Source organism: Bufo gargarizans, chromosome 3, assembly GCF_014858855.1.
Source record: "Bufo gargarizans isolate SCDJY-AF-19 chromosome 3, ASM1485885v1, whole genome shotgun sequence".
NCBI lineage: Eukaryota > Metazoa > Chordata > Amphibia > Anura > Bufonidae > Bufo > Bufo gargarizans.
This window is the reverse complement of record NC_058082.1, coordinates 425,458,852-425,603,030: the sequence shown is the minus strand read 5'-3', so window position 1 is coordinate 425,603,030 and position 144,179 is coordinate 425,458,852. Positions and strand designations below refer to the sequence as shown.

Sequence of the window (144,179 nt, the reverse complement as noted above, 5' to 3'; positions counted from 1 at the left end):
AGTGACTGTACAGAATTGAGAAAGCTTGTTGGAAGAACAAGTGAACCGTTTTCAAGAAATCTACAGTAAGTCCAGTTGCCTTGATTTATTCTTTACAGATATATACCATGACCTGGATAAATGAGAACCTTCACAGACAAAGTTGATGAAAGAATATTGTGATCCTAGAAGTGAGATAGACAGCACTTCAAATGTATTGTAATCTCTGCTGATGAATCTGATTTTGTAAGAGCTGATTTGAAGGGGTTGTTTCATCTGAGACATTGGTGGTACATCACTAGGATATGCCCCCAATGTCAGATAAGGCCTAGAACAGGGCCCCAAAGTGAACAAGAGTGCACTGTGCCATCAGGACGTGCTCTCTCTTCACTTGCATGAAACTTCCAAAAATAGCCAATCGAGCACGCCTGACTATTTTTGAAAGTCTTATAGAAATGGAGAGCACACTGCACATGCACGGCCACATCTGGATTCACCTCAATGGGATTGCCGGAAATAACCGAGCCAGCTCTCTGCTATTTTCCGAACTCTTATAGAAGTGAATGGAGGCTGGCTGCTCTTGTGCTGTGCGTTCTCGTTCACTTTAGAGGCATCGTTCTAGAGATAGGTTTGGGTCTCAGAGGTGGCATCCATACCTAGCGATATGCCTCCAATGTCGCAGATGAGACAACTCCTGTAAGGATAGTTCTAAAGCAACAGTAATGGAACATAATATGGCACCCCAAGAAGTTAACTACTACTCACCACCCTTACAACGCCTTGATCAAGGAATGCACAAGCCATACAGCAATGTGTTGTCCTCACCTTCTCTGACTGCACCAAAACATAACTTTGGCAGATATTCATTTAGTCTCTGCATTTAGCCTAGCACAACTCCAGCACAAATCCATAATAAATATGACAAAGGTCAGCATAGAAAGGGTGTCCCATGCACCAGACACTTAGAGGCTCCTGTATGCTGACTATTATGAGTACTGTCATGAGGTCTTAAAGGGAACCTGTCATGTTGTATGAACAGTCCTATCTGCAGACAGAATATTATGTGGGACGTAGTCAATATAACTTGTATTGTATTCATTTAAACCTCTGCCTTTAGTTTAGGAGTCCAGTGGGCGGTCCTACTCTGTAATTGACAGTTATAGCTGTATGACTGTGGTTATCACTCACTGGACTCCTAAACAGTTCTGATCTTCGAAGCGGGAAGAGTCGATTGAGATCTACTGTGCAAGTGCCATTTGAACTCTCGCCTGGGCACGTGTGAGATTGCAGGTCCTGTCAATCACAAGTGACTAAGACATAATGCAGAGGTGAAGCAGTGCTCCAAGGGGCTAGGCCTGCTCTCATTAGCATAAAAAATAAAAGTAGGAATTTCTCTATAAAGAAAGATAGGACCACGGCAAGTACTCAGCATGATCAACCCTAACGGATAGTAAGCCTGCTTTACTAGGCTTGAACATGCTGCCAGATGCTCTTTAAGATTTGGATTTCTGCTCTGGATCTTGTAGTAAAATACATTTCCGCGTTTCATTATGCAACTAATTTTAGAAAACATTACCCAGAATATTTTTGACAATGAACCTAAATCAATGGCCAAAGGCTACACAAACTCTGTTTTAGGCCTAATCATTTATTCTCTATCTATTTAAAAAAAAAAAAACTTTTATTATATCATTTTAAAATAAACACAGGACTGAATATTATATCTTTATATCCCTCTGTGTTATCTTTTTTCAAAAGCCTTCAATAATAATAAAACATCAAAAGACATTAGTGTGCTGTTTGATTTCTCGCTTTTTTTCAAACTTCTGTATATATTGATACAGTCCTGATCAAAAGTTTAAGACCACTTGAAAAATGGCAAAAAATCATATTTAGCATGGCTGGATCTTAACAAGGTTCCAAGTAGAGCTTCAACATGCAACAAGAAAAAAAGAGAGTGAGACAAAACATTTTTTGAGCATTCAATTTAATGAAAACAACGAATAAACTGAAACAGGCTGTTTTTCAGCTGATCAAAAGTTTAGGACCACATGCCTTTAAAAGGCCAAATCTGTGCAAAGATGTGGATTCATTGTCATTTTCTGTCAGGTAGTTACACGTTGTGATGGCAAAGGCAAAAAAACTCTCCCTTTTTGAACGTGTTTGGGTTGTTGAACTGCATAAGCAGGGTCCCTCACAGCGAGCCATCGCTGCTGAGGTGGGACGCAGTAAGACAGTCATTTGGAATTTCTTAAATGATCCTGAGGGTTATGGAACAAAAAAGTCAAGTGGAAGACCCCAAAAAATTTCATCAGCACTGAGCCGGAGGATCCAATTGGCTGTCCGTCAAGACACTGGACGATCCTCGTCCCAAATTAAGGCCCTTACTGGTGCTGACTGCAGCCGCATAACCATCAGACGGCATCTGAGACTGAAGGGCTTCAAAAACAAAAAACGTCTTTAAAGACCTTGTCTCCTTGAACACCACAGAACTGCTCGTTTGGACTTTGCAAGAGAGCACCAAAAATGGGACATTCAAAGGTGGAAGAAAGTTTTATTCTCTGATGAGAAAAAATGTAACCTTGATGGTCTCCAACGTTACTGGCATGACAAGCAGATCCCACCGGAGATGTTTTCTACGCGCCACAGTGGAGGGGGCGCCATAATGGTCTGGGGTGCTTTTTCCTTCAGTGGAAAAATGGAGATTCAGGAAGTGCAGGGGCGTCAAACAGCCGCTGGCTAGGTCCAGATGTTGCAGAGAGCATTCCTCATGACTGAGGGCCCTCGTTTGTGTGGTGATGACTGGGTTTTTCAACAGGACAAGGCTACAGTACACAATGCCCGCAGGACAAGGGACTTCTTCCAGGAGAATAACATCACTCTTTTGGCCCATCCTGCATGTTCCTCTGATCTAAATCCAATTGAGAACCTTTGGGGATGGATGGCAACAAGGGAAGTTTACAAAAATGGAGAACAGTTCCAGACAGTAGATAGCCTTCGTGCGACCGTCTTCACCACTTGGAGAAATGTTCCCACTCACCTCATGGAAACGCTTGCATCAAGCATGCCGAAACAAATTTTTGAAGTGATAAACAATAACGGCAGAGCTACTCATTACTGAGTTCATGTTTGGAAGTTGGATTTCTGTTTTAGGGGGAGTTTAGTTTTTTTTTGGAGGTGTGGTCCTAAACTATGATCAGCTGAAAAACAGCCTGTTTCAGTTTATTCGTTGTTTTCATTAAATTGAATGCTCAAAAAATGTTTTGTCTCACTCCCATTTCTTCTTGTTGCATGTTGAAGCTCTACTTGGAACCTTGTTAAGATCCAGCCATGCTAAATAAGATTTTTTGCCATTTTTCAAGTGGTCTTAAACTTTTGATCGGGACTGTAGTACAAACCGGATTCCCAAAAAGTTGGGACACTAAACAAATTGTGAATAAAAACTGAATGCAATGATGTGGAGATGGCAAATGTCAATATTTTATTTGTAATAGAACGTAGATGACAGATCAAACGTTTAATCCGAGTAAATGTATAATTTTAAAGGAAAAATAAGTTGATTCAAATTTTCACGGTGTCAACAAATCCCCAAAAAGTTGGGACAAGTAGCAATAGTAAATTTGAGCATAACGAAGAGCTGGAAGACCAATTAACACTAATTCGGTCAATTGGCAACATGATTGGGTATAAAAAGAGCTTCTCAGAGTGGCAGTGTCTCTCAGAAGCCAAGATAGGTAGAGGATCACCAATTCCCACAATGTTGCGCAGAAAGATAGTGGAGCAATATCAGAAAGGTGTTACCCAGCGAAAAATTGCAAAGACTTTGCATCTATCATCATCAACTGTGCATAACATCATCCGATGATTCAGAGAATCTGGAACAATCTCTGTGCATAAGGGTCAAGGCTGTAAAACCATACTGGATGCCCGTGATCTCCGGGCCCTTAAACGACACTGCACCACAAACAGGAATGCTACTGTAAAGGAAATCACAGAATGGGCTCAGGAATACTTCCAGAAACCATTGTCAGTGAACACAATCCACCGTGCCATCCGCCGTTGCCAGCTGAAACTCTACAGTGCAAAGAAGCAAGATCCACAAGCTCAGGCGTTTTTACTGGGCCAGGGATCATTTAAAATGGAGTGTGGCAAAATGGAAGACTGTTCTGTGGTCAGACGAGTAACGATTCAAAGTTCTTTTTGGAAATCTGGGATGCCATGTCATCCGGACCAAAGAGGACAAGGACAACCCAAGTTGTTATCAATGCTCAGTTCAGAAGTCTGCATTTCTGATGGTATGGGGTTGCATGAGTGCGTGTGGCATGGGCAGCTTGCATGTCTGGAAAGGCACCATCAATGCAGAAAAATATATTCAGGTTCTAGAACAACATATGCTCCCATCCAGACGTCATCTCTTTCAGGGAAGACCCTGCATTTTTCAACAAGATAATGCCAGACCACATTCTGCATCAATCACAACATCATGGCTGCGTAGGAGAAGGATCCGGGTACTGAAATGGCCAGTCTGCAGTCCAGATCTTTCACCTAAAGAGAATATTTGGCGCATCATAAAGAGGAAGGTGCAACAAAGAAGGCCCAAGACGATTGAACAGTTAGAGGCCTGTATTAGACTAGAATGGGAGAGCATTCCTATTTCTAAACTTGAGAAACTGGTCTCCTCGGTCCCCAGACGTCTGTTGAGTGTTGTAAGAAGAAGGGGAGATGCCACACAGTGGTGAAAATGGCCTTGTCCCAACTTTTTGGGGATTTGTTGACACCATGAAATTCTGATTCAACATATTTTTCCCTTAAAATGGTACCTTTTCTCAGTTTAAACTTTTGTTCCGTGATTTATGTTCTATTCTGAATAAAATATTAGAAGTTGGCACCTCCACATCATTGCATTCAGTTTTTATTCACGATTTGTATAGTGCCCCAACTTTTTGGGAATCCGGTTTGTATTATACTCAGGTATGGATATATTACAGTGGTGATTGTGTTCATTTTTACACAACACCACTATAGTAATAACAAATATTAGTAGCTGCTTTATTTTCTAAGTGTGCTGAGAATCAATCGTTCACTATTAGCAACATTATTTGTTATTTCGAAGATAGTTTGTTGCACCATCCGATTTGCTTTCTCAGTATCACAGCTGCTACTCTAATATTAAATCCCTACTTCACCAGTGCTAGCTTTTTAGAAACAATCCGTTTCCTAAGTATCCTCATTCACAGTTTCCAATCCTGTTTCTCACAGTTAGATTCTGGGGGACACTTGCAGGTCGTCCCCCTTCTTTAACAACACTAATGTTTTTGTATTTAAAAGGGAAAAAAAAAACTCCCCCGACATGTTTCACCACGTATGTGGCATCTTCAGGGGTTAGGACAATAAATAATTAGTCCTAAAACAGAATTTGTATAGCCTTTGGCTATTGATTAAGGTTCATTGTGCAACTCCAACAGGTCTGAACATAGCCTTATAGTGCCTTACATTCCAGGTAAAAACCCCAATCTATGCCCACAGATGTTTATTCAGTTCAAATTTAAAGGGCATCTGTCAGCAGATTTGTACCTATGAAACTGGCTGACCTGTTACATGTGCACTCGGCAGCTGAAGGCTTCTGTGTTGGTCCCATGCAGTAATGGCCAGTTCGCGGTGTTCGCCAACAAACACATGCAGGCTGCTATCTTAACTCACAAGTCCGGCGATGCACAGGTAAGCCCTTACCTGTGCCTGTGTCGGGAGCCAGTCTGAAATCAAATGCAGTCATTAGGAGCAGGCAGTTCCGAGAACAGCCGTCGGGGGGGCCTTCATCGGGCTGTTCTCGGAACTGCCTGCTCCTGGTGACCGCATTTGTTTCAGACCGGCTCCCGACACAGGCACAGGCAAGGGCTTATCTATGCATTGCCGGACTTGTGAGTTAAGATGGCAGCCCGCATGTGTTCGTTGGCGAACACTGCGAACTGGCCAGTGGCCATCACTGGTCCCATGTTCATATGTGCCCGCAGTGCTGAGAAAAATGAAGTTTTAATTAGTGCAAATAAGCCTCTAGGAGTATTGTGGACGTTGTTGTTATGCCTAGAGGCTCTTCTCTCTCTGCAACTGCCATGCCCCTTGTACTTTAATTGACAGAGTCAGGGATTGTAAAGTTGATCACGTTTGGTCCTGACTTCTCCTAAAGTATCCAACACAAGCACAGTAGAGGAAAGAGGCTTGCAGTACAGAAGAGATGCCCCCAGAGATGTAGCTAAAGCCTCTGGGGGTGAAACGCTCGTTCACCAGGTAATCCCATCATCAAAAATGATTGTTTACTGGCAGCAGATTGTGCTGTGCAAACACGATCTCCTGCCAGCAAACAAAGAGTCTGTATGGTGTATAGTGATGGCATTAGGGATCGTCCCTCCCCATACTCTGGAGGAGATCGCTGCATGCAAATGCAGCAGTCTCCTCCACTAGCGATCAGCAGATTGTCGGGAAGGAACGCTGTAAAGGAACATGTACATACTTCTCCTGCTCTGCCGCTGGAATTGCGACTGGATGTCCCTGTTGCTCCAAGAGTCTCTTAAAACTATTAAAACATATTTTTTTTCAGCAATGTGGGCACATATGAACATGGGACCAACACAGATGCCTTCAGCGCACACTCATGCAACTGTTCAGCCAATTTCATAAGTACAAAACTGCTGACAGATGCCCTTTAACAGCTTTCATATAATCTTACACTTGTTTGGGGATTAGAGTTATTCATATTTTTTTGGGGAGTTATATATATTGATGATCTGTCCTCAGGATAGGTCATCAATATATGATAGTTGCACTCTGACTTTCAGAACCCCTGGCAAACAGCTGTTTGAAGAGGCCTCAGGTAAGCAGCTTCTTCCTAGCCCTGCGACTTTACATCCATCAGTCACATGGCCTTTCAGCAGCATTTAACCCCTTAGTGACCAGCCTGTTTTGGCCTTACTGACCAAGTGTTTTTTTTCCTTTTTTCATCGTCGCGTTCCAAGAGCTATAACTTTTTTTTTTTTTATGTCTGTATAGCTTATGCGGGCTTGTTTTTTGCGGGACAAGTTGTAGTTTTTAATGGCGCCATTTTGGGGTACACATAACTTTCTGATTAACTTTTATTACCTCTTTCTGGGAGGGAGATGGGAAAAACAGCAATACTGTCACTGCGTTTTTACGTTATAAATTTTACGGCGTTCATTTTTTGGTATAAATAACATAATATCTTTATTCTCTGGGTCAGTACGATTACAGTGATACCAAATACATATAGTTTTCTTTTACATTTTACGACTTTTTTGCAATAAAACACCTTTTTTTTAAGAGAAAAAAAATCTTTTCGCATTGCCTCTTCCCAAGACCCATAACTTTTTTCTTTTTCTTTCTATGGAGCTGTATAAGGGCTTGATTTTTGTAGAACGACTTGTATTTTTCATTGGTATGACTTTGGAGTAAATGGCGCTTTTTTTTTTTTACCGCATTCACCATAGGGGATAATTTACATGATATTTATGTATTCTGGGTCATTATGGACACGGCAATACCAAACATAAGGGGAAGATTTTTTTTTCATTGAAAAGCGTATTTTCAATGGAAAAAAAACGTAATTTCTTTTATTTAATAAATTAGTTTTTATTTTATTTTTTTACCACTTCATAGTCCCACAAGGGGACTATAACAGACAGTATTTTGATTGCTTTTAAAATGCAATGCACTATTTCTAAAGTGCATTGCATTTTAATGGCAATGCTATTCTAACATTGAACGGCAGGCTGTGCCTCTCTGGAAATTACTGAAGGCTTGTCTGGGGCCTACATCAGAGCCCTGCCAGCCTTCACACACATCAGCACCCCGCGATTGCATTTGCGGTGTGCCGATGGGAGACAGAGGGAGTCCGCTCCCTCTGTCAGCACTTTACATTCGTCGAGCGCCATTGCCCGTGGAATATAAAGTGTTAAACAGCACGGATCGGCACTCCTGCCGGTCCGGACTGTTAGAGCAGGGCCGCGGCTCTCATGTGAGAGCCGGGTCCCCGCTCCCCGCTGCACAGGGGACTCGTGCATCGCTTAGACTAAGCCGCCTTAAAAAAGTGGTGACCCAGCCTAAGGCCCCTTAGTGACCACTGTAAAAACACATGGTCACTAAGGAGTTAAGTGAATGGAAATTAGCCACAATACCAAGCATAGCCACCATAGAATATACAGAACTTTACTTGGTATACTGTGATGAGGCCATAGCACTTATCTAAACGCCACAGTGCCTTCCAGCAGCTGATTGGAAGGGGGTATAGGGTGTTAGACCCTACCGATCAGATACTGATGACCTATCTTGAGGATAGCACATCTATATATAACTCCTGGAAAATCCCTTAACCATTATGTTACAGTTCCCCTAACTTCAGTTTTAGCTTGAGAAATTGTTACAGGAAAGTATTTAGTAGACAGTCTAACGTTATTGAGTGTTATATTAAGTAAAATATGTATGAAGTTGGTTTTTCCAAAGATGGCTTTATTGCTTTACAGTGACTCGAGATTACAGTGCCATGAAGCATTTCCTGTCAAGATGTAAATTATCTGAGGACTTCTGGAATTTTGTACCAACTGTGCAATTTTTTTCAAATTAATGTGACATGTGAGCTCTTGTAAGTAGAGACAAGCAGCCCTAGTGGTCATCTTTCATGATGTTCAGCTTATGCTCCTTTTAACAACTACAGTAACCACACAAAATACATTTCAAGATTCAAAATACAGGGTGGGCCATTTATATGGATACACCTTAAGAAAATGGGAATGGTTGGTGATATTAACTTCCTGTTTGTGGCACATTAGTATATGTGATGGGGGGGGGGAAACTTTTCAAGATGGGTGGTGACCATTTTGAAGTCGGCCATTTTGAATCCAACTTTTGTTTTTTCAATAGGATGACGGTCATGTGACACATCAAACTTATTGGGAATTTCACAAGAAAAACAATAGTGTGCTTGGTTTTAACGTAACTTTATTCTTTCATGAGTTATTTACAAGTTTCTGACCACTTATAAAATGTGTTCAATGTGCTGCCCATTGTGTTGGATTGTCAATGCAACCTTCTTCTCCCACTCTTCACACACTGATAGCAACACCGCAGGAGAAATGCTAGCACAGGCTTCCAGTATACGTAGTTTCAGGTACTGCACATCTCGTATCTTCACAGCATAGACAATTGCCTTCAGATGACCCCAAAGATAAAAGTCTAAGGGGGTTAGATCGGGAGACCTTGGGGGCCATTCAACTGGCCTACGACGACCAATCCACTTTCCAGGAAACTGTTCATCTAGGAATGCTCGGACCTGACACTCATAATGTGGTGGTGCACCATCTTGCTGGAAAAACTCAGGGAACGTGCCAGCTTCAGTGCATAAAGAGGGAAACACATCATCAGTGTGTGAAGAGTGGGAGAAGAGGGTTGCATTGACAATCCAACACAATGGGCAGCACATTGAACACATTTTATAAGTGGTCAGAAACTTGTAAATAACTCATGAAAGAATAAAGTTACTTTAAAACCAAGCACACCATTGCTTTTCTGAAATTCCCAATAAGCTTGATGTGTCACATGACCCTCTTCCTATTGAAAAAACAAAAGTTGGATTCAAAATGGCCGACTTCAAAATGGCCGCCATGGTCACCACCCATCTTGAAAAGTTTCCCCCCTCACATATACTAATGTGCCACAAACAGGAAATTAATATCACCAACCATTCCCATTTTATTAAGGTGTATCCATATAAATGGCCCACACTGTACATCATACAAGGGCAACAGCACCACTTTAGTGTGAGTTCAGTGGTTGAAAAATAAAAAAGTTGCTTCTCTTCTTTTTGATTTTATCTATATCAAAGGCAAAGACATGCTTAAAGTATGTCTTACAATAGTTGGCAATGTGTACAGTGACATGCTGTGATTCAGCACCTCACTGCTGCAGCCAATCACTATCCTGAGCTGTAGACTGCTGAAATCAGTGATTGACTGCCAATTTTGGCTGGATCAGCCGACCATCTAATGTGTATGGCAGCCTCAAAATCAGGCTGACAGTTATTTCATATGTTTGGCTGGCTTTAGGATTTAAGTTGAGTTTACATCATGTTTTGTAAACATGTCCAGTGTATGCGCCAGGAAGGCTCATGGCACATACACCGAACTTAGCCACAATCCCCTATTCACACAACATATAACTCAATTGGAAGGCTATAAAGCAATCTGAACAGTCTTAAAGGGGTTTTCAGGATTTTAACATTGATAGCCTTTCCTCAAGATGGGCCACCAATATCAGATCCGTGGTAGATGAAGCTGGTAACTGCAATGCTGCTCCTTTCGACAACCTCTATAAAGTAAAGGGTCAGACTTAACCTTAAATATACTTCTTCCAACGATTGGGCTTCTTGAATTTCCACGACTGGTTCTCTTTTGTCAGTGGACAAAAAGCCACCACCAGCAGTGTCTCCCCTCTTGGAATTCAGAACATGGGCACACTGGGCCAATCCAAATGTTCTTCCTGAATTCACCACATTTTTTAGTTCTATTCTCCAAACAAAGGAGAAGGTGGAAGCCGTAATAAATCACTTCTGTCTTCTCCTCAGGGTCTCTGACAGCTGGAGACCCAATCTGATAGACCCCAGGTAGTTTGGCGCCCAGAGCTACTGTCCTCCCTGGCTTCCCCTCCTCCACCTTATGCCACTGCTGACCACCTCTAGGTGGGAGGAGGTCAGGTGGGAAAGAGTGAGCATTCTGAGATGGAAATACTACTCTAATGTCTAACATTAATCAATATCCCGGTAATATAGTACATTGCAGCTACTGTCTACACATATGGCATATGATCAGATTATCTTGTTCCTGGCAGACAGCAGAGGATATTTAAGACCGATTAAATACTGTACAAAGCTTCTATATAAAGAGTCGAGATGATTTAATTTAAAAGTATTGAACAACATATATTTCTGTCGAAACGCAGCTTGGTTTGGAAATACTAAGAAGAGGCATTGGTTCATTTTAGAAACCATGTTTTTTCCACGGAAAGACAGCTAAAAATAAATGTATCGGATGGACCGTAAGCCACTTATGTTGCCTCTTTCAGCGCTAGATACTAAATCCAGCTAAGTGGATTAGACAGAATATTGGAGAGTTAAATATAAAGCATTGGCAGGGGGTGACCGACTCCAGCTCACTTCTTAACCTCTCCCCTGCAACTCACATATTCCTGGATATTTCTTTATTGGTCACTTCACTTGTTGAGTTTCTAATTTGGTTCTTTTCACCTTTGGGTGTTTACTTTCCCATAGCAAGGCTAGGATACTTGCAATAGTGACAGAGTAAGCTGGCATGGGAGAAAAACATTCTCATGTGTCTGTGTCCCTAAATATCACAATGCTGATCTGGGGCTGGCACTGAATTAGCGTTGCTCACAGCTGGCAGGGAAAAGCGGTGCACATGGAAACAATTGGTCTTGAGATACAAATTGACCTTTAAAGGGGTTTTCAAGTAAAAATTTAAGCAGATTTGTACCTATAAAATTGGCTAACCTGTTTCATGTCCGCCTGGGAGCTGAAGACTTGCGTGATCTTGTTTACACTGCCAGGCTCTGACAATCGAAGTGCAGAGGGCGCTGTAGTTGCAGAGAGAGCAGAGCCTCAAGGTGTAATGGCAACGTCCTCATTGCTTATGGATTCTAATTTGCATATATTAAAATATAATTTTTCTTAGCTATGTGGGCACATATGAACATAGGACCAAAACAGAAGCCATCAGCTACAAATCGGACATGCAACAGGTCAGCCAGTTTCATGGGTAAAAATCTGTTGATAGATGCCCTTTAACATTCCCAGGACCGCCGCACGCAGGATTGCGTCCTGGCGGCGGCCCTGTTGCTCCTTCAAGACGCGCCAGCGCGTCATCTCACGAGAGGCGAGATTTCCTGTGAACGCGCGCACACAGGAGCGCGCGTTCACAGGAACCGAAGGTAAACCAGTGGATCTACAGCCTTCCAGCGGCGATCATTCGCTGGCAGGCTGTAGATGCGATTTTCAACCCCTGAAAGGTATATCAGACGCTGTTTTGTTAACAGCGTCTAATATACCTGCTACGTGGTCCTCTGGTGGTCCCTTTTGCTTGGATCGACCACCAGAGGAAACAGGCAGCTCTGTAATAAGTAGCACCAAGCACCACACTACACTCCCCCCCTGTCACTTATTAACCCCTTATTAACCCCTGATCACCCCCCTGTCATTGATCACCCCCCTGTAAGGCTCCATTCAGACGTCCGTATCTGTTTTGCGGATCTGTGGATCCACGGATCCGCAAAACACGGACACCGCGGATCTGCAAAACACGGACACTGGCAATGTGCTTTAGCCCAAACAAGTCTCTTTCTGCTTGTTGCCTGTCCTTAGCAGTGGTTTCCTAGCAGATATTCTACCATGAAGGCCTGATTCACACAGTCTCCTCTTAACAGTTGTTCTAGAGATGTGTCTGCTGCTAGAACTCTGTGTGGCATTGACCTGGTCTCTAATCTGAGCTGCTGTTAACCTGCGATTTCTGAGGCTGGTGACTCGGATGAACTTATCCTCCGCAGCAGAGGTGACTCTTGGTCTTCCTTTCCTGGGGCGGTCCGCATGTGAGCCAGTTTCTTTGTAGCGCTTGATGGTATTTGTGACTGCACTTGGGGACACTTTCAAAGTTTTCCCAATTTTTCGGTCTGACTGACCTTCATTTCTTAAAGTAATGATGGCCGCTCATTTTTCTTTACTTAGCTGCTTTTTTCTTGCCATAATACAAATTCTAACAGTCTATTCAGTAGGACTATCAGCTGTGTATCCACCTGACTTCTCCACAAGGCAACTGATGGTCCCAACCCCATTTATAAGGCAAGAAATCCCACTTATTAAACCTGACAGGGCACACCTGTGAAGTGAAAACCATTTCAGGTGACTATCTCTTGAAGCTCATCAAGAGAATGCCAAGAGTGTGCAAAGCAGTAATCAAAGCAAAAGGTGGCTACTTTGAAGAACCTAGAATATGACATTTTCAGTTGTTTCACACTTTTCTGTTATGTATATAATTCCACATGTGTTAATTCATAGTTTTTATGCCTTCAGTGTGAATCTACAATTTTCATAGTCATGAAAATAAAGAAAACTCTTTGAATGAGAAGGTGTGTCCAAACTTTTGGTCTGTACTGTATACCGATGCTGGGTGAGAGAAATATCTCTGTAAAATGACTACTTTGTATAAAAAAATTTGAAAAGTTGTCTTTTAGAGAGACATTTATCTCACCCAGCATGGGTATATGTAAAAAGACACCCCAAAACTCATTGCCCTACACGGTTCCAGGACCAAACGATGGAGAGCGCGGAGGCAGCGTGGACTACCGGAGTAGCATGGAGCGGGTAAGTATGGATCTTCTGTTTCAGGGACCCTGCTACAGGAATAATTTTTAAAACTCCTTTAAGGGGGTGGCGTCACATTTAGAAGTTAACTCCTATCCACAGGTATGTATAAAATAGGGAATCAGGTTGACCACGCAAGCTGCCACTTTATTCAGTCTATGTGGGACTGCTGAAGATTGCCAAGTACAGCCCCTTTACTCATATCACCTCTGCTTTGCATAAGGCTAAGATAAATATTTTTGCAGCATTATTGTCAAGGGTGTATGTTACATAAAGGCAATCTCTGCAGCTCCTTTGGTGTTTGTGAATGGTGGACCCATTATATAACCCTCTCCCATCAAAATGGCGATTGTAAACTCCCCTGTAGGTGGAGCTATTCCAAGATGAACATCTCACAGGTTCATAGGTAAAAGAAAACTTGATTAATGAGGCTACAAGAGGGGCCGTTTTAATGGATGGGTATATCTCTTTAAGACACTGCAACACAAATAGTTCAACTTCAGTGGTAAATTCCAGTGGTTAGGGAATGGAAACATCCAGGAAACAGTAGCAACAGTACAGTATTCACTTCTTTAGTCCTTTTGTGTATTTTCCACCGCTGAGATCTGAAGCTAACCAGCCACTTTTTTCCATGGCCACCAAGATCCACCATGAAAAATGTCCAATACTTGTAAACAGGGTTACATAAGATGCGGATTTTAGCTTGACGTACATGCTGAAATGCACATAAAAATTCTGCCATGTGAACTTCCCCTTAGGGTGCCTTCACATGCAGCAGATCTTTTTGAGAAATTTCTGCAATTGAAAATCAGTTCTGTTCAATGGGAGTTGCAAAAATCTATGTGCTTGTCACCAAAAGAACCGAATTCTGATGTATTGAACTGACTTTCAATCTGCCCCATGTGAACGCCCCCTTAGGCCTGTTTTACATGTCACTGAATCATGGACACATGCTGTCTGTGGTCCCCAAAGATCGCGCAAGTATTCATTGAATTTAATGTGTGTATTCACATGAACCATGAGTTATTCACATGAACCACATTATACTCTACAGGTCTGTGAAAACCATGGACACAACACAGTTTGGTCCTTGGTTTTCACAGACTATTGGCATTAGATGCTCAGGAAATACATTTTTAGCCTAATATCGTCCATGGAATATGGATGACACACAGAGGGAAAAAATGGACACACGGACCAAACACAGATTCTTCAAGGACATCTTCATGGATTAACCACTGATCATCTTGTGATGGATGCCATCACGGATATGGACATGTGAAAGAGGCAAATTTAACCTCCACGATGCCGCACACTGTCACTGTGCAACTACTCATAGGCAGTGGTTTTGTCTAGTTACTCAGGAACAGAAGCCCCCTAGTAAAGGGGTATTGCATATGTAGCAAGGTATTCTCTTATCCACATATTGGTTGGAGTCCTACAGCTTGGACCTCCACTGATCATAAGAACGGGGATCCATGAAATAAACTGATCAGCAGATTGAGCATGCGCACTGCCACTCTATTCATCTCTATGGAAGGACTGGAGGTATCGGAGTACAGCGCTCGGCTCTTTCAGATACTCCTATAGGGATGAGTGGAGTGGCAGTGTGCACAGGGTCTTGCAGTTGTATTCTTTAGTGTACAGCTACATGCGGCATAAATGCTGCATATTTTCCAACGCACATCTGGTCGAAATCTGCAACAACAAAACTGTACAGATGCATAAGGGTATGGCCAGTGGTGTATCTTGGAGACTAAACTTGGGCACCTCCCTAATATAAATTTGACCCACCCCTTCCTGTCAAGGCCAAACCCCTTCCTCTGTAAACCCCACCCTTTCTCTTTAGGCTCCACCCTTTCCTGTTAGAGCTTCACATCTTCCTTTCTGTATTTAAAAGTGAATAATGAAGGCCAATATTTTGTGTTTTCTGTACCAAATGTTGCATCTATTATTTTAAGAGAATATGAAATAAAATAAAATGTCTATCATCTAAAAGTTATTTAAAAAAATAAACTATGCACATTCCTAGTTTGACAAAAATATTTTGTATTTTGCAGATGTATAAAAAAATATAAAAATCAGTAAAATACAAAGTATGTGTGTCAGAAGTTGCGCTTTTTTAATTTTTAGAATAATGATACAGGCAGCCACTTTATTTAATACATTTGTGCTAATTTATTTGTTGGTTGGATTGGGGTGAGGGGCAGTCTTACACAATCTGTATATGTATAAAAAATATATAAAGATTGTGCAATACTGCCCCCCCCCCCTCCAACGGCACAGAAATTAGCACAAATACATTTAATAAAATGGCTGTATCATTATTCTAAAAATTAAAAAAGCACAACTTCTAACACAAGTGTATTTTACAGATTACTTCTTTTTTTTAAATGTGCAGCTAGAGATAGTACAGTATTAACCCCTCCCTAATTCTCCCCCCTCTAACCACCCAACCCCCTTACCCCATAAAACAACTAAGTAATTTATTTTTTGTGAATTACTGTAATTTAAGTACTTACAGTTTTTGAAGACAGCAGGCTCAGGGATCAGTGCATTGGTGGCCGGGGCCTGGCCTCAGTGTTCACGATGACCGTGTGCAGGATCCTTTCTGCACTTGGAGGAGATAAGGCTCACCATAGCGTTGCCGGCCCGTGACTCTACCTCCGTGTGACGTCACGATGGCAACGCGCGGACGCAAAAGGCAGGGGAGGTCGGGAGGAAGTCAGGAGGAGGAGGAAGTAAGTCTTTCAATTCCTTCACTATGCGGCGCCGGCGATGCCGCTCGCATAGTGAAGGATCGGACAAGGGGCAAATTTTTTTTTTTGCATATTGTGTAACTATCACTAAGCATTTCGAGTAGGTTTTACAGTGGTAGGTTTTGCCCACCTCCACTGTGGAAAACCCATGGCGGACGTCGCACTTGTGTCCGTACCGGTCGTGCTGCAAATTTGCTGCAGATTTCCCACTTTGTATTGCAAAAGGTGAAATCCGAGGCGCAATCTCCAGCATAAATTGATATGCTGGGGATTGAAAAAACGGATCACAAGTCGTTATGTTTAGATTTAATTAAGATAAAGTGATAAAAAAAATAAAAAATCTAATTCGCTTTGCTGCTACTCTCTAAACTGTGGATTTTTCTCACACAATTCTGCTAAGGAAAAATTGCATGGTTTACACCACGTGTGGTCGTATCCTTAATGAAGTCATGTTATAGTTCAAACACTAGCTCTTCAGTATTAAGGCGTAGCTTGAAGTTCTTTGGCTCTAGTCCAAAGACTATATCTGTGCCCGTTGCCTAACAGCTGACAACTGGAATTCTGCCATATGTGATGTCTCACTGTGAAGGACACTGAATATATCAGATACAAATCAAGTATTCATCTATGCCCCCGTGTAATATGATTATATCACTACATAGTCAGGAATGAGTGCAACTACTGGGAAGACTCACAAATCAGCTCAGTCTCCAAAGGGGTGGTGTCATGATGGCTACCTCTATCCGTATGCCCCGGAAGTCATATAGGTGTCATAGAGCCAGGGTTCATCATGAGCCCAAGAGGAGTGGCCGCCATTTAATGCTAGCTAGGTTTGAGTTTCCCTAGAAAAAACTGGTTATTACTAAGGTAGCTCCAGCCTAAAAGGGGTTCTTTCAAGGTGCCCATGCATCAAGTGTTCGTTTAAAAAGTAGAATTTCTTTCAACAAGAATAATAATTCTGTAAACATAATAATAGTATAATAGTGTTAGGGAATATTACGGTAATTCAGTGCAAAAGAAGAGTAAGGCACTGCCAAATAATGTATGTTTAAAACCTTTGATTTAATATAATAATCACTACTATATTTGATTTTCACATATACATTGCATAGGGGATATAGCCATACTAACACAGATAGCACCTTCTGGACCATATTAGATTATATTGGGGGATTGCATGGATTGCATTTACCAGACTTATGATCCCTTTAAAAAGTGGATCTGAGCAAGGAGCCTTATAAAATAATGAAATATTCCTTAAGTGTTATGCGATCAGTGAGTGTGGACCCACTGTGCCTACTAACTGGTTTAGCTTTGGGCTAAACCCTAAGGACTTTATTCTAGCGCTCCTCTAGTATTCACCCTTTAAACCCTGTACAGGGATCAGGACTTCACTGCAGGCGAGCTACCAGACAATTACCTCCTGGGATAGTCCCAGTCTAGATGGAATTGACCCACTGAGGTCAGGGACACTGGTGCGAGCACCAGAAGCTCTAGCCACAGAAAATACAACAAAACCACATATATAGTCTGAACAGTCACTTAGGCTTGAATGCTGGCTCTGACGTCCAGGAAGCACATTGGAAGCATAGATGAATGCAGACAGAGTAGTAGTGCAGGCACAGGCAGGTCAGGTTGGGTGTTTGTCAGGTATAGAGACTAGGCAGACGGACAGGGTAACTTAAACATGAACAGAACTCAAATGTGAATTGAAAGTGCAGGAGCACACAGGCATGGTCGGAACAGGCAATGAACGCACTAGGAACACAGGCTGGAGATAATGCAAGTCAAACACAGATAAATAAACACCTTGGCTGGTCACAAGAGAACCTAAAGCTCAGGCACCCTCTGACTGGAGAAGATGCCTTAAATACCCAGGGACCCCCAGTTATTCACTGGAAAGGATTTAGGAGGCTAGAAGTAAGCATGCCCATCCTAATGAGATACAGGCTGGAGCACAAGGCAGAAGCATGGGGGAGCAACAGCAGGGGAGAGCAGGGCAGTGAAAGACATAGACAGCTGACCTAACAATAAGCACAAAAGTCACATCAATGCAATGCTGTCTTTCCAGAATTTATGATGTTCCATTAATTTTCATGTGACCACTGTATCCAATCAATGGCCTCAGCAGTCATGTGTGCATCAATAACACATGACCGCCGAAGCGAGTCGGTTATGTGAAGTCAAACTGGACATCATCTCTTCCGAGCAGCTAGGACTAGATCTGGGGGACTTTTAAAAGCTGAGTATAGCCTATTAATTTATAAGGTTTCTTGCTCATAGCTTCTTTTCAAAATAACTGTGAAAATCTGTATAAATCTCCTAGAGCCAAGGCAAAATCTGTGGCAACCCCCTCCCCCATTATCATGTGCCATTTATAATATCGATATCTTCGTGTATGGCAGAGGGCCTTATGGGCTGCCTCAGGGTCCTGGTTTGGCTTTTGCTTCTACACCTACTATAGCTAATCCCTGCTTGCTGGAAATGTTATATCCCTCATGACTGCCCTGCTGTAAGGAGCCTTTAATCTTCTGATGGGTCTGTAGGGCAAGGTAAAGGAATTTTACATTTTCTAACTATGGGATTGTAATCGTTTACAAGGAGGGTGCTTTATGGCCTTGGCCCTCTTGACCACAATAGATTATATAGAATATATGTTCCAGTTCTTAAGATCATTGATCAAGGGTTGGGCACTTTCTGGTTACTGCTGACCTATGTGTTTCTAAGATGACTATATGGCACTAACTAGTATAGTCTTTGTTGAAATCCCCTCTATGAGATGTCTCCTCTGTTCAAATACACCACACCTGTCATTTGCACTTGTACTGTTGGGAGTTTAGTGCTGGTGCAGTGTATTTGAATGGAGGCGATATCACATGGAGGTGATTTGCCTGGTCACATGACCCTCCATCAGCGGCCATCTTGTGGACAGGACCTTTGTGTGGACAGCACAAAAGACTTGGCAAATAAGGAGGCATATGAAATATAGAAAATGGTACAGAATTTCAACAAAGACTATACTAGTAAGTTTAATATAGTCATCTTATATACATATTGGTCACAAGTAGCCAGAAAGTGGACAACCCCTTTAATAAAGGAAAGGAAACTAAGTGAATATAGTGAGCACAGTGTCAAACAGTTCATTCATTTCCCCATTGAGAATGTGGCATGGTGTCCTGCTTCCCAGTTCCCATATTAAAGGGGTTGTCTCAGCTCGGTCTTTCCTGGCTTCCACACGCCTCTCAGGGACTGCTGGGGGGCGGTGCTAATACATTTGATTGACGGCACAGGCGAGCAGGGCAGGGGTGATGCAATCCCACCCCCTGCCACTGAGTGCCCACTCCCGTGTTATAGATCCTCCAAGCTGCAGGAGAATGGGACAGAGCACAGTCAAGGTGGCTGGGGCTGGGAGTCACTGTGCATGCGCCTGAATATGTGCGTGCTAGCTCCTGCAAATCCCGGCCACCAAAGCAGCCGGCCAAAGCTCTTTCCATGCGTCTGCCGTGGCCATAACCCCTAGAAATGAGCAGGCAATTTGGGGGAATTAGCTGGGGGGAAAAAGTTCACAAAGGAAAAATGGAAAACAGAAGTAAATGGCAAAATCAATCATCACACTGCAAGGAACAGAATGACTATTCATTAATGAGATGAGACAACCCCTTTAAAGTCACCTTGGATGTCGACCTCATTTATCTGTCACAACCACAACACCTGTCACCCGTGTTGCCTCTTATAGAATGGAAAATGTTGAAGCCAGCATCTTGTATAGACAGAATGGGGTAACAAGCATCAAGCCTGACCTTCTGGTGGCCTAAGAAATGAATTCTAGAGTGGGAGACGTTCCATGCTAAAAACCTGGCACCCATGCCTTTCACCACAAATGTGTTTTTGTCTGACAAGGGAGGTGGCTTATATGGAAACGGCGTGACTTTAGAGGGATTAGCTTACATCAACATTTACCACAGAGTTTGCACAAAGTGAGCCACCAATAGGTAGACAAAAGTGTCTAGCCATGCACCGAATTTATCATCCAGCCTGAGCCGGGCTGATAAACCTGGTGTATCTATAGACTGTCTGGTCTAAGTTTACACTGGAAGTAGTAGACAGGATTAGGGAATCTGCCCCAGTGTTTTATTTCTATTCATGAAGAACACAGAAGAAGAATCATGTGTAATAAGATATTTAATGTGGACAGTATATTTATGAATGTACATGGCCTTGTGTGCAATACTGGAATGCAAGACATATCTCCAGTAATATGTCATATGACTAGTATAAATCAAATCCTATACATTTATTTAGGCCAATTTCACGCAAGTTAAAACCATCTGGCATGCTGTTCAGGCAGATCAACAGTCTGCCGGAGTTCATCGTATCCAGCATAGCCCGAAACGGCCGGAGCACTGCCAGACCCTATTGACTACAATGGGATCTGGCCGGTTTCAGGCACGAGTGTAGTGATACAACTGGACGGTGCTTGCACTAATGCCGGACACAGACCGGATCGCCGACAAGTCCCTTTATAATCAATGGACTCCAGCGGGAAAAAGTAGTATCCGGCTATAAACAGAATAAAAAAAACTAAAATAGTCTCTCAAAACATTGTAAGGTTCTTATCAGCGCTGCAGATCCACCGCGTGATGTGGGTCAAGTTCACATAGAGTTCAAGCGAATAGGTAATGGTGGTTGCACTGCCCAGTACATAGAGGTCCGTCAGGTCAAGGTATGTTGGATTTCCAAGCTCTTCACAATGCAGTCACACAATAAGATTCAGGGGTCGATGCACCAGAGGACATCCAAACCGCTGTAATGAAAATTGGGCGCAAAATAGTGAAGTTCCACAAGGATATATTTCCCAAGGATTTTTAATATACTATGGCAGTTCCTCGTGTGGGAAATATATTCTTGTGGAACTTCACTATTTTGCGCCCAATTTTCATTACAGCGATTTGGATTTACTCTGGTGCATCGACCCCTGAATTTTATTGTGTGGCTGCATTGTGAAAAGCTTGGAAATCCGACATACCTTGACCTGACGGACCTCTATGTACTGGGCAGCGCGACCACCATTACCTATTCGCTTAGTATCCTGCTATCCTGCTATGCCAGATACAATGAGTTCCTCTGCTGGAACAGCCTGATGGATGTTGTTCACACTATTGTTAAACTAGGCCCTTTTTCCTATCTGCACTGTAATGTTTATAACGGAAACCACAACCAGGGCAGGCACTTCCATTAAGGAAAGGGGAGCAATTGCCCCCGGGCCCCCAAGTCCTAGGGGCCCCTGCCAGCCCACAACTAAATATATTTTCATGGGCCCCGTCCCCCGTGGCGGCAGCAGGGCACAGGGAGATGAGTGCCTTCATTGTGGAAGCGTTTATCTCCATAGTCATCTGTATCGCTGTCCTCAGAAAAGTGATACAAGATGGCTGTGCAGCAGGGGAGGGAGAGGTGTGTCCCTCCCCTGTTCCTCTGATAGGCTGCCAGCACTAGGCCGGAAGCCTATCAGAGGCTGGCACAGGCGGCGTGATGACGTCATCGGGCCGCCTAAGCCGTACAGCGCGGGACACAGGCCGCAAAGAGGCCCACATCGTTGACATGGAGGTAAGTATAAATGTTTTTTTTTTGTGTACAATACTGGCGGCTACTGATATGAGGGGGGAGCTCGGGCTACTGGCACATGATGGGGGGGCCTCTGGCTACTGGCACATTATAGGGGGGCTCTGGCTACTGGCACATTATAGGGGGGGCTCTGGCTACTGGCACATTATAGGGGGCTCTGGCTACTGGCACATTATAGGGGGCTCTGGCTACTGGCACATGATAGGGGGGGGCTATGGCTACTGGCACATTATAGGGGGGCTCTGGCTACTGGCACATTATAAGGGGGCTCTGGGTACTGGCACATTATAAGGGGGCTCTGGGTACTGGCACATTATAAGGGGGCTCTGGGTACTGGCACATGATAGGGGGGGCTCTGGCTACTGGCACATTATAGGGGGGCTCTGGCTACTAACACGATAGGGGGGCCTATGGCTACTGGCACATGATAGGGGGGCTTTGGCTACTGGCACGTGATGGGGGCTCTGGCTACTGGCACATGATATGGGGTGCTCTTGTTACTGGCACAAGATGGTGGGGGGCTCTTATTACTGGCACATGATTGGGGGCATCTATAGGGGCACATTTTACTGGCACATTATTGGGGAACATCTATGGAGGCACTTTTTACTGGCACATTATTGGTGGGCACTATAGGGGCATCTACTGAGGCCACAAAGAAGGGGTATTTTATATGGGGGGCTCTGTACAGTAGCATTTTATACTGTGACACATTATGGTGGGTACTATGGGTTCATCTACGGGGGCACTAAGAAGTGGTATTTTATACTTTCAAATCATGGGGGACACTGAGGGCATCTACTGGGGCACAATATATTTGGGGCATTTTATACTGGTACATTATGGGGGGCACTAGGAGGGAGGGGGGAGAGAAGCACTATGGGGGCATTTACTGGGGGAACTATATAGGGGTATTTTATACTGGCACATTATGGGGCACTATTTGGAACATTAGCTCAACAAGGAATTGTAAGTTTTCATGTGAAATATGTTTGTTATACACATATAGCATACACTGTGCCACACAATATACAGTTTCTTCTGTATGAACGTCCACAAATTAAATCTCCAGAGTCAATACGGGACGTTAAAGTCAGCAAGTGTCGGGGGGGGGGGGGGGGGGGCCTTATTGTTTTTTGCCCCCTGGGCCCCATTTCACCTAGAACCGGCCCTGACCACAACGCTGTGCCAGATCCATCATGGGACATATATCACTGGCACACAGACTTTAAATAGGGTCCATTGTGGTTTTGTCATGGTGGCTGCCACTTTGATGTCAGAATAGCACTGCACGCTTTCACTATTCTAGCTGTCAAATCTGGTGCAAGTGCGAACACGAACAATCTGTGATTGGCAGATATGGCCACATATTATGGTGCTGCAGGTACTCCATGTGTGCAACCATAGTCTCTGTTGTCACAAAATACCTCCATATTAAAGGGTCAATAACTTTTCAAAAAACATTTGCTGCATCAAAAGTTTAGATCAGTGGGGGTCTGAGCACTGGGACCCTCAACGATCGAAGAGCTCACATACTGCTGAGGACAGAATCAAGACGGGTCCATTGACTTCTATGGGGTCTGACTCATTTCGTGAGTAGAGAGTGTATGCTATGCACGTGCACTTCGCTCCCCTCGTTTTAGAGATTGGTGGGGGTCTCAGCACTCAGACCCCCACAGATCTAAACTTTTGATAGATCTCTATAAAATGTCAAGTCTTTTTGAAATATACAGACGTGGACAAAATTGTTGGTACCCTTTGGTCAATGAAAGAAAAAGTCACAATGGTCACAGAAATAACTTTAATCTGACAAAAGTAATAATAAATTAAAATTCTATAAATGTTAACCAATGAAAGTCAGACATTGTTTTTCAACCATGCTTCAACAGAATTATGTAAAAAAATAAACTCATGAAACAGGCATGGACAAAAATGATGGTACCCCTAACTTAATATTTTGTTGCGCAACCTTTTGAGGCAATCACTGCAATCAAACGCTTCCTGTAACTGTCAATGAGACATCTGCACCTCTCAGCAGGTATTTTGGCCCACTCCTCCTCCAGTTGTGTCCGGTTTGAAGGGTGCCTTTTCCAGACTGCATGTTTCAGCTCCTTCCAAAGATGCTCAATAGGATTGAGGTCAGGGCTCATAGAAGGCCACTTTAGAATAGTCCAATTTTTTCCTCTTAGCCATTCTTGGGTGTTTTTAGCGGTGTGTTTTGGGTCATTGTCCTGTTGCAAGACCCATGACCTGCGACTGAGACCAAGCTTTCTGACACTGGCTAGTACATTTCTCTCTAGAATTCCTTGATAGTCTTGAGATTTCATTGTACCCTGCACAGATTCAAGACACCCTGTGCCAGACGCAGCAAAGCAGCCCCAGAACATAACAGAGCCTCCTCCATGTTTCACAGTAGGGACAGTGTTCTTTTCTTGATATGCTTCATTTTTTCGTCTGTGAACATACAGCTGATGTGCCTTGGCAAAAACTTCGATTTTTGTCTCATCTGTCCACAGGACATTCTCCCAGAAGCTTTGTGGCTTGTCAACATGTAGTTTGGCATATTCCAGTCTTGCTTTTTTATGATTCGTTTTCAACAATGGTGTCCTCCTTGGTCGTCTCCCATGTAGTCCACTTTGGCTCAAACAACGACGGATGGTGCGATCTGACACTGATGTTCCTTGAGCATGAAGTTCACCTTGAATCTCTTTAGAAGTCTTTCTAGGCTCTTTTGTTACCATTCGGATTATCCGTCTCTTAGATTTGTCATCAATTTTCCTCCTGCGGCCACGTCCAGGGAGGTTGGCTACAGTCCCATGGATCTTAAACTTATGAATAATATGTGCAACTGTACTCACAGGAACATCTAGTTGCTTGGAGATGGTCTTATAGCCTTTACCTTTAACATGCTTGTCTATAATTTTCTTTCTGATCTCTTGAGACAGCTCTTTCCTTTGCTTCCTCTGGTCCATGTCGAGTGTGGTACACACCATATCACCAAACAACACAGTGATTACCTGGAGCCATATATATAGGCCCAATGGCTGATTACAAGGTTGTAGACACCTGTGATGCTAATTAGTGGACACACCTTGAATTAACATGTCCCTTTGGTCACATTATGTTCTGTGTTTTCTAGGGGTACCATCATTTTTGTCCATGCCTGTTTCATGAGTTTATTTTTTTACATAATTCTGTTGAAGCATGGTTGAAAAACAATGTCTGACTTTCATTGGTTAACATTTATAGAATTTTAATTTATTATTACTTTTGTCAGATTAAAGTTATTTCTGTGACCATTGTGACTTTTTCTTTCATTGACCAAAGGGTACCAACAATTTTGTCCACGTCTGTATCATAGTGACCCTTTAAGGCATGCGATGGCTCATGCCATAATTTCTATTGGCAGCTTCCCAATCTGAAAAATGTTCACTATGCCTCTATATAAAAGTGGAGACGTACAGGTATAGACTATGGGCCCTTAGATCTCTATGACTGCCATATCATGGGTCTGTATTGTGCATACTTGTATATAAGAGTACTGTATATACAGCTACAGTCTGCCATTATATACTTATTTTATTATTCAGCGGAATGCAGGCTGCTGCTTGGACAGACAGACATAGTGATATGATATGTATACAGCATAGTAGGGATCACAGATGATACATTTCCAATATATTTATTATAAGCCTATGCTGTATGTAATGCTTTTTTTTTTTTTTTTTACATTGCATACATTTTAGTATTTAAAACATACTAAGCACTGACTTTATTTGTCGCTATCCTTGCCCTTTTAGTAAACTCACTGCATGGAATTTCCATTGGCACACGTACAATGTCAAATGTGTCCTGCTGTGAGACTGGCACAGCGTCTAATGCTGCAGGCTTACTGATATTAACCAACAGAATCAAACCAGTTATATTTGCAGCAGACGTGTTATGTGTCGTATTTAAATTAGAAAAGCGATCAAATGCCAGTATTTTTTTTCTTTTATTAAAAGGGTTTATCTGTAGATCAGTATCATCAACCTTGGGATCCATTTACAGTGGACATCTGCTGCAAAGAACTCATTTGGACAACCAGTAATCTATTTGTTGGTGTACTTTAATAATTCTTGAACTTTCACCCCAAGCCGCTGCCAGTGGTCTCCTACAAGCAATATCTGGGCACATTGTTGCACCCACCAACACCTGGTCTAACCATGAGTTTAGTGACCTGAAATACCAGCATCATGGGGATCCTAAGACACAAAACCTTCAGATGATTAGAGCTGTGGTCAGGCTGGTACTTGCAGCTGTAATGCGGGAGCGCAGGAGCCGGTTTTCGGATGGACAATACACAGGTATATTTTAGGATCCAATGGTGACTATAGTTTAGCTCAGTAGAAGTATTGTGGGAGTACTAGTAATGCTAAAATGCCCTGTCTAATGGCAGAAACAACCTTAAATGGGTTGTCTAAAAATTCAGTTCGATTCTTATAACTTGATCACGAATGGAGTGGTGGTGGTTGTGGATGCACGTGGAACTGTGCTGTACTGCTATCTCCAGCAGCACCATAGATAATGAATGGAGTGCCACCATGCCGCGCCATGGTGGGGGACATCGGAACAATTGGCTTCCCAACAGTCTGATCCCACCGATCAAACAGTTATACCTTAACCTGTGGCTAGAGGTTAAGTTTAGATCTTGGGGCAACCCAAGTGTGTGTGTAAGCTCCTGAGACAGGAATGTATGGAAACTCTCCCAAATACAAATTGAGGAATTACCCATAACCAATAGATTCATTTATAAAATGAAAGCAATGACGTCACCGATTGTTTATAAGCTGCTGATCGCTGCTCTTCAACGTCATGTGCAGCTCTGCGTTGCGAAAAATTCGACGTGAATTGTCCCATTGACTATAATGTGCTGTCCGATCCATACATAACTCATCTTTACTTAGGCTTCATGCTGTACAGGAGGGTTCTTACCTTATTCCATTGCTTATTGGGTAGAATATTTCTGCACATTGGGCACCCAAGGTAATCTGTAAGGCAGTTCATAGAGACCCTATGGCTTGGTACTAGGGAGTCGTCCAGGCTTCAAATTGAACCAGTTAGTGAGTTCCCTAATACAGGACCTTCATCTCAGAGTGAACAGTAGATACAGCAAGTATCTCTTGCCCCGGAGGACCTACTGGCATTTCCCAGGCAGCACATTGACTTTAATGGGAACATATAATGCATAATTTTCTCTGCAGTGGAGCTGCAAAAGTATTGAAAACTCCCCAGCATATTAAAACTTGGTTACTAGGGTGCACCGAAGCAGGACTCCGCTAATAGGTCTGTTTGGCACAGGAAGAGTTTGTGGATATCTCCCTACGTCAGCGACCTACCTTACTGGTCTCTTGTAGCTGGGAGCAGGCAGACAATGTCAGCAGCTATGGAGTCATTTGTGTGCTACAGTAACCCAGGCTTCAGACATGCTTAATCCCTGCCCCCCTCCCCTTCACTGAGCGTCATTGTCTGATCTACTGCAACCTGGGTATGAAAAACGGGTTAAAAAAAATAATACACAAAATATTTTTTATGGGGTTTAACTGTGTCACCCTAATGTTCCATACATATGGCAGTATTACATTTGCAATCATATTTTCCAGATGAGGGATTACCATTTGATAGAAATAAAATAGCAGAACCATATTTATCCTTCATACATTTGGAATCTTCTATAGATATCCTGGATATCTATGGCATCGTCCCAGACAAGCGCCATTAAATATTTTCTTGCATCATCTTCTAGGAATTCAGACATAACAGCTTGTAAAAAAGTTGTGCTGGGGCATCATGTCATGACCTTAGCCGTGTTCTATGGCATACAGGGTTTTGTGTGCTCCGGCGGGCGTCTCCGGTGCAGCATCAGCTGTTTCCTTGTAAGGCAGGATTAAAGTACATGTGCTGAGCTTGACAAAATTCTCCAAGCGCCAGTCTAGTGAGCAGCTCAATACACCTTCTATAAGGGATTGTATGGATCTGTTGGGCTTTCATGTCTCCCTGCACATAGATATTAGGAGACAAATAGCAGGAACAATATGGAGAGCTAGGTCAAATAAGATATTCTGGCTTCCTATGAATTTGTCCTTATAGAAGAGTTCCCTCAACCTGTAGCTCCCAGGCACCAAATATGTTGGCATCCTGTCAAGTCTGGTCCAGGGCTGGCAGGCACCTTCTCTGCATTCAGCTCCACCGGCATCCAGTTGCCAAGATAACAAGCCAGGCACTTGCTATGCAGGAGTGCTGGCCAAACATAGGCTGTGATGGCACGTTCGGTATGCTGATGTCACCAGTTAAGTGATGGCAGATGTCATGTGATAAACAGGTAATCTGCTAGCCACAGGTTGCCTGTGATGTTGGCACTTTGACATGATTTACTGGTATTGACTCCTGGCTTGGTACTGATTACCCTTCTCATATAGGACAATCCACTTATTTTAGAAAGGGATTGTTAACTAGTTGTGGGCCGCTGCGGATCGTGCAAGTAGGTAGGGACAGTGGAACACGAACAGGTGCAGCATCCCACATATGTACAGTACAGACCAAAAGTTTGGACACACCTTCTCATTCACAGAGTTTTCTTTATTTTCATGACTATGAAAATTGTAGATTCACACTGAAGGCATCAAAACTATGAATTAACACATGTGGAATTATATACATAACAAAAAAGTGTGAAACAACTGAAAATATGTCATATTCTAGGTTCTTCAAAGTAGCCACCTTTTGCTTTGATTACTGCTTTGCACACTCTTGTTGAGCTTCAAGAGGTAGTCACCTGAAATGGTTTTCACTTCACAGGTGTGCCCTGTCAGGTTGAATAAGTGGGATTTCTTGCCTTATAAATGGGGTTGGGACCATCAGTTGCGTTGTGGAGAAGTCAGGTGGATACACAGCTGATAGTCCTACTGAATAGACTGTTAGAATTTGTATTATGGCAAGAAAAAAGCAGCTAAGTAAAGAAAAACGAGTGGCCATCATTACTTTAAGAAATGAAGGTCAGTCAGTCTGAAAAATTGGGAAAACTTTGAAAGTGTCCCCAAGTGCAGTCACAAAAACAATCAAGCGCTACAAAGAAACTGGCTCACATGCGGACCGCCCCAGGAAAGGAAGACCAAGAGTCACCTCTGCTGTGCAGAGGATAAGTTCATCCGAGCTCACCAGTCCTCAGAAATCGCAGGTTAACAGCAGCTCAGATTAGAGACCAGGTCAATGCCACACAGAGTTCTAGCAGCAGACACATCTCTAGAACAACTGTTAAGAGGAGACTGTGTGAATCAGGCCTTCATGGTAGAATATCTGCTAGGAAACCACTGCTAAGGACAGGCAACAAGCAGAATAGACTTGTTTGGGCTAAAGAACACAAGGAATGGACATTAGACCAGTGGAAATCTGTGCTTTGGTCTGATGAGTCCAAATTTGAGATCTTTGGTTCCAACCACCGTGTCTTTGTGCGACCAGAAAAGGTGAACGGATGTACTCTACATGCCTGGTTCCCACCGTGAAGCATGGAGGAGGAGGTGTGATGGTGTGGGGTGCTTTGCTGGTGATACTGTTGGGGATTTATTCAAAATTGAAGGCATACTGAACCAGCATGGCTACCACAGCATCTTGCAGCGGCATGCTATTCCATCCGGTTTGCGTTTAGTTGGACCATCATTTATTTTTCAACAGGACAATGACCCCAAACACACCTCCAGGCTGTGGAAGGGCTATTTGACCATGAAGGAGAGTGATGGGGTGCTGCGCCAGATGACCTGGCCTCCACAGTCACCAGACCTGAACCCAATCGAGATGGTTTGGAGTGAGCTGGACCGCAGAGTGAAGGCAAAAGGGCCAACAAGTGCTAAGCATCTCTGGGAACTCCTTCAAGACTGTTGGAAGACCATTTCAGGTGACTACCTCTTGAAGCTCATCAGGAGAATGCCAAGAGTGTGCAAAGCAGTAATCAAAGCAAAAGGTGGCTACTTTGAAGAACCTAGAATATGACATATTTTCAGTTGTTTCACACTTTTTTGTTATGTATATAATTCCACATGTGTTAATTCATAGTTTTGATTCCTTCAGTGTAAAGCTACAATTTTCATAGTCATAAAAATGAAGAAAACTCTTTGAATGAGAGGGTGTGTCCAAACTTTTGGTCTGTACTGTACGTAAAAGGGACACTTTAAACATCTGCCTATCTAATGTATTTGCAATGTATGGTATTTCCTATTTGACAGGCTGGCAATGTCATTACACCCATTGCTGGCACCATATAATATGTATGGCCAGGGGTTTGCTAATAAAGTGAGTTAGGCTACTTTCACACTTGCGGCAGGACGATCCGACAGGCTGTTCACCATGTCGGATCCGTCCTGCGGCTATTACAGCGCAGCGAAAGGCCGCCGGACTAAAATTACTGCATGTAAAGCGGCTTTCGCCGTGCTGCGCCGGACCTCCACCCCCGTCCCCATTATAGTCAATGGGGACGGAGCGGTAGTCCGGCAGCACGGCGAAATAGCCACAGGACGGATCCGACATGGTGAACAGCCTGTCGTATCTGTCCTGCCGCAAGTGTGAAAGTAGCCCTAACAGGAAGTGAATCCAGTCAGTTCAGAGTGTAGTGAAGGAGAGAGGAAAGCAAGTGTATGGAGGAGAGAAACAGGCCTTTATCCACCATGTAGCTGCAATTTCTTTCCTCCGGGACCTGATCAATCCTGGAGGACAAACTAGGAGTAGTTACAGGACAAGCACAAGACAGTAAGTCTGTGTCTAAATATGAAGCAAGCATAGTGAGGGTTACAGCTGAATCCAGCCTATGGACCTCACCAGCAGAAGTGCCTGAGAGCAACTTTAGGAGGGCCAGGACATGAATGGATAATTGATGAACAGAATTGTCCTTATTCACTAGAAGCCTTCCGGGATATAGTGAAAACCTAAAAACCTGAATCCTTCAGGAGAGCATCCTGCAAAGAATGTAGCAGAAGAAGGATGCCTGCCACAAGGGAGAATTCCCTTATTGGATAGCTCAAGATAAGTAGAAAAATGATGATTACACTTAACGGTAATTGGATCTTCCTGACCCCCCCCCCCCCACCCCCCCCAACAACAGCACCTTAGAGAGAGATGGCTCCTCCCCCAGGACAGGAAACCTGCAGCATAAAAAGGTGGAGCCACTCTCCCACCTCAGTGAGTTTCCAGAGCATGAGAGGGACTCCCCCTTACGTTAGTTTAAATCTTTTACATATATACACTTTCTTTTTTTTTTTGCGACACCCGTGAACACACAGCCCTACACCAAAAGGGAGGGAATAAAGAGATGCTGTCATGGGGTCAGGAAAATCCGATTATCGGTAAGTGTAATAATCATTTTTCCCCTCCCCCACGACAGCACCTTAAAGAGAGATCTCAAAGATCATCCTCAGGGTGGGTGACAGTGCTCAAGACCTTTGTGCCAAAGAGTAGGTCAGAAATAGAGTCAAGCTGAAGCCTATAGTGCTTATAGAAAGTGGACAGAGAAGACCAGGTAGCTGCCCAACAAATCTGTTCTATGGATACGCTGGCCCTTTCCGCCCAGGAGGTAGACACCGCCCTCGTGGAGTGTGCCCTCACAGAAACAGGCGGAGAAACACCAGATACTGAATACGCCGGGGATATAGCTTCTCTGATCCAGCGGGCAATAGACACCTTAGAGGCCGTATTACCTTTCCTAACCCCACCGAATAGTACAAATAAGGCAGCAGATTTTCTCCAATCTTTAGTTACTTCCAGATACTGCAAAATACACCTCCTGACATCAAGGGAATGCAGTTCCTTCTCTCTGTCATCTTTCGGTTCTGAAAAGAAAGCTGGAAGAACTACCTCCTGAGCCCTATTTGACCTAGAAGGGACTTTCGGCATAAAACCAGGATCTGGTCTCAGCACTACCCTATCCTCTCGGACAGACATAAAAGGGGAGTTAATAGAGAGGGACTGAATCGCACCAACCCTCCTGGATGACGTTAAGGCTACCAGCAAAACCAGCTTATGGGTGAGCAATTTAACTGAGCAAGAATCTAGCGGCTCAAAGGGATGTTTGGTTAAGGCATTCAATACTAAGTTAAGATCCCAGGGAGGAAATCTGGTGCCCTTCACCGGCATCACCCTATCAACTCCCTTAAAAAAACCTAACGACCCATGGGTCCATGGCGAAACTCCTTCTCCCTAAGACAGACAATGCTGACACCTGCACCTTCAGTGCACTCTTTGCCAACCCAAGGGACAACCCTCTCTGGAGGAATTCTAACACCTGTACCACCTAGAATTCTAACGGCCAAGAAACTCTTTCTACGCCTATAAAGGATAGGAACTTTCTCCAGACTCGCGCATAGATCACGTTCATAACCTCTTTCCTACTTTTCATTAGAGTAGCAAAAACTTCCTTTGAAAATCCCTGACTGGCTAAAAATTATCTTTCAAATTCCACACCGAAAGGTGTAGAGACTCTACTTCCGGGTGGAATACTGGACCCTGCGACAACAGGTTTGGGATCCCTGGCAGAATCCATGGGTCCGAAACTGACATGATTCTCAAAAGGGAAAACCATGCCCTCTTTGGCCAGAAGGGCGCTATTAGAATCACTCTCGCTTCCTCGTACCTGATCTTCCTTATCACTAGCAGAATCAACTGTAGAGGGGGAAAAGGCATATCCCAGAGGGAAGTTCCATCTCTGGAGGAAGGCATCCACTCCAGATGGGTACGCCCTTGGACTGAGGGAAAATAACTTTTCTACCTTCCTGTTTTCCCTTGTGGCGAACATGTCTACTGATGGAAAACCCCATAAATCCACTATTTGGGAAAAAAAACCTCTGGATTCAGAGACCATTTTTCCTGACGTAACCTGTGGCGACTCAAGAAACCTGCTTGAGAATTCTCGACTCCTCTTATGTGAATGGCTGAGAGATGTAGAACTCTCCCTTCTATTTCTTCGAAAAATCCATTCCGTCTCCCTCCATAAGGAATCTGACCTGGTTCCTCCCTGATGATTGAGGTATGAGACGACCGCCCGATCGTCGGACATTAGGCTACTTGCACACTAGCGTTCGGGTGTCCGCTTGTGAGCTCCGTTTGAAGGGGCTCACAAGCGGTCCCGAACGCTTCCGTCCAGCACTAATACATTCTGAGTGGACGCGGATCCGCTCAGAATGCATCAGTCTGGCAGCGTTCAGCCTCCGCTCAGCAGGCGGACACCTGAACGCTGCTTGCAGCGTTTGGGTGTCCGCCTGGCCGAGCGGAGGCGTGCGGATCCGTCCAGACTTACAATGTAAGTCAATGGGGACGGATCCGTTTAAGATGACACACTATGGCTCAATCTTCAAACTGATCCGTCCCCCATTGACTTTCAATGTAAAAGTCTGGACAGATCCGTTCAGGCTACTTTGACACTTAGACATTTTTTAACAATGTAATGCAGACGGATCCGTTCTGAACAGAGCCACCGTCTGCATTATATGAGCGGATCCGTCTGAGACGGATCCGCTCTGAACGCTAGTGTGAAAGTAGCCAAACTCTCACATGCCTGTTCTGGATCATTGGTAGAGCTGCTCTCAAAGCTAGTAAGACCGCCCGTAGCTCTTTCCGATTTGAAGAAAAATGTCTCTGACCCTGGGACCATTCTCCCTGAAAAATCTGATCCTCCAAATTATTCCCCCATCCCCAGGGGCTGGCACCTGTGGTTACTACTACTGGTTCCGGAAAGGACCAGGGAACTCCCTGAGTCAAATTCTCCGCTTCCTTCAACCAGTTCAGGGATGAAAGAGTTAGATCTGACAATTTTATAATCGACTCCAGGGACGGCCCTGCCCGTTTTGTGGCGGCCAGGATCTCTCCTTGTAGTTGCCGAGAGTGTCTTTGAGCCCACTGGACTGCTGGCATACAGGATGTCAGAACTACCAAAAGGGACATAGCTTTCCTTATGGACAGGGCCTCTCCTGACTGAACCCTCTGAACTACCTCCGGAACCCCGGCAACTTTCTCCACTGTGAGGAAAGTTCTCTCCTGTCTGGAATCCAATACCAGGCCCAAGAAAACCTGACTTGTTGATGGTGGCATCCTGGACTTCTGGAAGTTCAATACCCATCCTAGGGACTGAAGTACATCAATCACCCGATTCAGCGCCCTGACACACGTCTCCCAAGACTGGGCCACCACCAGAAAATTGTCCAGGTAAGGCATGAACGTGATGTTCTCCTTTCTGATGAAGGAAGCAATCTCCGCCTCTACCTTGGTACAGATCCAAGGCACCATAGAGAGGCCGAAGGGTAGTGCCTGGGACTGAAGGTGTAGAACACCGGAATCTGTTTTTTACCGCCACCCTGAGGAATCTCTGGTGGTCTGGATGTATCGGGATATGATGGTAGGCATCCTTTAAATCCAGAACCTCCATATGGAATCCTGGAGATAAAAGATAGATTGCTAACCTGATAGTTTCCATTTAGAATTTTCTGGCCCTCAGAAATTTGTTCAGGTGTTTTAGATTTATAATCGTCTGGTATGACCTATCTGGTTTCTTCACTAGGAACAGAGTAGAACAGAAACCTCTCCCTAGCTCTTACTCTGGGACAGGAATCAGCACCTTTTTGTTTGTTCATTTTTTTTATTTCTTGCATTATTGCGAAGATCTTGAGATCACAAATCTTTCTGTGGGATATTTCAAGAATTCCAATTTTAGACCTTCCTGCAGAAGTCCTACCAGCCATTTCCTGCAATCTTCTCCCAAGCAGGAAGGAAGAACTTTAATCTTCCTCCTACTGGGATCATGGAGTCATTGCTTTCCCTGTTTTTCTGCACGGGCTGAGGCTGATCTGAACAAAAAACCCTTATTCCCATATCTAAGACTTGCTCCCTGCTCTCTATCTCCATCTGCTTTTTACTCTGGAATCTGGACGAGTTCCGAAAGGGCAGTTTATACTGCTTAAACTGGGTGAAGGACTCCTGAGCAATTTTTTTCTTTCTATCTACAGCCTTTTCAAGCAAAGAGTCTAGTTCTGACCCGAAAAGAAATTGGCCGTCACAGGGAATGCCACATTGCCTCAGTTTCGAAGGCATATCTCCCACTTTCCAATTTTGAAGCCACAAAGCCAGGCGTGCAGAATTAGAAAGGGATGCGGCTCTGGCTTCCAGTCTCACCGCATCCACCGAGGCATCCGCAATAAAGTCTGTGGCCTTTTGGAAAGTGGGTATGGACACTAAACAACTGCTCCCTAGGATACCTGTCCCTGATCTGCCCTTCCAGTCTATCCAGCCATAGAGACATTGACCTCTGGCGGCTATACTAGGCCTGAATGCAGCCGCAGAAGACTCCCAAGTATTTCTAAGTGAAGAATCTATTCTCTTATCTAAAGGGTCTCTTAAAAAAAAACATATCCTCAAAAGGCAAGGAGGATCTCTTAGAAATTTTTGAAATTGCTACATCAAGTCTTGGGGCCTTATCCCAGGATGTAGATGCCTCTGCCTTAACTTTCGTTTAAAGGTTTTTGAAATAAATGGCTTCTTATCTGGCTTTTTCCATTCTCTCTCTATTACCGCTAAAATAGATTTATGAACAGGGAAACATCTACGCTTTCTTTCCCTAAGACCCTCAAATGCGGCATCTTCCACTGATCTATCCTCCCCAGTGTCCTCTAACTCCAGGGTAGATCGAATAACTTCTAGTAATTTGCCCGTATCTTCTGCTGGAAATAGGAACTTCCTTTCTCTCGCTTCATCCTCTGAACAGGAGGAATCATCAGAGTCCCCATCCACAGAATGAGACTCGCTGTCTTCTGACTCCACAACCGACTCCTGCCTCACCGCTCTTCTCCTCTTTCTACCAGCTTTCAGGGACACTCTAACTTCGGACATAAGAGATTTCAAATCTTTCAGAATACCCGGAGTCTCTTCCGCCGTTTTTTCAATGCACTGCTGACAGACCTTCTTAGTATATGAAGATGTCAGCGGACATTTGCAGATAGGGCATTCCTTATTCTTTTTCTTGGCCACCACTTTTTTAGGCACAGTCTAAGAAAAGGAAACATACCCATATCTAAGGAAACAGCCTTAACCCTTTAAGGACCAAACATTAGAACTCACAATACCGGCGGTAGGATCTCAAGGTCTGCGCCTTCAGACCTCCTTTCCTCTTCCATAATAGTAGGTAATCCTGCATGTAATCAATATTGCAAATAGTTACCATGTGCCACCAGAGTGCCCCTCTCACCTGAGAGATCCACTGTATCCTGCAGACCCACCATGCCACGGACAGAACTTCTGCTGTCTATCGCCTTCCCTCCGACACCCTGAATGCAGCCGCAGAAGACTCGACCGTCCGGATCGCTGCCATACCTGATAACTCTTTTAATGATGCCGGAAGCGCACGGCCGTGGAACGCATGGACTTCCTGTATGACACCATCACATCGCGTCTGCATCCGGTGGCGTCCTGGCTGGTCTGCGCTTACACTGGGGCCTTCTCGCCACACTCTCCACGATGGTGCGGTTCTCCTTACCTGAGGGACCGACACCTTCTGCGGGACTCCCAGTCATTGCCGCTTTCACATCTTCCTTCAACCCCACACCTATGGGGGAGGAATCTTTAAGGCAGGTAAGAAGGAATTGTGGTCACTGACCCTCCAGTATCTACCAGGGCTTCCAGGTCAGGACAAACTGAACTGCAGGCTCCCGCACCCGGACAGGAAACCTCACTGAGGTGGGAGAGAGTGGCTCCACCTTTTTATGCTGCAGGTTTCCTGTCCTGGAGGAGGAGCCATCTCTATCTAAGGTGCTGTCTTTGGGGGGGGGGACGACACAGCATATTTAGTACCAGAGTGCTATAGTTTGGACTTAGAATAATTACAGAAGTCTTGCCTGTAAAGTGTCAGCCTTAAAGAGAACTCCTCAACTGACAATTGCCTAAACCTGATAAAAGGAATACTAGTGAACCTATTTCTGAGTCATCACTCATGCCATACAAATGAACTGTATCTGTACTGACTACCTGAAGAGTACCGATTCAGTAAATGTTCAACTGTTTGATTACAACCAACTCCTCATCATTTCTACTAATACTCAACATTTGCACCTTACGGTGCTGGCATCACGAACACAGGGGCCCAGCCACAAAGCACCTTAAACACCTATACCATCAAGGGCACCTCAACATTCATCTGGCTGTCGTTCCCAGCAATAGAGAGTTCCCCAGAGAATTTAGTGCTGCCTTTCCATCCACTGCACTGACGGCCCAGGGAGGCTCTGCTAACCGCGAGTACATGAACTACTACCCCCATCGGCCCACCGTAGCCTCACGTGTTTCCCCTGCGGTCTGGCTCATTGCACAGGGTAGTTCAGGGGTCACCACTCCCTACTGTCACACAGCTGCAGATAACATGGTGCATGGGGATGTCATAGCATAACTAGAATTTGGTACCATGGTCAAAACCAGCAAAATAGAGTTTTGCCAGGAGTAAACCATGAATGATGTACCCTTAGGATAGGCAATTTATGTTTGCGCTTTCTATTTTACATATATTTCTAACTCAACACTAGTATTCTAGCAGTGTAATTTCTTACACCCCCAACTCTGTTGCATCCATAGATTTTGAACCTTTTCATTATGTGAATCTAGTCATGCAACCTCAAATCTGACCAGCAGCCCAGAGCTTGCTCTAATGCAGGGATGCTCAACCTGCAGCCCTCAAGATGTTGCAAAACTACAATTCCCAGCATGCCTGGATAGCCTACAACTATTAGGGCATGCTGGGAGTTGTCGTTTTTCAACAGCTGGAGAGCAGCAGGTTGAGCATCCCTTCTCTGTGTTAACAGGAACTCGGTCTCCCCAGTCTGTGGCTGACTTCCTGCAAACTACAGGATGACATTGTCACCAATCAAATCTCCCCCGGCAGCTCTCAGGTCCCTCCCCATCCATGTTACTTTTTAGATCCCTGTATTCTGTTGAAGATTTAATGTCTCCCTTATCTAAAAGGCCAGGAGTGAAGATATATAGTAGGCAAGTGTATTCAGCGATTAGCTGCAGTTGTATAAACCTGACATACTGCCTATGCCATCTGTGTGTGCTGACTCTCCAGTGTAGATCACCAAAAATTCCATTTCAGATTTCACCCTTTACAATGTAAAGAATGAAATCTGCATATAATCTTCAGCATATCAGCAAGTAAAACACCCACTTTAGTTTTTCTTCTGCTGCAGATTATGAGCAGAAGTGTGTCAGATTATCTGCTGTAGAAAATACGCAGCTAATCGTCACGTGTGAACCCAGCCTTAAAGGGGTTGTCTCATCTTAGACATTGGTGGCATATCGCTAGGATATGCCACCAATGTCAGAGAGGTATAGGTCACACCTTCTGGGACTTACAACTATGTCCAGAACGGGACCCCCAAAGGGAGTGGAGAGTAGCTGCACTTGCGCAGTGCACGCCCTATTCATTTCTATGGGAATTCTGAAAATAGACAAGTGTGCTCACTCCTCTTCTTTTGGAACTTCCATATTAAATCGGTCACATCTGAAAGTGACTTTTGATCTTAAAAAAAAAAAAAAGTTACCTTCTGCCCAAATGTAGGTGTCCTTGACATACATTTTCTTTGTCCAGCAGCACAGCATATGTCGATACTATATAAGTAATGGGACATTAATACTAAGCCCATCTTAACCCTTTCAGGTTCTTAAATGGATATTTTGATAACTAAAATCCAATGCTCTGGATACCGCACCTTTAGAATTACAACTGATATGGAGAACAGCCATAAAACTGAACTCGCAAGAATAAACACATACCATTTGCAAAAAAAAAAAATATTTATTTCAATATGGACAGATAATACAACTGGACCCTACTTTACAAATGTTGTAGCAAATATTTGCATATTTCATTTTACACTTTTTTGGTAGAAATATGATGCTGGATCCAAAGGATTGCATATCCCACACGTCACAAAAAAAAATAAAAACATTCAATGTCTACAAACCACACATATTTCAAAGTGCCACATATATACAAAACATCTCACAGTAGGTACAAGAAATTAATAGATCAATGGAAACTGAACGGGCGCATGGCCAGTGCAGAACGTACGATGGGATTGCTCCTCTCAGACGTAAACATTTAGCATTTGTGGAGCCTGTAAAGTCATAGACGTAAGGATCGGATAGCAAATGGCAACAGAGTGAAAAATGACAGTAAAGGAGCAGGCTGCAAAACATTTCTAAAATGTTAACATTGACATCAACATATTGGAGCAATACATTAAAATACTGTATATACTCCAAGATGTAACTATTAGCTTATTGTACTAGCAGAAAAAAAAACATTGCATAGAATTTATTTACTTTTCCCAGATAAATGAAACATGAGGCATACCCAACACTAAACCAAAATCTAGAAGAACAGTCCTACATGTTGGTATAATAGGTACAGTACATACTGTACATGCAAATGTGTTTTAGGTACAACCACGAGGAGAAAAAATTTAAGGGCTTCAAGTATAAACAGCCAATCTACAGGTTTACATGTTGCCCATAGAAGCTAAATCTCATCTAACCAGTGTCACATCTGGGTCTTGACTGCTTGCTATATAAGCAAGCTCCCAATTTTGGGTTCTGAAATAAGATCTCTAAAATAGTTTTAGGGAGGACCTGTTGTCTCCCTTGACATGTCCGTTTTACTAAATACTTGTATTCCCTATTAAAAAAATAAAAATAAAAAAAGCTGGAGCATTGTTTCTTAGAAATCCGCATTGTACAATTCCTCCGAAAAATGTAAATAAATTGACAACTGGGTGTTACACTTTCCAATCAGCTGTCAATTTATAAATCTCTAGGTGGAACAGCAGCTAAATATTACATGGACAAGCCAATTATTTACTAAAACAGACACATCAGGGATGATAGGACCTCTTCAAATCATTTTGGGACAAACACCACGTATGGTGTTTCTAGCAAGGAAATACAGAACATTGAGAACAAAAAAAAAAAAAAAAAAAAAAAAAAAAACATTTCAAAGCCAAAACCTGGGAAAATGTGTGGAGTTTGTAAAAAGAAGATATGCCGTTATATGGGATAGGTGATGACAATGTACTGAGAAAGCCCTTTAACATTAACCCCAAACATTGCAGTTCTTATCAGAAAAGGTCTAAAAAATTAGCAATTGAAATATGTTAATATTCAAAAAGGTGCTTCTTAGAAGCTCGGCCGTCAGTCTGTAGTATTTACAACGCCCTATGTAACACCACTGCAATAAAATCAGGAATAAAAAAAGAGCATCCCATGTCTTTCATATGGAGAAACACCAGCTCCTGCAAACACGCACCGTCTACCAGTCTGAAAGCAATAAAACTTTAATAAATAACAGTCCTAGTTTTCCATCTCTAAAATTCCTGACAATCATAACAAGCTTCACTTTTCTGGTCACATCACACATAATACTCCATGCAAAACACAAGGTCCATCTGTCCTCTGGGGTTGTGCAGTACCCAATCAGCAGAAATTCTGCTGGAAATTGAGGCAAAAGTGGCACAACCTCGAGTAGCATTCTGCCCAACCTGTAGTAAATGAAATTTGAAGGTTGTGCACCTCGGTCACAAACAGAATGTGGTGGATTACCCCACAGTATGCAAATCATTTTTGCCTCAGGACCTATGGTGCTTTACTTCGTGGAGCTCTAATGAGGAAACTGGTAAAGGAGAGGTACAAGGATGCAGACATCATTTAGTATGGTGCTGTTTCCTAAAAGCCAGTATATGATATCTAGTCTCATCCTCATACTGTGAAGAATTTCTTCACCCCCCCCCCCCCCACCCCTCCCCCTGGAACAGAAGGAGGTGATAGAACTCGTTTAGCCAAATGTTTCAGATAAAAAGGTTCTTTCGTTCTGTCATTTGCCACCACCCACAACTGGTCAACTCTGGTTCTTCCTAGGATGTCCTATACAGGAAGTCATATCTGCATAGGGCAATATATGGTAATTTGGAACAGCTTCAGAATAGCCTTGGCTACCTAGGCAGAAATGGTCTCTCTAACAATGCAGAGAATTTCACAATACTGTTATGGGGGGTTGGATAAATTATAGTTTTCCATCATACAGACTTTTTCCTTCGGAGAGCCTTATGGACGTGACAACGTGTATCTTTTCAGCAGCTAACCAACGTGGTATGAATGCATGCAGGATTTCCTGTACGCATTCTATTTACAGGAAACCAGTGCTGAATGACCTCAGAAAATGTATGTAGAGCGTAGCAGAACAACATCCCGTCACATACAAAGCAATCAAGTTCAGGTTTATTAACAGGGGAATTACATCTCTTTTCCTCTCAGGGATTAAAAGAGCTTCTAGCTAGAGGGGCACATGGAGGTTACTGTGGTTAGCCTAACTCCACACTATTGTTAAGCTTTTCACTTACAGTTTACGTGTGTGTGTGTGTGTTTTTTTTCCGCAACACATCCCCTCCCCTTCCCCCAAAAAGCCCCGCTATCTGCTGAGAAGACTAGGGAAGTATAGTCAGGGTGTGGCATGTCTTTTATGGTCATTTATCCTACGCTTTGTCATTGCTGCCTCTGATCTACAATGTCATCCGCCCTCATTATTCTTGTGATCTCTCTGCTATTGTCCCTAGAGACACCTGTGATGTGCACACGTGACTTCTCATCCTGCACTTTCATGGACATGAAAAACCCATTACAAAGGGATAAAACCAAGTTTCAGATACGGTCATAAAACTTACATATTTTGTCATAACGTATTTTACATCTGTCGCACAATAGAGGCTGTTCCTGGAGCAAAAGCTCTAAATCGGATCCACCAACATCTTTTTTTAATCTAAAAACCTTACATTACATTCAAATCACTTTCTTTGTAGCCTTTAAACTCCACAATGCTTTACCATCTTCTAAATCGCTCTTTGATATCATTTATAAAAAACTGTCCAGAATGTCCCGGGGATGATTGAGGTACGCAAGAAGCCGAAAACAATGAATAGAGCTAGATGGGGCCATCTACCCGCTCAAAACAGGAATATCAGGCATAACGGTAGTCCCAGAGGTCTGAATCTAACAATTACACTTCTACAGCATGTGTACGTGACATGACATTTAGCCCTTGTTCACACTGCAGTGTTTGGTCAGTGATTTTCATCAGTGACTGTGAACCCAAACCAGGTGCGAGTCAAAAAACTCAAAACAAGAGCAGATCTTTCCATTATACCTCATTTCTCTGTAGGCTCCACTCCTGGTATTGGCTCACAATCAGTGATGGAAAACACCAACCAAACAATGACCAAATCACTGAAATTGTAGTGGTCTTAAACCCTACAAAACATATTTTTTATGACATGTTAGAAGGGGTTATGTTTGGTGCTGTTTGCACCAGGATTCAAGGGATGGGGAGTGGACTTCATTTCATATTATCCCCCCCATATAGACTCCTTTAAAAATGGATTGTCCTAGTATGGTGGTTATGACCAAGCATTTAAAATCAAGTGTCTTTATGTAGACAGAAGAAGGGTCAATGACAATTAGAAAAAAAAAAAAATACATTTCTGGTTAAAATACAAACAAATAGGTTAAAAACTGAAGCCAAAAGCAGGGTATATAAGACAAACTATGTAAGATATTCTGATACCAACTGCAATGTTTTATCAGCCAAATTTTTTCAAACCCCAAACCAAAATTCCACACCGCATCCAAGCATGCCATAAAAAAAAAAAAAGTCTAGGGCAGACTTCTTCTCGAATATACAAATGCACAGCAAACTCTTCTGAGGATGAACCATCAAATCTAACATACATTGACATCAGGTAATTCTGCCCGTATCCTTAACAGGAATGACTTTACATATGTAGGTTATTTACCATTAAAAAAAATATGTCTTAGTTCTTTAGGGGATGCATTTATATTTTAGCTTTCCATTAAAGTCAGTATCACACTGTAGGAATATATCAGATTGCTCATTTGATCCACAAATGGAGCACTGCACCTCAATGACCATTCAACTCTTGACATAGCACCAAGTAAAACGAATCTAAAAAACCTCTAGGATTGCCATAAGCATTGTTTTGCTCCTCAGTAGACTGCTAACAGCCATAAATATGTGACACATTGAAGCTGGAATGGACATCACTAGCCACAGGTCACTTCATCTGCTTCACATGGGGACATCATCATGACACATTGACATTTAACAGTCCCTTTCTCATGCACAAAGCAACAAGGCCTGAGACTAGATTTCTACCTGAAGTTTAAGATGTCATTTTTTTTTTTAAGTCAAAACACCCAATTGGTTCCAAAAGGAGGAGAAATATAAAGGTCGATTTCACACAGTCAGTGTTTGGTCAGTGATTTCCATAAGCGATTGTGAGCCAAAACCAGGTGCGGGTCAAAAACAATGAAAATGTGCAAATCTTTCTGTTACACCTTATTTCTGTGTAGCTTCCACTCCTGGTTTTGGCTCACAATCACTGATGGAAATCAGTGATCAAACACAGATTGTTTGAAAGTGGCCTAAAGGTCCCTTTAAACGGGACGACAATCAGCTGATCAATAGAGGAGAGCAGCGCATTTACATGCAGCCATCTCATCCAGAACATGGGTAGGGGCCATGGCTAATGCCGTCGCTCTTCCCCGTAACGGCTTATTGTTTCCCGGAAGCAGATCATGTGTACATAGCACAATCTGTAACTGGGAAACCATTATCATCTGCGCTGCTCGTTCATCGGGTAATCAGCGGTGCATTTACACAGCCCGAATATCGCTAATGAGCATTACTAGTAACACTAGTTGGCGATAATCTGTTCACTTGTCGGCACGTGTAAAAGGGCCCTTAAATCATTCCATTTAGGATCTATTTCCATGTCTGGTTCAAAAACTGCATATGGGAATTCAGCATTCAGCTCCTGACCTTCAACACACTATGAGAAGTAGTGGCACTGGATCTGAAGTGAAGTTTGAGAGGGTACATGGCTTAAAACTAAAAGGAGATCATTTGGATAAAAAGGTCTTGGCAATGACAGGGGTAATAGAGAAATGCCAGCTGCACATCATTGTTTTAGTTGTGGGCTACAGGCATCTGACAGTGTCTTGGTTTGGAGACCGTTTAAGGGCTCATTAAGACGATTGAGCTAAAACCTATTGGTGAACTGGCTGGAAAAAAAAAAAATATATAAATTTTTTAAATGTACCGCACATGGATGGAGTCCGTACATGGCCTATTTTTTTGTTCACCCAGTCACTAGAATGGATGAAATTTATGCGAAGAATCTGACCTAAACTGTGCATGATGCGATCTCTACACGGAACGATGGTCCATGTGGAAAATCACCCATGTGAATCGAGCCATTATTTAGTCCAGGTGCTGTATGTTTTACACATGGACAACACCCGGATGTTAATATCGCGCATCTGACTGAGCACTTAAAGAACAGGGATATTTAGAAATAGATTTTATTTCTATATTTTTTCTAAAAAGTCTGACTGTCTGAACAGACGGAAAATACAACGAGAAAAGCTGGCCATAAACATCAGATAACCTGACTATTCCAGTTGGATTACCACCATGTATTTTGGTGGTCCAACTTTCTTCTGACAGCCTGATCCTTTTGGTCTCATGAGAGGTAAGCTGCTGCCAGACACATGCCCCTCTCCCCATTCAGAATATATGCATGCTTATCCGAGCTGTGCGTACATCTGTATGGGGAGGGGGAGGAGATGGGGGTCCAGGAGATATAGCTTGCAAGCTTGTTCACTTATTTGGCCAGCAGCTATCTAAACAGTATGGCCAGCATAAAAAACAAAGTATAAGGTCTACAATGTTTAATCTCCTAAGGACAGGACTCTGGTTATTACATATCTGGCAAAGTCTCAATAACTGCACTCGATGATGGGAATTACTGTTATCAAAGCAAAAGTAAATGTAGAAATATTAAAATGAATGGGGGAGGGGGTATTAAAGTGAAAATGTGGCCCTCACGAGTCCCTCATAAACTAAAGTGGCACATTAAACAGCGCTCAGCTACTCTAGCTCATGGTCAAAAGTCTTTCTATTCCTTATGTTTGTCAACTTTGGCAAACTGCACATTTGGCCAACCTGAAGCAGACAAATGTGGGCAAAAACTGGAATTTTTGGTACCTCCTACTACGTAATGGCTGAATTAACATTACTCTGACAAGTAAACAGAAATTGTCTATACGTACACCTTCATTTTTCTATTATTGCTTTACATGTTCCTAGGAAGAACATACTGACCGATAACAAAAAGACTCAAGTGTGTATCAGATGGTGATTGAAATGCTTAGCCCTTTAAAACAGAATTTAATGTAGAAATCCTGACTTTACATAGCCAAATATTTTCATCTTGTTTCATACATTTTTTTAAAAATTAAAATGCTTAAAATCCCTCAGTTATGTTGGTTAAAAATGTTCTCATTGCTGTGCTTAATATTGGTGAGGATTAGCTGACTAGCTTGGGTAAAACAGTTCGAAGTGGTATGCTCCCATTAGAGTCATTCATTAAATTAGCTCTTAATTTATTGGCCACACCCACTACAGGAGGTAACTTGGAGCTAATTCCTGGGAAAGAGCTGGTATGGCTGGTAATCCTTTTTCCTGAGGACTTGTCCATGACAGGGGGTTTAGGCATCCTCTTGCAAATCCACTGGTGTCGTAGTGCTTGACTTGGGGTCATTCGTGCTGTTGGATCCCAGTTCAAACAACCTTTTAAAAAGTCTATAAAAAGAGCATCTTCACAACCCTTTAATGCTGCCACCCAGTCCTTGCTCCCAGGAGCACCACGCATCTTTCCCCTACGTGACCTACTTCCATTCAAGACCACAGATCCATTGGGAAGTGTGGTCACTGTGCAGTAACGAGGATATCCCTTAGAGTTGACAAAATTCTTTGCTCTCTTGGCTTGTTCTAGCAGCTTTGGAGGTGGTGCTCCAAGGAGCTCCATCATGCATGCCAACTGATCTCCTTCATCTTCCCCTGGAAACAATGGGTAGCCAGTCAAAAGCTCCACTAAAATGCACCCAAAGCTCCACATATCAATGGGCATGCCATAACGGCTTCCCAGTATGACCTCTGGAGCTCGATAGAACCGAGACTGTATATACGTGTACACTCTTTGATGCTCAAAGCAACTAGAACCAAAGTCAATAACTTTGATTCCACTGCGGCCTTGTTGTTTAAGTAAAATGTTTTCTGGTTTAAGGTCGCAATGGATGACTTTGTTCCTGTGCAGGGCCTCCAAGCATTGAAGGATTGAATGAGCAAATTTACGAACTAACTGTAGACTGAAACCTTGGAATTTGTTTCTCTTAATCAGTTCATACAAGTTCATGCTCAGCAACTCAAAAGTCATGCAAATGTGATTGCGGAAGGTAAAACTTTCCAACATATGTATTACATTCATATTCCCGGTCTTATCCTGTTTCTTAAGATGTTCGAGGATACGTATCTCTTCGGCTGCCTGGCGATGGAATCTCTTCTCATTGCGGACAATCTTAAGAGCCAAATGCTGGTGGAGTTTGTGGTCATAAACTTTTGCAACCTGCCCAAAGCTACCTTTTCCAATAACCTTCAACACCTCATAGCGATAAGATATTTGGTCATGTGGCACCAATGTATACCCTCCTTGGTCATCATCATACCCTCCATTATTAGGACCTCCTACAACACCTTGCCTCTTCTTTGCACTTGGGCCTATAAAATATACTTCTGTAAAGTTGCCAATTTCCTGAAGTTCGTAAGTAGACAGCTGATGTTTGTATTGCTTCAGTGCATGTTCTGGACTCAAATATGTGGCTTTAGAAGACTTGGTGGAGCTGTCACTTGATTTTGATGTGCCTGAACTGTCGGAACTCTTTTCTTTAGTCAAAACTGGTAAAGCACTATCCGTCCCTGTTAGTCCAGCACTGACTCTACGGTTGCCAGAGTCCTCAAATAATTGCTGAACCTTTACTTGCTGATGATCCTTCATGGTGGATTTATTTCCACTTATCTAAGGAAACAACATAAACGTAAAATTAATATGATTATGTAAACTTCAAGCCAACATTAAAAAAGGAAACAAAATACAGACACAGACATTGAAAATCAAGTCAGGAAAGTATATATATATATTTTGACATGACCTATGCATTAATCAGAAAATACCTAGGAATGGGTAGAAGCCTAGATTGCACCTGTAATGTCCCGCATGGTAAGGGTCCTTTTACACAGCTGAGAAAGCAGACAGTGATCATGGATGTGTGGGGATGAACAATCATTATTGCGATCATTCGTCTCAATACAGCTTCCTAGTTTGATGGCAGCATGCGTGAAAGATTTACCCACCTGACCAATACGAGGAAGCACAAGTGTTACCCAGGCAATTATCAGAAACAAGCGTACATAGAAACCTTAGTCTTGATAATTGCCCGATCCTCGGCCTGTGTAAAAGGACCCTAAACCAAATTTTTTATGCACAGGAATAAATGGCCAGTGTTATTTCAAGCATAAGTTATGGTATAATATAAAATGCTAAAGTTTTGGGCGACCACGCAGAGGAAAATGGGCACGTCGAGCTGTAAAAAGGGTGGCACATAATCCAACATATTTTAGCACAATAGGGATGAGACTGACATTAAATAGCCTGACTGCAAACAAACCAGACTTTATGATGTTCTTCAGAAGTCTTAAGCTGATTTTTCGGGTGAATATGGACTGTACTCATCTGGACGAAGTGAATCACGGCAGCTCATGAAACGCTTCTATTTATACCGGCAAGGCTAAATCTGCACGTTTTAAGCTCAAGAGACTATTCTTTGAAGCGAGAATCCCTTCAGTCAAATGTTGGATGTAAACACTTGTTAGATGGTCACTGAGACTCCTCAAGTAATGACATCTGCTTCCCATTATAGTCACTGGTGGCACACTGAAATGCTGACTATGTAAGAAGTATCAACAGGAACTAGAAATAGAAGCAAGCGAGAGGAGCCAAATTATAAATAAACCCGTCTTGGGCGGGACACTGATAATTTATATTGCTTTCCTGCCTGGATACAGTTCTCTGCCGTGCAGAAGGCTTATGATTCATGAATGGATGCTCCTGCCAGATTTTGCTTTGCGTAAGCTAGCTGCATCATCCCTTTTAAGTCCATGTGAGACTTATATTAGCAGGCATCTTGAACGCAAGATATGTATGTCAAGCAACGTGCCTATGAAAGCTGCCTGGAGTTTATTATTAACCATACAATGAGGCAATTGGTAGGTGCACATGTACATAGATTAAAAAAAAAAAAAAAAAAAAAAAAAAAAACACATTAAACAAGTTAAAAGTAAAAAAAAAATAAAAAATAAAAAAAAACACCATTTGTAAAACAAAAATTGAACGGAGTTGCTTTTGTTGCAGAATCTTACCGTGCCAGTTTTACAAAAATTCTGCACCTCTGCAGTTACAAAAAAGACTTGTCAATATATGAACATAGTCAAGTACAGGCAGAGGAAGCCAGTCATTGGTGTAGTAAATCCTTGCCGGCACTTGGACAGTTTTCCCTGTACAAAGCATTGTAGCAAAAGACTTAATCCCAGTCATACAATGTAGCCCAAAATTGCACATCTGTCAGAGCATGCCTTGTGGTTTTTAAGGCTTTCATTCCCGTTCCTCTATTTATGTAACTAGGAAAGGCCTGCAGCACCCAAAATGCCAGTTTTTTTTATATGCGCTAGCACAGGGATGGCCAACCTGTGGCTCTCCAGCTGTTGCAAAACTATAACTCCCATCATGCCCAGACAGCCTACAGCAGGGCATGGTGGGAATTGTAGTTTTACAACAGCTGGAGAGCCACAGGTTGGCCAGCCCTGCGCTAGCATGATATGATTTTTCATGGTAGTAGTTTCTACAGGTTTGAAATGCGGCAGCTTGGCCGCCTTCTAATATGCAGACTAATAAGTATCCAAAACCAGGGGTTATACATGGCTGCTTACCCAGTGAGAATTTTAGATTAATTATTTGGCTGAAGAATAAGAATTAAAAAAAAAAGAGTGACCACAGATGAATATGTTCCAGATACGCATTAATGAAAGCAGCTTAGTGACAAATTAAAGGGTACACTCTGTCCGAAAGGAGATTTAAAAAAACCCAAAAAAACTCTATATTAAACTATTTTTTTCTATTCTTAATTTTTATTTTGGCAGTATTAAGCCATTGAAAACAAAATACTGCCCCTCTTCAAGACTTGCTCTATAGATATGTACTCTATTGTCAGTTTACTGCTGATGTGAGGAGAACATGTTATCTGAAGGGTAATCCTTATTCTATAGTAGGTATATAATTGGGAAAACAGTATGACAGCGCTATCGTTCGCTACAGATACAGACGCCCACAAAAGAGCAGTGGATTGATCAGCGCAATGTGTAATGCTCTAATGGAGTCACTACAGGGGGCTGTCCCTGGTCACCGTAATGGTTTGAGCAAGAAAGTTAAGCAAGTCTATCTGCTGTGCTAAAAGCCCAAATCAAGAGCGAGGACAAAAAGTAGAAGACATGGAGTGACATCAAAATATATCTAGAAAACCATCCACCCATTTTTATAAGTCAAATTATATAGATTACTGACATATAGACTATTTGATGAAAAATTAGATTGAAGTGTCCCTTTAAATAACAAAAAATATATATATATAAAGTATCCAATGCAATCCAAACAACATCTATAGGTTTAGTCCAAGAGCAATGGACACCGGAGAAAGGATGCGGTGACACAAACTGGAAAGTGTGTCAATGTAAAATGCTTGCTAATCTTTAACATGTTCTGATCCATCCAGCTTGAAATAGGATATAAATGGTTAAATTAGCAAATGTAAGATATGAGATTAGCTGTTAAATGGTTACTATGGAACATATGCCCACGGTTCCTTAGGGCACGTTGTATTCTACTGAAGTCTATTTTTGTCCATAGAAAAAGAATGAAAAAACAAACAAGTCACCTGCTCACGTCAAGTTCTTAAAATTTCCAATCTTTGTCTTGGATATTTGTATCCTAAGCATAGATTATATATCTGGAAATCAGACCGATTGCTATGACCCCCAAAATGTCTAACTATACAAGCAAATCTCTACACAAGGTTTGTTCAAACCCATCTACCATGTATCAAATAATGGACCTCAACTACAAGCTTCTGTGAACCACATAAAGCAGAACCTGACATATCAAAGACACTTCTGAGAAAAATTGGTAGACAACTATAGATGCACACATATAGAATAAAAGGAGTCAATAGTTGACCAACATAATACCACCAAACTAAAAGTATATTCGTACTCCAAGCTTTGTAGGAAACTATTCATCTACGGGCCGACATCCATCCTCCCGGCTCAGCAGCTTCCTTCTTTTACAACGTTAAAAGGAGCCTGTGTTTTTAAAGTGCGATTTATAGGCCCCTAAGGAACAACTCTCATTGCATCACTGTTCTGGGAAGCAGGGACTCTGCCAGTGGTGGCAACCAGGTTCCAAGGCGAGAGGTTAAGCAAACGTCTTCCTTCCTGAAAGATGTACTCATAAAATAGACTGAACAGTATCTTTGCTGGGAAGAAGCAGTTTCCAGCCAAGAATTCTGAGTGACAGCCCAAAATAGGCGCTGAAAACCGCTTCATGGAAGGCAAACACAGTTGTAGCCTATGGTCAACACAAGGAACTATCATATCGTGAGAAAGTAGATCTTCACAACATTGATGACCACTTGCCATGGAAAAAAAAAACGATATAACTATATAAAGATCCAGACCTATAGGTTTAGAATAGAAATAAAGAAAGCAACTTACAGGGTTTATCTGCAGACTACATTTTTTTATTTATTTTTTATAAAAGCTACAAACCATGTAAAATAATATAATCAGTCATACAAGTCTCCTGCGGCTCCCATTGCAATGTTTCCTGAGCTGAACAGACTCCATTGACCACAGCGGAGTTTGTTCAGTTTGCATTTGGAATTCAGTTTTTGTTACCAGACAAAATAGTCCTGCATGCAGTACCTTTTTTGTCCGGTCTTTTTGACAGAATCTTTGATGGAGGCTCCGAACTGAGCCTCTAATGCATATCTGAACAAGCCATTGGCTGCCGGAGCAGTAATATTTTCTGATGGGTCTGGCAAAAAGAGAATATGGCTCATTTTACATGGTCCTGAGCCTTTTAGGAAAAAAAATAAAAATCTGACAGCCCCTTTAATAATGCAAGAAATACAAACTCATCTTAAAAAGGGATTGTCCGGGTTCAGAGCTGAACCCGGATAAAGCCTCTTCTTTACTCATTTACCATATATGAGTGGAGCATCGGAGCATTTCCTTGCTCCGATGCTCCCCCTTGCCTTGCTCTGCATAGCACAGGGCAAGGTCTGTTTGTGTACTGCCGGTGATGTATCGGGCTTCTCACTATGAAGGCATAGACTTGCACAAGTGGGCAGTCTGTAGCGATGCCCTAGGCTCTTTTAGAGACGGGTACTAGTGGTACTGTTTTAGGCTACTTTCACACTTGCGTTCAGAGCGGATCCGTCTGGGGTCTGCCCAGATGGATCCGCTCATATAATGCAGACTATGGGATCCGTTCAGAACGGATCCGTCTGCATTATATTGTAGAAAAAATTCTAAGAGTGAAAGTAGCTTCAGACGGATCCGTCCAGACTTTACATTGAAAGTGAATGGGGGACGGAGCCGTTTAAAAATTGAGCCATATTAAGTCAAATTCAAACGGATCCGTCCCCATTGACTTACATTGTAAGCGTGGACGGATCCGTTTGCCTCCGCACGGCCAGGCGGACGCCGGAACGCTGCAAGCAGCGTTCAGGTGTCCGCCTGCTGAGCGGAGCGGAGGCTGAACGCTGCCAGACTGATGCATTGTGAGCGGATCCGCATCCACTCAGAATGCATTAGGGCTGGACAGAAGCGTTCGGGGCCGCTTGTGAGAGCCTTCAAACGGAACTCACAAGCGGAGCCCCGAACGCTAGTGTGAAAGTAGCCTTAGAGGTACCAGACTCTAAAAAGGCCCAGGGCAGTGCTACACATTTGTGCCGATGATGTCACCGGGCTTACTGCTAGGCGGAAGTCTCCACCTAACATAGTGACGAGAAGCCCGGTATGTCACCGGCGGTAAACAAACAGACCTTGCCCTGCGTTATGCAGAGCAAGGCAAGGGGGAGCATTGGAGCAAGGAAATGCTCTGATGCTCCACTCATATATAGTAAAAGAATAAAGAAGAGCTTATATCCAGGTTCAACCGTGAACCTAAACAAGCCCTTTAAAACAATACACCGGGTCTAGACACAGTGAAGGAAACGACAACAAATACAAGTAATGGCTGCGGAAAGCTGTCCAGGGCGCTAGGATTGTCTTGATGCAAGTTCAATCTGCTACACAGAGAAGTAAAAGGATGTTGTTTTAGAGGCAACTAAGGCTACGTTCACTGGGGTGGGCGATATGGCCTAAAATCTATATTGCGATATAATTTTAAGCATGTGCGATATATATATCGCAATATATTGTTTTCTATATTTGGGGGGGTTTTAAACATTTTTTTTTTGTTTTACTTTTTATTTAATAACTATTAGCCCCCCCAAGGCTAGAAGCCTTGTCATATTCACCCTAATACAGCTCTATTAGGGTGAATTTGATTTTACACTTTTCCTGCTGCCCTGTGCACACAACAGCAGGGAGCTGACAATGGCAGCCAGCCTCTGAGGTAGCCCCCCAGCCTCTCCCTCTCATCAGCCCCCTCCGGTAACTCAAACCCACCCCCCTTCCCAGTATTAATCATTGATGGCAGTGGGCCCCCCTCCCTCCCTAGTATTGATCATTGGTGGCAGGGGCCCCCTTCCCCCCAACATCATTGGTGGCAGCAGCAGTTCCGATCGGAGTCCCAGCAGTGTAATGCTGGGGCTCCGATCGGTTACCATGGCAGCGAGCAGCATTATACTCACGTGTGCCGTGGCCGCCGGGCCCTCCTTCTTCTGTCTGTGCGGCACATTGCTAATGCTTATAGTATTAGCTATGCGCCGCACAGACCTATGAGAAGAAGCAGCGCCCGGCGGCCACGGCGCACGCGAGCTATAAGCATTAGCAATGCGCCGCACGGACAGAAGAAGGAGCGCCTGGCGGCCACGGCGCACGCGAATATAATGCTGCTCACTGACATACCATGGCAGCCAGGACTTCAGTAGCGTCCTGGCTGCCATGGTAACCGATCGGATGCCGTTCCGTGGTCATATTACAGTCCGGCGATATAGGCGATATGCACAAAATCCATATCGCGGCACAAATTTATATTGCATATCGCCTATACCGCCCACCCCTAGTTCACACTAGCATTTTGGCTTTCCGTTCAGGGCTCTCACAAGCGGTCCAAAATGGATCAGTTTTGCCCTAATGCATTCTGAATGGAAAAGGATCCGCTCTGAATGCATCAGTTTGCCTTCGTTTCGTCTCCATACGCGTTTTGCTGTCCGCCTGACGAAGCAGAGCCAAAACTGATCCGTCCTGGCACATAATGTAAGTCAATGGGGACGGATCCGTTTTCTCTGACACAATCTTGCACAATAGAAAACTGATCCATCCTCCCATTGACTTTCAATGGTGTTCAAGACGGATCTGTCATGGCTATAGAAGACATAATACAACCGGAACCGTTCATGACGGATGCATGCGGTTGTATTATTGTAACGGAAGCGTTTTTTGCAGATCCATGACAGATCCGCAAAAAATGCTAGTGTGAAACTAGCCCAACAAAACAAGGGGTATCATATGGCTGAACTGTAACCAATGCCCACACACAGGCAAGGCAACCATGTCATGGACTGAGAAAACATACTCAACAACTCATTTCTCGAAGAATAATTACTGAAATAGTTGTGGAATTGTAACAGATTTGCTAATACTTTAACCTATAGCCCAGTGTTAGACCTGTCCTACCTAGGAGCATCATGGTACCATGATCTACACCATCTTCTTCACATTGATGACCAACTTAATGTCCAGAGATATCCTTCTGTGCAGGTGATGAGATGGCCATGAACCAGGAGGGACTTTAAAATGGCATGGGGTTGCTGATCAAGAAAGGAGTATCGGAGAGGAAAGCAGGTTTTCCCCAATCTCTCCTTTTATGCCCTGTGCTTGCCTTGACATCACCGTTCTTTTTGAAACTGAATGTGAGAATCTGCGGTTCCCTTTCTTCTTGACACAATGAGCTCTTAGACAATATTTATGAATGTTATTGTTGGACCTAACTTACGTAGATTCTGTCTCACGATGAAAAGTGAACTTCATACTGTTGCATAAAAGGAATACATCTAAAGTTTAACCTTTCAAGATTGACAATAAAATCTGGCAAAGCATTACAACAAACCCCATAATAGGGTATTGAGTGAGTAAGAGGAATATACTGTGCTACAATAACAATGCCGCTACGAGTATAGTAAGAGCAGGTCAGCTCCACACTATTCAGCTCCTATTCTAATTCAATAGCCTACTTGAAAAACTGTACCACAGTACTTGGCGGCACACCAAGCATGACTGCAAGCGCAAACGTTTCTGTAAGCCAACTGTAATATTCGGAAATGTGTCATCTTCATCTGCATGCCATACATGTGCTGTAAAGGTCTTCTTTATATTCAAGCACATCACCCAATTATTAGGAATGAACAGTTCGCACACAATAACTGCCTGCTCAGGTGGCCTGCATACATGGGAATTAGGTTAAAAGTTCCCTTTAAAGTCATGGTGCGTTACCTACACCCTTCGCAGAGAACAGACTAGAGCTTGGGTTTAAGTTTGAAAGAGAAGATTTGGGGATTTAAATAGTGCCAAGCTAAATACTTGTTTGTTTGAAGTCAGGAAGCAGAATGAAAATTTTTACGTCTTGGTTCTCTGTGACTAAAAAGTGGGAGGCCGGAAGTGATGAAGAAAAGGAAAAAAAAAAAAAAAAAGACCGCAGCCTGTTACTGCCATCTCGCTCTACATAAACCTGGAATGAAAAAAGGGTAGATACAGAGACTTTGCTTCATGTCATCACCCCCTCGCAGCATTATGTGTCCTCTGATCAGATCTGGAAGTAAGACTATGAACAGTTGCAAATCTAAACACCGCCCTCTGCATAATCAGACCGTGTGACTCAGATGTTTACCGCCATCTGGATAGCATAGATTTTTGGTCTCTTCTGGTGAAGACATATTCACATGGCCATAATTGTGAACTCTGCCCATCCTGGACTTTTAGTCACAAACGTGAATTTTTATGTGTTTTCACAATGTACTAGGTGTCCTGTATGGAGCGTATAATGTGGATTTTTTGTTTTATTTACCAGTTCAGTGGGTAGAGGCAGAAATCACACTGCATTTTCCAGAAGAGTAAAATTACAAAATCGTAGCAATAAAGCACCGGGTGGCAGTTTTTTTCAGGCCTTGACCTTATGTTTCTGTCGATGTAGCTGTATGATGGCTTGCTTTTTGTGGGACAAATTGTATTTTTAGTGCCACCACTATGGGATACATATACATTTTGAACTTTTATCTTTTTTGGGGTGATAATGGGGGGGAGCTGTTACACTACTGATTTGTGCACTTTAAATTTACAATGTTCACCATGCGGCATAACTAGTGTGTTACTGTTATTCTATCGACCAGTACAATTATGGCAATACCAGATTTGTACTTTTATGTGTTTTTTTTTTTTTTTACTACTTTTGCACAATAGGACATCTCGTTATAATGCTGCATTCTACGAGTCAGAAATCATAATTTTTTGCGCTGTTGTTCATTGGTACAATTTTTTGGGCTACAATGGACTTATTGATTAACATTTACTGTTTTCTGGGGAGGAGCGAATAGCACCATCCCTGTCTTCCGGTTGTGTCTGGTACTGTACCTCAGCTCCATTGAAGTGAGAGGGTAATACCATGCATAATCTGTGGACAGGTATGGTGCTAGTTTTGGAGGAAAGCAGACATCTTTTTCTAGTCTTGGAGAACCCCTTTCAACTTGGGGTACGTTCAACTAGCGCTATTCTTTTCCGGCATAGAGTTCCGTCCTAGGGGGTCAATACCGGAAAATAACTGATCAGTTTTATCCTAATGCATTCTGAATGTAGAGCAATCCGTTCAGGATGCATTAGGATTCAGTCTTTGACTTTTCAGGACGGAGATAAAACTGCAGCATGCTGCAGTTTTATCTCCGTCCAAAATTCCAGAACAATTGCCGGAATGCTGGATCCGGCATTGCCGTCTGCGCATGCAAAGACTGCAAAAAAAAATGTGAATAAAAAAAATGGCGGATCAGTTTTTCCAGATGACACCGGAGAGACGGAACCGGCATTTTAATGCATTTGTCAGACGGATCAGGATCCTGATCCGTCTGACAAATGCTATCGGTTTGCATGCGTTTTGACGGATCTGGCAGGTAGTTCCGGCGACGAACTGCCTGCTGGAATCCTCTGCCGCAAGTGTGAAAGTACCTTTACAAATACTGAAAAAAATACTGTTGTGTGAAAGGTTTTCTGGCTGTGTAGGCAAGTCACTTTGCTATTGACGGATCCTTTCCTCAAGTGTTAAGGCCTCATGCACATGACCGTATGTATTCTGCGGTCTGCAAAAAATTGATCCGCAAAAAGATACGCATGACATCCGTGTGCATTCCGTATTTTGCGGAACGAAACAGCTGGCCCCTAACACGGAACGGACACGGAAAGAAAATACGTGTGTGCATGAGGCCTTAAGTCATAAAAAATATGAATTTGGAACAACCCACGGCACTCCAAGTTCTTTTGTATGAACTTCTTATTTTATTTATCCACAAAAAGTAGGCCAATGGCTAAATACTACTTTTTCTGGATGGATAAAATATAACTAAATAAAATAAGAAGTTCATACAAAAGAACTTGGAGTGCCGTGGTTTGTTCTTTAATGTACCGCTGAGCACCACCTACATTCTAGGAGTGCCGTTCAACTCTCGTTCTATAAAAAAGATGAAGACTCGGGGCCCGGTAAGGGTAGAGCAAGAAAGGATTTTGCACTTGTCTTTGTCATATACAAGACAAGCAGGTCCTACCGCTTATAAAGAAGTCCCAAGTGGGTTCTCACAGATACATTGTTACTCTCCATTCCTTTCAATCAGAAGAACCTCATAACCAACTCTCCTATGAAAATACATAATTGAACCCACAGCTGGAAAAAAAAAGAAAAAAAAAGATGTTAACCCTTGGATTTCTGCATTGCTTACTAATGAAATGTTGTTTGAAGTCACAAATAGACAAAAACAATCTAACTAGGCTCACATCTGTGGTGGAGGGAATCCAAATAGACACACGTCCCAATAGAATGAAAGTGAATGGGGTGGCACTGCTAAAGTCCGTACCGAGATTAGTGGATTCTCACGTGTCCCCGTCCTCCCGCAGAATACGTGCTGCACAGCCCGATATTAGAGATGCATGTAATCTTCAAAGAGGAGTAAAGAAACGAGGGCGGCATTCCGCACTGCTGTATCCCACTTCTTTTATTCTTACAAAAGTCCTCATTAAAACAGGGCTGGGGCGGATTCCACCATTACACAGACTGCTGAGTGGAGAAGGCCGTTTCGTGCGGTCCGCAAAACACGGATACTGGCCATGTGTTTTCCACATTGCAGAATGGAACATCCTGGCCTATCCTCGTCCCAAGAATGGACAATAATAGGAAATGTTCTATTATCCTGCGGGCACCACAGAAAGGACATATGGATGCGGACTGTAGTGAATGGGCATCCGAAACCACATTTTGTGTAGGTCAGATGCAGAAAAAATAAGTGTGTGTGCATGAGCCCTATGGAGGATTAGGTGAACTGATCCATAAACCATTTGCTTACCTTATTACAGGTTAGTGGACATTGCTATACCAGAATACTAAAACTGCACAGAGCCACAGATTTCAACCCCCTAAAAAGGGAGCGTCTCACTTCAGCAAATAGCATTTAACATGTAGGGAAAGTTAATATAAACCACCTACTAATGCATTGTGATTGTCCATATATCCTCCTTTGCTGGCTTGATTCATTTTTCCATTGCATTATACACTGCTTGTATCCAGCAGCGGTGGCTGTGCTTACATACTATAGGAAAATGCGCTGGCATTGCTGGTGGCCGCATGTGCAGCAGCTCCTGTCCCGGCCACCTCGTATCTGAGCTGCCTACCCCCTGGATAAGAGAAGTGCATAATGTGATGAAAAAATGAATCCAGCCAGCAAAGGAAGCAACATGGACAATCACAATACATTAGTAAGTGCCTTGTGTTAACTTTCTCTACATGATAAATGCCATTTACTAAAGTGAGACAATCCCTTTAAATTAGCTGTGCTGTATTATGTCTCATTGAGTAAACCTACACAGTGCAAAAAAGAAAAAGGAAGTGAATTCTTGAATTTAATAACTTGTAGATTCCCTTTTAGCGGTAATCATTGCCACCAAATATTTTCTGTAGCTGGAAATAAGATCTGCACAACGTTGAGGAGGAATTTTGGACCGGTCCCCCCCGCCAGTATATTGGGATGCCTTGCTCTGTATCTCAGGATACGTTTTTCTTAGAACTGTACCTCCCCTTAATCCACTTGTTCGCGCAGCCCGGCTTCTCTTCTGTCTTCTTCTTTGAGGAATAGGACCTTTGATGACATCACTGCGCTCATCACATGATCCATCACCATGGTGATGGATCATGTGACGGACCATGTGATGACCGCAGTGACGTCACCACAGGTCCTTTTCCTGTGCACAGCAAAGATGAAGACAGAAAAGCAGCAAGGCTACGCGAGCAAGTAGATTAAGGAGAGTTAAAAATGATTATTTTTTTAACCCCTCTATGCATTCTGTATTAAGAATGCTATTATTTTCCTTTATAACCATGTTATAAAGGGAAAATAATAAAGAATGCGGATGCTTGCGATTTTCACGCAATAATAGAAGTGAATGGGGCCTGCGTTGCGTGGAAAATGCACAATATAGAGCATGCTGCTATTTTCACACAACACACAAGTGATGCGTGAAAATCACCGCTCATGTGCACAGCCCCATAGAAATGAATGGGTCCGGATTCAGTGCGGGTGCAATGCGTTCACCTCACACATTGCACCCACGCGGAAATCTGTTTTGTGGTCCGCAAAATGCAGATATTGGCTGTCTGCATTCTGCATTTTTCGCCGTTCCCATTGTCAAAATGCATATTCTTGTCCACAAAACGGAGAAGAATAGGAGACGTAAAATTTGCGGCATGGATGCATTTTTGCGGTCCCATAGAAATGAATGGGCCCACGTGCGAGCCGCAAAAAATACTGGCATGTGAATGAGGCCTAAGGTGGTAGTCAGGTCGTCGGATCCCATGGATCACACTTTTGGGCATGTAGTAAAACCACACAAAACCCAATACAATACAACACCTTTAAAATTAAGGATATAAATTCTGCTGATTGACACGTGCATGGTAAGTGCTGGTTACAATTTTTCACGGACAGATTATTAGTAGAGCAGCGAGCTGCACCGCGCAGCAGTTCTTTCATGATCAGATTGTACATAAGTCATAAGGACAAAGCGGATATTAATAAAAAACTGAAACAATCCCGTCTCCATGCACCTGCTTGTCTCGGGGTTACTTCAGGACATTCATCTCAGACGTGAAAATGTGCGACTCTATATAGGGGGACAGTTTTAGGATATTTAATGTATATAAAACGGCCAAAGAGGAAGCACTAGCAGGCAGCAATGTGCCGTCTGGGGATTTATTTCATACTGTTTCACTCGTGCAAGGAATAATAAGCCACGTGATCGACGGTAAGATTTAAACTGGACATAACACCGCTAAAAGCACACGCTCAGAAACAAAATATACAAAAACACATAGACTTACATAGCATGCTAAAACACCCACTGCTAATGATAGCCTTTCACCCCGCAGCTCTGAATCATTGCAAAGGCAGAGGAACACCCAAGGGCGACAGGGTTTATACTTTGCTCCTGTGACTATAAAACACTTGAAAGGACAGCTATACAAAAATAAAGTGAAGTGAAAATGAAAAAAAATAAACATTTTTTTTAAATAAATTTTATAGAATATCTGTACATTGTCAAGTCATGTGTTTTCTTTCGTTAGTTACAGTACAGTTTCTACACTGTAGCAGCTTGTGTCAACCATACGTTACCTGCTTACATAAAAATACTCTACAGCTTCCATGCAGGTCACCTATGGCTCTATCAATATAATGTGATCAAATGACTGGAGCGTGCCGTATAAGCAAATTAAGTATAGATCGCAACATAAGCGACCAATATGGCCCAACACATAGAGAAGCAGCATTACATTCTGCCTTGCTGCAAATTTGGAATGTGATCAGCAGCGAGCCTCGAACGCCTCTGGCAGCAGAGGAATAAAAAAAAAAAAAAAAAAAACTTCTTACGGATGGATTTGCACCCATGCTGATCAGAGAGCCAGGAGATGCCAGTCTGAATAAACGAGCTGTGAATGTAATTGAGTGAAACAGATGAAAAATACAGAACCCGCCCTAAAGGAGAATATCAAATCAACAATCAAAAACAGAAAAAACATATGCAAGGGGTTGTACAGAAGTGAAAATGCTTGTTATATCATGTAATCCTAATATACGTACATAGAATGGCTAATTACATAAAGATCTGCAATGTGGGGAGGTATGTGATAATATGGGAGGCACAGGTAAACCTCAGTAAACTTGAATGATTCTTTGGTCGTGTAGATCTCCAATGTGTGATCTAAAGCAGGCCTGCTCAACCTGCGGCCCACCAGCTGTTGCAAAACTACAACTCCAATCATTCCCTGACAGCCTACAGCTATCGTCCTACAGGAGGGCATCGTGGGAGTTGCAGTTTTACAACAGCTGGAGGGCTGCATGTTGAGCATCCCTGATCTAAAGGAACCATCCATGTTCACACACAGCACTTCCACTACAGGAGCAAGATGGCCACCACCCATGGAATACAGTATCTTTTAGGGCTGTAATGCATTGGGGGGGGGGTGACTGATTGGCAGGGGAGTACATAATTTCAACTGTAGAGCTCCCAAACTCTAGAACTCCACCAAAGTCTTCAGATATGTCTCTAGTAGGCTAATTTCAGACGAGCGTGTCCACTTCAGAAAACATGCTCCGAGTCCTGTCAAAGGAGCAATGTCCATAATGGGAATTCATGTTCCCACACAGAGCATGTTTCCTAAAGTAGACACGCTTGTCTGAAATTAGCCTTACAGCGATCAATCAGTCCCAAAAGGTGGAGATCGTATAGGTGAGGAGTTGTTCCAAAGGCTCTTTTTAAAGAGGACCTTTCACTAGTTTAAAAACTAAAAACTAACTATATCAGTGGGCAGAGCGGCGCCCAGGGATCCCCCTGCACTTACTAGTATGTCTGTGCGCCGCTCCGTTCGCCCGGTATAGGCTCCAGTGTCTGCAGCTCCCTCTGTTGTACTGGGCAGAGTTTTTGTATTAGGGTTGTCCCTTGCTGCAGCGCTGGCCAATCGGAGCGCACAGCTCATAGCCTGGGAGCAAGGGACACGCCTAATACAAAAACTCCGCCCAGTACAACAGAGGGAGCTGCAGACCCTGGAGCCTATACCGGGCGAACGGAGCGGCGCCCAGACATACTAGTAAGTGCAGGGGGACCCCTGGGCGCCGCTCTGCCCACAGATATAGTTAGTTTTCAGTTTTTAAACTAGTGAAAGGTCCTCTTTAAGTAAACGTTAAGCTAAAAAAAAGTGAAACTCAAGATCAGCTTGATAGGCCTTCTTAACCCCCTACTCACAGGTATTTCTCACCTCTATGTTCTAAAGTTGGTCAATGTCAGTTGAACCCACCAACATTGGCAGGACCAGATAACCATCTAATCATCTAATCTGTATGGGCAGCCTCCCGTCTCCAGGGGAGAGAAGGAACAGGCTTTTAGAGTTCACTAAGGAATAAGCCACCTCCAGACACCTTACTCTCACTCCCGATTCAGAATACTTGGTCAAGTGCACATGTGCATGGGGAAGAGGATGGCCCATGTATAGCCAGCTTTAGGTCAAGTCAGTAAGAGCTCTGCACAGAAGGTTCCTCCTGCCTTCATACATAACAGAAATACGCACATCGCACAATATGACATCACGGCTCAGAAACTGCATTGTAGCGAAGGGCCTGTAGGGCCAAATACACAAGATGTTGCCTTGGCACAGAGGCTGAGCAAAGGTTTTCTCGGCACTGTGGCTTCTGGCACAAACTAAACAGCTAGGACACAATGGCTCCATGGAAACACATACACATTGTGGTGTCCATTACTGCTCCATGGCTGTTCTACTACTAATGAACTGTGAAATGGCTAACATTGAAGCATGCGAAGATCACGTGCAACTTGAAAATAGAAAAAAAGTCTATGACATAATCAATAAAACTAATTCAATGGAAGGATGCCATCTAAATCCAGCACACTACAATGCTTCTAGAAACTATACCCCTAATACAAGGCGGGACGACTCTCAGGGAACCAATGTGCCTGGAACTTTACTTGCTGCTCCTACTTAATTTTTACTTCCTTTTGCTTATACGGCACGCTCCAGTCATTTGATCACATTATATTGATAGAGCCCATAGGTGACCTGCATGGAAGCTGTAGAGTATTTTTATGTAAACAGGTAATGTATGGTTGACACAAGCTGCTACAGTGTAGAAACTGTACTGTAACTAACAAAGCAAACACATGACTTGACAATGTACAGATATTCTATAAAATTTATAAAAAAATATACGGTATATTTTTTTTCATTTTCACTTCACTTTATTTTTGTATAGCCGTATAGCTGTCCTTTCAAGTGTTTTAGCATTCAGAAACCCTAACACATAGCAAGTGTCAGTTTTGACCTATTTTTAGCCGTTTAAGAGTTAAGCGAGGTCAAAGTTTTCTAAAGTACTCCTAAACAGATAAAGATAAGTCAAAACTGACACTTCCAATTGGTTTCTAAGTAAATTCTAGCTAAGACTGATATATCACATGACCCCCTTCCCATTTGAAAAATATGAGCTGAATTCAATATGGCGGATTTCAAAATGGCAGCAGAAAACACTTCCTCCTCCAAATAATGCAGCTTCCCTCCCAATTAATACTTTCACACACTGAAGTCAATTCTTTACAAATTACACCAGTTAAAAGGGTGCGTCCAGACTTTTACCCCACCCTGTACTTAGGGTTTTTAGCACTTTCTTCTCTTGATCAACAAGATCAGGGATCAGAAGCTTCTGGCACTCCAAATGGGGTCAAACTACAACTCCCAGCATGCATACTTGCTAAGCTATACTTGGTACTCCTATAGAAACAATATGGAGCATGCTGGGATTTGTAGTTTTCAAACAGTTGGAGTGCTGGAGGTTGCTGGTCCCTGTTTTACAGGATGCATGATAAGGGTGCAGCCACATATTCAGGTTTCTTGATGTAGTTATGAAGAAAACTGAACGTGTGGCCGCACCCTAAATGTTAGCTATGATTGCTAAGGGCCTACAAATCCCTAAATAGGCGGAGGCCAGGGACCCATCCCTTTACTAGTAGATTCCCTGACAGGAGAAGAAGTTGTATGGAGGAACCCTCGTACTAGTGATTAGTGGTGGTCCCAGTTGTGGGGGCCATGTGATATAAAGTGACCTTTCTACTTGACAGCTGCTAAATGTTGGGAAACCCCCGTTGATGTTAATAACTTCCGGCTGGTCCCAACAAAAAGTCACTCTGGGTTCAGAATATGGATTTCTTCTTTAGTTCTACAATTACCGTGCGCTGTTTCCACACACAGGAACGCACCAGAACACTCCTAGCCCTCTCCCAGAAGAGCCTGTTTATATTGGATACAAGCGGAGCCTATGGGACGGTGACCAGGGTTCTTACATTTTTCAGAAAATAACTAAAACCAGATGCTCTCAGTTATGTAACGAATGTAACTAAAACAAAGGCAAACAGTGAAAACTAGATCAAACCTATAGCAAAGGGAAAAACCTCTGCTGCAGGATCATATACATCATATACCCAACAGATTCAGTTTCGGTATCTCACAGAACATTTGATTGTTGCCCTTATTAAAGGGGTTGTCTGAATCCCCAAGACAAATTAAAGGGGATTTCTGGGATTTACATATTGATGGCCTATCCTTAGGACATGTCATCAATATGAGATCGGGGGTGGTCCAACTCCTGCCTCCCCCCGATCAACTATTTGAGGAGGCCATGGAGCTCCAAGAGCACTGCAGCCTCCTTTGGTATTGCAGCTCAGCCCCAATCGCCTGGCCATGAGACCGATGAATGTGACGTCACAAGTCCTGGGAAGCCACAGCCTACTTGCTAAACTCATATTGATGATCAATCCTGAGGATGATCCTGATTATGTAAACCCCAGAGAACCCCTTTAAAGGAAATGGAACAAAGGGGGTTTCAAAAAGAAAATAGCCTTTTTTTGTTTCAAGGAGTGTCCCAGAGCTCAGTCATTTTTCTTGTGGGTCATATAACCCCATGCAGAACAAATGGATCCACCAACTGGAGATTACTGGGTTAATCAGTGCACCCAGAGGCAAGAAGCTTGATCTCTTTGCCATCTGGGCATCATATGTGCAGAAAAGGAAGATTGGATCTTCAGGTTCTGTTCTGATTGTGGTAAAATTCTAATTTTGGGTTTGTTCACATTATGATTTTTTTCAGATGGATCATAAAAACCCATCCCATTGTTTCCCATGGGAATCCACAGATTTTCTTTCTGTGTGGATTTCAAAACCACCTCGAAAGGAGAAATGTTCTTTCCTGGTGCAGTTTCTGTATTTGGATTAGCTACATGGAATGAGGATAAATACGTGGGCGGATCAGAGTCATGGAAAACGCAAAACCACAGCAGAAATTTGAGGGTCACTCTCAGATTTCTTGGATTTCATGGATTTCAGAAATGTAGTATTACATGGAGGCCATTCTGATGAATGGCTGTCCACAAAATACATGACCGCCTTGAGTCCACCAGAGCTTCCATCCGTTTTGGCTCACAGAGGGGTGTTCATAGGATGTCCATATGTCCTAATGGGGCATCCAAACAAAAAGGTTCATCCAGCACACGTCTCCATAAAAATTAATCTTCTTTAATAAACAGTGATAACCCCATCCTGGTACAGACAAGGCTATTCAATTCCGCTATTGAGATCCGTCATAGGATCCCAATAGCGGAAGAAAACGCTTCAGTTTTGTCCCCATTCATTGTCAACGAGGACAAAACTGAACTGAACGAAACGGAATGCTCCAAAATGTAGTCAGTTTCATTTGGTTGGTTGCGGACAGAATAACGCTGCAAGCATACGGATCCTGACACGCAATGGAAGTCAACGGGGATGGATCTGTTCCATCTGACAATAGAAAATGGATCCATCCCCCATTGACTTTCAATGGTGTTCAGGACGGATCTGTCATGGCTATAGAAGACATAGCAAATAAATAAAGTTGCCCAACCAGCGAGAGATAATGGATACCACTCGCCAGCTACCACATTAATGGATATGTGCAGGAAGAAGAGGTAGCGTATTATAAGACTTAACGTTTAATAAAAAGTACAGACATAATACAAAATGCCAAAAAGTGTGCACACCACAAACGTGTCACAAACAACACAATTACCAAACAAACAGTCACCATGGGAAACCACAGTAGTATGGTTACAACCATGTGAACAAAGTAACACAATACCCCAACACGGCCGCCACACGTGCATAGGGAAGCGCCATACATTGCCCCTTCTTGCAGTCAACAGGACCAACGGACCCCCATAACCAGGGATTAGGGTCTGCTCCTTATGAGCCACACGCCGTTTAACAGCCCTTATTAGTAGGGGTGCACCGAAATTCCGGCCTAATCCATTTCGGCCGATATTGGTACATATCGGCAGAAGATAGCGGGGAGGGACTGGGAGGAGGAGCTGGGGGCCGGTGCGTTCACTGTGCTCCGGCCCCCAGCTCCAGTAGTTATAAAATGTGTACAATTAATAAGGATTCTATTCATGAGGCCCCCTCTGCAGTAGAACATTCAATATAGCCACATCCTACTCACAGGGCTGTTATCTTAATGCTGGCCGGCCGGGCAGACGAGCGGCAGCGTCACGACTGACGTCATGTGCCCGGCCTACTTTCTGAATGAAGAAGGCGGCGCAGGCATGTGACGTCAGTCGTGGCGCTGCCGCTCGTCTGCCCGGCCGGCCAGCATTAAGATAACAGCCGTGTGAGTAGGATGTGGCTATATTGAATGTTCTACTGCAGAGGGGGCCTCATGAATAGAATCCTTATTAATTGTACACATTTTATAACTAGTCTGTACTGGAGCGGCAATGGGGGGGGGGGGGTCTGTGGATGGCACTGTTATGGGGTGGGTGGGGGTCTGTGGATGGCACTGTTATAAATATCATAAAAAAAAAAAAGTATTTTAAAAGTATTTGGGCAAAAGGCAGTTTCGGTTTCGGTTTTCGGTCAAGGGCATCCTGAATTTTCGGTTTCGGACCAGAATTTTCATTTCGGTGCACCCCTACTTATTAGGTCCCCTCTTGGTCCTTGGTTACTGCTCCAATATTTTGTTGATTAGAATGGGGATTGTGTGTAGGCGACACCAATCAATGAGGACACACTCCCTCCCATCCATTTCTAGCCCTTGATCCCCTGATGAGTCTGGGGCTTAAATTTGGTGACGAAACGCGTAGGTATCGATCGCACCGCAGGGATTCAATTCTTTGTGTACCCCCAGGTAGGGTTGTCTAGGGCTTCTAATATTGTAGTGTTAGCTCCTGGACGTGCGGCCCCTAGCAGGGCCATAGGGCTCTATAGGCCTGGCAGTGATTTCTAGGGCCAGTTAGTCTAACATGGACCCTGCCCCACAAGTAACACTGGCTTCTGGGACTGCGCTACTACACCCAGATGACCGTCACCCACCGGTAAGACTGTTCCCGTTTATTCTCTGTGGAATATTTTTTATCTGAGTATTTATTAAACGTTAAGTCTTATAATACGCTACCTCTTCTTCCTGCCTATATAAGACATAATAAAACTGGATCCGTTCGTAAAGGATGCATGCGGTTGTATTATGGTAACGGAAGCATTTTTGCAGATCCATCCGCAAAAATCGCTAGTGTGAAAGTAGCCTAAGTAGTAGTAGTGATACAACCCTTTAATGATTCACCATTTTAATTCTGTACTGAAATAATCTAATAATCCTGAAGCACCTCAATCCAAGAACAAGGCCTGTGTCTACAAAAGCTCAACCTGACCAGAAGTATTGAAACCCATCCTGTAAGCTAAATATGAAAAAGACCGAAAAGGATCCTTATGTAGAACCATTATCTACACCAAGAAATACTGGGCCTTAGATAAAAACCTAGTGCAGACGTATCCATTGCAACCAATCAGGTCGCATCTTTCAAGTTCCAACTTGCCTTTCAAAAGTGAGAGCTGGACTCTAAGTGGCTGAACTCATTCACACACAAGGCCTAAGGTTCTGGTACAGTATGATGTACAGAGACCTTGAAAAAAACTTGGAAGTGGGACAGGGAAGTCTCAAGTGACAAAACATGCCCGCGCGACAGGTGCAATACACTGGATACCAACCCTCACCCGATTACACAAGCGTAATATGATAAAACCTGAACACCTGCGAAACATAACCTTCTGCTATAAACCATATGATATTATCCCGGTCTGTGTAATATAAAAAACTCACATATAAATCATTTTATAACTAGTCCGTCATCCCAGGAGGCCACTACGAAGTCAGATGTCAGCCTGGAAGGGTAGAAGCTTCCCTGAGCCAAACAACGTAAATTATTCTGACGGCGATGAAAGGACAGTAAGGCTAAAGCAAAGTGACACGTTACTTACAGCAAGTCTTCCGATTGACGGGAGGGTGGAGGGGCTCTCTTTTTCTCCTGCAGCATCCTGCGCTGCCACCTGATCAAGCCTCATGTAGGAATCATACAATCCATCTCTGTATCTCACTGTAACAAGCAAATAGAGGTGGTCAGAGGAGCCGGCTCCTTCCTTCCAGCAGTCATTTCATGTTAATAATTAATAACAGATTGTTAGAAAAATACCGTTTAGTGTCTACAGCTCCTATGCACACAGATGTCTTACAGCTCAGGGTTGTATACTGTAGAGGTGCGATAAGGCTCCTAGGTAGGGTCATACTGATACATACTTCATCAGCCTCTGTACTTAAAGGGGTTCTCCAGGAATGATTTATAACGACAGCCAGACACCTATCCTAGTATGTTGGCATGATTGGCTGCCTCCACTTGCAGATACTACATATTGGTCAGACCTCACTCCACACTGCACTGGCATATACTACATATTGGTGAGTTTTCCTGTCAGGCTGCTCAGCCATGATGGCATATCGGAGTCTGTCACCACAATTTCACCTTATACACTGCTTACATAGCGCTGTAGCATAAATGTACATGAGTCAAATGTTACCTTTGCTCTTTTGAGCAAAAACACAGTTTTATACATATGCAAATGAGGGCTTGCAGGTGCCCAGGGGCGGCGTTCGGGCTGTAAATGCCCAGGCCGCTCTGCCTTCTTCTTAGATAACTCCTCCCAGTCTTTTGCTTGGCCCGCCCTGTAAGCCTTCTGTTATCCAGTGTACTGGCCAAGATCCCGTGAATGAGCAGTTCACCGCCGGGCCCAGGCATGCGCACTGTGATGACCATTATGGGCAGCGGCATGGCTCCATGCAGTACGCATGCACCGGCCAGTACACTAGATGATGCAAGGGGCTTACAGGGCAGGCCAAGCGAGAGGCTCAGGAGGACTTATCTTACAGCCCGAACACCGCCACTTATTTGCATATGAATAAAACAGCGTTTTTTGCTACTGGTCAATGTCAGAACAGAAGAACAAAAAGGTACCATTTGACTCATGTACATTTATGCTACAGCGCTATGTAAGCAGTGTATAAGGTGAAATCGTGGTGACAGACTCCTTTTAATTATTACATCTCCTGTAAAGCGAGACCCGCCTTCTATTGTAGAGCAGTGTAGTCTGTACAGAGGACCCATGGTGGCAACCATTCCTAGCCACATTTTTCTTTTTTTTATTATATCAATAATGACATGGAAAAATTAAAAAATATGTGATTTAAACAATGTAATTTTCTGATGACACATTCTCTTTGAAGTGGAGCTCCACCTCAGTAGTCAATGTAAATAATATGTTAGGGAATGGAATAAATAGCAGTACCCCGATACCATGTTATTAGGAATGAACCCTGGAAGCTGGGTCTAGACACATGAGGAGGTCTAGCAGAAGGCCCCTCGAAGATGAGCAACCCCTTTAAAGGGTTTGTCCAGCTTTTTTAAATTTTTAACATTCAACTCCACCCTGTTCTACAAGATGGAAATGCTCAACTGCTCCCAGCTGCTCCATTCAGCAGCCATTCAAGTGGTTTCTGGATCATATGCCACTTGGAGACACAGCTGAGGCCAGCCATGGACTGGAGTGGCGCACATGATCTCATCCTTCCTAAACTTTACAGCAGGAAGCCCAGAAGACCGCAGAAGAAAGTCAGGGACTCGGAACATAGTGGTGGGTAACAAGTGAGTATGACTTTTTTTCAGGTTGGGGTAGAAAGTTAAAAAAGTCCAAAATGCTGAACAACTGGTTTTCTGAGAATTGCACTATCTGATCGGTTGGGGACCAACACCCTGGACCCTGCCGATCAGCTGTTTGAGAAGGGATTGGCGCTTGTAATAAACACACAACTCAGAATTATTTTTTTAAGAAATGCCCAAAACAGGGCTAAATATAACACAAGGACAAAGGCCATTCACGACTGTGGACTGCTGCCGTTTAGTAAAATACACCAGTAGTTAGAGGATGTGTATGGTTCCAAAGCCTAGAAGTTTACATTCTGAAATCCACAAACTCAAAAACAAGAAGTGGCAAGATCAATGTTGTTTTACCTCGCAGAACGTTCCTGCTAATGTGTGGAAGCACAATTTCCACATTCAGACCCCAGGACTGCTACGTAATGTGATCCTGTTCTAAGAACATGTTTATTTGGCCTCCATCTTCGAGGTTTTAAAGTTTTTAGACTACAGAGAATGAAGTCTCAAATGAAGCAGCCCTGACATACAGATCCAGACATACGGGCAGCACTCACTGACCGTCAAGACAACCGAAAGTCTGGATCAGCAAAACGGGGGAGAAAAAATAACAGAGACTGATTGTAACTGGGATTCTGCAGAGGAACCGGTTAAACTGGTCAAGGAACCAAATAATCTAAAGGCCTAGTACACCATGATCGCTCAACTTTCCTGATCACTGCCACCTGCAAACATGTCCTGTCATTAGCCAATAAACAAGCAAAGGCTTATTTGTCATTGATCGCATCTTTATAGCAGTCATAAAATAATTGCTTGTTGGAAGCAAACCGGGGATGTGCTGCTGACAAAATGCAAACTGCATGAAGGACTAGTGTTTACCATACTGTTTGATGATGGTACAAGCACCAATCAACATGCGGGATTATTGGCTGGTACTCGTTTACAGTAGGCCATCTGCCAATGTAAGGACCTTAACGACGGACATGTACATTTGATTTTGGCAGGACACATGATCTATTGTGTATGGGGTCTAAGATTCTCCTGTGACCAAAAATTTCAGGGGGAAAAAAGCTTGCCAAAATCCTTTCGTTTTAAGGCTAGTTTCACACTAGCGCTTCAGAACCAGCAGGCTGTTTCGGCAGGGCTGCCCGATCTCTCTGCAATCCGGAATTGCCAGAAGCTTAAATTTGCCATCTGATTTTCTTCCAGCCGATTGGCATATTTGCTGGGTTGCATCTGGATCTCCGCCGATCCCTATTATAGTTAACGTTTAAGCTTCTGGCAATGCCAGAATGCAGAGAGATTCTCAACGTGCTAGTATGAAACTAGCCTAAAGGAGATAAGCCAACACCAGAAGTGTCTGGCAATGGCTTAAAAGGGGTTGTCCGGGTTCAGAGATAAACCCAGACATACCCATAATTTCACCCCAGAGCCCCCTGACTTGAGCATTGGAGCAGTTCATGTTCCGATGCTCTCCTTTGCCCTGCTCTAAATCGCGCCAGGCACAGGCTCTTTTGTTTACAATCACACACTGCCGGGCGGAAGCTTACGCCCAGAAGTGTGTTCAGTGACGTCACCGGCTTCGATGGGCAGGTTTTAGCACTGCCCTAGCCGTTTTACTAGCTAGGGCAGCGCTAAAGCCTGCCCATCAGTTCCAGTGACGTCATCGGGCTTCCTGGCAGCCCCATGGAGAGCCCGATACGTCACCGGATCACCAAAAAATGCCTTTGCCCTGCGCAATTTAGCACAGGGCAAAGAAGAGCATCGGAGTATGAACTGTTCCAATGCTAAAGTCAGGGGGGCTGCCGGGGTGAAAATTACGGGCATGTCCGGGTTCAGCTCTGAACCCAGACAACCCCTTTAAGGCTACTTTCACACTAGCGTTCGGGCGGATCCGTTCAGAACGGATCCGCCCATAATAATGCAGACGGAGGCTCCGTTCAGTACGGATCCGTCTGCATTATTTTAGCAAAAAAAAGCTAAGTGTGGAAATAGCCTGGGACGGATCCGTCCAGACTTTCAATGTAAAGTCAATGGGGGACGGATCCGCTTGAAGATTGAGCCACATTGTGGCATCTTCAAACGGATCCGTCCCCATTGACTTACATTGTAAGTCTGGACGGATCCGCACGCCTCCGCACGGCCAGGCGGACACCCGAACGCTGCAAGCAGCGTTCAGCTGTCCGCCTGTCCGTGCGGAGGCGAGCGGAGCGGAGGCTGAACGCCACCAGACTGATGCAGTCTGAGCGGATCCGCTCCATTCAGACTGCATCAGGGCTGGACGGCTGCGTTCGGGTCCGCTCGTGAGCTCCTTCAAACGGAGCTCACGAACGGAATACCGAACGCTAGTGTGAAAGCAGCCTAATCTGGGCAAACACGTTTAATAACAGGACGAACAATCAATCACTTGACAGCTATCTCTACTGACTCCTCCATACACACAAATGTTCAGCTCAGGAGTTGGGAGCTCCCCATAAACATTAGTGTGTTGGCTGAACAACCATTTGAATGACAGCTATCTCTCCCGACAATGCACTAATGTGTATGGGGGCCTTTACCCCTCTGTCTCTATTGAGAACACAAACATGCTTGGCCAAGCAGACATGTATATGGGATAATCGAAAGAGATAGCGGTTGGTCAAACAGGCAGTGATCCAATATGTATGGCTAGCCATAATTCATTACCAGTGCAAAGATCTGATGTCCCATCTACAGTTTCTGGAGCTCCTATCCTCACAGTTTCAAGCTGTCCGAGAGATGTTCCCTCTAAACGTTTATCTTTATTTCCACAGGAACAAAAGTTCAGGAATTAGAAATTGGGTGGTTTTGATTTTTATGGCCAACACCTCAAATTCAACCTGCACAGGTAACTCCATAAGTTACACAGAAAAGCATCCACGTTACTACTACATACCCTAAAAAGGTAGGGCTGCACCTGTACTGGAATCAAACGAAACCAAGTAATGTATAATTGCTGTGTCGATATATGGAATATGTCAAAAGACAACCCGCCAATTACCAGAGATAAATCTCATGTCTACGAACTTCTAAAATATATGGGTTCACATATGCTTGTTAACAAGTTATTTCAAAACTATGGACATTAACAAACATGGAGTTGGCCCTTCCTTCAGAATCCTCTTCTAGACCTTGACACGCAGAGGAATTGTAATGCTTCAGCTAGAACTAAAATATCTAGTCCAAATCACAAAGGCATCCCAAGGCTATTGGTTCTTCACCATCAACTATTATAGCTGACATTGTGTATATGAACAAGAAGGAGTCTCCTGTTATCCATCAGACCAAGATTTGTCCTTCAGACTACCGAATTAGGTTTTACCAGTCCAGAAAATGTTTTCACCAAGTCCAATGGCAACACCATCTAACACTGGCATTCCACAAGGTGGTCTGAGGCTCATCTACTGCTGCCTTCCCAAGGATGCCTATATACCATAAAGCTCATGTTGAGCTGTGTTTCTGCTGATGGTGCTTTCCAAAGGCAATCTGGAAAGCAGAAGCAAGTCATGTAACAGAATACAGATCAGTTTTACGTGCTATGCGCTTCAGCAATTGGCAGTCACGTTATGTTTGTTTTGTGGCCTACCACTCTGCAGCCGAGTTGTTGCTGTCTCTAGATGGTTTCAATTTAGTATAGCTGGATTTAAAAGCAATCTCTCAGGCCCCTCTCGCTGTCCTCTCTGAGGGCAGCATAGCGTAGTGAGACTAATCTCCATGGTCTGTCACTTAGGAGTTAAACTATTTTCTAAGGCTTATATTAGACCTGCAGATCTTCTAGGCAATTGTCAAGAAGGAATCGTTCCTTTCCAGCAATTGCCTACTCATTACAGTGGAGGAGACCGCTGTTATTACATGTAGCAATCGCCTCCACACTATGAGAAGGAGGGATCGCTAATGCCATCCCTCATCCCCATACAGAATCATTATATGCCGGTGGCAGATCGTGATTACACCCAACCAGCTATTTGAGAAGCCACCGGTGCTTGCAGTAGCGTCACAGCCTTCTCTAAGCTTTTCCTAGGCCAGTGACGTCACGTTCATTGGTCACATGACCTAGACGCAGCTCAGCCCCTTTGAAGTGAATGGGGCCGAGCGCAATACCAAGCACAGCCGCTATACACAGTACTGTGCTGTGCTTGGTAAGCTGCGAGAAGGCTAGTGCCTTCTCAAACAGCTGAATGGCAGGGGTTCCGGATGTCGGACCCCCACCGATCAGATACTGATAACCTATCCGGAGGTCATCAGTATCTCAAGATGGTCAGTGGTTCACCTGTGAAGATGTCCATGAAGGATCCATGAAAGCTTAGCTGAAAATTAATTTCAAGAGCATCTCCTACCAACATGGACGAAACACAGATGCCCTCCGTGTTGTGTCCATGTTTTTTCACGGACCCGTAGACTATAATGGGCATGATGTATCCATACACATGGACAAAAATAGGGCATGCTTCACGAGTGTAACCACGGACTGTGGAAAACTGATGTGCGAATACACACATTAAAGTCCATGGCTACATGTACTGTCTGTGGAGACCACAGATAGCATATGTCCATGATTCAATGATGTATGACTGAGGCCTAATACAGTAACGGCAAGGGTGAGATCTGCGGCAAAACCACATCAAATCTGCAACGAAAACTGCAAGTAACACATGTGGATTTTGGTTCGGAAACGCAGAGAAATGTATCTGAAAACGGGTGCGGAATTTCTGTTTTCAAACCCGCATCTGCGTGCAGGCACCCGTGGGCTACCTGCATGGGAACTACATGCGGATGCTCATGCAGAAAAACCAAACCTAAGCGTTATACAGTACCAGCCAAGTGTATGAAGTTAGACAAATATCACGTACACTTTGCTTTTTTGTTCCATGCGGAAACTGACCTGCCGTACAGATTGTAAAATCTACATCGTGGCACTTTGTGCAATGCCAGGGCGAGATCCGCAGCAAAAATATTTTCAATCTGCACCAAAATCCGCAAGTAACACATGTGGTATTTGGTGTGGATACCCACAGAAACCTGAAAAACGGATTTTCTGCAAGACAGCCTGCACCCGTGTTGTATCAAACAGATGGCTTTAGGGAGTCATGGCAGAGGAATGTCCTAACAGAATGATCTGCAAATCAGAACCACATTGTTCCACAAACCCGAGCCATTTCATGTACCGTGTTTTTCCCCTAAAAGGCACACTCTTCTCCCCAGTGCATCTTATGGGGCAAATACTAATGAGCGCTTTCATGGGTATCCGAGTGGTGGTAGGATCTGAGGTCTAATGGAAAATATTTTTCCCTCTTCTAAAACCTAGGTGCATCTTATGGGCAGGTGCGTCTTATAGGGCGAAAAATGTTCATTTGGCGCCATCCACCTCAGCCCCACCACATCATGCAGATCAGAACTGACTACATAAATAGCTTTAGGGCTCATGCACACGACTTTATTCTGTGTCCGAACTCGGGGTGGGGTTAATCAAAGCTGGTGTAAAGAAAAACTGCCTTAGTTGCCCCTAGCCACCAATGAGAATCCACCTTAGGTTTCACACTAGCGTTTGTCGGTCCGCTCGTGAGCTCCGTTTGAAGGAGCTCACGAGCGGACCCGAACGCCTCCGTCCAGCCCTGATGCAGTCTGAATGGAGCGGGTCCGCTCAGACTGCATCAGTCTGGCGGCGTTCAGCCTCCGCACGGACAGGCGGACAGCTGAACGCTGCTTGCAGCGTTCAGCTGTCCGCCTGGCTGTGCAGAGGCGAGCGGATCCATTCAGACTTACAATGTAAGTCAATGGGAACGGATCCACTTGAAGAGGTCACCATATGGCTCAATCTTCAAGCGGATCCGTCCCCTATTGACTTTACATTGAAAGTCTGAACGGATCCGCTCAGGCTACTTGCGCACTTAGAAAATTTTCTAAGTTATTAATGCAGACGGATCCATACTGAACGGAGCCTCCGTCTGCATTAATCTGATCGGATCCGTTCAGAACGGATCCGATCAAGCGCTAGTGTGAAAGTAGCCTTACATGTTTCAGAGCTCCCTTGGAAAAGGAAAAGTGGAATCTGATTGGTTACTATGGGCGACTAAGTCAGCTTTCCTCTAGGCCATTTTTGATAAATTTCCCTTTGTATTTTTTTGGGGGGATTGCACAAGGACCTATTAAAGGGAACCTGTCACCGGGATTTTGGGTATAGAGCTGAGGACATGAGTTACTAGATAGCAGCTAGCACATCTGCAATACCCAGTCCCCATAGCTCTGTGTGCTTTTATTGTGTAAAAAAAAAACTATTTGCTACATATGCAAATTAACCTGAGATGAGTCCGGTATATGAGATGAGTCAGGGACAGGACTCATCTCAGGTTAATTTGCATATGTATCAAATCGTTTTTTTTACACAATAAAAGCACACAGAGCTATGGGGACTGGGTATTGTGGATGTGCTAGCTGCCATCTAGCAACCCATGTCGTCAGCTCTATACCCAAAATCCCAGTGACAGGTTCCCTTTAAAGGGGCTATCCCATCCTAGACAATGGGGGCATATCGCTAGTATATGCCACCATTGTCTGATGGGTGCGGGTCCCACCTCTGGGACCCGCACCTACAAGGAGAACGAGTCGGAGTGAGTTGTGGCTGGAGGGAAACCCGGGGTCCGTCCACCACCAGGCGCAGCTCCCCACCTCTCCCATTGAAGTGAATGGAAGCGTTCTGCTCATGCGCGGCCACCACTCCCATTCATTTCTATGTGGCCGACTGAAATAGCCGAGCCAGCGCTCGGCTATTTTCGGCGGCTCCATAGAAATGAATGGAGGGCAGCGCATGCGCCCTCCTCAACTTTCTTTGCTCCGTTCTCCTTGTCCGGTCCCAGAGGTGGGACCCACACCTATCAGACAATGGGGGAATATCCTAGCGATAGGACCCCCTTGTCTATGATAGGATAACCCCTTTAATTTCTATGGGTCCATCAGCATTCATCCAACATGTCCTATTCTAGGCCGCTTTGATAGGAGTGAGAAAAATACACGGTGCACACGGGAGGCATCCGTATTTTGCAGACCGAAATATGAACATGGCTGTGTGCATGAGGACTTAGGCTACTTTCACACTAGCGTTTATGCTGGATCCGGCACTGATAACACAATCATCTGTATGAATGGACCCGGTTGTATTATCTTTAACATAGCCAAGACTGATCCGTCCACATTGACTTGCATTGTGGATCATGTCAGATCCGTCTTGCTCCACATCCCATGACAGAAAAAGCCACAGCATGTTGCGGTTTGCTCTCCGTTATGAGAACGCAACGCATTCTGGAGCATTCCATTCTGTTCAGTCACATTTTGTCCCCATTAACAATGAATGGGGACAAAACTGAAGCGTTTTTCTCCGGTATTGAGACCCTATGACGGATCTCAATGCCGGAAAATAGAAACGCTAGTGTGAAAGTAGCCTTATTCTGGAGACTACATGAGTCAGTTCCATCTCTGTATGACCCAACTGAAAACAGTCCAGCCAGCTCAGGTGGTGGGTACATTCCCTGGCACGGTGACTACCTGCCTCTAGTCCTCTCCATACAGTGCACAGCATCACATGGTCTTGCCCATGATGCTGCTGAGGTAGACAGATGTCCTCCATGACCAAGAGCACAATAATCCAGGAAATGAACAGGATTACAGACCGCATTGTTGTAGTCAGACAACCTCACTCAACCCAATATTATGGATTGCAACAGGAAACAAATATGGCTCCTCGAAACATATCTACGTATGGAAGTGACCAAGGTTTCCCGTCTATAATTGCGCTAATGAAGGTTATACAACATTCCTGTCAGCACAGTCATATTAACCGAAACATAAGCAACGAGAGAAAACAAACAGGCACGGGCCACCAAGCTTTTCCACAGTCCTGAGCGTCACGTCTTCCAACCTATGCAGGGACTAGAACTAGACGCCTATACCTCTCATGAGGCATGTGTAAGTTTGTGGTAGCTGATATGGCGGCCATATTGCTTGGGAGGTCGGAGATTCCCCAGAAACACATAACTAATGCCTGAGGATAAATGAAGGATTCTTCAGGAGTAAACGCTCTTCAACTATCATGACACCAAAAGTGTGTCACCTCAAGGAGAACATGTCAGCACCGTGGAATGAAGAAGTGGTGAAATGCTCATTGTCACGCAGGCCATACAGTTGTGTGACAAGAGCTGACAGGACACAATCCCCCACTTGTTCTAGTGCCTATAGACTATACAATGGAGTGGCGGTCTATTGTCACCGCCATCAGCGCGTCCTCTATGCATGAAAACAATGAACACCTTGAACACAGACTGACACTGAGGAACGTGTACTCCTATGGCAGGAACAGTCGCCCACTGAAACAGGACATGTGAATGACGGTGACGGGAATAGAAGTGGCTAAAAGTAGAAGTCTTTGTTGACCTGGCATTATAAAGGGGTAAAGTGAGCACAAGTCAGTGGTGTTACAGGTCAGGCGACATCTGGATGCCAGTGTCACAACCTGGCATGGGCCCGCTTCTTCACAGATGGATTGCCGGGAATAAGGCGGAGTGCTTCCTTATATTACTAAACACCAGATAATTCCTATACATTAACCTGTGAAGCTCTTAAAGGTGAAATCTGAGAATGTTACAAAATTCAAAGTCCTTTTTGATGGCGCCATGCTTAGAGAGGGAAGACTGATCCCCCTCTTTTCTGCTTGACTATTTCAGAACACCGTATTAGGTAACCCATCTAACGCTCAAGGACCCTCCCAATATCAAAGCGCTCTTTACTACCCCGCGTATAGATTACGAATAATTCCCTTCTGCAGGAATACGATGCAGGCTGTGACCGATAACACGGATAATGCTACATATTGGCTGTTATAGGCATAATAGGATTACCCTAATCCTCCATAAAACAAAAGATTACCAGCGTTACTGGATTCTGTGCAGCAGGCGACTGGATTCGCCCCTATGATGGCTGCAGCAGTATACCGGCCCATGTGCTATCGGCCACTACGCCCAAATCCACCCTGTTACCAACAGATAACGCTACAGCCTATGGGACGACATGTAGAAAACAGGAATCGCATGGATGTCGGCGACAGAGGACATGGCGGTCATCAGATGCACACAATGCCGGTATATCATACCACTATACCGTACAACCAGTGGCCGATCTCATTGCATCTAGGGGAGGTATCAATATTGTAAGGCACAATGGCCAGGTCGGTCACAGATCGGCAGATCCAGCAGCACTACAGCTTGACACAATCGTGTGGAGATCTATCGATCTGATTGGGACAGACGAGGAAGCGATGATTACAGAAGACTCTATACAATGGAGCATCGGGCACACAACTGTACCTGCTGTGATGGGGCCCTCGGGCTTTCTTGTTAGGATCATCATGGCTGCCAGCTGGAGGGCTCGGCGCAATCCATCCCCGGGCGCGGCTTGGGCTCCTACACGGGACACTGCTCTGTCTCCGTACACAACCAGACTAGCGATCGATCCACAGCCCCAGACTGAGGCCGTGCGGGGCTGAGCTAACGGGGAGGGCGGGGTCGTGGCGGTGGGCGTGGCCTACGAGTAAACTTGCTGTGAAGTGTCTCCTATTGGAGCTTGGGGAGAAGGGGCGGGGCTATTGAGGTACGGAGTTTTGCGAGCAGTAGTAGCGGAGGGGAAGTTACAGGAAGGAGTGACTGGGAGCGGATGTGAGGGGGGGGGCTCCCGAGAAGAGGAAGCTGTGCTGCTGCAAAACATGCCCACGGGGGCGACTGAAACCCCTATGTAAATGCCAGACTGTAGCGATCGGAAAAGTCACGTGATTACCCCGCCCACTCAGAGGACTGCTTAGTTGCTAGGCAGACTGACGCGTTCGGAAGGAGCCCGGCTGAGGACATAATGGGGAGGGGTAGTCTGACATGGCTGGGGGAGGGCGCCTCCTATTTACCTGCTGCCCGCTGGGGCATCGGCGGCCGCTTGCCCGGGAACTTGCGGGCAGAGTTTTCATAGGACAGGCGGCTGAGTAATAACCGCTGCGTGTGTATACGGAGCACACTGTCCCTTTCCGGTAATTGGGGGGTTACAGTAACCCGGTTATTACCTCCACCTTTGCAATAGTTTTTTTTTTATTGTGACAAACATAAGAAATATAAAGGGGCACTCCGACCCACAGGATGTGGCAGAAATGTCCCAGCTTTGACCCCTGACAGTCCTATATGGCCATTTTTTCTGCGGCCCCATTGCAGTAAATGGTTCCGCTTATGGGCCCCAAAAAAACGGAACGGACGTGAGCCCTAACGGCTAATGCACACAAATGTATTTTTTTCCCGTGTCTGTTCCGTTAGTTTTTTTTGCAGACCGTATGCAGACCCTTTGAAGTAAAAAAAAACGGAAGTTACTCCGTGTGCATGTTCGTTCCGTAAATGAATAGAACATGTCCTATTGTCCGCTTTACGGACAAGGATAGGACTGTTTTAGGGGCCAGCTGTTCCGTTCTCCAAAATACGAAATGAAAGCAGACGTCATCCGTTTCTTTTGCGCACTGTAAAATACGGTCCTGTGCATGAGCCATTACGCTGTGGTTTTTTTCCACGCAAGAATCTGCATGGAAAAAATACACATAATCTACAGATAGCGTTAAGCCTCATGCACGTGACCGTATTTTTGGTCGGTGTCTGATCCCCATTTTTTGCAGATCGCATACCAACCCTTTCCTTTCTGCTGTCCGCATTCGTGCGGCTGTGCCGCAAATTACCGAACCTGTGATATTCTTGTCCAATTTGCAGATAAGAATCTGCTTTTTTTTTTTTTTTTTTTTTTTACAGTAGACCCCGCAAAAATTTCCACGGACCTCAAAACGGATACAGTCGTGGGCAGGAGTCCTTAGAGTCCATGCACACAGCGGTGTAGCCAGATTTTCATGTGGATTTTGCTGGTTTTCCATATGAAAACGAGGCGGATTTGCCCCAGATCTCACCCTCAGATCCACCCAAACAGTTGACACGCTCACCGTACTTACCAACATTTTAAATTGGTAAAATCGGGGAACGCCCTGAACCCGCTTAGAAAAATTCATTTGTGGGCAGGGTTTGCTTTAGCCCTGCCTATTTTCGTCTCGGGACAGAGCGAATTTGCCTCCCAGCAAATTAGGGACAGTTGGCAGCTATGCCGCTCAAGCTGCCGCGCCGTGTACACCTACTTAGCTAGTACTGTTTTTTCCGCATAATAAATCTACACGTGATAAGCGCTGTGGTCGAGATTTATCAACCTGATGTGAAGTAGAACTGGCTTAGTTGCCCATAGCAACCAATCAGATTCCACCTTTCATTTTCCAAAGGAGCCGTGAAACATAAAAGGTGGAATCTGATTGGTTGCTATGGAAACTAAGCCAGTTCTACTTCACCCCAGTTTGATAAATCTCCCCCTGTGTGCATGTGGTCAAATGAATTGTAGATGATGACAATGATTATATCTCCCATTCCTTATAACAGGAAGTGACCATGCAGGGGGGCCGCATACTTCCATGCCCAGGATCAATGGGGGTCCCAGGCGTCAGACCCCCAGATACTGGGTCTCTCTTGACTTTGCACTATGTGTGGTTAACACAGTGCGTGTGCCTGGAAAAAATCTGAAGGGGGTGAGGTACTCTACAGTGTGCTCATGGGGACCCACCTGATATCTGATCACATTTTGATGGCATATCCTAGGACAGGCATGCTCAACCTGCGGCCCTCCAGCTGTTGCAAAACTACAGCCCCCATCATTCCTGGACAGCCTACAGCAGGGCATGGTGGGAGTTGTAGTTTTTCAACAGCTGGAGGGCCGCAGGTTGGGCATCCCTGTCCTAGGATCACAACCTATACCTTGCTGGGAGATACTGGTATATGATACAATCTCCTCTACATTTCCTAGAAGTCCCAGAAAGATGTCCTGCCGAGATCTAGTGTCGCACGTCCCACAGTTTATTGTCCTCACTATTCTCTTCTTACTTCACCAAATTGGGAACATGTTCTATGAAAAAGATAAATTTGACTTTGTAGCTGGAATTTACTTCTGTCACACATAACGTTCTTCTGGAACAGGATTCCTCAGGACTGCCAAAGACTCCATGGCCAAGATCCTTCTGTACAAATTGTTCTAGTCGGCTTCTTCAAGACAGGATTTGTTAGCATTTACTGCTTCATGCCCTTCATTGCCATCGCTTCTTAGGCTTCACTTTTGGTAGATATTCTAAATTAGACAATTAGGATACACATAGGTAGAGATATAAACTGACAAGATTCCACCGCACGTCCAAGAATGCCGTGGAATCTTGTCAGTTTATGTAAGTAGGTTGGGTGGATCGCCCCCACAGCCGCTGGCACCCAAAAGACACTTTTTTTTACTTTGTTCTTTTTTGCTGTGCTGCCTTTTTTTGTATATATAGAGATATAGGTAGATATGAGATGCCGTGAGGAGGCCTCGGGTGGCCCCCTGGGCATCGGCCAGGCGGTTTCCCTGTAGGGTCTATGGCCAGTCTGCCCCTTCTGCAGCCTCTTCCAACAGCTGATCGTTGGGGATGCTGACAGTCGGACTCCACAGATCAGATATTGATGACCTATCCTGAGGATATGCCATCAATATTGAACTCCGAGAAACCCCTTTAAGGCTCCTTTACATAGGCCGACACGAGCAGGCAATTATTGGGAACAAACCATTTGTTTCCTGCTCATCAAGAGGAGGTAAGAGCTGCATTTACTGTCCTCATGTTAGAACAATCTGCGGCCCGTAAATGATGTATTAGGTGACCACATCAGTGATGCTTTCACCCGATGAACAAGCATTTGCACATTTACAGGGCAATTATAGGAAACTCACGTTCTTCCCCATAATTGCTCAGATTATCAGCCCGTTTGCCTTTAGACATAGGCGGTCATTTATAAAGCTGAAATATGCCCAAATTACGCGTATTTCAGATGCAGATTGCAGAGCAGTGGTTATCCCCACTCAGGCCAGGTCTAAGTGGGAAGCGGACGGGCCGCCGTCTCATTTACCATTTTTTATGTCTATTTCAGGCGTAGAAAAAGATCTAAATGTAAGACATTAAGGAAGCTGTCTTACATTTGAAAGCGTGGAGGGACCCCAAAGTGTCTACCATGCACCATACTTATCACCCAGCATATGCCCCTGTGATACATCTGATGCAGATCTACACAGTCTGTCTAAGTTTATGCCATCTGTAGATAAGTAAACCTGCCCCAGGATGTTCGTGCAGGACCCATAGGAGGAGTGCACTAGACATTATACAATGCATCAACTTTTGTGGAGTGTTGCTTTAATTGACATAATAAAATGTATTACAGGGGTTTTCCAGTAATAATTGCCTTTTATGTAATGCCCACAGCCGGCCTCCTGAAAAACTAAATTCACACTTACCTGTTCCACGCCACTCTGGTCCTGCACGCCGTGTCCATGTTCCAGTCCCCAGAGAGTTTACATCTGGCGCTCCTATCTTCTGCTGCAGCCAGTAACTGGCGTCAGCGGTGATGTGGCCACAAGCGGTACATCACTGCTGAAGCCATGTAAACACCGTAGAAATCTGATGGACATTGTAACGTTTAGGCCAAGTTTACACGTTGAAGATTCTTCTGCAGCAGAAATCCAGGACAAAAACTGGTGTTTCTGCCTCAGACCCACACAAGGATTTTCATTCAGTGGGAACCCCATTCACTTGCATTACAGGCAGACTGAGCACAGGCTTAGTGCCGAATTTGGCACAGAATCTGTGCAGAACTACGTCAAATCCTTGATGTGAGAGCTTCGCTTAAAGGGAACCTGTCATCAACTTTATGCTGACCTCACTGAGGGCAGCATAAAATAGTGACAGAAATGCTGATGTCAGCGGTGTGTCACTCATGAGCTAAAAGTAAGTGGTTGCTGAGAACCAGCATCATAATCATTGCAGCCCAGGCCTTGAGAAGAGTCCGATCTACCTGAGAAGAGTCCTGGTTATTCATCATCTCCTGCTCTCACCCATCTGCTGATGATTGACAGTTCTCTCCTAGACAGAAAGGGAGAAAACTAGGTAGGAGACTGTGAATCATCAGCAGGAGAGCAGGAATTCATGAATACCCAGGACTCTTCTCAGGTGGCCAGGGCTCTTTTCCAGGCCCAGTCTGCAATGATTGTAATGTTGGTTCTCGGCAACCATTTACTTTTAACTTATAAATGACAGACCGCTGAAATCATCTCACCTGTCTCTACTTTATGTTGCCCTTAGTATGGGCAGCATAAAGTTGATGACAGGTTCCCTTTAAATATTCTACGACTCATTTTAAAAGCCACAGGGATCCCATCTACCTCTGAGGGTCTCCTTTTAGAATGCAGTTTGTCTGCCCCAGGGTGGTTTCTCCAGATCTGTGGTGAAATTAGTGCTGGGACACCCTTGGTTCTTCTAGTCAGGGTTTGATGTATCTGAAAGAAATGTTTTCTGTGGAATTCTTACTGTTCTTCCCTGTGGTCAACTGATGAATGGGCCACACCCAGACAGAAGAATAGGGCTGGTGGGAACGCCAGTTATTTGGAAGCCCTTTCATTGGACTCTCCCCTTAGGGGAAGACAAAAGTCATATAGGTCCTTCAGCCCCTGACTGCTGCTAGTGATCACCTTTCTTCCAGACATCTCAAGGTGAGATCTGAGGGTGTAACCATGTAGCTAATTGATGGGTGTCATCTGTAACCTGACCAGAGTCTAATGTTACATTGCCACAGTTTCCTGTGTCCATAGTTAGGAATATATTTACCTCAACAAACTGATGTTATTACCGCACGTGTAATAACGAAATAATGATCGGACTAAGGGCATGTTCACGTTTAGGATTTGACATACTTTAGATTTTGATGCAGGTTCTGTGCCAACATCCATGTCAAATCTGACAACGATCCGCAATAGAACTTTTCTGGGCAGATTTGCTGTTAAAATAAGTAGCATGTCAAGGATTGCCCAATTGAATAACAATCCAACCTATGTGAACACGGCCTAAGAACCGAGGATGTATTGGGTGTCTATAACTACCTCTGACGAAGCCCTCAATATTGTTACCACCACTTTGGGATTTTAGGATCCTCCCCTTTGCAGAGAAGAGGGAATAATAAAACTCCTTTGACTGGTAAACTTGCAACCATTTTTTTTGTATTTTGAAGATTTTACCAATTTTGCTTTAACGTGCACAGACAACTTTAGCCAACAAGCACATGCGCAAAAAAGTAACTGAGGGCCTATCCGAAGATAAGTCATCAATATGTAAAGAGGATTTCTCACTTCTCCTGACATATGTCTTTTTAAGTGACTCCTTGCATACCCATGCAATACCAATTCTGGAGCAGCTATTCTTTTGACTTTATGCCGTTTCTCTATTATTCCTACTAGGCATTTATGAATGAATTGCTAGCAGTTCGCAATAAAGGTACAACTGGTGCTACCAGTTGTTTGGGTGTGTCTGACACTGGCAGCGCTGATTAGATAGTGTCAGGCTGTGCAGGGACACACTGCCAACTGGTAACACCCAGCTGGACCTTTGTTGCAGACTGCTGCTAATACATTAATCAACTTCTAGTAGGAAGAAGGCAAGTAGTTACTAAACAGACATGTCAAACGGGTAATGGGGAGGGAATAACACACAGAAGGAATAGACCGGAGTGTAGACCTCAAAGCTAAGGGAGAGGGATGGTGACCTCCTAGGAACCCCTAGACCAGGGGTCAGCAACCTTTGTCACTCCAGCTGTTGTGAAACTGCAACTCCCACCATTCTCCATTCATTTCTCTCTGCATTCTTAGAAGAGCAGAGGAGTTATGCATGGTGGGAATTGTAGTTTTACAACAGCTGGAGTGCCGGAGGTTGCCTACCCCTGCCCTAGACCTCTCCCTGACTCCTGCCCGTATGAGTAGACCCTGAAGGTGGAAATACTCATACACCGGAACCTTAGCCCTGGTGGAGACCCTGAAAGGCCCTGGGAGTGGTGGCAGGGAATGAGACCAGGGTCAGCGCTTCCATAGAGGCAAGGGGGGCAATTGCCCCCGGGCCCCCGAGTCCTTAGGGGCCGGCCCGCAACTAAATTTAGGCAGGCAGGACAGTCAGTGTCACACGGAGATGAGCGCTTCAATTGTGGAAGCATTTCCAGTCATCTGTATCGCTGTGCGGCAGGGGAGGGAGAGGTGTGTCCCTTTCCCTTCCTCTGATAGGCTGCAGGCACTAGGCCGGCAGCCTATCAGAGGCCGGCGCAGGCGGCGCGATGATGTCATCGCGCCGCCTGAGCTGTACACAGCGCGGGACACAGGCCGGAAGAGGTCTGCATCACATCGCTGCCAAGGAGGTAAGTATAAGTGTTTTTTTTTTTTTTCTGTACAATACTGGCGGCTAGTGGCACATGATAAGGGGGGGGGGGCCCTATGGCTAGTGGCACATGATAGGGGGGCCCTATGGCTAGTGGCACATGATAGGGGGGTCCTATGGCTAGTGGCACATGATAGGGGGGCCCTATGGCTAGTGGCACATAATAGGGGGGCCCCATGGCTACTGGCACATGATAGGGGGGGCCCTATGGCTACTGGCACATGATAGGGGGGCCCTATGGCTAGTGGCACATGATAGGGGGAGCCCTATGGCTAGTGGCACATGATAGGGGGGCCCTATGGCTAGTGGCACATGATAGGGGGGCCCTATGGCTAGTGGCACATGATAGGGGGGCCCTATGGCTAGTGGTACATGATAGGGGAGGCCCTATGGCTAGTGGCACATGATAGGGGGGCCCTATGGCTACTGGCACATGATAGGGGGGGCAGCCTATGGCTACTGGCACATGTTGATGGGGGCTCAGGCTACTGGCACATGATTGGGGGGCATCTATGAGGGCACATTTTACTGGCACATTATTGGGGGACATCTATGGGGGCACTTCTTACTGGCACATTATTTGTGGCACTATAGGGGCATCTACTGAGGCCAAAAAGAACGGTTATTTTATATGGGGGCTCTGTATAGGGGCATTTTATACTGGGACACATTGTGGTTGCTACTATGGGGAAGGGGGGAGAGGACTACTATGGGGTCATCTACGGGGGTGCTGAGAAGGGGTATTTTATGCTTACAAATTATGGGGGACACTGAGGGCATCTACTGGCGCACTATATATCGGGCATTTTATACTGGTACATTATGGGGGGCACTAGGGGGGAGAGGAGCACTATGGGGGCATTTACTGGGGTCACTATATAGGGGTATTTTATACTGGCACATTATGGAGGCACTATGGGGACATAAGCTCAACTGGGGGCATTACAAGGGGGTATTTTTTGCACTGTCACATTATAAGGAGAATTATTTCTACTGGGGGGGCATTATGGTGGGCGTTATTACTCCCACATGGTATGACCCCCTAGTAGCAGCACCATCCTCTCCCTGCTCTGCTATCCCTCTGCCCCTTCTCCAAATTCTTATTATGAAATCTTTCTCATTAGGATAAAACACATCATCAGCTCCGCCGAGCCCCCGGCCAAAGTGTGGAAGTGGCGTCCGAGATCCCCAAGGGCCAAGCCAAGTAACTGTAAGTTTTCATATGAAATATGTTTATGTTATACACATAGAGCCTACACTGTGCCCCAAAATATACAGTTTCTTCTGTAAAAGTCATCAAGTGTCATGGGGGGCCCCTTATTGTTTTTCGCCCCAGGGCCCCATTTCACCTAGAACCGGCCCTGAATGAGACTACTGGTTCCTCCCCAGATGAAGGAATCGGCGTCTCCCTGAGGCCTAGACAACAACACACGCAAGTGAACAACAACATGCACTTAGCTTAAAGAAGAATGAAGGAGCAGGAGATCCAATGGAACAACACACCAGCTCAACCAACTCCAGCAGGAAATATCAACCGCATGGTAAGCAGTGAGTCAGAACTAAATAGAGCCTCAGTAATGACCACAAGATGCACCTGACAAGAGGTGTGGTCATTACCAAACAACAACGCTGCAAGATGAAAACAAAAAGACTCAGATACCCTCACGTGCTGCCAGTCTCTCAGATCTTCTCACCTCTGTCATGGGAGGGACTGTGACAGTCAGAAGAGACTCTTGAAAGAGGTTTTCTGGAATTATTAGGGGTTTTTAATATATATGCTTATCTTGCCCATGTTTTTTTTTTTTTTTTGGACTCTTCAAACCCATTTTCACAAGTCCCTCTAGTTGGCTTCTTTTATGTAGCACCTCCTGTACTGTATCCATGATGCACTTCTCTTTTCTCTGCCAAAGCTCGAGCACTGCCCCAACAACGCCCGGCTAGTTTATAGCTCCTCCCACCAACTAGTTACCTCCCCTATCACCGCCCCTGTTACTGCTCAGACATGCCCTTGGACACAACACAGGAAATAAGAAAGAGCTGCATGGACATGGTCATGTGACCACAGCTCAGAACGGAAGATAGGATCAATAAAATCAAAAGAAATACATTACAAAATCATGGCTTCCTGCATAAATGATTATTTTAAAGGATATTGTGCACAACACCTCCTTAATACTCCAAGGCACCATCATCCACATGTAGGGGGTGAAGGGAATGAAAAATATAAAGGAATTATACTTCTCATTCCTGCTGGATCCACTTCTGGCTTTGGCTGAAAAACACTGCCATAAAAATGCTGTGTGACGCCACCCTAAAATCAGAGTCAATAGTCTAGTGCAGGGTTGGCAGCAGCACACGGGCCATAGTGCTTGCCAAAATCCTCATGAAATCTGCTAACTTGTGAATTGTGGTTTTTGTAACCTTGTTCACATGCTCCAGAAAAAATCCAGTGAGATTGCTGTCCACACCATGGAAAGAAATAACCCGCTAGACAAATGAGTGTGTATATTCTTGCCGGCTCAGCACAGAAAAGACACGGATTAGCCCCACTGATCCGCGCCACATCAACTACACATCCACTGCTACAGTCTTCATATTAGGACATCCTCAGATGTCAGCACCACACATCAAAATAATGTTAATTTGACTCTAGCCCTGACTCTGACTCTAGCCCTGACTCTGTGACGTCGACTCTCATGCGTATGCTGACTCTGATAGGTGACCATTCAGTTTTTAGGGACACCCAAAGATTGTCTGGTCAGCCTCAGCATGAGAAGGCTGATCCCTAGCTCCCTCTATCTTGTGCAGTGGGGTATTCTCACAGAAGGGAGGGTACTGTTGCTCACAGAGCAGGGACTAATGCTGCCACTGAGGATGTGAAGTCAGACATCATTTGAGTTTGTAACCTCAAACCTAGCTAGCTATAAAGATTCTCTGTTAAAGGGGTTCTGCAGTTTGTTAAAACTGATGATCTATCCTCTGGATAGATCATCAGCATCTGATCAGCGGGGTCCGACCCCAGGGACCCCCGCCGATCAGCTGTTTGAGAAGGCAGCGGCGCTCCAGGAGCGCTGCGGCCTTCTCGCTGTTTACCGCTGGCCCAGTGACGTCACGACTTGTATCAATGGCCTGGGCGCGGCTAAGCTCTGTTCACTTGAATGGAGCCTAGCCGCGCCCAGGCCATTATACTTTTCGTGAGACGTCACTGGGCCTGCAGTAAACAGTGAGAAGGCCGCGGCGCTCCTGGAGCGCCACTGCCTTCTAAAACAGCTGATCAGCGGGGGTCGGACCCCCATCGATCAGATGCTGGTGATCTATCCAGAGGATAGATCATCAGTTCAAACAAACTGCAGAACCCCTTTAACATAGGAGAGCGCTGAAGGAGCCTGAGGACACTGTCAAAGGTTCGCTAAAACATTCCTAACGTGTGAAGAGTCTCCATTAATCAGGATACTAAAGCCTAAGGCCCCTTGCAAACGAGCGGTACGGATGCGTTCAGTTAAAAATGCGTGATTTCGCAAGCAAGTTCATTCAGTTTTGCCTGCGAATGCGTTCAGTTGTTCAGTTTTTATCGTGCAGGTGCAATGCGCATTGTTGCATTTTTCACGCGCATGATAAAAAACTGAAGGTTTACAAACAATATCTCTTAGCAACCATCCGTGAAAAAAGCATTGCATTTTCACGCAGCTCCATTCACTTCTACGGGGCCAGCGTTGCGTGAAAAACGCAGAATATAGAACATGCGTGAACAAGTGATGCGTGAAAACCAACGCTCATGTACACAGACCCATTTAAATGAATGGGTCCGGATTCAGTGCGGGCGCAATGCGTTCACATCACGCATTGCACCTGTGCGGAATACTCGCTCGTGGGAAAGGGGCCAAAGGGTGCATTCACATAAGCATATGTATTTTGCGATCTGCAAAAATATGGACGACGTCCGTGTTGCATCCGTTTTTTTTGCGGATCCATTGTAACATTGCCTATGCTTGTTCGCAAATCGGATAAGAATAGGCCATGTTCTATCTTTTTAGCGGGACTACTTAATGGACATATGGATGCGGACAGCACACAGTGTGCTGTCTGCATTTTTCGCTGACCCATTTAAATGAATGGATCCGCATCCTATCCACAAAAATACAGTCGTGTGAATGGGGCCTAATTCATATGTCCATGTTTTGATCCGGGAATTCCATCAGTGATTATGTGCCAAAACCAGGAGTGGAGCCTACATAGAGATAAGGTATAAGGGAAGGTATCTGCACCTGTTCTGTGCTTTTGACCCGCACTGGGCTTTGGCTGAGGCCTCATGCACACGGCCGTGCCGTTTTTTGCGTTCCGCAAACAACGGAAGCCGCCATTGATGCCTTCTGCAATTTGCGGAATGGAACGGGCGCCGGCAATATAAATGCCTATTCTTGTCCGCAAAGCGTGAACAAGAATAGGACATGTTATTTTTTTTAGCGGGGCCGCGGAACGGAGCCACGGATGCAGACAGCACACTTGCAGACAGCATCACTTGTGTGTTGCGTGAAAATCTGAGCATGTTCTATATTCTGCGTTTTTTCTGCAACGCTGGCCCCATAGAAGTGAAAAAAGCAAGTGCGGATGCGATGCGTTTTTCACGGATGGTTGCTAAGGGATGTTGTTCGTTAACATTCAGTTTTTTATCACGCTCGTGAAAAACGCATCAATGCGCATTGCACCCGCACGAAACAAACTGAACCAATCGCAGACAAAACTGACTGAAATTGCTTGCGAAATGGTGCGAGTTTCACTGAACGCATCCGGACCTAATCCGTCACGCTCGTGTGAAAGGGGCCGAACACTGAAAAAAATAAGACAATTTGGTAATGCCGTGTCCATAATAACCTGCTTTATAAAAATATCACATGATCTACTCCATCAGGTGAATGCCACAAAATTTAGTAAAAAATTGCCAGAACAACAATTTTTTTCACCTTTCCTCCCGAAAAAACATAATATTACAAATCTTATGGTACCAATGAAAATGTCACCTCATCCCGCAAAAAACGAATTCTCACACAAGACCATTGCTAGAAAAATATGTCTCTCAAAAATGGTCACACAAAAACTGTTTTTTTTCTCTCCCAAAAATGTATTAATTGTGTAAAAGTAGCAAAACCTGAAAATAATATACAGAAAAATGATATCTCTGTAATCATACTGACCAGCAGAATAAACATAATATGTCATTTATCCGGCTTCCCAAAAAAAAAAGAAAATACAAATTTATCAAAAAGTCATATGTATTTCAAAATAGAATCAATGATGATGGCAACTCATTCCGCAAAAAAAAAAAAAAGCCCCCACACAGCTCAGCGGAGAGAAAAATAAGAGAAGTATGGTTCCCAGAAAATGGCTTTTCAAATTGAAATTTTCATTTTGCACCATCTAAGGGCTTATGCACACAACCGTGTGCTGGCCGTTCCGTGCATTGGGGACCGCAATTTGCAGTCCCCAATGCACGGCAACATCCGTGCGGCAGCCGCAGACAGATCCAGACCCATTCAACTTTAATGCATGCGCTACTTTTTTGCGGTGCGGAGGCACGGACAGTGAACCCACGGAAGCACTCTGTGGGCTTCCGTTCCGTGCCTCCATTCCGCATCTCCCGGATTGCGGACCCATTGAAGCGAATGGGTCCGTGATGCAGGATGCATACGGCCCGGTGCCCGTGTATTGTGGACCCGCCGTATGCGGGCCACAATATGGCCACGGCCAGGCGACGGCCATGTGCATGAGCCCTAAGGTGCATACGTTTTTGCAAAACACCTGTGGGGTCAAAATGTTTGCTTGGTCCGTTAATAAATACTTTGAGGTATCTAGTTTCCAAAATTAGGTCACTTCTTCAATTTATTATTTCACCCCACGGCCTCTACAGTTGTCAGCACAAGGGGGGTCATTTATTAAACAGAAGTACGCCTAAATTAGGTGTTTTTCTGGCGCAGATTGCAGCGCAAAGGTGCCCCATACCTTGTGCCCAGCAGGTGATTACTTTTCACACTGGACACAACGTATCGGGCACTGAAATTACATATCTATGTAAAAATTGCAATTTTGACTGCATTATCTGCTGTGTATTAGGTTTTGCAAAACACCTGCGAGGTCAAAATGCTCACTACACCCCTTGGTAAATTCTCGGAGGGATGTCGTTTCTAAACGAGTATCGCTCGTTCATCGGGTGATCATTGTTTCTGGCCAGCAGATCGTGCAGTCTAAACAGCGATCTGCTGCTCATTAGCCATGATTCTGTATGGGGACGAGGGGGTCACAATAGCGATCCCCGATCCTCATACAGTGAAAAAGATCACTGCATGTAAATGTGCGTCTCCATCACTGAACGAGCAGCCGACTGTCACTTCCTTCCCGACGATCGGCTGTTACATGGGGACATGTAAACCCGCCTTTAGGCCCCCTGCACACCAACGTGTGCTTCCCGTTCCGCATTTGCCGATCCACAATACACGGGTGCCGTTCCGTGGGCATTCCGCATCACGGATGCGAATCTATTCACTTAAATGGGTCCACAAATTCAGAGATGTGGAATGGTGCAGAACGAGACCCTACGGAAGCACTACGGAGTGCTTCCGTGGGGTTTCGTCCCGTACTTCCGTTCCACAAAAAGATAGAACATGTCCTATCTTTTTGCGATCCACTGCCCCATGGACCGTGTTCGTGCATTGCGGCCCGCATTTTTGGGCCGCAGCACGACCACGGGGTGCACACGTTCGTGTGCAGGGGGCCTTAGTCTGTGACACATTAATAAATCTATGGAAGCAGGTGGTAGCTCAAGAGAAAAATGATACCAGTCATGATAAAATATAAAATATTTTAGTGTATTGGGATTCATCTTGCCTGACGATTATTCTAGGTAAATTTGCTAGCGTTTAGTTTGCCTATTTTGGTGCCAACGTGTACTTAGTGCTAAGTTAGCAGTGTTATCTACATGGGCTAGTCTCTTCACATCTGCATCTCGGCATGTCATGCTCATACCACACAATGCTGCTGCATGACATTTCCAAATAGTACTCCATGGACCCTACTGACTGACATCGGGTCTGAAGGGGTTTTGTTGTTTCGATGGAAAGAATTGTGCTGCATGTTGCTTTTTTTCATGTCAAGTGGCAGAACTGCTGACGGAGGACGGCAATGTGAACAAAGCCCAACAGATGAATGTTTCACCATTGGGACTTTATCATATAACCAATTGTATGGGGGCATCTGAAGAATGAGACTGCTTTGCGGGTACAATTTGCAGACTATTATTTCCATCAACGCCTGCTTTTGAAAAATCATATTTTCGAAAATTTTCCAGGGACAATGCAGACAACGCAGCAACATGTCCATTCTTTGTCTACTGTCACTAATGTATAACTGACTAATCAAACAAAATTAAAAAAATATCTGTCTGGCTTCTCCACTTGATGGTGGCAGGGTTTCCAGCAGCAGGACACCCCACAATCACCTCAGATTTGGAGGAGCAGCACATTAAAGGGTGTGATGTTCAGGTGGGACATCCCTGGGGCTCTCTCTGGCTTACACTCTGTCATATATAATAGTAGACAGCACATTAAAGGGTGTAATGTCCATATGGGACAACCCTGGGGCTCTCTCTGGCTTACACTCTGACTCTGTCATATATAATAGTATACAGATACAGCACAGATTCCTAGTACGTCAGTGCCACAACAGCTGACTAGTAGTTCCGGGTGGACCGTGTTTGCAGGGGAACAGCATTGAGGGACGGACCAAACATGGCGGCCCCCAAGGAATGATTCATGCTGCCTGTTGACACCGGTCCATCCTGCTTCTTGTCGCTGTCTTCATAGTAGACTTCAGTCATGTTCGCCAAGCCCTTCAAAGTGAAGTCCAACACGGTCATGAAAGGCTCGGACAGGTGACGAGCGCCACTATGGCTCCCGCCCCGGCTGCACTACTGTAGTATATATGGCCTTAGAGCATGGCTATTTCTCACCCCTCTTCTCTGGCATATAGGCTTCTCCCCTCCCCCACACCACAGCAGTGAAAGCCGCGCGTTTTTATTAGCTTTTTTGGGATGACTTTTGTATTGTTATTATTTATCTATATTTGTTATAGAGAAGTCTATAGGAAAATGTCTGACCCACCTCCCTCCCTCCAGCATGCTGTCGTTAAAAACGCAACTAAAGTCTCTTAAAATGCCACTCCAAACCTTGCTAAAAAAAAAAAAAACTGACTTGGGTCCAGTTAACACCAAAGGGCGTATGGCCATTGAAGGTGTTCTCAGATCTTTGAATATCGATGACCTATCCTCAGGATATATCAGATCAGCGGGGGTCCCACACAAGGGTAAGGCACGCGCCGTCTCCCTTCTTTCTTCCTGCTCACTGCTATGTCGAGAAGGGAGCCGACACGTGTACTGTGCGCGCCTTCCCTTCATACAGCCGGGTGTCAGACCCCTGCTGATCTGATATTGATTACCTTTCCTGAGGATAGGTCATCAATATTAAAGGTTAGTGCAGCCTGTTTGTATTGATGAGCTATCCTCAGGATAGGTCACCAATATTTGATGGGTGGAGGTCCGACACCTGGCACACCACCGATCAGCTGTTTGGAGAGGAGGCGGCGCTTACACGTATTACACTTCGCGTCGTGTCGCTGGCAGTGCAGTATAATTACAAGTGCTCATCCGATACAAGTGAATGGAAGAAGTATTTGTAATTACACTAGCCTCAGAGACGATGCTCAGAGGGAGTAGTGCTCACATATAGGGGGCCTCCACTTCAAACAGCTGATCAGCGGGGTGGCTGGGTGACCTCCACCCATCAGATATTCATTACCAATTGGTTGTCCATGTGTACTGGCTGCACAACCACATTAAAGCTGTGACTGTGCCAAAAAAGGGAATTTTTTCTGTTGGGGTAGTGGCCGATATAAACCGAGCAGCTTTTTGGCACAGAATCGGGTATGTGAACGTGGCCTTAGTTTAAAACCACCATGAGGCTATTTGCACATGAGCATATTCAGTCCGGGCAGCGCACTTTGTGTGATGGCCGTGTTTCCTGGACAGAACTTCCCCTCTTATCCCATGTCACGGCATCATTATGATTTATAATGCTGGATATTCCTTCCTGACCACGGGTCTCCTTGTACAGAGCTCATGGCCGTAAAGGGATTCTGTCACCTCCTTTTATCCTATAGAGATGTGGACATCCACGGCTAGATCGCAGCTAGCATGTCCGCAATATACCTGTCCCATATCTCTGAGTGGTTTTATTGAGTGTAAAAAATGATTTTATATACCGTATTTTTCGCCGTATAAGACGCACCGGCCTATAAGACGCACCTAGGTTTTTGAGGAGGAAAATAAGAAAAAAAATATTTTGAACCAAAAAGGTGTGCTTTTGGTGGGTTTTGAACTAATTGTGGTCTGTGGGTGACGCACTGTTATGGGGGATCTGTGGGTGGCACTGTTATGGGGGATCTGTGGGTGACACTTATGGGGGATCTGTGGGTGACACTTATGGGGGATCTGTGGGTGACACTTATGGGGGATCTGTGGGTGACACTTATGGGGGATCTGTGGGTGACACTTATGGGGGATCCTCTCTGGATGGCACTGTTATGAGGATGAGGATCTGTGAATGACACATATATAGCATCTTATGCTGTCATCCACAGATCCCCTCCATAAGTGTCCCTGTAGTGAATGACCCTCAATACAGGGGGTGGGGGTCGCATCTGCTTTAATGACAGCGGGGCCCGTGCAGTGACTATTCTACTACACAGGCCCCGCTTACTGTATAATCATATCTCTCTAATAGTTAATTGTTCTATGCATGTAATCGCATAATGAGCGCTAATGAGCGCTGTGTATTACCGTACTTAAAACTAGCAGCGCTCGCCGTTCGGAGCAGAGAGGAGGCAGGAGGCAGGCCGGGAGGACGGGCACTTGCAGCGTGAGTCATACGTCACGCGCCTGCGCCGCCTGCTTCATTCATAAGTGGGCGGTGCAGGCGCGTGACGTATGACTCACGCTGCAAGTGCCCGTCCTCCCGGCCTGCCTCCTGCCTCCTCTCTGCTCCGAACGGCGAGCGCTGCTAGTTTTAAGTACGGTAATACACAGCGCTCATTAGCGCTCATTATGCGATTACATGCATAGAACAATTAACTATTAGAGAGATATGATTATACAGTGAGCGGGGCCTGTGTAGTAGAATAGTCACTGCACGGGCCCCGCTGTCATTATTAATGCAGATGCCGCCCCCAGCCCCTCCTCCCTCACAGCTGATACACCCGCCGCGCGGCATCGCGGCGGGTGTATCATTGAAAACTGGGCAAAATAAGCTACATTCGCCGTATAAGACGCACTGCTATTTTCCCCCCACTTTTGGGGGGAAAAAAGTGCGTCTTATACGGCGAAAAATACGGTATGTAAATCAGCCTGATAAGGAGCCCAAGGGGCTGCACTAACCGTTCTGTAGCCCAGCCACGCGCCCTTGTGAAGGAGCCCAGCACCGCCTGTATCCAGAAATCTCCTCCTTCCTCACAAAGTGAGATCGGCATAATCTTGCGGTGAGCGAGCTCGCGCATGTGCAGTTCCTTCCAGCACAGCACAGGGAAGGAACTCTATGCCGGCACTGTGCATGCGTGAGCATGCGGTGATCGCGCAGGGCACGGGCTCTTTTGTTTATCATAACACACTGCCGGGAGTAAACTTCAGTCCGGCAGTGTGTTCGGTGACGTCACCGGCTCTGATGGGCGGGCTTTAGCGCTGCCCTAGCCGTTTTACTGGCTAGGGCAGCTATAAATCCTGCCCATCAGTGCTGGTGACGTCACCGGGCTTCCTGTCAGCCCCATGGAGAGCCCCAGTACGTCACCGGATCTCCAAAAAATGCCTTTGCCCTGCGCGATTTAGCGCAGGCCAAAGGAAAGCGTCGGAGCATAAACTGCTCCGATGCTCAAGTCAGGGGGGCTGCCGGGGTGAAAATTGAGGTATGTACGGGTTCAGCTCTAAACCCGGACAACCCCTTTAAGTGAGTACTGTCAGTAGACTTGTGGTCAGACAGGAACTCTCAGCATCACAAGTCATTATGATGCTGTGAGTTCGGGTTAGAGGAGCAGTGTTCAGTCTGGGAAATCCAACCAAAAAGCTCCATTCACACATCCGCAACGTGTTTTGCGGATAGGCAAAACACGGACAGCAGCAATGTGCGTTCTGCATTTTGCGGACCGCACATTGCCGTCACTAATAGAATATGCCTGTTCTTGTCCGCAATTGCGGACAAGAATAGGACATGTTCTATTTTTTGGCGGAACGGAAGTGCGGATTCGGAAATGAATGGGTCCGCAATTCCATTTCCGCAAAATGCGAAACGAAATTGCGGACGTGTGAATGGAGCGCATAGCGCGGTGTGCTGTCCACATCTTTTGCTGCCCCATTAAAATGAATGGGTCCGCACTCGTTTTGCAAAATTGCAGGCTTATTCATACGGTCGTGTGAATGAGCCCTAAGGCCACATGCACTTGACATTTTTTTTTTGCGGTTTTAGACATTCATTTCTATACGGCCGCAAAAAATGCAGATAGCACACGGATGGCATCCACGTGGCTGCTCCACAAATGATAGAACACGTCCTGTACTTCTCTGGCTTTTCTGTATAGGGACTGAGGAAAGTGCTGGATGCACATGGCCGGTATCCATATTTTGTGAGTATTAAATACATACAGTCATGTGCATGAGGCCTAGGCGTGCATTCACATGTGACTGAAGCACTGCAGATTTGCCATTGCGGATTTATGTGCGCGAAATCCTCTGGACACCAGCACTGGTGGAAGTATTGGGTTCCCTTTTCAGTTTTCCCTGAACTGCGGTGCTGCCAGCCATTTAAATGGGTCCGCATTGTGGTTTCATGTGTAGTGGTGGTCAGGGGAACAACAGACGAGTAGAGATGAGCGAACTTCTGTTTTAAGTTCGGCGTCTAAAGTTCGGCTTCCGGTTAGCGGAGAATCCCGATCTGGAACCGGATATGGATTCCGACTTCCGTTGTGGTCCGTGGTAGCGGAATCAATAATCGGCCATTATTGATTCCGCTACCACGGACCACAACGGAAGTCGGAATCCATATCCGGTTCCAGATCGGGATTCTCCGCTAACCGGAAGCCGAACTTTAGACGCCGAACTTAAAACAGAAGTTCGCTCATCTCTACAGACGAGAGTAAAAGCAGGGTCCCTTCATTCTTATGAACAGTAGGGGCCCAGCAATCATTAAGGGATGGCACCTTCTAATGATATTCCGTCACTGTATAACAGGGAGAAACCCGTTTGAGTAGATGTAAACTTTTCTTGGCTCCTTAAAGGAAACCTGTCATCCCTTTTATCGTGCCCTAACTGAGGACCCTGTAAACTAGTGACAGACCTTGAGTAGGCTGCTGGGTCACTTACCAGACCAGTCTTTTCTGGTAAACACCTCATACATATTCTTTGTTTCTGGGCAGCAGATCACACAGCACGATCTGCTGCCCAGAAATGATGATTTAATGTTGAAATTGGCTTCTAGGGACGCAGGTTACCTCTGCTGAGTAAGGTGTCGGAAAGCAGGGGCAAGCCCACAGATAGCAGACCTATAAGATGTCAGGGAGCAGAGACATACAAGCCAGAGTCAAAGCCAGGAGAGACGGTAGGAGCCAAATCAGTAGACAAGGGGTTAATCCAGAAAGAAACCATAAAGTCTATTGCCCCTTTCACACGGAAGAGTTTTCTGCACGGGAGCAATGCGTGACGAGAACGCATAGCACCCGCACTGAATCCTGAACCATTTATTTCAATGGGTCGGTGTACAGTTCTGCGTTACATGAAAAACGCAGCATGTTCTATATTCAGCGTTTTTCACACAGTCCTGGCCCCGTAGAAGTGAATGGGGCTGCGTGAAAAACGCATTGTATACGGAAGCAAGTGCGGATGCAGTGCGTTTTCCACTTCATTTATTTCTATTGGAGCGCTGCAGTGATGGTGTCCATTTCAGGTGTCTCCATGGGGTATGGGACGCCCATTCTCGTTAACAGTGGGAGTCCTAGAGTTAGAACCCCTACTGATTCTGTGCGTAGGGTATAACTTTCTCTAACCGTCATACCCTTTTAAATCCCCGTCTGTCTCTGGGATTGGACACTGATTGGCTTGGAATCCAGGCTCACAGATAGGTTGACCAGACAGGGTTTGGCTGATTCGTGTAACAACCGTCCTAGAACTGGATAAGTTCTTAGCAATGGATTGGGACATTAACCCTTCATGTTATGAATAAATTCTAGAAAACGGTTGAAATTGCTGCCCCCCCCAAAAAAAAAAATTGCATTTGATATACGTTAATACATTGTAAACATATGTATCCCAACTTGGTTCATATAAAAACTCCAAATTGCCCCTCAAAATTCAAGATCTCATACAGCTACACGGAAAAAAAATATGCCCCTTTATCTACTGAATTATACTGACAGCTCTATGTCATTCAGAGACACACAGAATTATAAATCAGTATAAGGGCTGTTTCACACGAGCGGATGCCGTGCGTGGCATCCGCTACGTGAAAGACAGCCAAAACCCGATGCAGACTGCAGAGGCACGGAGCATTAACATGACGGATAATGCTCCGTGCCTCTCTGTGATCTCTTTACTACGAAATCACAGCGAGATAAAGTTGTCACTGTGATTTCGTAGTAAAGAGATCACAGAGAGGCACGGAGCATTATCCGTCATGTTAATGCTCCGTGCTTCTGCTGTCTGCATCGGGTTTTGGCTGTCTTTCACGGAGCGGATGCCACGCACGGCATCTGCTCGTGTGAAACGGCCCTAATGCCATGCACTCCTGAGAAATGATTAGTGTCCAGAACGGGGAATTGCGCTCATACACGAAGCGAGATTTCCCCACAGGACACACTCATCTGAAAGAGGCCTAAAGTGCACTTATTGCACCTGAGTTGTGTGACAACTATGTCTATTTGAAACTTTAATTCAAAAGCTAGAGTAAAAAAGTGACTTTTCAGGACATTTTTTCTGATTTTACTGTGTGTTAGGGAGTTAAATGCCATTTGGTTTTTAACAGGAGAAAGCTGCGAGCCGATGCCGGCTCATCGTTCCCTGCACTGAGCCCTGACAACCTGTCTGACCTAATGCCGCCCAAAGAAGAGCTGAATGTTGTAAAGGTGTACGCTCACAAGGGCGAGTCCCTGTCCATCTACGTCCACAGCAAGAATCCCATCTGGTTTGAGTTGGAGAGAAATCTTTATCCGACAGGTAAGAAGGACTTTCCATCTACCATGCCGCACACCCGCGGGCTCATGGCTACTTTTCCTTGAACAAGTTCTGATAAATCTGCTATCTTGAGGGTATCTATAAATGTATTGCAGATAAGGAAAGTGACCATGGTTCTACAGTGGCGAATGTATGGAGCCCCGACCCCCCCCCCCCCCCGACTGTTAGATTTCCACATAACCAATCCTTTCGCTCACAGCAGGGTAATGCCTCGTGCACACAACTGTATCTGTTTTCCGTTGCGTGCATTCTGCAATTTCCTGTCCCGCACGTCCGCAGTTAAAAACTCCTATTCTTGTCTGCAAAATGGGCAAGAATAGGACATGTTTAATTTGTTTCTTGCGGGACGGTGGAACAGACACATGGATGTGGACGGCATCCGATCCTCAGAAAATAAGGATTGGACCAAAATACGGTCTTCTGCATGGCGGCTTTGGCAGTGGCACATTCACATATAAGGGGGCCGCGAGGATTCTGCCGAGGGTACCTCCTGTATAGCCAGCCTTTGCAATAGTCAGGTTAGAAATTGCTGCATCATGTGATAAGTGTCTCTCTTCAGGATATGGGTATATACATTTTGCTGCGCTGATCATACCCTAGTATAGGTGAGAACATTTTGACAGAGCCCCATGTACCCGGCCTATTACAAAATGTCCCCTGGCCATCGTATGCTAATGCCCTGCTTTGTAATGCTTATGTGGCCGTGAGTTGTATCCAAGGCTGGAGGGCAGATGCATGACTGAGCTTTTCCTGTCACACTCAGCTCCGTATATCTTGTGAAATCTTTGGATTTCTCTGACTACATAGTGCTGATGTCATTAAAGTGCATGGGAATTATGAAAGGGTTACATAAGGCATCATCACCTATTCACACACTTATTTTTCTTGGCGAGGATCTGATGGACTATCGGACTGCTGGCCATTAATAAAGTTTTTAAATATATTTTTATTTATTTTATGCCCTAACGGTATAGCACTGACATATTCCACAGCGCTTTACAGACATTAGCATCAAGCTGTCCCCAATGGGGCTCACAATTTAAGTTCCCTATCAGTATGTCTTTGGAGTGCGGGAAACATGGGGAGTACATACAAGCTCCATGCTTGGAGTTGTCCTTGGTCGGATTCGAACCTAGGACCCTAGCGCTGCACGGCACCACCAGTGCTAGCCACTGTGCCACCCCTATATTTATATATCCATCAGGCCAATCCTCACAGTCAACGGAGGCTATAGCATATCATAAATGTCCCTTTTGGCAGGTAACTATGTTTCTTACGCAACTATATTTATTACACATACACATTAGCATTAGGCCTCACACACACACGACCACCGAATATGGATGCGGTCCGTGTGCCATCTGCATTTGTTTTGTGGACCCGTTGACTTAAATGGGTCCGTGGTCAGCATTTTGAGGACATATTCTATCTTTTTGCATAACGGACATACAGATGCAGAAAGCATCCGTATGTCCATTACGTAAAAAGATAGAACATGTCCTATACTTGGCCGCAAAACACAGACCATGGACCCATTGAAATTAATGGGTCCGCAGAAAATGCGGATGCAACACAGACAGTCCCTGTATATTGCGAACCCCAGATTGGATAGGGCTGTGTGTATGAGGCAGCAGATCAGTGTTATTGTGGCATTTTGGCAGATAGCTGTAAGTAGTCGCTGTGTCACCCATGTTAATGAATTTGGAGTTGGGAAATAAAGGTGTGTATATGATTACAATATACTAGCACTGCCGCACCCTTCCTGCCTCTTATTGCTTTATTTCATATGGGAATAGGAGATTTAGGGCAGAGCTTTTTGTTTAGGCATGGATGGCCTTCTTACACAGGCCGATTCCCAGACTCCTCATAACCAACCATTTGGTCCCAATATTTGCCTTATCTTTGAGCAGTTATTATAGCTGCATTCACATGGAGCAATATCTCCTCTGTATGGGAATGAATGGTCACCACTGCGATCGCTTGTCCCCATACCGATTCATTGTTTGCCGGCCGCACAGCCCCATTTACACAGACGACCTGCTGCCTGCAAACAATAATGTGCCGCATAAAAGAGGTGATCACCGATGAACGAGAATTTTCTACGAACTACGCTCATTTCTGACAATTGTCCCAATCCTCAGCCCATGTAAAAAGGCCTTAAAGGGGTGTTCCAAGATTTTACAACTTATGTTCTATCCTCACTATTGACCATCACTATCTAATTGGCAGGGGTCCAACAGCCGTGCTGCAGTAGGTCTGGCACTGGAACTATACAGCTCTGTCCACTTCGTAGTGCAGCGCTGCTGTCATTGAACTGACCAGGGGGAAACCGGCTCCATCCACTATGCAGCAGGTGGAAGAGTGTCGCTACGGCACCGGAACTGATGGGTGTCGGACCACCACCAATAAGACAGGCCATCACTTGTAGAATCCTGGAATACAGCTTTTAAGTCTTAGGCCCCATTCACACGTCCGCAATTTCGTTCTGCATTTTGCGGAACGGAATTGCGGACCCATTCATTTCTATGGGGCCGCACAATGTGCTTCCCGGATACGGAATTGCGGACCCGCACTTCCGGGTCCACAATTTAGTTTCTGAAAAAAAAAGAACATGTCCTATTCTTGTCTGCAATTGTGGACAAGAATAGACATATTCTATTAGTGCCGGCGATGTGTGGTCCGCAAGATGCGGAACGCACATCGCCAGTTTCCGTGTTTTGCGGATCCTTGGATCCGCAAAACACACTACGGACGTGTGAATGGAGCCTTATAGTATGTCTCTGTGAATCCTTCCTTTATCTCTACTGCCCGTGAACTCCGCAGTATAAAGGTATTCTGCATGGATTTTATATTCTGGTGAAACAAGCATGTTCAGTATTCTCTGTGGAAAAATCAGACATAAGAGGAGACAGTAGTGGACCACCACTAGATGCCTTTACTATGGTCTCACATCAACGTATGTTTCTAAGCATGTGAAAAAGAAATCGGGCTAGGGCCTTATTCACACAGTCAGTGTTAGGTCAGTAGTTCCCATCAGTGATTGTGAGCCCAAAGCCGGTGCGTTTAAAAAATACAGAACAGGAGCAGATCTGTCCATTATACCTTGTCTTTGTAGGATCCACTTCTGGGTCTGGCTAATAATCACTGATGGAAATCATTGACTGTGCGAATAAGGGCTCATGCACACAACCGTATGCTCTCCGAGACATGCGGTCCGTGAGCGGGCCATATGTCCCGGAGCGGCATACATCGTGCGCACGGGAGCGCACAGCATCATAGGTTACTACGATACTGTGCGCATCGGGCCGCCCGCGGGACTGTTGTCCTTCACTCATAAGATCACGCAGCCCGTAGTAACCTATGATGCTGTGCGCTCCCGTGCGCACGATGTATGCTGCTCCGGGACATATGGCCCGCTCACGGACCGCATGTCTCGGAGGGCATACGGTCGTGTGTATGAGCCCTTAGGCCTAACACTTGGATTTCTGTGACGGATGTGGGTTAGTCCAGTTCAGTGGGGCCAATCACCGGATATTCTGTGCAGAATGCCCAAGAAAATGAACATGTTCATTCTTCTCACGGATGAAGGTTTTCCACAACGTGGACAAATATCTGCTTGTTTTGTTTCCAGAGCATGTGAACAGAGCTTTCACCTATAGCAAGCGTCAGTGATGAGTATCCTGCAGCATCATGCATTGTGAATCTTCAATCTGTTTGTTTCTGCAGTGTACACTCTATGGACCTTCCCAGATCTTCTCCCCGCTTTTACCACTTGGCCACCGGTACTTGAAAAAATGGCTGGAGGAGCAGGTAATGGATATGTATTGTTTCATGTCCCTAGACAATGATCTGGAGTAACATGCAGAATTAACGTGAACGTGGCAACCGTTAGTGCCATGATTTCCAGACAAGGTCTTATTATCAGACAGATACACCCTGACTGGGAATTTGAAGGGCTATTCCCTAAATTATTAGGCATCAAAGGGGTTGCCTCACTTCAGTAAGTGGCATTTATCATGTAGAGGAAGTTAACACAAGCCACTTACTAATGTACTGTGATTCTCCATAATGCCTCCTTTGCTGGCTGGATTCATTTTTCCATCACATTATACACAGCTCGTTTCTATGGATACGACCACCCTGCAATCCATAAGTGGTGGTCATGCGTGCACACTATAGGAAAAATCGCTGGCCTATTTGGTGGCCAGGACCGTGAGAGCATACACAGGCTACTGATTTTACCTATATTGTGCAAGCACGGCCACCACTGATGGGTTTCAGGGTGGTCATAACCATGGAAACGAGCAGTGTATAATGTGATGGAAAAATGGATCCAGTCAGCAACGGAAGCAACATGGATAATAACAGTACATTAGTAAGTGGCTTGTCTTAGCTTCCTCTACATAATAAATTCTATTTGCTGACGTGAGACAAACCCTTTCATGTAAAATTGTGTTCAGTCTTCAGTGCAGTCTGCTTTTTGCGGCATATCATGAAAAGCAAGAAGTCGCTTCTAACAAGAGGCCGGCATACTAAAAGTGAGGTAATTGCTCATAGCAGTAATTCGCATGGCGGTATTCTTGTTTGTGCCGGCTTTTGGAAAATGGATATGGATCTGTTGCGGTTGTCAACTGCTTCACATTTCCTTTCTATTTGTGAGGCATTCTGATGAGTCCAGTTGGTCCCCATAGAGCCATCATTCATGGAAATAATGGAAGGCAGTTTTGCCAGTTACTGGTGGCACCTGGAGTGCTGAGCTTCCAGGAAATTGTCATTTGTCTTTCCCATAAGCCATCAGACCATTTGTTATGTTGGGACTTCAGAGGATGAAGTTATGGCTCGTTGAGGTAAAAGCGACTCCAGTGAAAGATAATGCCAGAAGATACCAACATTTCATCACTTGCAACCTTAATCCCCTAAACAAGGGACGACACTAAGGTGTCTGCAGCAAAAGTCTGTCTAAAGAAGTGGTGCAGGTTGGCGCATCTAGGGTTTCAACACTTTTTCCAACATGCTTGACAAGGGGATGTGGCTTAGAAAGTAGGTGCGCAATTTTTCATAAAAATTTCGGCACAACTCTTGCATAAAATTCTCTCTCAAAGTTAGCCATCCAGTAGTTGTCACAGAGTCATCCAGCCTGAGCCCCTGTGATGAATCTGGTGCAAGTCTAGACAGTCTGCCATCTATAGGATGCATCTACTGAATTCTACTGACAGCATTATGTCAGTACAAATCAGTTAACCCATGTGGTCCTGTGAAAGCAGTGTCCACACGAGCGTGTTTTCTGCACTGGACATTACCCTTAAAGGAGTACTCCTAAAATAGAATCCTCATATTTATCCATTAGACAGGCGTCAAAAGGTGGTGCTGGTGGAGGATGCCTAGGGTGGGACCTTCCACTATTAGGCAGCTTTCACACCTCAGTATTACAGTCGGTATTTGGCAACTTGGAGCGAGTCCAAAACATTGTGGAGATGAAATTTGTTTCCTTAAGGGCTCGTTTATACGACTGTATGTCTTGTTCAGTGTTTTGCCTGACGTTTTTTTTCAGATCCGTTTTTCCTTTTTTTATTTTCAGTAGTGTTTCCGGTTCCGTTCCTTTTTTTTCCGTATGGCATATACAGTATACAGTAATTACATAGAAAAAATTGGGCTGAGCATAACATTTTCAATAGAGGGTTCTGCAAAAACGGATACGGAAGACATAGGGAGTACATTCCTTTTTTGCGGACCCATTGACTTGAATGGAGCCACGGAATGTGATTTGCGGGCAATAATAGAACATGATTTATCAAATATTAGGCCGCACTACTGTGTGGGGTGGCGCAGGATGGGTGCTCTCAGCCAACAGATTCACCCAATCTATAAGCTACAACAATATTACAAAGAAAGGGCTGGGCACTATACTATATATAATAGTCACAATGTTAAAAACTTAATTAAATAATGCACAGGTCTGGCCAGACTAAAATAGTACCTACAAACACTTATACAACCACAAAGTTACTAAAACACAATGGTTATCTTGTTGACCAATCTTCACATTTCATATAAAAAAATTCGGATAAACAAGGAAAATTCGAATAAATAATCACAAGGAAAAGAATATCAAATGTTGGATCCAATGTCCAACACCTTTTATATATAATCGTAACTTGCCCAATTTTCGCTATAAGCTTAGTTAGTCTCTTTGGTTAGTACGATGTGACATCAATACATATCTGTCGATTATATGTCGATTATATTTTTCATCGCAAGTGCTTATTGCATCTATGATTGTTTTGTCTACTCACGTAACAGGTACACGTAGGCAGTTCTGATCAACAGTCCGCGGCGTCCCGCGTGGCAATCAGAATATGATCTTCTGCTACTGCTTGTAAGTGTGAGTATCGACTTTAGCGTGGAACAAAATTATGCGATGTATCCAAAGATTTCGAGGAAATTTCGACAGATTGTCCTTTAGTATAACAATACAGGTTTTCACTTACTGGCGCCAGCAGTTTCTTTCTAGTCCACAGCTTTGCAGATGCATACGATGCAACCTCAGTGGATTTCCTCCAAACAGGTTCAAAGCTGCAAAGGTTAAGAAGGTTGATGGTCCTTGTGTTGAATCAGGGGGTCCAGTACCAGACGCGTTTCGGGACTCTTAGTGGCCCCTTCCTCAGTGGTTGACCTCCCCTCCATAATGTCTCTCCTTTTATAGTGGATTCCAGAGATTTGCAAAGTAGGAAATGGATCAGGTTTTCCTCAAACTCAGTACTGGATTTCAATTGTGGGATCTCTTTGAAAAAAACAGTATTATTTTCTCCAATGAAGACAACATATTTCGCAGTAGTCTTCACTCTGCAAACTTACTACATATTCTAAATGGTATTGTAACAAAAAACGCACCTAAATAAAAAAAACGCATATGCGGTATTGATGCGTTTTTGTTGCGTTTTCATTGAAAATCGTGATTTGGGTTATATTAGTGCATTCATGTCTCATATACAACCCAAATAGATGTATTCATAAATATATAAAGGTGTAAAAATCAGATGCTTGGTGTCTTCATATTGATCCTCATCTATAGGTACTTAAGCAGCAAGAAACGCACACTATCAAAAAACGCATATGCGGTATTGATGCGTTTCTATTGCGTTTTCATTAGAGAACCATTGTTTAAGTTATGTGGTACATAAATACTTTATAATACTATTTACATAATACATAAAAATATAAATATGTAAAAATACTCATAAAAAATTGTGAACAATATTACATATACAATATTGTTTAAAAATTTTTAGAGTATTTTTACATATTTATATTTTTATGTATTATGTAAATAGTATTATAAAGTATTTATGTACCACATAACTTAAACAATGGTTCTCTAATGAAAACGCAATAGAAACGCATCAATACCGCATATGCGTTTTTTGATAGTGTGCGTTTCTTGCTGCTTAAGTACCTATAGATGAGGATCAATATGAAGACACCAAGCATCTGATTTTTACACCTTTATATATTTATGAATACATCTATTTGGGTTGTATATGAGACATGAATGCACTAATATAACCCAAATCACGATTTTCAATGAAAACGCAACAAAAACGCATCAATACCGCATATGCGTTTTTTTTATTTAGGTGCGTTTTTTGTTACAATACCATTTAGAGTATGTAGTAAGTTTGCAGAGTGAAGACTACTGCGAAATATGTTGTCTTCATTGGAGAAAATAATACTGTTTTTTTCAAAGAGATCCCACAATTGAAATCCAGTACTGAGTTTGAGGAAAACCTGATCCATTTCCTACTTTGCAAATCTCTGGAATCCACTATAAAAGGAGAGACATTATGGAGGGGAGGTCAACCACTGAGGAAGGGGCCACTAAGAGCCCCGAAACGCGTCTGGTACTGGACCCCCCGATTCAACACAAGGTTTGAACCTGTTTGGAGGAAATCCACTGAGGTTGCATCGTATGCATCTGCAAAGCTGTGGACTAGAAAGAAACTGCTGGCGCCAGTAAGTGAAAACCTGTATTGTTATACTAAAGGACAATCTGTCGAAATTTCCTCGAAATCTTTGGATACATCGCATAATTTTGTTCCACGCTAAAGTCGATACTCACACTTAGGCCTCATGCACACGCAAAAACGGGGTCCGTAGGTCCGTGATCCGTGACCGTTTTTTTCGTCCGTGGGTCTTCCTTGATTTTTGCAGGATCCACGGACATGAAAAGTCGTTTAGGTGTCCGCCTGGCCTTGCGGAGCCAAACGGATCTGTCCTGGATTACAATGCAAGTCAATGGGGACGGATCCGTTTGACGTTGACACAATATGGTGCAATTGCAAACGGATCCGTCCCCCATTGACTTTTAATGTAAAGTCAGGAGTCCCTTTTATACCATCGGATCGGAGTTTTCTCCAATCCGATGGTATATTTTAACTTGAAGCGTCCCCATCACCATGGGAACGCCTCTATGTTAGAATATACTGTCGGATATGAGCTAGATCGTGAAAATCAGATCCGACAGTATATTCTAACACAGAGGCGTTCCCATGGTGATGGAGACGCTTCAGGTTAGAATATACTAAAAAACTTTGTACATGACTGCCCCCTGCTGCCTGGCAGGTGCTGCCAGGCAGCAGGGGGCCGCCCCCCCCCCTTGTAGTTAACTCATTGGTGGCCAGTGCGGCCGGCCCCCCCTCCCTCCCCTGTAGTTAACTCATTGGTGGCCAGTGGGCCCCCCTCCCTCCCCTGTAGTTAACTCATTGGTAGCCAGTGGGCCCCCCCCTCCCTCCCCTGTAGTTAATTTGTTGGTGGCCAGTGGGCCCCCCCCTCCCTCCCCTGTAGTTAACTCGTTGGTGGCCAGTGGGCCCTCTCCACTCCCTCCCCCTCCTAATTAAAATCTTCCCCCCTATCATTGGTGGCAGTGGAGAGTACTGATCGGAGTCCCAGTTTAATCGCTGGGGCTCCGATCGGTAACCATGGCAACTGGGACGCTACTGCAGTCCCGGTTGCCATGGTTACTTAGCAATTTGTAGAAGCATCATACTTACCTGCGAGCTGCGATGTCTGTGTCCGGCCGGGAGCTCCTCCTCCTGGTAAGTGACAGGTCTGTGCGGCGCATTGCCTAATGATCTGTCACTTACCAGTAGGAGGAGCTCCCGGCCGGTCACAGACATCGCTGCTCGCAGGTAAGTATGATGCTTCTACAAATTGCTAAGTAACCATGGCAACCGGGACTGCAGTAGCTTCCCGGTTGCCATGGTTACCGATCGGAGCCCCAGCGATTAAACTGGGACCTCGATCGGTACTCTCCACTGCCACCAATGATAGGGGGGGAGATTTTAATTAGGAGGGGGAGGGAGGGGAGAGGGCCCACTGGCCACCAACGAGTTAACTACAGCGGAGGGAGGGGGGGCCCACTGGCCACCAATGAGTTAACTACAGGGGAGGGAGGGGGGGCTGGCTACCAACGAGTTAACTACAGGGGAGGGATGGGGGGGGGGCTGGCTACCAACGAGTTAACTACAGGGGAGGGATGGGGGGGGGGGGGCTGGCTACCAACGAGTTAACTACAGGGGAGGGAGGGGGGGGGCCCACTGGCTACCAATGAGTTAACTACAGGGGAGGGAGGGGGGGGGCCCACTGGCTACCAATGAGTTAACTACAGGGGAGGGGGGGGGCCCACTGGCTACCAATGAGTTAACTACAGGGGAGGGAGGGGGGGGGCCCACTGGCTACCAATGAGTTAACTACAGGGGAGGGAGGGGGGGGGGGGGGGCGGCCGCACTGACCACCAATGTGTTAACTATGGGGTGGGGGGGGGGGCAGCAGGGGGCAGTCATGTACACAGTTCTTTTAGTATATTCTAACCTGAAGCGTCCCCATCACCATGGGAACGCCTCTGTGTTAGAATATACTGTCGGATCTGAGTTTTCACAAAGTGAAAACTCAGCTCTGAAAAAGCTTTTATGCAGACGGATCTTCGGATCCGTCTATATGAAAGTAACCTACGATCACGGACACGGATGCCAATCTTGTGTGCATCCGTGTTCTTTCACGGACCCATTGACTTGAATGGGTCCGTGAACCGTTGTCCGTCAAAAAAATAGGACAGGTCCTATTTTTTTGACGGACAGGATACACGGATCACGGTCTCGGCTGCAAAACGGTGCATTTTCAGATTTTTTTCCACGGAAAAGAAACCGGAAAATGGCACAACGGCCACGGATGCACACAACCGTCGTGTGCATGAGGCCTTACAAGCAGTAGCGGAAGATCATATTCTGATTGCCACGCGGGACGCCACGGACTGTTGATCGGAACCGCCTACGTGTACCTGTTACGTGAGTAGACAAAACAATCATAGATGCAATAAGCACTTGCGATGAAAAATATAATCGACATATAATCAACAGATATGTATTGATGTCACATCGTACTGACCAAAGAGACTAACTAAGCTTATAGCGAAAATTGGACAAGTTAGGATTATATATAAAAGGTGTTGGACATTGGATCGAATATTTGATATTCTTTTCCTTGTGATTATTTATTCGAATTTTCCTTGTTTATCCGAATTTTTTTATATGAAATTTGAAGATTGGTCAAAAAGATAACCATTGTGTTTTAGTAACTTTGTGGTTGTATAAGTGTTTGTAGGTACTATTTTAGTCTGGCCAGACCTGTGCATTATTTAATTAAGTTTTTAACATTGTGACTATTATATATAGTATAGTGCCCAGCCCTTTCTTTGTAATAATAGAACATGTTCTATCTTTCAACGGAACGTAAAAACGGAAATATTTCCTCAGCTTCTTATTGGGTTTGCTGACTAATCTCTGCATGCTTTGCTCTGTAATGTTTCACAGGTCTTGCTTTCCCCAACTAACGTGGTGGAGGTGTGACTACTGCATAGGGAACCATGTGGCAGGTGGAGCAAGCCCTGATACACATTACAGAGCAAAGCATGCTGGGTTTGAAAACAGGAAGTTCTGCATGTCTGCATCCTGCCCGTATGCGGTGATGCTGAGAACAGGGGAAGGGAAATTCTGACAGGACAAACAGGTATATGGGGCAAAAATATGCAACGTTTGCAGTATGCTGGGCAGATAAAAGAAATGTAATTATGGGACTGGAGAATCCCTTTAAAGATGAATAATGTATATGTATGTCATAGATTGCAAAGGAGAGAATGCAGTCTGAGTTATACAGCTGACAACCACCTGTAAGGGTCCATTCACACATCCGTGTGTGTTTTGCGGATCCACGGATACGCAAAACACGGACATCGGCAATGTGCGTTCCGCATTTTGCGGACCGCACATCGCCGGCACTATGATAGAAAATGCCTAATCTTGTCCTCAGTTGCGGACAAGAATAGGGCATGTTCTATTTTTTTCGGGAACAGAATTGTGGACCCGGAAGTGCGGATCCGGGCAGCACATAGTGTGGCCCCATAGAAATGAATGGGTCCGCAATTCCGTTCCGCAAAATGTGGAACAGAATTGCAGACGTGTGAATGGAGCCTTACAGTCCAGGCTGGAGATAACTGGGTCTCCGACCTCTAACCCTTCAGAGTCTGCAGATAATCGTGACCATACCACCTGAGTGGTCATACAGACCCAGCAACATTAAAAATGAAAAAAGTACCCAGTGTCAGAATTGCCGTTTTTTGGTCACCTCGCCTCCCCAAAAAAATTGAACAAAAATTTTGTATGTTCCCTAAAGTGGTGCCAATGGACACTACAGCTCACCCTGTAGAAAGCTGACTAAAGGTAATTTTTTAACTTCTTTGAAAGTAGTGAAACAAAAACTGGTATTGCTGTAATCATATAGTGAACGGTATAAAAACAAAACTCTAAATAAATTCTGGAATTGTATTCCCCCCCCCCTTCCCCCACATTTTTAGAGGTTGTCAATAACGTTTGTGAGACATTAAATAGTGCCAATAAAAAATACAACTCATCCAACCCAAAATTTACATCTGTCTGTGTTGAGATTTTTGGAATGCGGGGATGAGAAAAGCAAAAACATTGCTGCCAACTTTGGCTTGGTCCTTAAAGGGAGTCATCAACATTTCACGTTTGTAACCCTTCCCATAGCTTTCTAGCAGCCTTACAGTTAATAAAAACATTACCTTTATGATCAATCCTGGACTTTTAAAACCGGCAAAAAACATCTTTGTAGCATATGCAAATGAGGGCTCGCAAGTGCCCAGGGGCGGCGTTACCCTCGTAGGTGCCCCACTAGCTCAGCCTTTTCTTCACTTCCCCCCGCCCCTTCCTTCCCTCCGTCCATCCTTTCCCTCTGACCGCATATCTACTAACTTGTTGTTTCCTTGTACGGCATCACAGTAATTAATGCGCATGCGCCGGCTAACGGCGCGAAAACACAACAAAGGAGGCGGTCCATGCACCGACCGACGGACTGAGTGCGCAGGCGCGGGATCTCGGCGAAACAAGAAGTTAGTAGATATGCGGTCAGAGGGAAAGCATAGGCAGATGTTTTTTGCCGGTTTTAAAAGTCCAGGATTGATCATAAAGGTAACGTTTTTATTAACTGTAAGGCTGCTAGAAAGCTATGGGAAGGGTTACAAACGTGAAATGTTGATGACGGACTCCCTTTAAAGGGATTTTCTGGTTTGCTTCAACATCCTTTAAAATGATCATTTATGAAGGTAGCTGTGATTTTGTAATGCATTTCGTTTTTGTCCTATCTTCCGTTCTGGCCGTGGTCACATGACCATGTCCATGCAGCTCTTTCTTATTTCCTGTGATGTTGTGTTCAGGGGCGTGTTAGAGCAGCAACAGGGGCAGTAATAGGGGAGGTAACTAGCTGGTGGGAGGAGCTATAAACTAGCTGAACGGTTTTAGGGGCTGTGATAGGTGGGTGTCCAGGCTCGGACTGCTCCACAGGGGTACTGGTGAATCCCCTGGTGGGCACCTTATCTCCCACCCCCTGCACAAGTGGCACATAACACAGTAGACTTACTGCAATACATACATATAGTCAATGTACAGCACCTCAACCAGCCCATGTTCATATAAAAAACCTGATAGATTATTAAATAAACTCCCAGTTTATTATTATAGACACGATCAGAGCTGAGATGGCTTCTAGGTATAGAGGAAAGCTGGTCAGTGTCCTCTTCTCCCCAGGACCTACCTTCTCAAAGCTGTTGCAGAGACCCCCATATTCAGTCATCTGGTAGCATCTTGCTGCTGTGTGAGCAAGTAATATCTGAATGTATCCGTGTGGTGAGCCCCAAAAATACATTTTACTGGTGGGCCCTAGGTACCCCAGTCCGATACTGTGAGTATTTATGTAGTTTGCTGGGTGGGAGGAGCTATAAACTAGCTGGGTGTAAGGGCACTTTCACACTTGCGGCAGAGGATTCCGGCAGGCAGTTCCGTCGCCGGAACTGCCTGCCGAATCCGTCAAAACGCATGCAAACTGATGGCATTTGTCAGACGGATCAGGATCCTGATCCGTATGACAAATACAGTACAGACCAAAAGTTTGGACACACCTCATTCAAAGAGTTTTCTTTATTTTCATGACTCTGAAAATTGTAGATTCACGCTGAAGGCATCAAAACTATGAATTAACACGTGGAATTATATACATAACAAAAAAGTGTGAAACAACTGAAAATATGTAATATTCTAGGTTCTTCAAAGTGGCCACCTTTTGCTTTGATTACTGCTTTGCACACTCTTGGCATTCTCTTGATGAGCTTCAAGAGGTAGTCACCTGAAATGGTTTTCACTTCACAGGTGTGCCCTGTCAGGTTTAATAAGTGGGATTTATTGCCTTATAAATGGGGTTGGGACCATCAGTTGCGTTGTGGAGAAGTCAGGTGGATACACAGCTGATAGTCCTACTGAATAGACTGTTAGAATTTGTATTATGGCAAGAAAAAAAGCAGCTATGTAAAGAAAAACGAGTGGCCATCATTACTTTAAGAAATGAAGGTCAGTAGGTCCGAAAAATTGGGAAAACTTTGAAAGTGTCCCCAAGTGCAGTCACAAAAACCATCAAGCGCTACAAAGAAACTGTCTCACATGCGGACCACCCCAGGAAAGGAAGACCAAGAGTCTCCTCTGCTGCGGAGGATAAGTTCATCCGAGTCACCAGCCTCAGAAATCGTAGGTTAACAGCAGCTCAGATTAGAGACCAGGTCAATGCCACACAGAGTTCTAGCAGCAGACACATCTCTAGAACAACTGTTAAGAGGAGACTGTGTAAATCAGGCCTTCATGGTAGAATATCTGCTAGGAAACCACTGTTAAGGACAGGCAACAAGCAGAAGAGACTTGTTTGGGCTAAAGAACACAAGGAATGGACATTAGACCAGTGGAAATCTGTGCTTTGGTCTGATGAGTCCAAATTTGAGATCTTTGGTTCCAACCACCGTGTCTTTGTGCGACACAGAAAAGGTGAACGGATGGACTCTACATACCTGGTTCCCACCGTGAAGCATGGAGGAGGAGGTGTGATGTGTGGGGGTGCTTTGCTGGTGACACTGTTGGGGATTTATAAAAAATTGAAGGCATACTAAACCAGCATGGCTACCACAGCATCTTGCAGCGGCATGCTATTCCATCCGGTTTGCGTTTAGTTGGACCATCATTTATTTTTCAACAGGACAATGACCTCAAACACACCTCCAGGCTGTGGAAGGGCTATTTGACCATGAAGGAGAGTGATGGGGTGCTGCACCAGATGACCTGGCCTCCACAGTCACCAGACCTGAACCCAATCGAGATGGTTTGGGGTGAGCTGCACCGCAGAGTGAAGGCAAAAGGGCCAACAAGTGCTAAGCATCTCTGGGAACTCCTTCAAGACTGTTGGAAGACCATTTCAGGTGACTACCTCTTGAAGCTCATCAAGAGAATGCCAAGAGTGTGCAAAGCAGTAATCAAAGCAAAAGGCTACTATGAAGAACCTAGAATATGACATATTTTCAGTTGTTTCACACTTTTTTGTTATGTATATAATTCCACATGTGTTAATTCATCGTTTTGATGCCTTCAGTGTGAATCTACAATTTTCATAGTCATGAAAATAAAGAAAACTCTTTGAATGAGAAGGTGTGTCCAAACTTTTGGTCTGTACTGTACATTGAAATGCTGGATCCGTCTCTCCGGTGTCATCCGGGAAAACGGATCCGGCATTTATTTTTTTCACATTTTTTTGCAGTCTGAGCATGCGCAAACCGCAAACCCGGATCCGTTTTGCCGCAACACTCAGGGCCGGATCCGGCATTAATGCATGTGAATGGGAAAAAAACGCCGGATCCGGCATTCGGGCAAGTGTTCCTGCATCATGCTAGTGTGAAAGTACCGTTAGGGGCTGTGATCGGTGAGTGTCTATGTAACTAGCTGGGTGGTGTTGGGGGCAGTGATAGGGGAGTATCTATGTAACTAGCGGGTGGGAGGAGCTATAAACTAGCTGGGCGGTGTTAGGGGCAGTGATAGGGGAGTGTCTATGTAACTAGCGGGTGGGAGGAGCTATAAACTAGCTGGGTGGTGTTAGGGGAGGTGCTGGAGCTGTGGCAGAGAAAGAAGTGCATCATGGGTTTGGTTGGGGACAGGAAGTGCTACACACAGGATGGAAACCAACCAGAGGGATTTGTTTACATGGTTAAAACCGGTCAAGAGAGTCCAAGTTAGAACAGAAAAGCATAGGGTAAACAAATACATTAACGTATCTGTTAAAAGCAATGGTAATCCCAGAAAATCCCTTAAAGGGGTGATGCCAAATAATAAATGTATGGTTTAAGAATAGATATTCCAGAATTGTTCCATGGGGAATGTAAGTAGTTGGTGAAATAGACATGTCAGGAGAGGTGACGGCCCTCTAGAACACAGATTGTATTTGCTTGTCTGCATGAAGTGGGGCTTTCTATTTGCAACTGATAAAAATGGATGTAGCCCAGACTATGTGCTGGAATACAGTGGGCACCTGCTTCATGCTATTTCTAGCCTGACCTTGTTATCTCCTGTTTGCATTTTGGTTTATATTAACCCTTTCACTCCTGATCTAACTGTAACACCAGATCTGGTTAAATTGTTCCTTAAAGAGCAAGTGGACCTAAAATAAATGTCAAAACTGTAAATCTAAGTTGTCTTGACCCTTCCTATAAGTATACCATCTGCTGGATGATGACTACTGATGGTAGCTATTATTGTGCCTAGTTCTGGCTGCTATGTCTGGTGGAGATAATCTGGACTGTGTTGTTCAGGGTGATGGGACAAGTCATAAATCTATATAAGTGCATCATCCACAGACTTGCATACAATACGGCTCGTCCTATGACCATGGGGTTTACATGTGTGATTGCTGGAAAGAAATCATAAAAAGCCCCTTGAAGTATGGCGCTTTTTTCTGCATGTAGGACGAAAGCTAGTGTATTCTATCTGGACTTGCTGTTCATGCACAGAACATACCTGCTCAACTGAACACATGTATGATGATGACATGATGACACATTCAGTTTGTCACTAGGCACGGCAAGTGAAAATCGTCTTTACTGGAGTAAGCAATAATCAAGTCACTATCCCTGTGCTGGATGTCATTACCCGGGGAAAGTTTCCTAACGCATGATTCATGTGCTGTATTTATTTCTCCTCCAGATCTGATGCTGCCAGGAGTTGTGGTGCCATCTACAGGTCTCCCAGAGGTACTGCAGGGCCAACTGTGTGCAGTCAATTTAGTGGGGAGCAGGTATAGTCCAAGTGTATATTGGATATGTGTGTCTATGTGCAAGACTTGTGTGAATAAATGTCACAGTTGCATAGTGCACTTATTCCTGTCCTGATGTACCGAAATATGTCCACGATTTAACCAATTATATTATTAGCGTGAAAAATGACGCTGGAAGCAAGAGTTATATAGTCAGTTGACACATTTCATCAAGTTCAGCCAGCAAAAAATGCAAAACGTACGTCATGCTGCACACTCCTGCGCTGTGCGGTGTCCGCTGAGCATCTGCAGCCAGCAGGGAGTCTCTGCAGAAAAACTTCTATAGATTGCAATGGAAGCAGAAGGTGGAGACTTCCTGCTGATGGAGGTATACAGTCAACTATAGGAGTGTGGAGCGTGGGTGCCTGTGCTGCTGCTTTGCAGAATTGCAGCATATCACTTTACATTTGTACCTGGAAATATACTTTAAACATTATTGATCAAACTTTGGAGTCTGTCCCTTGGAGCCCCCAGCCATCCTGAGAATAAATGGGCTGATTCTGCACTATCACTCCTTCTAAAATTTCTCCTGCAGCTATCTGCTGTGCAAGGGAACTTCAGCACAGCACCCTTTCAAGGGGTTCTCTGACAATAATGAAATTAAGAAAAAATGAAAATACTTAAAGGGAACCTGTCACCTGGATTTTGGGTATAGAGCTGAGGACATGGGTTTCTAGATGGCCACTAGCACATCCGCAATACCCAGTCCCCATAGCTCTATGTGCTTTTATTGTGTAAAAAAAAACCGATTTGATATATATGCAAATTAACCTAAGATGAGTCAGAGCTTGAAAATATGACTCTTCTCTGGTCAGACAAGTAAGATATGACTCTTTTATGTTAATTTGCATAAAAGGAGGGAAGTACAAAAATGCATAATACTTATTGAAATCGTCTGCAAATGAAATTAAAAGTGTAACTTATATGTTTAGGGAAACACAATGAACATTGCATAGTAGAGGTGACAGGTTCCCTTTAAAGGGCTTGTCTGGTTTCAGAGCTGAACCCAGACATAACCTCTTCTTCACTCATTTAGCATGTCTGGGTGGAGCATTTCTGACTGCATAGCGCAGGGAAAGGTCTGTTTTCTTTACTGCCGGTGACGTACCGGGCTTTACATAGGTATGCTAGATGAGACTTCCGCCTAGCAGTGATCCTGGTGATGTCACTGGTACAAATGGGCGGTCCATAGCACTACCCTAGGCTGTTTTAGAGCCTAGGGCAGCGCTATACATTGCCCATATGTGCCAGAGATGTCACCGGGATCACTGCTAGGCAGGAGCCTCTGCCTAGAATAGTGAGGATGTAAATAAAACAGACCTTGCCCTGTGTGATGGTCTGATGCTCCACTAAGACATGCTAAATGAGTGAAGAAGATGTTATGTCTGGGTTCAGCTCTGAACCCAGACAACCCCTTTTAAATATTACGTTATTATAAATATATTCCCAAATACCTTTCATTAGTTATAATGTCTCATTTTGTCTAGGGAGAAATCATCAGGGGAAATAATATCACCGCTGTCCTATTAGTACATGCAAAACCTGTCCTAATCACAGCAGCACTTGTTACTTCACAACTCTGAGCTAAATAGCTGCCTCATCCTCCTCTCTGCTCTGCTTGTCACGGATTATGATCCTGACTACAATTTAATATGATCTTTAGCTGAATCTCGGTAGGAATGGAGTTCATGAGGAGACATGAAGTACAAAGAAGATGTAGGAATGTGGATAATGAGCAGTGATGGCCAGTTCGCATTGTTCGCCCACGAACATATGCGGGCTACCATCTTTTTTCACAAGTCCGTCTAGGCACAGGTAAGCCCTTACCTGTGCCTGTGCGCGAGACGGTCAGAAAACAAATGCGGTCAGCTGGAGCAGGCAGTTCCGAGAACAGCCACCGGGGGCCTTCATTGGGCTGTTCTCGGAACTGCCTGCTCCCAGTGACCACATTTGTTTTCAGACCGGCTCGCGGCACAGGCACAGGTAAGGGCTTACCTGTGCCTCACCGGACTTGTGAAAAAAGATGGCAGCCCGCATGTGTTCGCGGGCGAACAATGCGAACTGGCCATCACTGATAATGAGCAGCAGCACTTGTATGCAGTCTCCATTACCACTGTCTGTTCAGTGCTTCATGTTTCCTTATAAACTCCATTATCACAGAGATTCAGCTGAAGTTCTTACCATCTGTATTCAGGATCATCATCCCTGACGAGCAGAGAAGAGGATAAGGCAGCTCTTTAGCTCAGTGTTGTGAAGTAACTTGTCCTCCTGTGTGATTAGGAATGGATTTGTGTGTACTAATAGGACAGTGGCTATTTTATTTTCCCTGATTATTGCTCCCCAAATAAAAAGAGACGGTATTTGGAAATATTCTTATAATAATTTTAATTTTCTTAATTCCAGGATACCGTTCCCTGCACAGCTGTGCAGTATAAATCTGTGAGCTAAACAGTGGCTCTTCATGGGTTTTCTGTATCAAATGTCACCACATAGCTATTTGATTTCTATTCCCTTTTTTGTGTAGGGCTCCTGTAGCAGTTGGTGTGGCCACTATGTCTACAAGAGAGATGTTGGCATCCGGAATGAAGGGCAAAGGTGTCAATATTTTACACACGTACAAAGATCAGTTGTGGTAAGGAAGCAAACATCTGTTCTAAACCAGAGATTTTTCCTCTAAAGCAGTTATTGATTGTGCGTGATATTTAGTTTTGCGTTTGATCTGAATATGATATACACTTAAATGGATTGGCACTGCTCCTGCACCAGTGTCCTTCCTGGACCTTGGTCCTGGATGACCAGTAATTTAGTGCAGAAGCAGTACATTACAACGATAGACACTGTTGGTTGGGGTCCTCCATCATCAGCCATTTTTAGGACTGCAATGGACATGGATGGCAAGGGCTTGTGGCTTAAGAAAAAGAGAAAGCAGCGCAGAACTTCTAAAGTCTATGGGAGGAATTTATCACGCCCAGCACTCCAGAATAGGGGATTGAGACTTTTTAGGTTTCTTTGTGCCAAAAAAAAAGCAACATTTTGCATTTTTACTCCACTCACTCCAGTTTGGAAACATGAGTGGGAAAGTGGGAGTGATTAGCCCGTCATGCAGATTCAAACCAGAGTTACCAACTATGACTTTTTAAAAAATCTCAAAAAGTGTCCCACTGTTTTCACTACTTTCACACTCGCGTTTGCGTATCCGTCATGGTTCTGCACAAACGCATCCGTTCAGATAATACAACCGCATGCATCCATTCAGATCTGTTTTTTTTATCTTTAACATAGCCAAGACAGATCCGTCTTGAACACTATTGAAATTCAATGGGGGACGGATCCGTTTTCTATTGTGCCATATTGTGTCAGTGAAAACGGATCCGTCTCCATTGACTTACATTGTGTGTCCGTTTGGCTCAGTTTCGTCAGACGGACACTAAAGCGGAATGGAGGCAAACTGAGTCATTCTGAGTAGATCCTTATCCATTCAGAATGCAATAAGGGCAAACCTAATCCGTTTTGGACCGCTTGTGAGAGCCCTGAACGGATCTCACCAACGGAAACCAAAACGCCAGTGTGAAAATAGCCTGACTCCAGTAAAGAGGTGGTGTAGAAAGTCTTGTGGTCCAGACTCCTGCAAAACTGAGTTAAAATTTTTGACTCATAATAAATCTCCCCTTTATGTTAGTAAGTTGGCTGCATCCCCTTTACCCACAGTGTGTGCTGTAGTCCAAAGCCGTTCATTGTTAGGAAATGTAATAAGGGAAATGTTGTGGATGAAGCATGATTCTGGCAGACCAGGCTGCCTATTATGTGCACCTAATTTTATTTTTGACATGCTCTTATGGCAGGGCTTCTGGTGACAAATCAGGCCCTCCAGTCATTACTGCGGTCATTACTCCCATGGAGACAGAGGCTGCACGTGAAGGAGAGCAGGAGGAACAGTTAGTCTCTCACAATTCGGTATTCGAAACATCCATACCTGAAACACAACTGGAAAATTTGTACCTGGTTGAAGTAGCAGCTGAAGCATGTCACAAGGGTGAAGACCTGGCAGCAGATGAGAGACATGAAACACAGGACTCTGAAGATTGTCACCAATCTCCACAAGGTAACCATTTTCGCTTCCCCAGGTCCACACGGGCTATATCTGAACAGTGGTTGTGGCTTAGGCTACTTCCGTTACTATAATACAACTGCATGCATCTGTCATGAACGGATCCGGTTGTATTATGTCTTCTGTGGCCATGACGGATCCGTCATGAACACCATTAAAAATCAATGGGGGACGGATCAGTTTTCTTTTGTGTCAGAGAAAACTGATCCATCCCCACTGACTTACCTGTACATTGTGTGTCAGGAAGAATCCGTCTTGCTCCGCACCTCATCGCAGACAGAAAAACGCTGCTGGCTATGAGCTGTGCGCTGCGATTGGCCAGTTCTGCAGCAAGGGACACGCCTCCTACAAAAAATCAGTTCAGTACAACAGACGGAGCTGAGACACCGGAGCCTATACCGGGCGAACGGAGCCGCGCCCAGGCATACTAGTAAGTGCAGGGGGACCCCTGGGCGCCGCTCTGCCCACAGGTATAGTTAGTTTTTCGTTTGTATACTAGTGAAAGGTCCTCTTTAAGCCGAATGCACACGGCCGTGAGCGGTCTGTGGTAACTCGGCCTGGATTCCTGCTGAGAGCAGGAGCGCACGGCGTCATTGGTGCTATGACGCCGTGCGCTTCATGCCGCCGCTGCACTACAGTAATAGACTGGTATAGATCATACGAGTGTATTACTGTAGTGCAGTGGCGGCATGGAGCGCACGGCGTCATAGCAACCAATGACGTTGTGCGCTCCTGCTCTCAGCAGGAATCCAGGCCGGGTTACCACGGACGGCTCACGGCCGTGTGCATTCGGCTTTACTGGGATACTTACGGCTCACTGGGATAACATGATTAGGACATTTACGACATGTCGTCACCCATCATTATAGATAAGCGTTGTGGGTTTAATGCTCCTTGATGACTTTAGTGCTTTTCCTGTCAGGAGCAAGTTGGATGCCTGTAAGACAGCCACATAACATGGCAGTGCCAGTGTTTTCTCCTGTAAGTGGGACTTTAGTTATGGTGGAAAAGTGTAAAAAAAAATTGAGTGGATATTTTCTCTAAGCTTATTAGGGACATATGGGAGCACTCTGCTACACATACAAACAATAGAACTAGGGATTAGAGATAATTTGGGATTACAGTGGTACTATACCTACTATACATGAAAAATAGAATCTCTTTGCGCACATTTTTGATCAAACGTGTTTTGGGCCCATCTACCAACATCAAGGTGGCTTCTGCAGATGGGTACTTATCACTAACAGAACTGCCTCTCCTGGGCCTAACCTAAGCCTGCCCTACAATAATCAGGGCGGTGTAAGAATCAGCTATATTTATACTCTGCTCTGGGCAGATGGGAGAGGAGTTTCTACACCGCCATGAACATTGTAGGTAACTACACATCCCCCCCGGAAAAAAAAAAAAGCCCTCACACACTTTTGTAGACGTAACTATAAAAAAGTTCTGGGGTTCAGAAAATGGCAATGAACCATGGCAAAAAAAACCCTTAAAACTATGGTAAAATAGTGTTCTAATTCCACTGCATTTGGAATTTCTCTCCAGCTTCCCACTGCATTGTAAGCAATATTAAATGGTGCCTTTAGAAAGTACAACTTGTCCCGCAAAAACAAGCCCTCATACAGCTATGTGAATGGAAAAATAAAAAAGTTATGGATCCAGGAAGGCAGGGGGAAAAAACGGAAAATGACCTCTGCACAAGTCACAGAGCATGCCCACAAAACTTACAATGAACATCTCCAGTCTGCTGTATTGATGTGTCCATATACCTCCTTTAAAGCATATCTATAAATGCTGTTAATAGAGCAGAGCAGCAGCTCATGCAAGATGGCGGCTTCATAATTATGTATAAATAAATAGCGTAAAATACATGTTAGTATAAATAAGGGACGTAAAACCTTTTATCCCTGCAAGGCCTGCACTCTCTGAATATTGATCCTGGTATTATTTGAAAGCTAAGATTCCATGGTTTCTGACATATTTGAATATGGCCGCAGAGCAGAGAGCAGTGTAAAATAAACAAAAAAAAAAAAGCCCTTACTCACCTATTAAGTGTTTCACTGCTTTAGTGCAATCTCTGATCCTGCAACAGGGAAGTCATGTCCATCATTCATGTCACTGCTGCTACCAGACATTGTCGTTCATGCACACTTGACCGCTAAGGCCGGTGATTGGCTGCAGTGCTCATGTGGAAGATGAGTGGCAGGGTAGAGCAGTGGAACATTTAAAAGTTGTGAGTTTTTGTTTATCTCATACTGCTTCCTGCTGTGTGTGCATTAAAAAAAATCTTGGATAGTCCTCTTTTAAATTGGTACCAAAATCTCTAATTCTTCCATTCTAGTCCTGACAACGTAGTACATAAGACTTAAAAAAAGCAATATGGACATCGACATTCCTGCATGGTACAATAAATACTGGACCTTGCAGGAATGCTGACTTCCATTGTGTTTTTTTTACGTCTTCTGGATGGGGATGAGCTGGCCCTGGTGAACAGACTGTTGCACACTCTCCTGCTTTCCCTAGTCTATATTGACATATTGATCTGCTCTTATTCTCAGTTTTTTCAGCACATTACATAAGTCGTTGGCAGCATACAGATGAATGCCTCACATAAGTCTTCTCTTTTCTATCATGCTATAGAGGTCATGGACAACTTACTCAATCAGTGCTTCTTCCATGCTTTGAAGTTCAAGGTGAAGAAGTCAGACCTTCCACTGCTTACCAGCACCTTCCTAAGAAATTACCTTTTCTCCTGTTGGTGAGTTGCCTGTTACCTTTAGTACTATTATTCTGAATAACTCCCCCTATCCCTCATGATGAGCAGAATAAAGGAGCCATGGTGCTCAGAGCCCATTCGCCGTCTAATTCTGCAGCTCAGTGCAGTACACTTTAATGCAGGCATGCTCAACCTGCAGCCCTCCAGCTGTTGCAAAACTACAACTCCCAGCATGCCCGAACAGCCTACAGCAGGGCATTGTGGGAGTTGTAGTTTTACAACAGCTGGAGGGCCGCAGGTTGAGCATGTCTGCTTTAATGCATCACCTGCTGCATGGCCAGCAGTAGCCTCACCAGGCCTGAGTTCAGTTCCTTTGTCATCCATTATGGCCCAGGCCTAATTTCCTGGCCACAATGGATGATCATACTCTGGCCTGTGTGCTATCCTGCTCAGCTCAGTAGATGTGATGATGTCATTGTATCGCACCTGCTGCTGGGGAGAGCATGATGTGCTCCATTCACCAGGGAATGGGGCTAGGTGAGTATTATATTATAATTTTGTTAACACTACGGTGGCTTCACTACTGTATATAGTACACTAAGGGGCAGCACTACTGTAAGGAGGCGACACTACTGTGTGGGGGCAATAAGGGGATTCTACTGTATTTAAACACTATGGGGTCATGATTATTTTAAGGTGGCACCAAGGGAGCATTCTATTGTTAAAGGACTCTAAGGGAGAATAATTACTGGGTTTGGTAATAAGGGGGCATACAGAGTCTGGGCGACATACTGTGAAGTAAACTTTTGACTTCTGCTGCCCAGAAATAGTACAGTTTTTTTTCTCTTCATATTTTTTACATGACTGAGTGAGTCTTGACTAGCTGTGGGTGCGTGATTCGTTCAGGGGGTTTGGGGGAGGCGTTCAAAAACTTGCTATGGGGCCCAGCCTTTTTTTATAGCTACACCCCTGCATTAATTGGTTAATGGGTAGAGCTGCAGTACTAGACTGAACTACTTGCGTATGGATGTTTCTGTGTCAGGTACTAAAGTGAACTACCTAGGGCTCTCTAGTGAGTTGCAAAAGAGGTATTCCTATCTCAGACATAGGGAGCATTCACACGACCGTATAAGTAGATCCGCATATCCATTCCGCAAATTTGCGGAACGGGTGCGGACCCATTCATTTTAATGGGGACGCAAAAGATGCAGACGGCAAACCGTGTGCTGTCCGCATCTGTTGTTCCATTCCGTGGCCCCGCAAAAAAGATAGAGCATGTCCTATTCTTGTCTGCGGTTGTGGACAAGAATAGGCATTCTCTATATAGCGCCGGCCATGTGCGGTCTGCAAAATGCGGAACACACACGGCCAGTATCCGTGTTTTGCAGATCTGCCATTTTTCGGACCGCAAAACACTTACGGTCGTGTAAATGCACCCTTAGTCGGCAGATTGTTAAGATCAGTGTCACATATGTGCGGGTCCCACCTCTGGGACCAGCTACTATCTCCAGACTGGGGCCCGAACTGAAGGATAGCACACCATGGACTGACTGCATGCTCTCCATTCATTGCTATCGGAGTACCACAAATAGCCGAGCGAGCTCACGCAGCTCTTTACGAAAGTCCTATAAGGGGGAATAGAGAACGTATCGCGCAAGCACAGCCAGTGCTTCCTTCACCTATATACTACTGCCGGAAAAAACCTAGCTGGTGCTCGCCAATTTTCAAAAACCCAATAGTGGTGAACAGAGGGAGGACGTGCATGCTTGACTGATCTCTGTTTGCTTGGGAGGACCTGTTCTGGAGATGATAATAACACCTATATGACATTGATGGCATATCCTAGTTATATGCCATCAATGTCTCAGATGGGACAACCCCTTTAAGCCTCTTTACTGTTCATTGGCTGTCTCGGAGCAGGATCCCCATCAGTCACACCGGGATGGTCAATCTGAAGGATAGGCTATTGTCAAGGAGAGGTAACATTTATATACTCTCTCTACACATATATTTTTATATATATATATATATATATATATATATATATATAAATATATAGTTACTAATACATGATCTTACTGTTTGGTATGTTGCCCTTCCTTTTTGTTCCTGTCTCACTAGTGCAGTAATGTACAGCATAGTGGACATTTGTAGATCAGTGCCAACTGATGTCCTAATTCATTTATTTATACCAGTAATAGGAAGCTGATTCTGTCTGAAAACTGTGTGCTGACAAGTTTAATAGCTCTACCTGCTCATCTATGTGTTGTGTCCAGCTTCCATGTGCTGGCCTGCCACATTCTGATCTTCATCATTAGGGTCCATTCACATGTCCGCAAAATAGGTCTGCATCCGTTCCGCAATTTTGCGGAACAGGTGCTGACCCATTCATTTTTATGGTTCAATAAGATTTTATTGATATAATTATCATTTGTACTCATAAAAGAACATCACACATTGCAGTATACAAACCGCACACAAGGTTACATTGCGACATGCAACTGTAAACAGCAAAACCGCATCAAAGACAAGGCTTGCGGAAGTAACTGTATTAGTATAAGCAAGCAAACAATCAGCTTACAGAAGACGGCGGAGACATAGGCCCTGAAGGGCTCAACAAGGCCTCAAGCAAATGATGTAAGGGACAATAATTCCAGACCATGTAGACAAACATGTTGGGAGACAGAACGACACACAAAAGGAGGGGGGAGGAGAAATTGTAGGGCATAGCTAGAGAATAGCTGGGTAGTATTAAGGAGGGGAATCAGGGAGCACCCCGGATGCCACCCAACCCGAGAACGAAACAGAAGATCTAAACCTGGACCATGGCTCCCAACTCCGGAGAAACGCCGGAACCTGGTTACGATCAGAGGCACACATCTCTTCCATGTGAAGCAGCAGACCCATTCATTTTTAATGGGGCCGGAATGTGCTGTCCACATCCGCATTTGCGGCATCCACACTTCCGTTCCACAAAAAAATAGAACATGCCCTATTCCTGTCCGCAATTGCGGATAAGAAAAGGCATTTTCTGTGAGAGTGCCAGCGATGTGCGGTCTGCAAAATGCGGAACGCACATTGCTGGTGTCCGTGTTTTGTGGATCCGCAAAACACATACGGACGTGTGAATGGACCCGTATAGAAAGGGAATCTGTCAGCAGTTATAAGATATCCTCCCTGAGGCACCCGAATATGAGGACTCATAAGGTCCCATGGGGACCCCTGTGCCGCTGATTGCAGTAGGTAGAAAGATGAATGTGAACACTGCCAAGCTTATGCAGTGTATTGAGCGCTGAAGCTACTCAATGCAGGTTTTACGCTGGGTTCAGACCTGAGCGTTCTGAAAGGAGCGCTCTATATGCGCGATTGTACCGGCGTTTGCAATTGCGCATACAGAGACAAGCGAACGCCCATTGTCGCGAGTTCCCGAAAGTCTATGTACGGGAACGCGCGACAAGACGCCCCAAAGAAGCTCATGTACTTCTTGGGGCGTCGAGGGTTTTACAGCGCGATCGTACGCGCTGTAAAAGCCCAGGTGAGAACCATGCCGATAGGGAAGCATTGGTTTCTCCTTGTTGGGCGTTTTACAGCGCGTAGGAACGCGCTGTAAAACGCTCAGGTGTGAACCCAGCCTTAGCAAAAGGACTGGTCAATTCATGTTAGTGACCCAGCACTTTGCCCAGGTTATCTGTCATCAGCTTTTGCTGCCCTCTGATAGGGAAGCATAAAACTGGTGACAAATTCCTTTTAAAACACTATGGGGGATATTTATCAAACTGGTGTAAAGTAGAACTGGCTTAGTTGCCCATAGGAACCAATCAGATTCCACCTTTCATTTTCCAAAGGAGCTATCAAAAATGAAAGGCGGAATCTGATTGGTTGCTATGGGCGCAACTAAGCCAGTTCTACTTTATACCAGTTTAATAAATCTCCCCCTATGTTTCGCAGTTCCAATGTTATTCCGCCTAGAAATGTATGAATAAATTAAAAACTGGCAGCCATTCCCCTTGTGTGTCCAAACAGAGGAACTTCACACAGTGGAGTTCCAAGTAAAGATGCTCCACAATGATTTCTTGGGTAGTACAATGATTTACTAAAACAGACATGTGGTAAGATGACAGCTCCTTCTTTCATGATTCTGATATTGATGACCTATCACATTGGCGGGAATCCAACACCCGAACCCCTGCCAGTCAGCTGTTTGAAGAGGCCACGGTGCTCCAGTTAGTGCCACGGCCTCCCCACAGCTTACCAATCACAGCACATTCTATTGTATAGCGGCTGTGCTTGGTATTCCAGCTTGGGCCTATTGACTTCAAGGTGACTGAGCTGTGCCTAGGACACATGACTGATGAACATGACGTCACTGGCCTAGGAAGAGAGACTGATCGGCCGGAGTCCCAGGATAGGTCATCAGTATGAGTATCTCAGAATACCCCTTCAGGCTTTATTATTGATAATGTGCCCTCTAGTGGTTGTATCCCAGTAGGAAATCACTTGGCAAGCTTTCTAAAAGCATGTAACAAACCAGTGTTTCTGTAGGGACCATCTGCATACATTTTGATTTACATTGATGCTTTAGTACTGTTATTCAGTTATGAAAAACGTACTGTGTATTTGAATGGGATTGGACCGCAGTACCAGATACAGCAGCAAGTACAGATGTACCTCTGTGTCTATAAGGACCCTGAAGGAGCCACGGTTTCTTGGTTCTGCCAGTTAGTGGGTGTCAGACCCCTGTGATCACACAAAGAAAACATGTGGACCATCTCCTAATCTCCTCATAACTGTGAGGGTCCGATCCGGACTGCTCTGCGGAAAATAAATGATTTTATTTTTTAAAGAAATTATTTAGTAGGAGATAAATCAATCTGAAAAGTTAGTATAAGTTTACCATATTTGTTTTGTGTATCAGTTGTTTATAAGAAGTCATTTTTTTGCAGCAAACCTTCACTTTAGACTATGATTAGCCTTTTTTTGCGAGGCCTGAGCTGCCTCCCCCTTCTCATGGACCAATGACATAAGGAATAAAGGGCCCGAGAGTGGGCTTCCTTTAGAGCTGAGGCTAGGAAACTTGAATCTACCTTTTTATATTCCAGTCTTTTACATTACCTTTAATTGGTTTACCTTATAGCCCTGAAGGACAGCAAGTGGATATTAAGAAGTCCAGTTACAAAAAGGTATGGTAACCAGAATACAGTCTTTTATGCTGACATTTAATGCTGTGTGCCCTGTTCCTCGCAAAGTCTTACCCTACTCAAAGTTGTCTTCGTTGTCACATTGACAAAAGGAATGACACAAGGCAGAGGAAAGATGCAAGGTTTCTTCACTTGGAAAATGGCTCAATAAATATTCCCATAGTAAAATAGAAATGGAGTACGTCTACCAGTGTGAAAATGCTCTTTGAATTCATTCAGAGGAAATCCTTCTTCGTTCTAATGAAGACCTGCATAATTTGTGATAATTTAGTCTCATGTCCTACTAATCTGTCCAATGCCTTTCTTCCAGCTCTCCAAGTTCTTACAGGTTATGCAGCAGCGTAAGATTCTGCAGGTAAAGGAGCTCAGTAAAGGAGTGGAGAGTATCGTGGCGGTGGACTGGAAGCACCCAGAGTAAGTGTGCAATAAGCACCTATTTAGGGTAGGTCATCCGTGTTTTACTTCCAAGACCTTCACTTTTCAATTTAATACAGTAGGGTCCCAGAGAACCACCAGAGTTAAGAAGCTGGTTATAATATCCCAAACTATGGAGCCGGAATATAGCTACACCACGTAGTCACTGCTCATCTCCTAGATATATTTTAAAGCAACTTGCCCCATGCCAACCACTGATTGACTTGGTTTGTTACATCTCGTTTCATAGCTTCAGTTTGTATTGTACAGTTCTGTGTCCCAGCTGCTACATAAAACAATCATACACACCTCAGATGCTGCAGGACTTACATAGTTACATAGTTGTTAACCCCTTCACACCCGATGACGAACACGTCCGGTCTTTAAACATGGTGCCCGATCGTGTGCAATAGCCGCGGCTCGTGTCCGCAACCAGCAGTAATTCCGATCACGGACATTTAACCCCTCAGATGCCGTGGTCAATCCTGACCACGGCACCTGAGCGCACTGAAAACCGAAAGCGCGAGCTCCGGCTCCCCGTGTGGTGATCGGAGGAGCCAAAGTTTGTGTGCAGCAGCCACTGTCTTTGTGAATGACAGGAGGCTGCCGCACAGTACGGTATTTCCCATGGAGCCCTTGCCTGTAGTAGGGCTCCTTAGGAAAGTAGTAAAATCATCATAGATTCCAATGCAATTTGAGTCTATGATAATAGCAATCAGATGATCGATTGTTCCCTATGGAACTATAAAAAAAAAAGTGTTAAAAAAAAGTGTAAAAAAAACAACAACCTCAAATCACCCTCTTTTCCCAAAATGAAAATAAAAGAAAGAACTAAAAAAAAATTAAAAAATTTGCATCATAGGTGTCGCGATGTGCGAAAAATGCTCATAGTAAAAATATATTCCCCATACGGCGCAAAGCAAAACGGAAAAAAGCGTCCAAATGGCCGAATTACCGTTTTTGGTCGCTTCATTTTCTACACAAAAATTAAATAAAAAGTGATCAAAAAGTAATACACACCCCACCCCGGTGAAAAGTTCAGATTGCTCCGCAAAAAATGAGCCCCCATACAGCTCCGTACACATAAATATAAAAAGGTTATTGGGGTCAAAATATGGCGACAAAAAAAAATAAAACAGTTTTTTTCCCCACTTTTAATTTTTTTTTATCACTATCAAAACACAAGAAAAACTATACATATAAGGTATCGCCGGATTCATACTGACCTGTTGAATGAAAGTAACTGGTCAGTTTTATCGCACATCGAACGTCGTAAATCAAAAACATAAAACTGTGGTGGAATTGCTTTCCTTTTTGCAATTTCACCCCATTTGGAATTTTTTTCCCGCTTCCCAATACATCATATGTAAGATTGAATGGTGCCGTTGGAAAGTACAACTTGTCTCGCAAAAAACAAGCCCTCATATGGCTATGTCAACAGACAAATAAAAAAGTTATGGCTCTGGGAAAGCAGGGAGTGCAAAACGGAAAAAAAATAATACCTCCGGGGGTGAAAGGGTTAGGCCTCATGCACACGAATGTATTTTATTTTTGCGTTCCGTATACGGTCCGTATATGGAACCATTCATTTCAATGGGTCCACAAAAAAAAACGGAATGTACTCCATATGCATTCAGTTTCCGTTTCTCCGTTCCGTTCAAAGATAGAACATGTCCTATTATTGTCCGCATAATGGACAAGGATACTACTGTTCTATCAGGGGCCAGCTGTTCCGTTCCGCAAAAATCGGAATGCACACGGACGTCATCCATATTTTCTGCGGACCGCAAAATATTGAAAAAGCCATACGTTTGTGTGCAATAGGCCTTAAGTTTGGAAAAAGACAAACGTCCATCAAGTCCAATCTGTAATCCTGCTATATCGATCCCTGGATCAATGTCCATCTTCCTTTTAAAAATGGGTTGGGCCAAAGGGAAATGGTGCGTAGAACAAGATCTCTATACATTGTCATAGGCCTCAATGTTATTTTGAATTAAAATGTCATCTAAACCTTTTTTGAAGCCTTCTCCTGTATTTGCTGTGCTCCTGTGGCAGGCTATTCCATAGATTTCTAGACCTTACTGAAAAGAATGCTTATGGCCTCTTATGACTGAATCTTTGTTTCTCCAAGCATAGGGAGTGGCCTCTTGTTTTTGAGGAGGTTTAACACAGAATAGCTTCCCTTGATATTTTTTGTATGGCGCGTTTATATACTTGTACAGGTTAATCATGTCCCCCCCTTAGACGTCTTTTTTTCAAGGCTAAACAAATTCAGTTCATTTAATCTTTGCTCAGAAATAAGATCTTCCAGGCCCTTTATGAGATTAGTCGCTCTCCTCTGTACTTTTTCTAACTCCAGGGCATCCTCTCTTTTTGAAAGAGTTGATGGTGTTTCATATCGATCAGGACACATAGATTAGTGATATGTATACAGTAACTAGGTGACTTCAGATATGTTATAAAAAAGGATTTTATAAGATTTGGTTAAAAATATGTCACAGAGCAGTGAGAAAAAAACCTAACTCTCCTTCTATAGCTCCATTGCCTGTTGGGCCTGCAGTATTCGTGTGAAGCATATGATTGGGAATTTCAGCACCCTGTGTCTTCTGTGCAAACCTGGTGCAGAAATAATATATAGCTCAGATGCTAATGTGTGTTAATACTTTTAAAAGTAATGCAAAAATACCAATTTTTATCACTTTGTTTTTCTTATCAGCATCAGGTCTTATGTTGCCTCAGTTTCAGAGCCACCTGCAGAAGACATGGATGGTGGAGCAGAGCATTTGTATCAACCACCTGAAATTCTCACTCTGTATGGAATTTCTGCCAAGATGTTGCCTCTGTTCCAGGAATCGGGCCACAGGTCAGGGATTTCTTACATTGTCGTGTCTAAGGTCTTGTTTACATCTGCCTTGACTCAAAAGCACCCTTTTGTATGACACCCTTCTATGTGAACGGGGATTAACAGGCACTTTTTTTTTGTTTTTATGTTCCTGTTAATGAAGATGTGAACAAACCCTAACACTTCTAGTGCAGTAAAATTAATGTTGATTTTCCTAAGGCCTCCTGTTTTCAGTCTGCATCCAATCTTTGAATTTTTGGTGGATCGCATGCGGAGCTATTTATTTCAATGGGGCTGCAAAAGATGTGGATAGCACATTGTGTACTGTCCGCATGTGCGTTCCTCAGACCAGCAAAAACGACAGAACATGTCCTATTGTCTGTTTTGAGAACGAAGATGGGACAATTCCACAGGAGTTTGAAAAAAAAAATAGTGGCAAGCACACGGCCGGGATTGCTATTTTGCGCAAAATACGGACCACAAAACAGATATAGTGATGTGCATGAGGCATTGGGCCTCTTGCACGACCATATTTTATATCTCTGTCCTATATGCATTTATTTCTATGGGTCCACAAAAAAACAACAACTGACTAGACACAGATGTCATTAATGTGCTGTCCGCATCCGTGTGTCCACTCCACAAATTATAGAACATGTCTTATTCTTGACTTATTGCGTCAAGAATAGTCATTTATGGTAATGGCAGTGAGAAAAAGCAGATTGCACAAGGAAGGTGTCTGTATTTTGCAGCTCCATGGTTTATGGACCACAATACGGGCACGGTCGTGTATAAGTTAGCGGGCTGTTCCTGGTGTTACATCAGAGCTGCATGCTTTGAGCCATTTAGACGTGTTCCCCAGGATGCTATCCTACGTGGAGCAACAGTGAATGTCAGTGTTAGCTCATAACTTCTGGTTGTGCGGTTTCTCTGTCTCGCTGCACAGGTCGAGCTTGTAAACCACACACTGTGCTTAATAATTAGAGCTTTGGCTCTAGAGAACATTGTCTCCCAATCTAAAACAGTGATGGCTGCTGGCCGATTGCCTTCATGGGTGCAGGGGCAGACCAACGGAGGAACATAAGGACAAATGCGTAGAAGAAAGCACATTATACGTCGATTTGGGCATGCAACCCCATATATTTTTAACTGATTAATGTACAGGGGTTTACAAAAAAAAATGAAAAGATTATGGGATATCGATGAGAGCCTCTCATTTGGGACCTTCATCTCTTAATTAAATGGAAAACATATCTCATTGGTGACACACCATGTGATCTTAACAAAAGTTTTGCAAACTGATAAAAAAAATTAACTGTTGTTTAAATATTTGAAAAATAATAAAAAATAATGCACTAACACAATAGATGCAAATATGGACTAAGCCCTCAGGAACAAATAAATGATAGGATAAAATCTGAGACTCTCAACCAATATATTTTGAACAAAATACATCTTTGCCCTCCTAACAGCGCCAAGGTGCCTATTGTGTTAGTGCATTATTTTCTGGGTTTTTTCTTTTATAAATGTAGCCATGTACATCCGCATATTCATTTATCATATTGTGCAGGATGTTTTGTTTCTTTTTCTGTGAATTTTGATTGTTTTAATATTCCCCTTGTATCAATAGTACAAGTGGTGATAAGAAGACTTGTAATATATCGTATTAAAGATGCCTCTTTCTCCACTTATCAGACTCCTCCTCCCCATGACTCTCTGCTAATGGGCGCTTTCACACGAGTGAGTTGTACACTCCGAAATTGGAGCGTGAGTATAACACCGCTCCCGTACTGAACGCCTAGCACTGCCGGGGTCGCATAGCATTATATTGATTTATGATGCTATGTAACCTTTAGAGGTCTGGAATGTATTGGATAACAGTGACAGCATTATGTCAGCGTTATCTAATAAATTCCAGAACTGTAAGGGTTACAAGGCATCATAAATCAATATAATGCTATGACCCCATCAGTGCTAGGAATTCAGGACGGGAGCGGTGTTATACTCACGCTCCGAGTTCGGAGTGTACAACTCACTCGTGTGAAAGCGGCCAATGGCTTACTTTTAAAGGGGTTGTCTCACTTCAGCAAATAGCATTTATCATGTAGATAAAGTTAAAGAGGACCTGTCACCTCTCCTGACATGCCTGTTTAAATAGCTACTTGCATTCCCCATGTAATAACAGTTGTGGAACATTTATTCTTATGGCTCTATTTTGTGCCATTCCTTTATTATTTCTACTAGAAGTTATGAATGAATTGCTAGCAGTCTGCAGTAGGGGTATAGGTGTTCTAGCAGTCTGCAGTAAGGGTATAGATGTGTGTTAACCAGTTGGGGGGGGTACCTGCACAGTCTCACTCTATGCAGTCAGTGCTGCCATTGTCAGACTATAAAGGTACACCCCCCCCAACTGGTAGCACTGACTGAATAGAGTGAGACTGTGCAGGGGCACTCCCCCAACTGGTTATCACCCCTTTGTACCCCTACTGCAGACTGCTAGCAATTCATTCATAACTTCTAGTAGAAATACCGGTAATAAAGGAATGGCACTACATACTGACATAACGATTCTGGAGCATCTATTCTAATTGCATGGGGAATGCATGTAGCTATTAAATAGGCATGTCATTAGAGGTGACAGGTCCTCTTTAATACAAGGCTCTTACTAATGTGATTGTCCATATTGCTTCCTTTGCTGGCTGGATTCATTTTTCCATCACATTATACACTTCTTGTTTCCGTGGTTACAACAGAGACGGCTGTGCTTGCACACTATAGGAAAAAGCACTGGTCTCTGCCCACTCCCATGGTCCCATCCACCAGAGGGTCAGCACTTTTTCCTGTAGTAAACGAGCAGTGTATATTGAGATGGAAAAATGAATTAGGCCAGCAAAGGAGGCAATATGGACAGTCGCAATACATTAGTAAGTGCCTTCTGTTAACTTTCTCTACATGATAAATGCCACTTGCTGAAGTTACTGGTAAAAATCTGTCTTCAGGGACAAAGACGGATTATCAGTTCACTCAGAGATCAGGAGTCAGCTGCTACTCCTAGAAGTTTATGGAGGGGGTAGGAGGAGGGCGCAGCTGCAGAGAGAGACAGGCGCTGCAGCTTCTAGTACGTTTTTAATCTCATCCCGGTGCTGGATTCACAGCTATGCTCAGTACTGATGTATTGTGCCCTCCATGAAGATGCTGCTTATGAGGGAGTGTCCCAGGGAGACAGGGAACCAGAATCTTCTATTTTTATGTGCGCTGTGTGTGGGGGGCATCATAGCAGCTAGTCTGTGCCCCTCCTGGAGTTCAGTTTAGGGAAACCTGTCAATTGCAGTCCGCAAAAGGGAAAATCAGCTGTTAAAGGCTTCGTACAAGTCTTAGAATTGTCAGAAATAGTGTGTATAAATAGGTACACACATGACAGCTGATTCTGAAGTCACCCGAAAAACAGCAGTTACACTTTAATATTCCGCTACATATTCAGATTGAAGAGTTGTAAAGCCTTGTGATGCTTCCCTACAATTTAATATATAATCCACTCTCTTTGTGTTTGCTGTTTTATAGGAAAGGTGACCTCCTAACTCAGAGCGATGTCAGAAGTATGATCATCTCTTATGTCAAGACTAATGAACTTGTCCACCCTGGAAACAAAAAGTGAGCTTCTCCTAAAAATGTCTGCTGTTTCCCAGAACATAACCTGCAGGCTTTGTTAGAGGGTCCAGTTCTGAAGTCATATGTCTGATGTACAGTTACTTGAGTTATTTGAGAAAAAACATGTTTAACCTTTTATATTAGGAGTCATTTGTTCCTGAGGATTGTGACAATAACTGGCCAAGGGTACAAGTAAAATTATCAGTGATCTCCATCAGTTATGCATGCAGACAAAAATCATTCATTTACTATATTGATACATGGGGCTCATTTAAAAATATAGTGAAATGGACTGGCAGATGTTACACACGCGTGATTTCCTCCGATCTTGCAGGTAACAAGGCTGCAAAGGTAGTTAATAGGCCAAGATGCCCCTTTAAAGCAATTTTCCTCACACTGCACCTCTCTAGATGACTTTTGCATAAGCATCCAGAATTAGGGATGCAACACTGTCTCTTGTACAGTGCAACCACAGGGCAGAACTATATATAGGAGAGAGGCAGTGAGCTCAGCAGCATTCAGTGTGGAGTGCATCGCCACAGTTAAAGGTGTTCTGTACTTTTTCATTACTGATGCTCTATCCTTTGGATAGATCATCAGCATCTGATCGGCAGGGGTCCAACACTCGGGATGATCTGTCCTTTGGATAGATCAGTGATGGGCAAACTGCGGCTCTCCAGCTGTTGCAGAACTACAATTCCCAGCATGCAAAGACTGCCTACAGCTTTCAGCCTACAGCAGGGCATGGTGGGAGTTGTAGTTTTGCAACAGCTGGAGAGCCGCAGTTTGCCTATCACTGGGATAGATCATCAGCATCTGATCGGCAGGTGTCTGACACTCGGCATGATCTATGCTTTGGATAGATCATCAGCATCTGATCGGCGGGGGTCCGACACTCGGGATGATCTACCCTTTGGCTAGATCATCAGCATCTGATCGGCGGGGGTTTGACACTCTGGACCCACGCCTTTCAGCTTTTTGAGAAAGTAGCAGTGCTCGCAGTAGTGCTGCGGCCTTGTCGCTGTTTTCCCCCAGGCCCTGTGACATCAAGTCTATTATCACTGGCCTGGGTATGGCTCAGCCCTGTTCAGTTCAAGGCCATGGCGCTACTGCGAGCACTGCTGACTTCTCAAACAGCTGCTCAGTGGGGAACCCGGGTGTCGGACCACCGCAGATCAGATGCTGATCATCTATTCAAAGCATAGATGATCAGTATTTAAAAGGTGTTAAAACCCTTACCCCTTAGAGGACGGGCGTTTTTGTGTTTTAGTTTTTCAGTCCCTGCCTTCCCAGAGTCATAACCTTTTTATATTTCGATTCACATATCTGTATGAGGGCTTATTTTTTGCGGGATAAGTTGTTCTTTCTAATTGCACTGTTTACAATGTAGTGGGGAAAAAATTCCAAATTGGGTGGAATTGGGCAAAAAAACTATTCTGCCACGTTTTTTTTTTTTTTTTTTTTTATGGCGTTCACTATGTGGTAAAATTGACCGGTTACCTTCATTCTCCAGGTCAGTACAATTACAGTGATACCACACTTGTATAGTATTTCTTGCATTTTAATACTGAAAAAAGACCCTGAAAATACCTTAATATTTTGACACCTATAACTTGTTTGTAGTTATGTGTACAGAGCTGTGTCAGCGTTTATTTTTTGTGCAGCAATCTTTACTTTTCAGTTATACCATTTTGGAATTTGTGTGACTTTTTGATCACTTTTTATAAAAAAAAAATTGGGGAAGTTGAAGTGACATAAAATAGCGAATTGGACGTTTTTTTTGTTACGCCATTTGCCGTATGGGATTAATATTGTTATATTTTAATAGTACAAGAGTTGTCACACAACGATGCCCATTATTTTTTTTATGTTTTTTAAATATTTTTAAAAAAGTTTTTAAAACTTTTTTAGGTCACCCTGGGTGACTATAACTGGCTATCATTAGATTGCCCATTGTGTTCATTAATGGCTATATAGCCATCATTGAACACTTCATTTTTAATATAACAATACAGTGCTGCCACCTAGTGACCTGTATTGGTAATTTGGTATATTCCACTAATAGCTGCTGAAGCCTTCTTCTTCTTCGGGCTATTAGTACAGTGTAACAGGTTCCCCGTTCTCAGCCGGGGAGCGCTTGTGCAGGAGCATGCGTCTTGTGCTTCTGGACTGCTCGAATGCTGTGTTCACATTTGACCATGGCATTTGAGTAGTGAAATGTATGTGATCAGCCTTATGGCTGAACACATACATGTGCCACAAGTTTCTGCTGTTTCAAACAGCAGAAACCCGGCAGCTATGGCGCCCACTGCATGTGTGAGCAGGCCCGATGTTTAAAGATGCGACTTCTGCCGTACATCTCGCAGACTCAGATGTCATCTGCTGTCAACATTGTCTAATCTCTGTCTACTCCTTGTACTAGCTCCTCCTCTCTATAGTGAGAGGGTGACAGCAGCCCCATCTAGTGGTGGCAATGAACGGACTATTGAAGGGGTTGTCTCACTTCAGCTAATAGTATTTATCGTGTAGATCGGATGGGAAGTGCTTGCATGTGTGTCTGTGTGTTCTCCCACTGTCCTGGCCACCAGAGAGACGGGCACTTTTTCCTATAGTGTGCAATCACGACCACTGCTGATGGATTGCAGGGTGGTCATAACCCATGCGTACAAGCTGTATATAATGCGATGGAAAAATGAATCAAGCCAGCAAAGGAGGCAATATGGACAATCACAATACATTAGTAAGTGCCTTGTATTAACTTTACCTACATTATAAATTCCATATGCTGAAGTGAAACAACCTTTTTAACTGCTTGCATGCAGGAAGTACAGTAAATGCATATACCACTTTTTCCGTGCACCGCTGCATTGCAGTTGGATGCTACAGATGATCTCCTCAAAAAGGTGGTCTTTTGAAGAGTTATCATTCTAAATGCCAGCCTGTGCACAGATGTGTCTAGACAGTCAGCTCCAGACCTCCCAAATAATTGTTCTTCTCCCATATTAGGCTACTTTCACACTTGTGGCAGAGTGTTTCGGCAAGCAGTTCCGATCCGGCAAAACGTATGCCAACTGATGGCATTTGTAAGACTGATCAGGATCCTGATCAGTTTTAAAAATGACTGATCAGACCAACAGCAGCCCATACCCTTCCACTGTTTTCTTACCATTAGTCGTGATGACGTATTTGCATTTATTTTGTTTCATTTTATTGTATAAAATGCAACAAGCTGTCTGTCCAATGAGAGCAATTGGACTGATTTCCTTTTGTAGACTTTTTAGTTGGTTCGCTTTTACCAGTAGTATTGTTCTGCAGCTTTTCTCTTCCCATGCCGTGGTTTTGATCAGTCTCTTCTATTCCAGCTTTGTGACGGTTAACCCTGTGATATGCGACTGCTTGCTGGATAAATCTGAGCAGCATGACATTACTTTTCTCAAGTGGGACGACATGGTCACAAGGTATAGTTCATAATTAACCCTTTCATGCAGATTGTCCTGTAGATTTGTAGTGATTCACCACCTGTTGATTCAAGGCAGATTGTATTTTGGTTTGGAAAGGTCTGTATGGCTTCAGATATAATCATTTGCTCCACCAGTCTTTTTATTTGGGTTCATCTATAATGATTACGGAAGTTTAACATTCACCTTAATATAACTGTTGGTGGGCATGGCCCCAGATACCCTTTCTGAAGCTTTAGTTTACATTTGATAAATGTGCTGATTTATTAATTCCTTACTGTGACCTATTATGAAGTTCTTATTTTTCACGGCCCAACAGTATCTCCGTGGGCTGCAGATTACACGTAAGCAGAGATTGGGGTCTTAGTCATGTCCCCTGGATATGATGAGTAAAGAGTTCGGCTCTCTTCACATCTGCATTATTTCTGTTCTGTCATCGAAGCAGAACAAAGATAACAGTGTGATGGACACCAACGGCACCCAACAGACTCTATTGACTACAGTGTGGTCCAATGCGTTTACGTTTTAAGCTCTACCTTGTGTATTGCTTCTCCGTAGGTGTCTAGAAAGAATGCAGCATTCATATCAAGTCACCTTCCCCGGGTGCTCTCCTGTTATTCGGAAGGGCAACATTGAGCACATTGACATCAGCGTGGCACAAAGGGGTTCAAACAAAAAGGTGATTATAGGTGTAACTTTATTAACCCTGTAGGTGATAGATGGCTTCCTAGTACTGCATGACCCAAACTAGATCAGCCTTTATCACTACTGAATATTGGGGTTGTTTAATGACAGCATTTACAGACATACACCATCAACTATTCTATTAAAGGGACACTGACAGGCCCTATAAACATATTTTAATATTCCTATGCAGTCATAGGTCTATTAAAGTGTATTTCAATGATATAAGAGTACCCCCTGTCCGCATTCTAAACCATGTAAAAACAACTTTATATTTATCTGTCAATCACATTCCTTTGTGCCCATGGGGCGTTTTTTCTCATACCTTTGTGCCCGGCCGCGCCTCAACTGTCAATTCCTACCGCCGCCCAGCTCATTATTATTCACTGCGCTGGGCAGCTCTTATATTCCCCGATCCTGTCAGATCCCGCACATGCCCGATAGAGACAGAGAGCAGCCGCATAGAAGAAAACGGGACGCAGGCGCATTAAATTTCATGTTTGGGAGGGTGCCGGATACAGGTATCCGGCGCATGCGCAGATGGTCCGATTGAGGCCGATGCCCATAAGTCTCTATCGGGCATGCACGGGATCTGACAGGATCAGGGAATGTAAGAGCCGCCCAGCACAGTGAATAATGAGCTGGGTGGCGGTAGGAAACGACAGTTGGGGTGCGGCTGGGCACGAAGCTAGGAGAAAAAACGCCCCATGGGCACAAAGGAGTGTGTTTGACAGATGAATATAAAGTTGTTCTTACATGGTTTACAATGCGGACAGGGGGTACTCTTATATCATTGGAATACACTTTAATAGACCAATGACTGCATAGGAATAACTAAATGTGTTTATAGGGCCTGTCAGTGTCCCTTTAAATATATCCAGTGTTCCTGTCACTATTACTGAATTAGACCCTGTTCAAATCACATTAAATGGATATTCAAGTACAAATTATCTGGGACCCCCAGTGATCCAGAGAATGGCTCGGCAGGTTGAACATGTGCCCCCACCAATATATCTTCTATCCAGGGGATAACTTGTAGTCACCAGTAGAGATGAGCGAACTTCTGTTTTAAGTTCGGCGTCTAAAGTTCGGGGGCGGGTTAGCGGAGAATCCCGATCTGGAACCGGATATGGATTCCGACTTCCGTTGTGGTCCGTGGTAGCGGAATCAATAATCGGCCATTATTGATTCCGCTACCACGGACCACAACGGAAGTCGGAATCCATATCCGGTTCCAGATCGGGATTCTCCGCTAACCCGCCCCCGAACTTTAGACGCCGAACTTAAAACAGAAGTTCGCTCATCTCTAGTCACCAGAATTCCTTTTCAAAGATGGACTCCAGGATTTGTTCCCCATCTGGGCAGTTGTAAAGTACAGAAGGTAAATAGTAGTTTATTTTCTTCCTGGTGATTTTACTCCTGATTTATTCCCGCGCTGACCATCTGAATCGTGTGTGTACCGGAAGTCAGTTTCTGCATGCATCCCTGTAAGATCACTGTAGGAAGTGGAGAGTCAGATTGAGAGTCATGTGGTATAACGGAGCTGATAAATCAGGAATAAAGCCACTGGTAAGAAAGTTATTGACACTACTTTTTACCTTGTATACTTTAGAAGTGGACACCAAACAGTAAAATATCAGGTATGTCTGGAGCGCCTCCTGGCATATAACTCAAATGGAGGCCAATATTGTAATGTGAACAGGGCCTGGAGGAGCATTGCATTGCCTATAAGACTCCTTATGCCTACTAAGGGCTCTCCCACGTGGTCAGAAACTGGATTTTCTCTTTTGGCCCATTGGTAGCCATTAGTGATTGTCTCCGTCTAAACATATTGAACTGTTTGATGCAGGTAACAATGATTAAGAACCTGGAGTCGTACGGCTTGGATCCCTCATCCTTTGCCAGCTTGTTACAGCAAAGAGTTCAAGCCAGTGCCACCTGCGCCGCACTGCCAGGAGCAAAAGACAGAGTCCAGGTGCAGATTCAGGGGAACCAGGTGTCACAAATAGGGAAGCTGCTGCTAGGTGAGTAGAGTTATCACACACAGACTGTACGAATTAGCAGATTTTAATATAAGAAATGGGAAATTGTTACTTTTACTTCAAGTGAAACCATCAATCAGCAGTTGTTTACTGAGTGTACGTAAATGGCAGATAATTAGGACTGACCAATGTCATTATCTTTAAGGGTTTAAGCTGATCTTTAGAGAGGGGGTTGCCTTTCAATGCTGAAATGGTAATAATGCACAGTAAGCACGAGCCCTGGGTGGCGGGAGTTGCGGTGCTCTGCTATTTCTGTAACTCCCATATCAGTGATGTTATGGCAACAACGTGGTGTTCTGCTACGCTATCATTCACTGCTATGGGACTTACAGAAACAGCAGAGAACCCGCTGTTTCCTGAACTTCTCCCCGGGTCAGCCCTAAAAGGCCAAGATAGGAGAACCTATTTACAATAAATCATTTAAAGAGGTTGGCCCATCTGAGACATTGATGGCATATCACTAGGATAGTCCATCAATGTCAGATAGGTGCAAGTCCCACTACTTATCTAGCGAATGGGGCTCCTGAAGTTAAGGAGATCTGCTCTTTGTTCACTTTAGTGGTCCTGTTCTGGAGATAGGAACAGGTCCCAAACGTTGGACCTTCACCTGTCATTGATGGCATATCGCTAGCATAGTCCATCAATGTCAGATAGGTGCAAGTCCCACTACTTATCTAGCGAATGGGGCTCCTGAAGTTAAGGAGAGCTGCTCTTTGTTCACTTTAGTGGTCCTGTTCTGGAGATAGGAACAGGTCCCGAACGTTGGACCTTCACCTGTCATTGATGGCATATCCTAGGGCAGTGTTGGCGATCCTATGGCACAGGTGCCAGAGGCGGCACTCGGAGCCCTCTCTGTGGGCACCCGCACCCTGGAAAAAGTCTATGGCACACTAATATGACTTAGATTTTTCCTGCCCTTCATCAGCGCAGGGCTCGCTATGAACAGCACAGGCAGTGCACTGAGTGTAGCAGGCTATTATAGCTAAATGATAGAGTACATGGAAGATATACTATGTTTGACTGTAGAATTCAGGTTAAATTACCGTGTTGGCACTTTGCGATAAATAAGTGGGCTTTGGGTTAACGTTTGGGCACTCAATCTGTAAAAGGTTTACCATCACTGTCCTAGGGGATAGGTTCTTATGTTGAGGCAACCCTTTTAATAGTTGAATATTAAAGGGGTTGTCCAAGTTATTTTTATTGATGACCTATCCTCAGTCCCCCGCCGATCAGCTGGTTGAAGAGAAGGTGCACGCCATGCCAGAATTTGTAACTACAAGAAACCGTCCCATTCATTTCAACCCCTTTGATGACATGCTGCCTTTCCTGTCGCTGACAGTGTACTCAGAAATGCCTTCTATTTCTTTTTCAGAGCATTTCAAGATTCCTCGGAAGTATGTGAATGGATTAGACCTGTCAGCTAAATCCAGCAAGAAGAAATGAAATAAACCCATTCCCTATTACGTGTTTGCGTCAGATGAGTCTGTATAGGACAACATAGGAAGAAACATCATTTTAATAAAGTGACGGTAGATAAACAACCACAAGTAAGCATAGGCTGGAAATAGTATTAGGAAACAATAGCTAGGTTTTGCAGCTTAGACTGGCAGAAACTTGGATGAGGCTCTACGAAGGGATTCTTTTCTAAAACCTATGACTGTGGTTATAAGACAGACTGATTTCAAAAAAGTGCACTGGACACTTGTTCTCGATTTCAGTGTCTAGTTGTCTCATAAACTAGTTAATTATATAAATTATTCTATATCTTCAGGTATATACGCCCACTTATGATCTCCCGCCAGATCTATTCTAATTTATAAGAACCATGTTTGATACTTTTCGGGTGTCATACAGTTGATTCGGCAACTATGCCCCCGAGCATGCTGTAGCGTCCGCCCATGTCCAGTGTGGGATTAGGCAGTTGATCATGGACTGGGTGTAACCGTTAAAGGATAAATTGCCTTTTCTAGCACAATCTCTGACACTCTGCAGTTAAGTTTTACATATAATGTTAAGTAACCTTGTTGTTGCTTTACATACTTGAGGTTTCTTTCCGATCTAAATTCAGAATGCTGCCAGTTTCCAGTATAGTGTGGCAGCTCAGGTGGTAACAGCTGAGCATGAAAGCTCTAGGACAGCCGAGTAATGATACTGTGTCCCAGGACCATGACCAACAGAAT

At 44.3% G+C, this 144,179-nt stretch overlaps 2 protein-coding genes across 2 annotated transcripts; one reads left to right on the top strand and one right to left on the bottom strand.

Annotated features, from left to right (window-relative positions):
- Positions 1-38,618: 38,618 nt before the first annotated feature.
- Positions 38,619-78,999, bottom strand: DYRK3 (dual specificity tyrosine phosphorylation regulated kinase 3). The gene is made up of 3 exons (XM_044288459.1): positions 78,826-78,999; positions 67,731-67,846; positions 38,619-46,826 (listed from the first exon to the last, which is right to left on the bottom strand). Exons 1-3 carry the CDS (start codon positions 78,866-78,868, stop codon positions 45,279-45,281), a joined length of 1,707 nt encoding a protein of 568 aa, XP_044144394.1. The 5' UTR covers positions 78,869-78,999; the 3' UTR covers positions 38,619-45,278.
- Positions 79,000-93,596: 14,597 nt separating this feature from the next.
- EIF2D (eukaryotic translation initiation factor 2D) lies at positions 93,597-143,462 on the top strand. Its single transcript, XM_044286296.1, has 15 exons — positions 93,597-93,756; positions 99,938-100,128; positions 103,873-103,956; positions 116,781-116,871; positions 119,414-119,521; positions 120,732-120,991; positions 123,638-123,755; positions 128,848-128,893; positions 129,222-129,325; positions 132,042-132,188; positions 135,729-135,818; positions 139,178-139,273; positions 139,832-139,952; positions 141,807-141,981; positions 143,372-143,462. The coding sequence occupies exons 1-15, from the start codon at positions 93,701-93,703 to the stop codon at positions 143,440-143,442; spliced, it is 1,758 nt and encodes a 585-aa protein (XP_044142231.1). The 5' UTR covers positions 93,597-93,700; the 3' UTR covers positions 143,443-143,462.
- Positions 143,463-144,179: the final 717 nt, after the last annotated feature.

Coding starts and splice junctions, on each gene's coding strand:
- DYRK3 (XM_044288459.1), bottom strand. CDS start 78,868: ATGATGATCCTAACAAGAAAGCCCGAGGGCCCCATCACAGCAG. Junction 67,847..78,825: donor CGAGGGCCCCATCACAGCAG/GTACAGTTGTGT, acceptor TGCTTGTTACAG/TGAGATACAGAGATGGATTG. Junction 46,827..67,730: donor CGTCAATCGGAAGACTTGCT/GTAAGTAACGTG, acceptor TTGTTTCCTTAG/ATAAGTGGAAATAAATCCAC.
- EIF2D (XM_044286296.1), top strand. CDS start 93,701: ATGTTCGCCAAGCCCTTCAAAGTGAAGTCCAACACGGTCATGAAAGGC. Junction 123,756..128,847: donor AATTACCTTTTCTCCTGTTG/GTGAGTTGCCTG, acceptor TTTACCTTATAG/CCCTGAAGGACAGCAAGTGG. Junction 139,953..141,806: donor AAAGGGGTTCAAACAAAAAG/GTGATTATAGGT, acceptor TGTTTGATGCAG/GTAACAATGATTAAGAACCT.